General features: G+C 41.1%; 8 protein-coding genes and 1 non-coding gene across 11 annotated transcripts in view; 4 read left to right on the plus strand and 5 right to left on the minus strand.

Annotated features, from left to right (window-relative positions):
- stk17a (serine/threonine kinase 17a) overlaps nucleotides 1-186 on the plus strand; it is a 21907-nt gene extending 21721 nt beyond the window's left edge. The window contains exon 7 of the mRNA XM_044046180.1: nucleotides 1-186. This exon is cut by the window's left edge and continues 506 nt beyond it. The gene's annotated coding sequence lies outside the window, so the exon portion shown is untranslated.
- A 9363-nt stretch (nucleotides 187-9549) lies between these two features.
- Nucleotides 9550-24425, minus strand: LOC122781122 (2-lysophosphatidate phosphatase PLPPR4). The gene is made up of 7 exons (XM_044044637.1): nucleotides 24402-24425; nucleotides 24102-24287; nucleotides 22104-22233; nucleotides 21247-21442; nucleotides 16299-16356; nucleotides 14663-14836; nucleotides 9550-14201 (listed from the first exon to the last, which is right to left on the minus strand). The coding sequence occupies exons 1-7, from the start codon at nucleotides 24423-24425 to the stop codon at nucleotides 12549-12551; spliced, it is 2421 nt and encodes an 806-aa protein (XP_043900572.1). The 3' UTR covers nucleotides 9550-12548.
- Nucleotides 24426-43781: 19356 nt separating this feature from the next.
- LOC122779572 lies at nucleotides 43782-101074 on the minus strand. Of its 2 annotated transcripts, XM_044042057.1 has the most exons (6): nucleotides 100700-101074; nucleotides 97488-97517; nucleotides 70526-74539; nucleotides 69222-69476; nucleotides 68773-68902; nucleotides 43782-44386 (listed from the first exon to the last, which is right to left on the minus strand). In XM_044042057.1, exons 1-6 carry the CDS (start codon nucleotides 100910-100912, stop codon nucleotides 44142-44144), a joined length of 4887 nt encoding a protein of 1628 aa, XP_043897992.1. In that variant the 5' UTR covers nucleotides 100913-101074; the 3' UTR covers nucleotides 43782-44141. The 2 variants fall into 2 exon arrangements, with proteins under 2 accessions (XP_043897992.1, XP_043898000.1); XM_044042065.1 differs by lacking the exons at nucleotides 97488-97517; nucleotides 100700-101074 and adding an exon at nucleotides 75094-75895.
- trnae-cuc lies at nucleotides 45214-45285 on the minus strand. The gene has a single exon. It is a non-coding gene; the product is annotated as a tRNA-Glu (tRNA).
- Nucleotides 101075-106536: 5462 nt separating the features above from the next.
- chchd7 (coiled-coil-helix-coiled-coil-helix domain containing 7) lies at nucleotides 106537-111051 on the minus strand. 2 transcript variants are annotated; one of them, XM_044046354.1, is made up of 4 exons: nucleotides 110743-111051; nucleotides 108501-108560; nucleotides 108318-108416; nucleotides 106537-107127 (listed from the first exon to the last, which is right to left on the minus strand). In XM_044046354.1, the coding sequence occupies exons 2-4, from the start codon at nucleotides 108552-108554 to the stop codon at nucleotides 107023-107025; spliced, it is 258 nt and encodes an 85-aa protein (XP_043902289.1). In that variant the 5' UTR covers nucleotides 108555-108560; nucleotides 110743-111051; the 3' UTR covers nucleotides 106537-107022. The 2 variants fall into 2 exon arrangements, with proteins under 2 accessions (XP_043902289.1, XP_043902283.1); XM_044046348.1 differs by having other exon boundaries at nucleotides 110739-111051.
- Nucleotides 111052-111407: 356 nt separating this feature from the next.
- plag1 (pleiomorphic adenoma gene 1) lies at nucleotides 111408-122331 on the plus strand. Its single transcript, XM_044045581.1, has 3 exons — nucleotides 111408-111534; nucleotides 117569-117925; nucleotides 118099-122331. The coding sequence occupies exons 2-3, from the start codon at nucleotides 117678-117680 to the stop codon at nucleotides 119285-119287; spliced, it is 1437 nt and encodes a 478-aa protein (XP_043901516.1). The 5' UTR covers nucleotides 111408-111534; nucleotides 117569-117677; the 3' UTR covers nucleotides 119288-122331.
- A 7637-nt stretch (nucleotides 122332-129968) lies between these two features.
- Nucleotides 129969-131767, plus strand: mos (v-mos Moloney murine sarcoma viral oncogene homolog). Its single transcript, XM_044035134.1, has one exon. The coding sequence runs from the start codon at nucleotides 130222-130224 to the stop codon at nucleotides 131230-131232; it is 1011 nt and encodes a 336-aa protein (XP_043891069.1). The 5' UTR covers nucleotides 129969-130221; the 3' UTR covers nucleotides 131233-131767.
- Nucleotides 131768-133173: 1406 nt separating this feature from the next.
- Nucleotides 133174-141518, minus strand: steap2 (STEAP family member 2, metalloreductase). Its single transcript, XM_044035120.1, has 6 exons — nucleotides 141377-141518; nucleotides 139818-140279; nucleotides 139551-139717; nucleotides 137285-137812; nucleotides 136792-136956; nucleotides 133174-136051 (listed from the first exon to the last, which is right to left on the minus strand). The coding sequence occupies exons 2-6, from the start codon at nucleotides 140227-140229 to the stop codon at nucleotides 135758-135760; spliced, it is 1566 nt and encodes a 521-aa protein (XP_043891055.1). The 5' UTR covers nucleotides 140230-140279; nucleotides 141377-141518; the 3' UTR covers nucleotides 133174-135757.
- A 607-nt stretch (nucleotides 141519-142125) lies between these two features.
- The window catches only part of alg14 (ALG14 UDP-N-acetylglucosaminyltransferase subunit), an 11385-nt gene continuing 9331 nt past the window's right edge, over nucleotides 142126-144179 (plus strand). Inside the window, exons 1-2 of the mRNA XM_044035143.1 lie at nucleotides 142126-142330; nucleotides 143603-143772. Coding sequence (XP_043891078.1) covers nucleotides 142189-142330; nucleotides 143603-143772 — 312 coding nt within the window. The 5' untranslated portion in view covers nucleotides 142126-142188. The remainder of the gene's footprint in view (nucleotides 142331-143602; nucleotides 143773-144179) is intronic.

Raw genomic sequence — 144179 nt, forward strand, 5'->3', positions numbered from 1 at the left:
TGCATCACTTCCATCTCGTCCTAACATGACTACAGTATAGTCAAGTTCATGTTTTTTATTTGTCAGACATGACACGGAAAACTGATCAAATCTTTGTCGTCATCTTTTTCACCAACAAACAAACAAAGAAGCAGAGAGAGACTGAGGCTGATCCAGGGTCAGGATCAGGATCAGGGTCAGGATCAGGGTCAGGATCAGGGTCAGGATCAGGATCAGGGTCAGGGTCAGGGTCAGGATCAGGGTGCATGGAAATAAAACATGTGCTGCAGTGGATGTGGGCGTGTCTAAAAGCACTGCCCACTTTCTTCAGAGCTCATGTTGATCAGTAGATCTGATCAGAAACATCACTCACGTCCATGGTGACAGTTACTGAACACTCATATTATTCGTGTGTGTGTGTGTGTGTGTGTGTGTTGATAAAAGAATGAAAGCACAGAAGTGTTTTTTCATGCTTCTGTCTTTGGTATCATATAATATTTGTTATTTAAAGCACTTCCTCCTCTTATTTCAACTTTCTCTGTCATCTGTAGAAATAGCTGAGGTTTTTTATGGAACACTAAATTGATTTTGTTTATATACAGTTTTCAAAGCCTCGGCAGGTTCTTCCTCTCACACTGAACTTTAATTTGGAGCATTCACATCATCATCATCATCGTACATGTGGACACTGTGAGCTCTGTGACTATAAGAAAGTGTTTGTACATGAAAATCTCCAACTGTAAATAAACATTTGTAAAGAGAGTCAGTTTTATCATTTGTAACAAACAGAAACTCATTTCACAGTCAGCCCATTATTTACAATGAGGTCATATACATATGTACAATTAACTCCTATAGTGCTGGGACCTGAACACATTTGTAATTCATTGTTTATATAGGACACGCCTGTCAGTCACATGTTCACATGTAAAATGGGTGGCTTGAAACAAAAGGTGCTATCGTCTCCAGATGTAATAAAAACTCATATTCATCTGATCAGTCTATGGCAAAAATAAAGGAATTGGCCTTACTGTTCCAATACTATAGGAGTACACGGTATATACTGGGACTTGATTAAAAAAACTGGATCTAATTAATTAGAGGCTCTGTAATTAATGAATCACGATTAATCACATATCAATATTTGACACGAGAAGCAACAGTTTTCAATTAAAATGGATTTTGGTTTTATTTTTTTATTAGTAAATGCTCCAGCATCATTTAGATTTACATGAATATTCACTTTGGTTCACTCATCAGCAGCAGTACCTCAAATGTGCACTGGATGGCAGCAACAACAATTTAAAAGGACTGCTCTGTGAAGATGAGACTTCTGCTTAAAGATGTTTGACAAACTGAAAAAAAACAAATGCTCATCTTCACTGACTGTCTGACACTCATCACCTGTGACATTTTGCAATTATGTTTTTCCCCGTGGGATCAATAAAGTTTTATGTTATCTAAAACCATGATGGCCAATAAAAACAAATTGGAGAAATAAAATGAAATAAGCGTTGATTTGTCCCCAGGTTGTGCTGCTGTGAAACACACAGTTATTGTGTTTACACCTTTTCTCACAAGAGTCGTTAGACTGAACCAACGCGTTAATAACTTTGTTTTTTTTATTGCTCCAAATCACAGAATACTGTGTATAACTTCAAGGCTTTTTATGGACCTGAGAGAGAAGACAACAGTGCAAACACAATGGAGAGAAAACACGTGATATAAATCTATCATTGGAGCACGGCGTCCTGATCTTCAGAGTTTTATGTTTAAGTTGAAACATTCACCAGTGACGGGATAATTATACAAGAACTCTGTTTTATACAACAAACAGAGTCAGGCGTCCTCTTTTGTCTTTTCTCCCAGGGACGAACGATGTCATCAGTACCAGAAGATAATGATTATTAAAATGTATTAAATATAAATGATAGACAGACTAAAACAGATAAATAGGCTTTAATGACGGTGGTTCATCAGATATCCACAAAACTGAGGTCAGTCAGTCATCATCTACCGCTTTATCCTCCACCAGAGGGTGCTGTGCCAATCTCAGCTACACGGGGGGAGAGTGAAGGCGAGAGTGCTAACCACTACACCACCGTGTGGACCCAAAACTGAGGTCTGAGGTCCTAATGAAGCAGATCCATGTCACAGAGTCATGTGACTGTAGTCAGTACTGGACCCAGGTTCTCGAGCAGGTCCAGGGTCCTTCACATGTTCTGTGTGTGTGTGTGTGTGTGTGCGTATGTGTGTTCTCCAGGTTCTCTGGTTTCCTGGACTCTGGTGTGAGTGTGAGTCTTGGTCTCTGTGTGTTTGATTAGTTACCGAGGATAAAGCATGAGACAATGAATGAATGAATGAATGAATAAATGAATGAATGAATATGAACATTGTCATGACCTGATGTGTCTCACGGTTACTTTAATGATTGAGAACTAATGACTTTCATTACACACACACACACAGTGAAGCTTCCTCAAGGCTCACCACAGCAGATCAGGACCTGTCATTCAATATCTGGGATTATTTCAACTAAATCATGTTAAATAATCTCTGAGAAAATCCCTGGTTGAGAGAGAAGTGAGACAAGTGTCAAACAGCACAGTGAACAGCACTGTCTCTGTCTCTGTGTCTCTCTCTCTCTGTCTCTGTCTCTCTGTCTCTCTCTCTCTCTCTGTCTCTGTCTATGTGTCTCTCTCTCTCTCTGTCTGTCTCTCTCTCTCTCTCTCTGTCTCTGTCTCTCTCTCTGTCTCTGTGTCTCTCCTCTCTGTCTCTCTCTCTGTCTCTGTCTCTCTCTCTGTCTCTGTGTCTCTCTCTCTCTATCTCTGTCTCTCTCCCTTTGAACGTCTCAGTCAGAGAAAGTAGGACAGGACCAGCAGCTGTGATGAAGAACCCACAGGACAGGAAGTAGCAACGTTCTTCATAATCTGAATATAACACGTGCACGTTGTGATTATTCTGATGAAAATAAACTCAGTAAAGAAAACAGATTATTACCACTGTTCTCTTCACCAGTGAAGCTAAAGTTACATCAAATCACTCAATTATAAATCTGTTCTACATAAACACTCACATCTGAGTCACACATATCATATATATATATGATATATATAGTATATATCATATATATATATATATATATATATATACATATATATATATATGATATATATATGTATATGAGATATATATCATAAATGTGCATGATTCCAGCTCAACATAGAGCTCATTCTCTCTCTCTCTCGTTTGGAGACAATATACCCTGAGACAGGGCCATTCAGTTGCCATGGCAACATTGAAGAAGAAGAACGATGGAGATCACTACTGAGGAGGAGAAGTGGGTCTAATTAACACAGAGAATGAATGAATGAATGAATGAGTGTTTGTTTGTTTGATTCACTGACAGCGTTGATGGAGCTGAAGGAAAAACTCAAGATGTAGAGGACGGGACATGAACACGGGACAGTTTCAGGAGACACTCACTCACTCATAGTCTACTGCAGGGGTGTCAAACTCATTTTTGTTCAGGGGCCACATACAACACAATTTGATCTTAAGTGGGCCAGACCAGTAAAAATAGTAAAATAATAGCATAATAACCTATGACCAACAAGAACTCCTTTTTTTATTTCTCCTTTGTTTTACATTTAATGAGGGATATTTTTACGAAACATGACATTTCTTGAGAAATATAAGTGCAATTTCAACAATATCATGCATAATTTAATATTTACACATGATCTATAAAGGCATCAACATTAAGTCCCCGGGCCGTATGTTTGACACCCCTGGTCTACTGCTTTAGGGTCATGGCCACACGGTGGTGCGATGATGAATGCTGTTGCCTTGCAGCAAAAAGACCAACAAGTGTCTCCTCCCTGCAGTGTGTGAGTGGGTTTTCTCCTTTCAAAAACATGCAGCAGTTAACTGGACAGTTGACCGTAGGCGTGAACGTGTGAGTGAGTGAATGGTTGTTTGTCCTGTGATGAACGATAAGTCTCTCAGCTGCATCTGTGGGACATTTTCAGTGTTTACTTTTAAATAAATGAGTGTAACTGCGATGTTTATGTGACAGTGATTTAAACGAGCCTGTGTTAAGTTTAAGCTTTTTGTTGTTGTTGTTGTTGTTGTTGTTGTTGTTGTTGTTATGAACAGACACAGATTCACACTGGTTCACTTTACTCGTCGGTATACGTGAACATTATGCACAGTAGATGCATTGAATCATACTTGATAAAATGAAATGAACAAATAACTAAATGTTTAACAGGATTTCCCCATTGCACACACTTAACTCTTTCTGTCCTGGTTTAGAAACTGTTTCTTGTGTAAAATGACTTTGTAATTTTATTATTCATATGTTGATTTCAAGAGTTCATTATTTTTTATTTACCTTTTTAGATTGTTATTGACATTATTGTTGTAATTATGGATAGGCTTCATATCCCTATACATTATTCTACAGTGACGACGTCTCATCCGTTCGTCCGTTTAAACTGTTCTGCACAAAGGATTGTGGGTATTTATGCAGTGGTTACAGCGCATGTGTCCATATAAACTCTGATGACACGATATGTTTGAAACTTTGACAAACACATGATCATGCTCCACAACCACGTACCTGTATTCATTATTATTGTTTAATATTATACACCACACACACACACACACACACACACACTAGACAACAGTACATGCAGTTATTCACAGCATTCACAGCTGTGTCACAGGCTGTGGTTAAGCTTTCTTTAATCGACTGAACTCTTGTATTTAGTTCATTTTAATGACGGTAATTACACGTGACAATGCCATCAAGTTTTGTTTCGTTGCTACAGAGACGCAGCAGCAGAGGGAGCAGAAAAAAAAAAGCTTCTTTAGAGAATGTGTGAAATGAATGCTGTGGAAGCAGAACCTGTGTTTGCCCACAGTTCCCTTCACAGGGTACCTGGGTACTGAGTGGGTACGAAATGGGGGCTTGAAGCGGGTCCCATAATGATTTCAGGAACATGAACCCCATCTGGGCAGACAGGTGGGGTCACCATGGAAACCACAGACAAACCTATAAATATTATACAACAATGCTTAATTACTTAATTTCATTGTTTTGTTTTGTTTTTTATCAAATCACATTTATATTCATCCAAATATAGATTTGGAGGTTGGTCAGTGATAATCCAGGAATAAAAACAGTATTGAGTACAGGATAGGATTGGGTTTGAGGAAGGTCTTCATAATTCAGATTTATGATGACACTCAGGAACAAAATTAGCCAAAAGAAGTGTAATCTGGTTAAAAAATATTGTTAAATAGGTTCATCTTAAATATGGTTCAAAAGCTTGATCATAAATAAGGTAAAACACGTTATTTAATGAAACAGTAACATGGCATAGGGTCATAATATATACATATATACAGTATATATTTAAAATGAGACAGGTGTCTGAAAAGATAGTGCTTTATTTTGAAGAGTTCTTTGCAGTAGACGGAAGTATCATTTCGGACGAAGAGTAATTCTGGTCATTCATTGGTGGCTTAGAAGAGAGGGGCGGTCCTAGCGAGAAAGAGGAAGTGAGAGTGAGAGTGAGATTTCGGAGCTTGACTCAAAAGAAGTCACAAACGAGCGTGTAGCTGGTGTCTAAGATGATCTACTCGACAATCTTTAACCATAATACAATCAAATCAAATAAAAGTCAACGTTTCCTGTGAGCAGCTGCGGTGGTTCACGTGTTTGTTGAACTTCACCTGTGTATATTAGCTTGTATCTGTTAGCATTCATTAGCCGCTGTAAAGCTAACTCTGCTTACATACGTTTTCCACACGGAGCTAATAAACCAGCACTCGCGGCTCTTGGACTACACGTGAGAGACCATGTGGTTTTTGGATGACTTTTTCCATGATCTTCACCGGACACTGAGTAACTTCAGAGGCTGCAGAGAAGTGCGTCATTCCCCGCAGATCGACCTGCTGAGGCCCGGAGATCAGGCTTGAAGCTGCCGACTGGAGTTCAAGTTGACCAAAGTTGGTACCAAACCTTTATTTGAATACTCTCTGAGTTTGAATCAAACTAACCTGCACTTGAGTTATTTTGATCAAAGGGGAAATACTTGTGTGGTTTACCTCATTTAAAGGGATTAAAAATGGGCTTCAAACTAAGTTGATTCTATTTGTTTTATTTCAAACTTTCCCAAAAGTAAAGGACTCAAATGTTTTATTCGAAAAATCAATACTTGTCTTATGTTTGATCATTTCTTAAGCATAAGAGACAAATATTGGTAATTGCGTACATGGTTAAGCTGATTCATTGTAGTAGTTCAGATTCATTGGTGTTTGAGTTGTAAAGTGTGTTTTCAAATGAAATAGTTGAGTAAGTTTATAGTTTATATATAAGTTTATATATGGGGCATAATAAATAATTAGAGGAATTCAAGGCTGGTTAAGTGTATTTGGTAAGAGTCACTTAATAATAAATGACTGTAAACTAAGTTAACAACTATAAAGAACTCAAGGCCATTCCCGGGCTAACTTGGCTACATTAGGCTTTATTCAAACATGGCTACTCATTACTCAAAACAGAACCATGGCACCATTGCCTAAATTATGAAGTGACAAAATGAAGTGCTGGTGTGACACCATGGTTATCTTGGCTCCAAAGGTGTCGCTCAACAGCTGAGAACCTTCACTTTCCACAACTGAAAAAGGGCCTCAAATCTTTTGCAATAAAATAACCATTCGCTCTGGTCATTTCTTGCACTGTTGCAGAGAGAGGGAGGAAATGCAAAGCCGCCTATCAGGCTGTTTTTCTCCTTTGGCAATTTCCACTCTGGTGGTGGCAAACTGTGCTCATTGTGGTGGTTGTGGTTGATTTGCTGTTACATGTGGGCTGTGTATATTATCGGTCTCTATATCACATGCTGTTTTAGTCTTGTCTGTATGTTTCCCCGCCGTTTTCATTTGTGTATACTGGGAATCCAAAATGTTTGAAACTGCTCGGAGCATCTTCTACATCAAACTGCCATGTTTCCCCTGTTCTCCATGTAATGCCTGGCTCCAATGTCCAAACAGCCATTGTGTCCAGCAGTCAGTCTTCTCCCTCCAGGTCCATTAAAGCAGAACTTTGCAAGTTTTTCTACAGAGCTCCCCCTACAGTTTTGGAGCACATATTTGTATGACACCACCGTAAACATCCATCAGTCCATTGTTTACCTGTTTATCATGCTTCTCTGTTTTTCAATTCCTGCCATTTGACAAAAGCTGCTCTGAGGTTTACTCGTGTGTGGACACTTGTTTGGTCACACAGTCGTTTCCTCTTCCCCTGACAATGGTTTTTTTCTATGCTTCTTTTTTACTAACTCTGCCAGGATGAAAGGTCAAGGTCTCTCACACAAATATGGTGGACGTCTACTTACAAAGAAAAGTAGGGATGTTAATATCAAAATAGAAACTGTCAGTGACATGGATGAGAGGACATACAGCGTCTGATTTCAATAGCAAACATTTATTCCACTCATTTAGACAATGCACAGTTTGTCATCTACCCTGATTAATGTGCTGTGGATACTGGTGTCAATGTCTTCAAGCCATCAATGCTTTGCTACTATTAACTGTATATTATTATTTTCCTGCTGCATACAATTCATACAGCTGATCACAGTATCAGAAAACATTTATTATTCATCCAGGAACAACACAAGAAGGCTACACATGCAGAGAGCGTCCATTCACAGTTTACCCAGCTACGTTTCTACCCATGTGTCGTGTTACACTCGTTAAATTCACAGACGCTAAATCAAACAAGTCATTGAACAAATATTCATGTCGTAATGGTTTTCTTTCTATCCAATAATACTATTACAAAACAAGAACATGGTCTGACAGACTTCAGAAGAATCACACTAAGATGAACAAGTCATGAAATCAAATTCCTCTAATTTGTTAACTTTGGTTCAAGTAACTGAAATCCTTGTTTCCAGTGCACATACACAGTGTTACTCTGCATGAGAGGGGGATTCTGTTGTTGGAGCATATATATGACAGCGTTAAGGCTTTCATTTAGATCAACTCTGGTGAGATACATGACTGTGTGAAATTACACATTTATTATGTTTCTTTGTAAAAGGTTCAAAAGAGAATTGTTATTCTCACATAAAGAGATCATTACTATTCCATATTTACTGCTACATTTCAATAGAAAAGGGTAAAGTTGTGTTATCTGTCATTTGTTTCGTCTGCCTTTTAATCATATTCAATAAACCACTGCCCACATATTCATCCACATGCTTTGTTTTTGTAAGTCAGAGAAAATGATATAAATCTGTTCTTAATGTCATCAAATCTCAAACTAACGGTGTTTGTGTCAATCGTTGGAATGTTGAAGGCCTGAGGACTAAAGAGGGGCCTACATGAAACCAAAAGAACTCTGCCTCACCACTGTCTCCTATTTCTTTTCCTACATTTTTACCTTTTATTTTTATTTATTTAATTGTTGTGGATTTTCCAAAGCCTGTCCAGGGTGTGAACCCGCCTTGGTATTGGCTCCAGTGACCCCACGACCCTCATGTGGTATGATTATAAAGCGGTAGATGATGAAAACGATTCCCCAAAGCAAACATGACTCATCTCACTTGATTGAAACTTACTCAAAGTTATAGAGGATTTACTTGTGTGTAAACAAGTCTTCAGTAGAGAGAGAACTGTAATCAAGAAGGAGAAATGTATTTCGGTTTGTTTAAAGTAAGAAAGAATATGTACTTGAAAGAATGAAAGATTTCGGGTTTGTTTCCTGACAACTGTGTTAATTCTAAAGTCTGTGTGTATTGATGCATGTTCTATATTTCCCATGGTGCTACCGGTCCAACAATTAAAAGATTTGTTTAATTCTCTGTAAATTCATTTATGTCTATATAAAATGCACCTTTGGGAAATGATGACAAATGTTAATCTAATGTACCTATGCTGATTATTGTGATGATCGTAGGAACAAGACTCTATTCTGAGGTGCAGTTCACAACCACATACAGCCACATACATGTAAGTCAAGCAAAAGTAGTATATTTAAAAACAGTCAATAATGTGATCGACTTAAATAATAACGCCTTTTCACATTTCCAATAAAAAGATGTGCACAACGTATAATGATGCAGAGTGAGAGCGAAACAAAGGAAATCAGCCTGTTAGAAATGACAAGAACAAGTCAACAGTGCTTAGAAAGTAAAGATTGCCATGTAAATCTCACTATTCATCGTTTACCATAAGTAAAGCAGGCTACATATTGTTTAAAGTGTGTGGACTCTAAATTCAACATAAAACCACGTAATAAACATCTTGTGATTGACACGATAGAAAAGTGACCATGCATATGTTAATAAATCATGTACAATATTATGCCATCAAATCTTTGTAACTTCATCTGATGTGTGTTCTTTTCATGTGAAATATTCTAGCTTTGGCAAATGTTCTTTTATATATGTATATATGTGTGTGTGTGTGTTATATATATACATATATATATATATATATATATATATATATATATATATATATACACGTATATATACGTATATATACGTATGTTCTTTTTTTCGTGAATGCCAATCCCAGAGTGTTTCTATCACATTTACTGTTTATCCACTGGGTTCTAATTTTACCTCCGAGATGTAAACCAACAGTTTCTTCAACACTTCTCAACCTTTTTTGTTACGACTCACTGCTCTTTAACTATGTATAAAACAATATTTAAGTGGCCTCTCATCTGAAACACTGGCTTAGATTTGGTAGAAAATTTGCTGGTTACTTTATGGCACAAATGGAAATAACTTTACAGCACTGGGACAGAATGGGAGTAAAAAAAAAAAGATAAAGACCTGCCACCTACAGGCCAAAGATGGCAAAACATTTTCATTTCATGATCACTATACTGAGGTATTAATATTTTGACAGCATTATTGTTTATTCTTGTTGAAAAATGCTACATGTAGCACCTGCAAATGTTATGTTACCTCATTGCTCTGCTTCTGCTTTACAGAGCTGTGCTTTTTCTACCTTTAGCTTGAATGTGTGATTTAAAGAAAGGAAGAAAGTTTTGGGAAATGTATTTGTTAGTTGTTTGGCCCACAGTCAGAAGATCTGTGTGAGTGATCTCTTCACAAAATACCACATACAGTGTGTTGTATTCAGCTGAGCAGAAATACTGGGGAGAAGTGGAAAAGTTCACATGGGGTTAGAGCGGCTAAATGTTGTGACAACGGTATGTTTTGATTAGTTTGTATTAGTCAGAGGCACAAACCAAAGCTTAGCTTTAGTTTGTAAATGAGTCATTATTGAAATTTAGGTCATGGTGACCAGATTAAGATTAAGAAGCTTTGTACAAGAATACAGCGGACATTACAACAAAATTCTGTTTGGCTGCAGGTGAGGCCGTGGTGACCAGGTGAGACCGTGGTGACCAGGGTGAGGTCGTGGTGACCATGTGAGGTCGTGGTGACCAGGTGAGGTCGTGGTGACCAGGTGAGGTCATGTTAAATGGAACAAAAATGGACCAAGAATCTGAAAGTTAATTAATTGCAAATCATGTTATTATTATTATTATCATCATCAGTGTCAAATTAAACATCTATTTACTGTTAGTGATGTTAAAGTTGAAGTTATGCTTCTTTCCAAAAAGATCTGGTTCTGATTAGTGCATGTGTAAATCTGTTTTTTTTTTTTTATTCAAATAGGTTTGATTTTTGAATTTCCTTTATTTTGTGTGGCTTCAAGCTGCTGTCTGTTTGAAGTTTAAGTTAGTTTTAATAGTTAAGCTTTCACACGGGTCTCCGTAGCCCACAACACTTTATCCAAACAGAAGCCAGAACTCTGTCAAGGTGAATGAATGCCACGCCTCTCACCAAAGGCATTTATGAGGGTGATGTAGTGAGGAGGGAGGGGAAGCCTGACGCAACAATAACACCTGGTTCACACTGGATGAGCTTTGCCTTTGAAAATTGCCATTAATAATATACGTCTCTGTTCTCAGCTAAATGGCAGGACTCTTCTGTAAGAAGCCAAGCTTCTGCCTGTCCTATAAATATTTTATATATAGTTTAATAAAATGAATGGGTTCAGGAAACAGAAACTTTGAAACTGATGCAGAAAATGTTGTTTGTGACACGTTTGACAGAAATCGACCATGAAAGTGTTTTCAGAGATCATTTTGCTGTAAGCCACAAACCATTAAGTGTAAGTGTAATGCATCGACATGTGTAGCTCCTTTTAATCTGATGACGCTCATGCATTCCAGTGTGGCCCAGGTCTGGCCACAGGTTTGTCAATAGATGACGTTGCTATTATGGCAGCTTTAACTGGATACTGCACAAAAATGTATAGATATTATATTTATCTATTTATTATGGATGCCCATAAAAGAACTACACCAATGTTTGACCCTGTTGATGTTAGGATATGACAGCAGTATTCTTCAAAAAGCTACAAAGATAACGTATATAAGTGTATGATCAACTGATTAACCCCAGAATGAGCCTTTTATTCTGGGTCAGCTCAACAGAGGCTGCCATTTTGGGCCACAATATTTTTACAAAAACTTTTGAGTCTTGTTGTTAATCTGAAGGCTACATTGGTTTTCCACCACACTTGGAAGGGAAGGGTGAGGTGAGAGATGTTCAGCCGCAACATGCAACTGCATCTGTAAATGTTGCAAAATGTCACGTCCTGTAGCAAATTCAGCCAAAACCCTGTTAAAGTCAGTGGGATAGCTTGAGGTCATCATTGCTCTATGAGTTGGGAAAGTTCTTGTCTATTCCAGTGATTTGCTGCATTGTGTGCTACAGATAATAGAGTGGCATGGACACAATTACAGGATATGAAGGTAAGGTTAGAGTTTACAGTACACAAGGTACAGTAAACACATATTTCAGTGCAAGTCACCGCATATTTGACTTCATAGCTACAGAAGGAATGCTAAGCACACTTATGGTTCAAAACAGTATTGAGTATGTGGTATCTGTACAGAAAAGAGACAAAATACAAAACATATCTGTCACATATTAACATCATAGTTGTTCACTCTTTATAAAATTAAATCGTCTTTTTCTTCTCAAATTATTTTATATACTATATAGTAAATATTATCTTCTCTTGTAGCACCAGGGAGGGAAAGACTGGTTTCACAGCTACAACTCAGTCATTTCTGCTGTAATTTGCTACAGTTCAACCATCTTTTTTTCTGTTTTTGAGATGATTTATATCTGAAACATACAGAACTATTTAAAAAAGGTTCTCTTCTCACCAAAGCACTGGCACAGCATTAACATTACAACAGCTTTCCTTAGGAGTGACCACAAAAGTACACAGTGATTATTTCTACAACACTTAAAAGGTTGTGCTTTAGTGTAAACATGTACAAAAATCTCATGCTGGATACAACATTTTCTGTTGAAGTTATGACATATATATGTGTACACAATGGCAGGTAATACTAACTTGTGTCACAGTTGTGGGGTTGTCTGAAAATTGCTGCTGCTGTGTGGCATTATTAGCTACATCTGCTCAGGGGTCACCACTCAGTTTTTACGTTAGTCCTTGAAAACAGGAGTTATGGACGTTCCTTTGTAGAAAATATTGCGGGCATTGTCAGGACTGTTGGCTCTCTCTGGGATCAGGATGATGTTATTGCCTTTTCTCTTCAGTGTTGACTCACGGCTGGAGGCGAGTGAGAGGGTTTCTGACATGTTCTCTCCTCCTCCAGACCCAGACCCACTTGCATCTCCTGGAGTGACCCTGATCGTAGAGAAGCCCTGTGGTTGGACCCTCTGCTCTGACTGGCCAGTGTTCTGGGTGTGGACAGTAACTATTGGTGGGGTGCTAACAGTGGCAGTGGTGGTCATGATGTGATTGGCACGCTTCCTTTCAATGGACCCTTCACGTATCGAGTCTGAGCTCTCGGAGTCTCTGTTTAGATCATTGAGTTCAAAGGATTGCTTCAAACTCCCGACGACTCCTGCGCCACTCGTCCCTGCACCTCCACCAGCTCCGGTGCCGTGGTCCAGGGACCGCCATCTCCATGAGCCACTTCCATCTGTGGCTGGAGCTTGGATCACAGGTCTGTGGTTTTCTGGGTGGGCCTCTACCCTGACGATTGCTCCAGTGCTCCCTGAAATACTGCCTGTTGTGCTGCCCAGAGAGCTAGGCCCTGTGGTGCTGGCAGGTTCTTGGTCATTTAGTACTCTGTAGCGAGCAGAGCCTTGGTGATGCCCAGTGGTGCTGCAGCTGATGCTGCTCTCGTCTAAGCTCTTGGAATGAGTCTGTAGTAGACCCTGCTGCTTGGACATAGCAATCACCTGCAGGATTTTTGGCTGAGTGTCCTGCCCGTTATCGTTAGTCCTGCATGCTGTTGTCTTCTCTGCTGCCCTTTGCCAGTTTGCCAGAACTATGCTATTCCCTTCATTTCCTGCCACTGTTCTCAGGGAGCTGCTGTTGTAATTCTCGTGAGATTCCTCTGGTATGTGAACCAGCTGTGAAGAGCCAGGTCTGGACTGCATGGGTATCCTGGCTCCTCCAGTGATGCCACTACAGTTGCTAGGCAGAGTAGTACTGGAACCTGTGGCCAGTTTGGACATGTATGCGTGACTATCAAAGCCTCCATTCAGACCCACAGCTGATGGTTCAGAGCTGGATCGGAGCTCCATGCTACCGTGGTGGAGTGGATGCTGCGAGGACTGGCCAGATGACGAGTCCACAGAAGAGGAGAAGGAGTCTGGCACCTGCAAGGAGCATTTGTGGTTGTTGTTTTTACTTTTCCACTGGGACAGAAGCTGCTTTGAGCGGCTGGAGTCCATAGAGGCATGGTGGAGGGTGGCAGCGTGACGCCTGGCCGCTTCCTCGTAAGCTGCGATGGCCTGTGGGGTGTGAACACGAGGAAGTGTGTGGCTAAAGGTCATGATGGCGTCTTTGCTTTGAGGGCCATGGGGGGCGATCACTTCGACATCAGCACTGGGACGGTTCAGGCAGTCTTCTGGCCTCTGCTGCTGAAGACTTCGGTGAAGGAGACCCTCAGAGTGGGAGGTGGGTAATCCAGGCTCCCCACCCATGCTGGCTTTCATTTGCAGGTGGTGGAGGACAGCCTCTTGGCTTATATGAGGCAGGGAGCAGGGTGGTCGCTGTAGCGTTGGAGGGGGGCTGTTGGTGGACTCTTCACTTGGTTGGAAGTTTCCAACTGCATACAAGCCCTGGCAAAACAGAAAACGGACAAATATCAAATATTAGCATCATTAGCAACATCGATACCAACAATGCTGTTTCTTCTGTAATGTAACAGCATTATTTAATGGGATAGGACAATTGTTTGCATCTGAAAATGAGATTGATGCTGAGAAAAGTTGACCACCACCGAGACAGTAGCAGGCAACCTTACCAACTCTGTTTGATCAGCAAAGTCATCAAAAGCACAGACGATAAACATTAACATTAAAGACATACATTTTCTGCACTATGACAGTTGACACTTCACACACAAGATGAATTTAGAACCCTCATGTGGAGGATAAAGCAGTAGATAATGAATGGACGAATGAATGATTCCTCCACAGAACAAACATCAGTTAAAAACATCAATGTCTTATCACATTATCTATGTTGATTTCTTATCCCATAACAAACTGTTTGTCAAGGAAATGGCTGATGAACCTACCAGGTAGAGAGCTATAGCTCCTCCCAGCAGGAAGCCCAGGTAGACGTCGATGGCGTGGTTCTTGTACTGGATGATTCTGGTCAGACCACAGATGATGGCACACATGATGAAGGAGAAAACCAGCAGGGGCTTGAGCAGCTTGGATGAGTCTGTCAGAGTGCTGTTAAAGTACATCTGTGGAAACATCAAGACACATTCACTTCATTTGAAACGGATGAATACACTGGTCGCAATACTGACATCATACCACAGGCACCATTACCTTCTTATAGGGGTAGTTCAGGGGTTTTGAAGTGTGTATTCATTTAAATGCAGGTTAAAAGTCAGATTTTAGTAAGACAATAAGACAATAATTCAGTTTTTTTTTTAAATGTCATGTATGTCATGCATTTGGACTATCTGGGTATCTCATAGGACTACTGGAATTAGGCTAAGTATCACTTCTGTAGGTCTTTCTTATTTGGTTGCTATTTCATTAATTGCTATTGTATCGAGCTGGGTGGCTTGACTTTTGACTTGTCTGTTTAGTTAAGGTGAAAGTTTGTTGTTGATATTAAATGCACTTATTGTAAGTCGCTTTGGATAAAAGCGTCTGCTAAATGACATGTAACATGTAAACATGTAAGTCTGAGTAAAATCAAGCTCGTCTTAGTCAGACTAACACACCTGGATAATGTGATTCATAGTCCGATTACTCCTGCATGTTCACACTGGAGTCGATCATGGCATTTTCCTCTTTGACCCGGTAATACGTCTGTACTGTTCTGTACTGTTGTCGGAAATCATCACAGCGGCGACGTCTTTTTTTGGACAATACAACAACCGCAAGAACCATGTTCCATCTAATTTGTATAACGGTTAACATGTACAACAGGTCGGAAACATACAGAACCACAGCAGCATCCATCTCACGTCCATATCACTGTTTGATTCAAAAGATCAACAGTACGCACTAGCTCATGGTTTTCAATTTTCTCCTCCGCAGATTGACCATCTAAGTCGAGACACAGAGAAACTGATTAGAGCCTCTTAACACAGGCTCACGTGATTAAATCTGTGCCGTCTTAAGTCTGTTTTATCTCAATAACAACGTTTCCAACTGGCAACTAGAGTCTGTGTTGTTTTGCAGAGCCCTCACTCTCCCATGGAGAAAAAAACCCAGTGATTTTACATCAGGGCACACAGTTGTTGATCCACTGCTGCCTCCATCAGTAAATTCAAAAGGGTTATTTTGTCGTTTGGATTTATGAAAGTGATACAAACTCTCCTGTGTATCTGGAAGCTGAAAATGCTGATGTTGTTTATGGACTTTGCTAAAGGAGAGTGAGCTGTTCACAAACCTCTCTCCTGGTTTCTGGTGAAACAGGCCGTCTAAGAGTGAATTTTGTGAAGTGACTAAAGCTCTGCTGGCAGCCATGTTTTCAGTGAGGTCACACAGGGGTCATGTACAGAGCAGTCAGCACTGACCAAACTGACCATGTGTCCAAACACCTGAACTCTCAACTTAACAGAGAGGAGTAGGAAATCACTCCCTCATCCATCTGTCACCTCCCTGTTTGCTGAAGTTAGCTCGAGCAGAAGCAACGAGCAGTTAACGTGGGGCTAAGTGTTAGCGTGGGATCAAACCATTACTCACCGAAACATACACAGCAGCAAAGGAGGCGAGCGTGGCGTGCTGTGATGGGAAGGATTTTCTGCAAGACATGAAACAGAAATAGACTGAGCCAGTGTTCACATGTGCATGTGAGTCAACAAGAGGCGGAGACACGCGAGCATAATAACGACATATCACCTAACACACGCGCTTATTATGGGTTGGATGACAGGGCCAAATTATACACCTTTTTTTTTTGTTCACTGCAGTAATGAAGTGTTTCCTCTGCAGTGACAGTTAGCTGATAGCATTAGCCCAGTCACAGTGAAGGACCTGGGAACACACACACACACACACACACACACTGCAGTGTAGCAGCAGGAGCTTGAACAGCAGGAAAGTGAACATGTGGCCCTTTTTCTTTTTTTTTTGTTGTCACTGAGCTCCATCCCAGTGACCTATTTATCATATTTATCACAACTGCTTGTACTCAGTCCTCCAAACTCCCTTCATCCTGACTCTGCATTTGTGTGTTAGGCTGTGATCGCTGTGTGTAAACAACAACATTTACAACATCTGTGGAAACGGGAGGATAGAAACCAGGGAGGCACTGCCACCAATACCAATACCAGTATCTCTATGTACTTGTATTGGTTAAACTACTCCAATACTGCTGCACCTGATACCACTTTACCCGTCTTCAAGTAAGGTGAGCAGTTGTGTGGCTATAAGTGTTGCAATGACGACAAACAATGAGCAGAGTGTAACCTGTGTTCTGTTACACTGTCAAGAGGAGGACACGAGTCATTTGAAAAAAACATATAAAGTGGCACGAGCGACCTTCATCTGGACGATAAAGCAGTTAATGAATGAATGAATGGATGGATGGTATTATTGAGTACTATTGAGTATCAGCAAGTATTCAAGTTTAAGTAATTGTACTCAGTATTCTGTCTTCTTTTTAAATCATTTAAGCACATTAACATCTTTATTCTGAAGCTGATATGAGACTTGAGTCCGCAAACATTGGTCTTCTGTAGTACAAAGTTATATCGTGTGTGTGTGTGTGTGTTAAATAGTTTGTACCATAAAATTGTCACTTTATTAACCCTGATATTAAAACAACAGATAAAAGAAGGAATGATTACGGCGTAAAAACTTTTTCTCAGTGAACATACTGTTAAAAAAAGTCCCATAAATATGTCATTTAATTATAAAATATAATCTTATCTTCAAACTCTACACTAGCTGTGTACACGCTACACTGTGAGTGAACTGTTTATCTCTCCATCCACACATACTGTACGTCATGTGTACAGAGAGGAGAGATAATCCTGCTGTAATCATAGAGAACCTCGTCTTATTCAGCCTGTTTTGACGAACTGTGGAGCCCCAGGCAGTGAACCATTCTTTTAGTTTGAAGAACTGTGAAGACGACGCTAATTATACTGATACGAGATTAGAGCAGGATTATTTAACACACATTCAGAGGAACCAGGAGCAAATACAAGGAGTCTACCTGTCTTTTTAATTTGCTGATCTGCAGCTCGTACCACGATAAACCACTTATAACAGCAAACAGTCCACGATTTTTTAGGTATTTAAGACGGATTTAATGTTAAAATAAATCCTCTATCCTCTCCTCAGTTAAATGTTGTGATAGATGTATGACTTGATTATGAATTCATCTCTAGTGTCAGTTTCAGGATGTTTGGATTATCTTTACTTAAATGATTTCTTCATGTATATGAATATTGCTATTCTATATTAACAAGTCTTCACATATATGTTAAATATATGTAAAGCTGGGAAATAATTAAATAACAATACATTTCACATTACAATTATCTTAAATAATATTATAACAAAGGTTTAATAAAACACATGATTGTTAAACTAGTGTTCAGGTCAATGAAGAACTATTTAAACAACTTTCCCTCTGCAGCAAAATCTTAATTATCTGACATTTGAAAATTTGAATCTGTCAATTATAATATCGACAGATTCAAAAATTTTTAATTGTGATACCTTTTTTTTTTACCATATCACACAGCCCTAACTCATATGCTGAAATGCACTGATGAATTTTTGTAATTAAGCTGCCGTTTTAAAATAAAGCTGAGTTTGCAAAAGTAAAAATGAACCTGAGAGAGGTTCCCTCATGTTTGTTAATATTTAAGATGTGGACTTCATCATACTTATTTATTACCTTACTTACTCACTCACTCACTTACTCACTCACTTACTTCATCGTCATTAGCTACTACCTCTACAAGTCAAATTTCAACTTTAGAATGACCTCCAACTCAAACCATGATGTGTCACAATGTCATACCTTTGCTAAAAGCAGAGAGGGAGTGTAATCTTCCAAGATGGCGCTGCCCGAGCAGCTGCTGCTTACAACGGCTCTCCCTTCTTTCTTACCTTTCTCGTTTTTTCTGGCGTTTCACGCTTTTTCCTTAAAATGGTCGAATCCTGCTGCCACCACGCGCACAATGAGACCACTTTTATTACTTTTGCATTTTGTTTAATGCTCTTCTCTGCACTTTTGGGAACTCCTTTGGCAGACACGCTCAGCGGATCCATTGTTTACACCAGGGATCAGCTGTTGGTGTTGCGCAACACCACTCTCTCTCTCTCAACGTGGAATGGACGATTCAGGCGGTTTTAAAGAGGAAGAGACGGGGCTGCAGAGCGGGTCGGAGGAAACGGGAGAGGAAACGTAGGTTCCGTCCTTTTATCCGCCCCCCTCCCTCCACTCGGCCGCTCTGATCACAACCTGATACGTCTGCGACCTGAATACACACCCGTGGTGAGGAGGCAGCCCGCACAGAAAAGAACTGTAATGATGTGGAATGAAGAAGCCAAGGAGAGGTTGAGAGACTGCTTCGAGACAACAATCTGGGAGACTTTCTCTGATGGAGATAACATCGACGGCTTCAATGACCGTTTCACAGATTACATAAAATTCTGTGAGGAGAACGTCGCACTAACCCACAGGGTGCGGTGCGGTGCTTTGCCAACACCAAGCCATGGGTGACCCCTCAACTTCAAGTCCTGCTGAACAAGAAGAAGAGGGTGTTTGCTTCAGGGAGCAGAGAGGAGCTGAAAAAAGTCCAGTGGGAGCTCAAGCAGGCGATCAGGAAGGCTAAGGATGTCTACAAGAGGAAACTGGAGGAGCAGATGGGGCAGAGCAGGACGAGGGATGTGTGGAGAGGCCTTGAAGTACATCACAGGTCATGGACAGAGTGGAGCCAGAGTCACAGCAGGGGGGGACCAGCGATGGGCCACTGAACTGAATCAATATTTCAACCGATTCGATCAGGGCCCCCCTCCCCTCTCCACCTCTGCCCCCCACTCCTCACACGCCTGCTCTCCAGCGGCTACAGCCACCATCCACCAAAAATCCTCACTCCAACAGTATCTTTCAAAAAGTAAAAAAAAAAGTCAATGTACAAAACTGATGAAATCATGATTTTACTGTAAAAAACATTGTGATATAATATTGTTGTCATATTGCACACCCCTAAAACCACATGAGATTTAAAGTTGGTGCTTGGTGGTAAAAAGGTCCCCATAGGTGAGATGCTGTGTTCCAACATCACCTCTGAGTTCACTCACTTCAAATAAACCATGGACACAAACGTATCCTGTCAACAATACCAGCGACAACATTCTACATGTTTTCTTTCCTCACACAAACACAAACATGTCCATTGAAAACTGATCTCTACCATGTGTATGACCATATATTAGACAGAGTTCCGACTACAAATGAAATTCACCATAAATATCAGCAAGACTAGTTCCACACTAACAGCCAACTCACAGGCATGAGAGGATTTTAGATAAAGGATAAATGGACATGTATAGATAAAGGCTCACCATTAGTTTAAGTCTGTTTTAATTTATCTGTCATTGCCACCTGACGACCACACGGTCTCCGCAACAATCTCAGATGGTCTCTCTGACATCTCTGCATGGATGAAAGTCCATCACCTCCAGCTAAACCTCTCCAAAACTGAGCTGGTCTTCTCCACCAAACCAACGTTACATCCTAACATCTGCATGAATAGCCACTCCTTATCTCTGGCTCCTTACAAGACCAACTTGGGTGTCATGATTGATGACCTGTTGACCTTTACAGATCATGTTGCCCCTGTCCCCCGGTCATGTCACTTTGCACTATTCAATAAGAGAAAAATCAGAGCAGACCTAACTCGACAGACTACCCAGCTCCTAGTGCAACGCCCTGCTAACAGGCCTCCCGACCTTTGCTGTGAAATCACTACAGATGGTCCAGAATGCGGCGGTGCTCCTGGTCTTCAATCAGCCTAAAAGGGCACATGTCACCCCTCTGTTCATTGAGCTCCATTGGCTGCCCTTAGCCGCCTGCATCACATTCAAATCTCTGATGCTAGCCTGCAAAGTGCTTGATGGGTCTGCTCCCACCGACTTAAATGCTCTCCTAAAGGCTCATGTTATTCCTCGACTACTCCATTCATCCAAGGATTGTCGTCTGGCAGTGCCAACACCCCGCACAAGACTATCCAGACTCTTTTCACGTGTCGTTCCACGCTGGTGGAATGAGCTCCCGAGCGCGACCTGAACAGTGGCGTCCCTGTCTGTCTTCAAGAAGCTCTCGAAAACCCAACTCTGCCAAGAGCATCATCTGTCCTAGCAATTTCCTTTTACCCCCACCCCTTCTCCACTTGGATCCACCTCAACACTCTCGCTCTCTGTCAGTTCACTCTTCCTGTCTTGTGGAGTTCTTTCCAAGGCTTCTTCTACGTAGCTTTTTCCTCTTTTGTCTGTTGCTTTGGATAAAAGCGTCTGCTAATTGCTTAAATGTTAACAGGTGAGGCCCAAGAAAGAATTTTAGTATTATATTAACACTGTTTGTGTTTTAATCATCACAAAACAAAACAAGATTTTAGTTTAGACATCTCAGCTGTCAGTATCTTGAGACTCAAATTGCTTTGCTTCTTACCTGCCCTGGTTGATGGCTGCGGGATCCGCCCCTGAGCAAATGTCCTCCAAGACGTACGGATTCTGATCACAGGTGACGTTCAGTGTGGTGTAGTTGGGTTTGCACACAGTGAGGAAGTAAGGTGTTGGGTTTCCTGTCATCAGTTGGAGGATGTCAGTGATGAGCGCCGTGGCACAGAGACCAAACGCATGAACACCTGAGGGAAGAAGGATTATTAACATCTGGACAGAACAGAGCGTACAGAAGGTCTTTGAACACCAGCAGCAACAGAGTCACTTTAATTGTGATAGAGTGACGTACATGATCAGTGCTGACTGTGCTGTGCACGCTTGGGTCATTTCTTCTTGCTCTTAAGCCTTTACTGACTGGAAATTGAAATCTGGAAACGGCTGAATTTCCTGCTCCATAGTTAGATAAATAAAATCTGCGTTTTTAGCTCGTGCGGAAAGAGGAGCTGTCGGTCTACTGCTGTCCACTTCAGTACGTATATTCAGTGAGGTAAATCTGAATCAGAATGGTATGTTTGACCTTACTGATGGAAGCAGCAGACGCTCAACTCCTGTGTGCTGTCAAATTGGTTATTTTCTGAATGGGCTTCGGTACAGAGAGAGGGCGTTTTACAAAGCAACACAAACGTTGGTTTCCAGTCATAAAAAGCTTGTGATAAAGAGACAAACACTTAAGACTTTTTGTTAAGTGGCTAATATTGCTTTGTCCTTATGTCTCTAACTGGTTCACAGTGCAGCAGCTAGCATGTGTCAGTACCTCATACAGACACACTTTAAAATGAGTCAAAAGTTGTCAAATCTAATCTTCATACAGTTGTGTTGCGTCGACAGAAAGAAAAAAGAGTTTACCAACAAATCGGACAGCTCTGCGTATGAAGGAGTTAAAGTTACAGCCTGCAGCGTTGATGTTGGCCTCTGCTCCTGCTCCACACTTACTCCGAGACAGACAGCAGAACAGGATGGCTTCACCAATCATGATCTGTTAACACAGCGCGCGCGCACACACACACACACACACACACACACACACACAGTGTTTTGATGTTGGACGTCAGTTAAGACACAGGTTCACAGTCTTAGTGCAGACAACAAGACAAACGAGTCAGCCAATCCCTGACAGGATTAGTGTTGTCAGCAGGTGGAGGCGGGGTTAAGTTGCTACCTGTAAAGTAACCTGGCTATTAATATTCTGTTTAAATGGCTCTCGCTAATGATTCCTTACAATGTCGGGCTTTTGAGAATATCTTTCTAACTCATTCCCAACCTAAAATAAAACTCAATCACACTGTGATCTCTGTCCAAAAGCATGCAACATGGGGATTACTCTAAAATTGACTGTAGGTGTGAGTGAGAGTGAATGGTTGTTTGTGTCTGTGTCCCTGTGATGGACTGGTGAACTGTTCAGCCCTCATGTGGAGGATAATGCCGTAGAAGATGGATGGATGGATATTATACTTATTTTGTGGCCACGAATCAGAGTTGTTTTTTCTTTTTTTCCTCCCCATGTCGTGTCTGGGACTCCTAGAAAACCACTGCAAGTTCATTTTTACATTCATGAGGCAAACTCCAAACTTGGCTGTTCTTTAATGCAGTGGAGTTTAGTTTAAGGCCTGGGCCTGTCTTGAAAAGACACACCAGAGATAACAGGAGTTACCATACGAGTCAATGCACTTTATGGTTCACTCGCATACAGACATTGAGCTATGTGGAAACTTTGTGTTCCAGCAAAACCAAATCAAGAAGGCTCTAGCAAAGCAGATGTAGTCTAGTTATAGAGCACATGTATCAAACTGGTGGCCACTGTGCGAGGTGATGGAATAGAGACAGAATATAAGACTAAATGTATTTTTATAATAGTAATAAGACATTCTGTTGTAATCATTGCTTTATTAAATGTATTACACTCAACATCATGACATTACATATATTGAAGCTCTTTTAATCACAATTATCCTTGTCATTATGTGCTAAATTTTCAATTTAATTCTCTGTTTTTGTGAATCATTTTATATCAAAATAAGCACGTTTACTTGGCAATGCTGTCTAATATCATAATGAATGTCTTATATAGACCACCGGCTACTACATAGTTGTTTTTTCCACTTTTTCTCCTCTATGTCGGCCCCCGCTTGACCAGACTAGATGCTCATTGGCCCCCAGGTCATTTGAGTTTGACTCCCCTGTTATAGAGTGTTTACTCAAAGCTTTTCATCCGTACTGCAGTACGCGGTAGTGATGGGAACGGCATTCTTTTGACTGTACTGAATGTGTTCATTAAAATGATTCGTTAACCAAATCGTTCAGTGCTTAGCAGGAGCCCAGTGCCTGCCAAGTCTGTCATTCAGTTCATGCAGTACGCAGTGACACAGCGTACGTGAACCACGTCCTCAGCGACAGTTTGTTCATGAAATCACTCTCTGCGCGTCGTTCGCCGAACATTCACGAGTGAGTCACAGAACGCGGCACTTCCATTCCCGGCCGTCACGCTCGCTGCTGAGCTCAACTCAACTGAGAAAGGAACAAATCACTTTGCGGTCTATCGATGACGGATGAAACGGAGCGACACTGGAAATCATGGGTGCAGATGAAGAAGAGTCTATACAGGCATTCATTCTTCTCGTGAAGTTGTCAAAAGTCACAGCGGACAAACTGAAATATTGAAAATGCTGCTCGTCATAATCTCATCGGCAAAACACTAACGAGTGATGTTCCCCATCTTCTGTTTCAGATAAAGCACAATAAAATCACCTCTTCATTGGTGCTCAGCACCGCCCTCTAGAGAAAGTATTACGTAACATCTATAGTTTTATGACGGACAAATGCATGTATGTCATTCTTACGTCTTACCGTGATGGCAGGTCCAGCAAAGGCCAGACTGAGCAGCATCAGCAGAGGGATGACCTCATGGTTGGGGTCGATGTAGGGCAGACTCAGGCTGCGGTCATGGCAGGTGAAGCCAGACTTCACTGGCTTGAACACGTCCGTCCACTCCAGGAAGTAAAGACTGACCACAGACGACACCAGGATCGGCAACTATCGATGGACACAACAGCAGCAGAGGAAGCTGTTAGGGTCGAGAGTCGTAAACAGCTGAGGCAGAAGGAGCGTTAACAGATTGCCAATGAATAAATGAATAGATAAACAGACGGTTAATGCTTGGAATGTGCCCATAGCCCTATGGTTCAATGAACATGCTCATTTGATTTGGCAGTGAGGACGGAGGCATGGAAAATAGTTTTCATGACCTTAAGGAGATGAGGATGGAGCTGAGCGTGATGGATGATGACATGTCGTGCTCGATCTCCTCTCATGTATGAATTGTCAGTTGACAGTCAGCTAACTGTAAAGACTGTGACAGCACATGTTAGTTTAAGTCAGACTACGACGCCCAGGCGGCTAGAGTGAGTCAAACTTCTGCTGCTTGTTTACGTTCAGTCAGAACACGATGCTGCACGCGCACCACAGCTCCTTCCTTAGCTAACACCTGGAAATAATAGCAGAAGCCACTAAGTAGAGCTAACTTTAGTTAAGCTATGAAAAAGGCTCTGTAATAGCATGATTAACTAGCAAACATAGGCGTAAGATATGGTCAAATTAAAGCTGCAGTGCATAACTTGAGGTTATTGTTCTGCCTCTGTATGGTTCGGTTTTGTCAAGCAAAACTATCAGAACTGGCCGAGGGAGACTCTGTGTCTAACTACTGACTTATTCCAGCAGCAGAGCAGCAACAGGTGAGCGCAAGTCACGTTTCATGTGTTTTCAGTCACACTCTAACCTGTCTGTCTCTCGCTCAGTGTTGTCTTCACAAAACAAATCACTTACTGTGAGAATCGTGGGAGTGTCACCGGGTGACACAAGCTCTGAGAAACTAGACTTAATCAGTAGCGTGTGGTTTGACAATGATTTGACTTTGACGGACATTAAACATTTAAAAGTTAAGCACTACGATGGGGGGGCTGAGCCTTTAGTTTTGTGGCTAAATCAGTTGTTTTTTCTTGTTTCCTCTGTAAAGTGAGAGTGAACATCCATGTGTCAACAGTGAGTGACGCACATGTGTCACTACCTCACACACAATTATCACTTTCAAATGAAAAATAAAACACAGGTCAGTTCCGTCGTAGCCATGAAGAAGTTATAGATATTATAACTTAAAAAGTTACCAAACTGTGGCCGTGACACATTTGCAAAGAAATAGTTTTAAAGTCATAGTTAAAATAAATATTGATGAAACTGCAGGTGACAAATCAGTGCTGGAGTGTGTGGCGAGGCGAGCTGGGACCATAGTGCGGTGGACGGGTTACCTGTCCACAGTGTTTCCCACCTTTCACCCTATGTCAGGTGGGACTGGCTCTAGTGCCCGCTGTGACCCTCATGTGGAGGATGAAGTGTTGGACAGTGAATAAATGAATGAACTTGTAGTTGGAAAGGTAGATCCATGGTTACAGACCTGTGATTCAAACCTACTGTAAAGTTTTGTTCACACCATTCTACAAAATAATCCACAAAACGCTTCCATGATCAACTTTCCGAGAGCAGTCTGATTAAAACTTTCATTATTATCAGAAGAACTTTAATCCCCTGTAGGGAAACTTACAACTCAATGGAATCAATAGATGAAGACAATGCATTAGAAACATCATCTACAGAAGTAAAACATCTGAGTGCTGCTGAGACTCTTCTGTAAACATTATATAAAGGAGCAGAACTCTCTTTAGTTCTGTCTGATCACAGCTGAACCCAGAGGAAGCTTCTCTGATCCGCTTCTTTCTTCTGTCTTTGTAATTAACTCAGATTCTGCCATGAAAGAGGAAACTCACAGAAATGCCCTGATAGAACACACGTGTAATGATCACCTCAGATTATAGAATATACTGACAGCAAACATACCTCTGTGTGTGTGTGTGTGTGTGTGTGAATACACATATTTTATAAGCTCACATAAAAAAGTGACAGACTGCTGATCACACAGCTGAACTGTGGGGAAATGTGAGTGTCAAGAGATTTCTCTCAGCGAGACGAAACAAGGTTGAGATAAAACCTCCGACTCCATCTCGCTCTGCGTTCTGTTGTGTCAGAATTTCAATTTCTCAAACCCTGCAGCTCTGCAGAGGACTGAGGTGCCGCTGATTGTGCTTAGATGTGTCAGTGGGAGTTGAATGTGTCCTGAAGCATCATGGGATTTATCATGAAGCTTAAAACCCTGAGTCAGTGGTGCACTGTGGCAGACGTGCTAATGCTAAGTAGAGCAGTGTGGTGGTGGTGGTGGTGGAGATGCTACTGGACCCCAACAATAGAGGGATCACACACACACACACACACACACACACACACACACACACACACATGGGCTGCACTCGTCACACGGTCATTTCCTCTGCTTCTTTTTCTCCAGCTCTAACATGATGATCATGGAAAATAACACTCACTGCCTTCATAGTACAGCTGCTGCCTGGCACCTACCTGGTGTGTGTGTGTGTGTGCGTGTGTGTGTGTGTGTGTGTGTGTGCGTGTGCGTGTGCACGCTGTAAAGAGTCCAGGTCAGCGGTCCTGATCAGACAGTAGAGGGAGTAGAGACCGCGCCCACATGGAACCATCACAATGACTCATTTATAAACCTTGATACCAAACTCCAAAGCTAATGAATTTATATATTTGATTTATTTTGGAGGTTTTTATTGTGATGTGTGAGTGGATGAGGGAAAGTTTATCACAAAGTTGTGATGTCTGGAATAATGTCTGCTCTTTTCATATCAGATCTGCTTTTTAGGGGATTTTAGAAAAGCTTGTATTATGAATGGAATCAAAGAACAAAAACAGCAACAGTAAAATGACGTAGGGACGTATTTATGCAGGTTAAAAGCAGGTTAAACAGATTTAAAGAATTCTGGGCAGATGCTACAGAGCTGCAGCGCCAACATTTACAACAAGTCTTTCATACAAAATGCAGTAACTTTATGAATCTGTAATTATGAAACAAAATAATGCTCATATTGACCTTATTAAATGTATCATATTATTTCCACTGTGGACAGTAAAGATGATTATTGTTATTATTCAGTTTGCAGGAGCTGTGACATTTAAAGTGCACAGTAAACACCTTCTTCTTCTTCTCTGCATGAGAAATAATAATGATATTTATGGACCAAACGATTGTTCGATTAATCCAGAGAATAATCGACAGATTATTGAATATGAAAATAATCGTGAGTTGCAGCTCTAAAAATCTCTAAGAATCAAAAATGTTCTTTACTGAGGGCACCAAGTGAGAGATATAATCAGTAAAATGAACATTCTTTGTTAAAACAACAGCGATTACAGAAATGACAGGAAGACACAGAGCACTTTGAATAATCAATGTCTAAAAATGGAAAGCAGGTTCCAGTGGGTTTTTGCCGGCGTTTAGTTCTGATGAGCGACAGTCACGGAGCTTCGCTGTGGAGTCAAGCTGCCCAAATACTTGTGACTCTCGTGTTTCAGTGGAATATCAAACGTTTGATGAAATCAAATCTGGAAACTGTTGAAGATGATTTACATGAAACAATGAGAAGAAAGCGACATCTGATGTCTGTGAACTGTTCCAGGCTAACAACAACAACAACAACACACAACAACAACACACAACACAACATGTGCTGCAAATATGTTCTTCATGAACATATCAGTGAAATCCTCACAGACACATTTCATCTCTTGGCTAAATGTTTTCTAACTTTCTATCCATGTCTGTTAATATCCCCACTTTATGCACATGTTTGGATAAAGTTGAATTTATTGACTGACTGACTGATTACATTACATGACATTATTACATAACAATGAGAATTATTGAAGAAATCCTTCCGTCTTCTCCCGCTTTGACGTCCACATAAGGGACATGGGAGTGCTGACATACTGTAGGACGACAGGCGGGGACAACCACCCACTCTCACACTCGCACCTGCAGTTCATTTAGAGTGTCCAATTGACCTAATCCATCCATGGTGCATGTTTTTGGACTGTGGGAGGATTAAACCCACACACACATGAGGAGAACATGCAAACTCCGTGCAGACAGGACCTTGTTGGACCGGGTCGTGAACCCAGGTGTGACCCTGTTAGAGAAACCCAGCCAGTCAAACTAGAGAACGTGTTATTATCACATCATATAGCCTTTAACATGTATTATCTAATATCATCAATATGACTGTAGCTGAATAAACTTCTACACTATATTATGTTCATTTCATTACATTAAGACTAAATAAACAAATATAAATATAATACTTAATACAGCATGTGGAATATCATGCATCCATAGTAGATGCACTGCAGATTAGGATTATAAAATCTGGTGAGAATAATGTGCATATTGGCAGAGTAAGATTAGATGGTAAGACCGATGGATTCATGAATGGCTGAAGAAACCACAGCATTTCATTCATGAACCAGTCAAAGGTCCATCACGTTCTCATGTCTTCACTAAATGTTCAGTTAAACAACTCTTACATTGTGTTACTTTAGAGAACTCGTTAGAAAGAAGCCTGTAAACATCAGCGTCACGTCTAAACTGCACTAGCAGACACTAGTGAATGTGCTGCAGGCTCCAGAAAATAAAGACAGAAATCACAGCACAACATGTCTCAGTATTCCACGTACGTCCTTTCTCTCTCTCTCTCTGTGAATAACTGGCTCCTCTGGGAGAGTTGAGCTCAGCAGTGATGCTCCGTTGGCCTACATCTGCTCACACTCGCTGCCAGCATCATTCTTCTCTGGAAACTTCTACACGACTCCATTTATGCTTAAAGGTGACATCGAATGCTTGTATCTCACATATATGTTAGTTATGGAGGTCTACTTACATATATTAACTTGTTTTCATGATTAAAAACCTTCTAATCGCTGCAAACGAGCCGATCAAAATATCTCCTCACTGACGCTCTCGTCAGCCGCGCTGTTTCAGACCAAAACCACACCCCCAGAACGTGGACTGTGTTGTGATTGGCCAGCCAACGAGAGCTTTCCCACTGTCCTGTGATTGGCTAGGTACCTGGAAGTGACGTATTTAGCACGTCAGTTCTCAGATACGCAGCTCCCCCTCTGGCACGATGGATGCTCTGCTCGTCATTATCAAAACATTGTTAAATGGCTGTGTTACGACCCCGCGCCGTAATCCCTTACACATTTTACCCGGAGTCTGACCCAGAGACAGAAGATACTGTCGCAAGTGAAACACCTCCACAACAAAGACTGCTGCAGGACGCCTCAGAATGGTAATATGTTTTCTCTGTGTATATTTCCAATACAGTATGAGAGAGACACTGGTTGAGGCTTGATAACCCGCCCCTCCCCCCACCATTTTTTCTCAGTATAAGCTTCAGCAGTACCTGTACATGTCTTTTTGTTTTCTATTTAGAATTTATCACTTACTGTTTGGTGAAACGCTAATTTTAACATTTTGTGTAGATATATGGTGGGACTGTAATGAAAGTAGTTTTGTTCCCCTGTACGTAATATGAGTAACTGATGAATAGAACTCTTGAATCTATGAAATGTGTTACTGTACTTTTCATACACAATACTGTATCTCTGGAAGGTGCACTTGTGGGAACTGCATGACGATGCCCACAGAAGGGCAGAACGTCTGCTGTAAAGAAACACTTAAGGTATTATTTTGCCCATAAACAATAACTAAATTAGTGTTGTAAAAAAATGGATTAGTAAATGTTAGTTTAGATTTTTTTTAAAGCAATGTAGTACAAATTTGACTATTTTCAATCCTGTAATTAGACCAGTGCACTACAATGTAGCTCCATTTTCTCTAATCCTGTTTGTAACTATGATTGTACTTACCTTTTTACAGTAATAATCCATCACTTTTGAGTGATCCAGCTATTTTCACCTAATTACTCTATGCCATTACTGTAACAGTATTGTTCTGCCCCTTTTTAGGTTATCCGAAGAATGAATGAGCTTCCGGACACACCAACATGCATGACCTACCATCCAGGCCTGGAGCCTAACTGTTTGAACCCATACACACTGCAGAACATGAACAACATCTACCGTGCAGACTATGGGCCTTTGCGGGGAAGAACAATACACGAGTATGTATGTAACATACAAATAAGAGGCATGTTTAAATCATAACACACATAAGTGATAAAAGAATTGTGTCTTTGAAATGTTTAATAAATACTTTTTACACAAAATGTGCTCAGTGCAAGAGCAGCATTTAATTTTTACATTTCTATCTACTTTTCAGTCGCTACCGGCATTTAGCATACCGCAGCTTTGTCAGCTGGTGCTGGGGATATTTGGGACGACGTGTACGAGTTGTCATCCCGTCGTGTGTTGTGTGCCGGATACGCCAGGAGTTTCCTGATCTGGCTGGACAATATGTTGGCTTCCGCCCACCCCTTGACTGAAGTGGGTCACGTGTGAGGCAATGACTTCCTCCTTTAAGGGCCTGTCATACTGGGCTGACAGGGTCTCTGGGATGGCGATCTTCCTCATGTCCTCTGCGAAAGACTCTGGGTCCTCCATCACCTCCTCGAACACCAGCCTCATCAATTCAGCCACATAGTCTTTAAAATGTAACAGAGAACCATGACATTACATTCAGACAGTAATTTCTTTACTGTGTCATTACATTTTCAGCTATTTCAATTTAAATGTGTTATTTGCTGTGTTAGGTGTTAATTTAAGTTAATAAGAAAGGGAAAAAAAGCCAAAAGAAATGTCAGTATTTGTCTGTTTTTGTATAACGCTTTATTCAATGTAAATAAAAATTTTTAGTGACTTACTGTACGTGGGGTCTGTTTTGACCGGCTTCGCGGTGGGTTCTCCCTTCTTGGCCTTCGGATACGACACTCTGTAGACAGCTTGGCCTAAAGCGGTTGTTGCCTGCTCACGGCTGGAATTTTCGTTGTGATGCATGGATGTAAGGTACAACCTATGTAAATATAAAGATTCCGATCAATGAGACAGAGTGCCCTGAAGTAAACAGAACAATATGAATTCATTTTTTGAAAAAAAACTAGTGATTGATTTTTTTATGTTTACAATTGGTATTTATGATTTTGATGGTGGTCTGATTTTTTTCATTACCTGGTGAATCTGCACGCATGTCTCCTGCAACTTGAACTTTCCCCCCCGGTTTCAATGTGGAGAAAAGGACCTGCTGGTCACTCTTCCACTTGTGGACGATTGCAGGTTCCAGGTATTTCCTTGCATGTTTCCGGAAGGTGTCATAATGAGTAATCTGGAGCTGCAAGGCGCGGCATAGCTAACATAACAATAATACAAACAGTGTTTAGTAATTGTCTATTGGTTGAAAGTGTCATATGATTTTGACAAAAACATTAATAGTATTACCTTTTCCAGCTGGATGAAGGATGCACCAGTGAAATATGTAGCAGCAGATAACTGTACATTGCCAACTGGGGTGTTATTCATCATGAGCTGACTTTGCCACTTCCTGGAGTAGTTGCATTTTGGACACATTTGATGAAATGCAACATACGTGCCCTTCTGTTGCTGCCGCATTTTCTCTTGCACACTGGACATGTGTCAAAAAGCTCCCTCAGGCAGGACTCAAATACAATGTATTTTTTATCCATGTATACAGCACTTTCAGTCCTACAAATGTAACAAGACAAAAAGCATTTAGCCTCACTTCTTTGATCTGAAGTGACAAGCCTAGTGAACTTGTACAGTACTTACGACATTGTTGAATCGTGTGTTGTTAGGGATCCGCCAGGAGTAAAGGTTGAGTCATTTGGGTCGACTTGTGACTCTGGTGAGGTGAATCCCTCTTCCTCCTCTGACTCAACACATGCTCTTTTTTGTGGTCCAAACCCTGGCCCCTTTATAGGTGTGGATGAAAACATGTACTCAGGCAGTGTGGTTTGTGTGCCAGCAGTCTCATGTGACAACACTGGTGTCTGGGTCCCTATGGAGTAGATACAATGTGTGAACATTTCATGCTCTTTACTAATTTGGTTCTTATGAAATTTTCAACTTACTTACTACTTACTTCTACTTACTTTGGCAGTGCACGTGTGTTTTCAAGGTCCCAATTGACATTTGAGTGGCACATGTTCTCACACTTGGAGCTTCTGTTTGTGTGCCCGTGTGGATAAAACGATCCTGGTATGGAAAATAGTAAAGGTTAAAACAATAATACAGATCATGCTAAAAAGACTAGATTCTACTTCATTACCTTTCCTGAAACTGCCCCAATTCGACTATAACTTTTTCCCTACTTTAACATAAACACACGTTTCCTACACCGCATGAATAACGTTGTGTTTACAAGTGAGAGAGACACATGCACGCAATTGAAACGAGCGAACACGGTCCCAAACTTCTACAGCGATTAGTCTGCTTAGCTCTTTGCTCCCCGGATAGTCACCCACAATATAGCCTTATTTACCGGCATGGAGAGACACATACACGCAACTGGAACGAGCGAACACGGTCCCAAACTTCTACAGCGATTAGCCTGCTTAGCTCTTTTTTGCTCCCCGGATAGTCACCCACAATACAGCCCTGTTTACCGGCATGGAGAGACACATACACGCAATTGAAACGAGCGAACACGGTCCCAAACTTCTACAGCGATTAGTCTGCTTAGCTCTTAGCTCCCCGGATAGTCACCCACAATATAGCCTTATTTACCGGCATGGAGAGACACATACACGCAACTGGAACGAGCGAACACGGTCCCAAACTTCTACAGCGATTAGCCTGCTTAGCTCTTTGCTCCCCGGATAGTCACCCACAATACAGCCCTGTTTACCGGCATGGAGAGACACATACACGCAATTGAAACGAGCGAACACGGTCCCAAACTTCTACAGCGTTTAGCCTGCTTAGCTCTGTGCTCCCCGGATAGTCACCCAAAATACAGCCGTGTTTATCGGTGTAGGGTTCCCGAAAAACTCATATAGTGATTAGCCTCCATACCTACGTGCTCCCCGGATAGTCACCCACAATACAGCCGTGTTTACCGGCATAGGAGAGACACATACACACAATTGAAACACGAGCGAACGCGTGTAGCTTAGCAAGTAGCCGGCTATCGCTAATGCTAAACGGCAGAACGAGCACACAAAGAAAGTATTACTGTTTGAAATACTTACTTGTGCTGCAGGTAATCCAGCATGTATTGTAGGCACTGCTCCTTCTTTGAGGCGAAGTGTGGTGCTGTGCCCTGCTTTGTATTGCGCGAAGTTTGTGTAACAATCCTCTGTGAAGTGGTTGCCACATACATGGAGAATTTTGGGAAATGTAGCAGGGGCATTCCCATCAAAAATGAACAATATCCACTGAGCTTTTGTTTGCTCGTTGGTGGGGAGCTTGTGGAGCGTCTTTCCTTGTTTACTACAACACAGAACAGAGCAAACTGATCTTTTTTTCGAAGCCATGTTCTCAACCGATATGCTCAGCAGCTACAACGAGAGTAGTTCTTCTTCTGCGGTTGAATTTACGCAACCGGATGGGCCCGGAGTAGTGCCTGCACCAGGAGGAGCTACGGTGGTGAGAGGAGTGGTGAGGATTTCTGATGACATCATCAGCTTCGGGAAGTGCAGATCCGCTTGGCAGAGCCCAGAGCAACAATGCAACACTATTTTCTCAGCAGTGGCTGAACTGTTTGTTCTGAAACTTTAGGGTTTCATAAACGAGGTAATGACGCAGATACACACACAAACGCAGCGTGACGACATACTAAAGTATGACTTTTTTGTCAAACTTTTGACGACATACTAAAGTATGACTTTTTTGTCAAATTTTGGACAACATAATAAAGTATGACTTTTTTGACGAAGTTTGGACAAAATACTAAAGTATAACTTTTTTGTCAAATTTTGGACGACATACTAAAGTATGACTTTTTTGTCAAAATTTGGACGACATACTAAAGTATGACTTTTTTGTCAAATTTTGGACCACATACTAACCTCTCTGACTTTTTTTCAAATGCTGACTCATTACACTAACTAAGCACTTTTTGTCAAATTTTTGGACCCATTATACTAAACTATGACTTTTGTCACATTTTGGACGACATACTAAAGTATGACTTTTTTGTCAAAATTTGGAAGCCATACTGAACTATGACTTTTTTGTCAAAATTTTTAAGACATACTAAAGCATCACTTTTTTGTCAAAATTTTTAAGACATACTGAAGTATGACTTTTTGTCACATTTTGGTCGACATACTAAAGTATGACTTTTTTGTCAAAATTTGGACGACATACTTAAGTATGACTTTTTTGTCACATTTTGGACGACATACTAACCTATGACTTTTTTGTCACATTTTGAACAACATACTAACCTGGGCTTTTAATGCCTTTTATAAATAGTATAGTGCAAAGAGTCAGGAAGTGGGAACAACAGTACCGTCTGATAAGGGATTTGAACCAGGATGAGGATTGCAAGTTCAACAGGGGACGGCAGCTCTACCAAGTGAGCTAAAGCCACCCCGACATAGCCTGACTTCTTTTGTGATATTATGGACGACATACTAACCAATGACTTTTTTGACACATTTTGGACGACATACTAACCTATGACTTTTTTGTCACATTTTGACATACTAACCTATGACTTTTTGTCACATTTTGACGACATACTAACCAATGACTTTTTTGTCACATTTTGGACGACATACTAACCTATGACTTTTTGTCACATTTTGGACGACATACTATAGTATGACTTTTTGACACATTTTGGACGACATACTAACCAATGACTTTTTGTCAAATTTGGACCTAAATGACTTTTTGTCAAATTTTGGACGACATACTAACCTATGACTTTTTTGTCAAATTTTGGACTACATACTAACCTATGACTTTTTGTCACATTTTGGGCGACATACTAACCTATGACTTTTTTGTCACATTTTGGGCGACATACTAACCTATGACTTTTTTGACACATTTTGGACGACATACTAACCAATGACTTTTTTGTCAAATTTTGGACGACATACTAACTGTAGAACTTTCTAGCAGGCAAAGCTATTTGTCTTTCATTCTATTTATTTGTTCATTGTTGTAATTGGTATCAAAGCACCGTTGCCTTTAAAGAGCCTTTAAGGTGCATTGTCAAAGCCATGTTTTGTTATATATTGCCTTCGTATACAGCTTCGTAAATCTATCTATCATCAGAACCTGTACGACTTGTCGGTTTTATAACCTGACTAACTGTCTAACTGTCTAACTAACTTCTACCTAACAAGATGTTGTCTAACTGCAAACTGACGTCTGCTTAACTGTGTATGTGGAATAAACCTTCAGAAAGACAGTCGAGTTGTGCCCGCCGTACTTGTTCTGGTCACCCTTTCCAGAAGGGAGCATTGAGCTGGGAAGACCAGCCAGCAGAAATCTGGACAGTTATAAAACCGTTGTCGGCGCCGTATCTGTGGAATACGGACTGCCGAGCGGAGGACGGCAATCGCGAAGTACCAGGACCGGAGTGCTGGTGAAGCAGCCATGAATCACTAAACGGAGGAGCCGGAGCAAAGAGCTAACGGAGCCGTTGAAGGATTAAAGGAAGTGCCGCAGCCGTGAAGAAGGCTGTGAAGATTGCACAAGGAATACAAAGCTCTTCTGGGCGAATAGCTGGAACAGAAGAGCCAACGCAGCCGTGAATAAGGTTGTGCACTTGGAATTCAGAGCTCTTCTGGGCGAAGAGCCTCACAGAGGAGAAGCTGGAACAGAGGAGCCAACACAGCCGTGTAAAATGGCAGACAACAAGCCAGATCTGGAAAGCCTACAGCGGAGACTATTAAATGCGCAGCGGAACTTGACAACACGTTTTAATCGCCTCAAAGTTAACGCTGGCCACCTCGATGAACTGTCGAAAGAGGTGACAGGATTGAAGAGTGATTATGGTGTTTTCGTCGATGCCAGCAATGAATATATTGAAGAATTGGAACAAATAGATCGGACGGACGATAACTGTGAACTGAGCAATGCCCTAGCAACGAGGGACGGTATTGTGCAAAGGTACCGTGAGACTATGGAAATGCTGTGGTTCAAGGATGCCGAGCCGGATATAAGCACCCTCGTGGCACGGTTCAATTCAGCTTTCGACCAGGCCGAGGTACTCGGAAGAAAAAGTGCACTGCAGTGGTGTCAACAAGAGGCCAGAAGGAAGGGACTGGATCAAGAACTCCACGAACTCAGAGACGCTGTGCATGTCTGGAAAGACTATCGGCCATACGGGAAAGAACAGTGGAGACTCCTTTTAACACTGGAAATTAAAAAGGAGGAACTGATGGATAAGTGGGCATGTCGCGGTGAGATAAAAACAATGACCCCGCTAGCATACGGACGCAATGAGGAAGACAGCAGTGGGAGAAGTGAAGAGGAAGACAGAGGAAGTGAGTACACTTACACCACACCACTGGTTCCTATCCATTCCCACTCGGCAATCAGAGAAGGTGCCATGGAAACTGAATGTAGCACCAACCCCCCTCATCAGTCCCCTCAATGGCCACAACAACCTACTGTCAGTTTCGCTCAGCCTCCAACCTTCACTAGTACGCCACGACCACTAAAGCTGCGTACTGCTCCCGCTAACACCAGCATGGCAGAAGGGAGCACAGTAAATGTTAGCACTGGTATGAACAGTTCCCTTCCCCAAATAAAATTCACACCCATAACCTTACCCAGATTCTCCGGAGAGAGTAGAGATTATTGGCGCTGGAAGGCTGAATGGGCGAAGCTCCAGGCTCATGCGGACCCCTCAGGATCACAAGAGATTAGGAGGCTTCACCTGCTAGAAAGCATAAGTGAGCCCGTAAAGAAGGACCTCCGATTGTATCGTTGCAAAGATGTAAGCGACGTCTTCAAAGAACTGGAGAGCTGCTACGGTGATATAAGTGCCACAGTAGAAGACATTTTATTGGAATTACATTCCAAACCACTCGTGAAAGATCCTCACCCTAGGGAGACACTAGAGATGGTCTCAGATTTGGAGAATGCAGTATCAGATCTAACAGACCTAGGGTGGGAAGAAGCTATGAACAATCCCTTAGTGATGGGGCAATTGGAGGGTAGACTCCCTAAAAGTATGCAAACTCAGTGGCTCAAAGAAGAGTGCATCGCCCAGCGAAATGCTCTCCCTGGGAATCGTGTCAAGAGGCTTCTACTGTTCTTGCAGAACGAAAAGACGATACTTAGAAGACTGGCACGCTTGTCCAGTGAACCCGGCAAGCCACGCCCCACCCGTGCTTCTGAAAGACCCAATTACCGTGAGAAGTCAGCTGATTGCAAGAGAGAGAGGACGGCGTTCACTAGAGCAACTGCAGCTAAAGTCATAACCTGTACCGGAGAGGACAAGCAGAAACTTTGCGCCTTATGCAGTGAGGGAGAGCATGAACCCTTCCGCTGTGCAACGTTTAGGAAAGCCTCCCTGTCAGAAAGAAAGGTCCTCGTAGAAAAAGCAAAATCATGCAAAAAATGCCTAGATAACCACAAAGCAGACGATCTCTGCACTGCAAGGTTCCTCTGTAAAAATGTGAGGTGTAAGGACGGCCCGGCGTACCACCACTACCTTCTCTGCCCAAAGGCCACTGCAAAGTCGGAGAGACCTCGCAGTTCTACAGCGGAACGAGAGGCGGAGCTCGCCCAAATAGGATTATCACCTGACCAGTTAGAAAGGGTGCGCAAAGCCTACACAAATAAGGTGACAATGACAGTGTGTTCCGACAGAACCCTACTGGAGAAGCATAAAGTCAAGCCAAAACGCCCTGTCCTCATGATGCTTATGTTCGTCACGACCAAAAGGGGAGACAGTATTGGAGCTATGCTCGACCTCGCCTCAGACACGAATTACATAACACACCAAACTGCTGTGAAACTCGGACTAACTGGCGAACCTGTCCTAATTGCCTTGCATGGAGTAAAGACATTCAAAGAAATAATACAAACAAAAAGGTATCTAGTAACAATAAAGGTCTGGACCCCGCAAAAGACTTTGAGGCTTCGCCAACTGACCTGCTATGGGCTAGACACCATTGCAAGAGTGGGTCACGTAGTAACTTCAAAGCACTTAGAGAAGTTCTTCTCGGGTATTAAACCAGGGGAGCTGACTCGCCCAGAAAGCATCGATCTACTAATCGGCGCTGGAGAATGCTCCCTAGCCCCGAATAAATTGCAAGAGATCGGTAATTTGGTGTTGTGGGACGGTCCTCTGGGCAAAACTGTGTGCGGTAGGCATCCTCGCCTTTTTGAAAAAGTAAAGGCGACCGAACAGTACTTAAGGACGGCTATGTGCAACAAAGAGATCCTCGAATGGCTAAGATGGGATAGCATTGGCGCTGCCTGCAACCCTGCCTGTGGAGGGTGCCGTTGTGGAAAGTGCCCACCAGGAGGGAAGGAGATGACTCTTGCTGACGAAAGGGAACTTGAAGTGATAAAGGCAGGCTTAACCTTTAAAGAGAGTGACACCCACAGTGACCAGCCGCACTGGGACGCAAAGTATCCCTGGAAGGAAAACCCAGCATCCCTCCCAAACAACAGGAAGGCCGTAGAAGCAACGTTCCTGAGGACTGAGAAGCAATTAACAAGAGATCCTCTTTGGAAAGAAGCCTACACAAAGCAGATTCACGAGATGGTGAAAAGAGGAGCCGCGGTTAAGCTTACCAAAGCTGTGATGGACAGCTGGAAAGGCGCTGTGTGGTGGGTGAGTCACCTAATCGCACCAAACCCTCACTCTGTAACTACACCAGTGCGCCTCGTTTGGAATGGTAGCCAAGAGTTCCGAGGAGTGAGCTTAAATAGTATTTTGCTCAAAGGTCCAGACGTACTCAATCCCATCAGAGCAGTCCTCCTCCGGTTTAGGGAAGGTAGACACGCCGCCATTGGCGACATCACCAAGATGTACAATTCGGTGTGGCTGGAGGAACAAGAAGTCCATGTACACCGATTCCTGTGGAGAGACTCTCCTTCTGATGAAATCGAAGATTACGCCGTTGTAAGAGTGAACATGGGAGACAAACCTGCTGGGTGCATCGCACAAGTGGCCATGCGGGAGACTGCGAAGTTACCCCAATTCACCGACATGGTGGAGGAGAGGCGAGTCATCGAAGAGGACGCTTATGTTGATGATCTTCTCGCGTCCCACAATGACTCACAGCACTTAAGTAAAATCCTAGATGGAGTAGAGAAGATCTCTAGCCAAGCTCTGTAGGGTAGTCGGCTATACCAGAAGGGCGGTGAAGATGTGGTTAGCTTGTATAGGGAAAGCCCCTATCCCAGCAAAGTGGGGGGTGGTACTGTCAGTGAAGGAACTCGAGGCTGCGTTCCACGACCTGTGCCTGGCCACCCAAACGGAGGTCGCATTCCCCACAACGACACTAGACAGACTCGTTGTCAGCAAGGACGAAGCTTCGAGGCTCCTGCGGTGCTACGGCAGAGTCCAAGCCATCACCTGGGGAGACCCCGGAGTACCCCTGATCCCGTATAAGGCCTGGATCAGCACCCTCCTCACACGGGAAGCCCATGAAGCCAACCACGAAGGCGTCGCTGGCACACTCCTCCGGGTGAGGTCCAAAGCGTGGGTGGTACAGGGGCCAAGAATTGCAAGAAACATCATCGACTCCTGCGTGCACTGTCGAAAGACAAAGGCAAGGTTGTGCAAGCAACAGATGAGTGAGCTCCCTCGTGAACGATCTGAACCAGCTGCACCGTTTGAGCTAACAGCACTGGATCTTTTTGGCCCCTACGTTGTTAGAGACACTGTAAAGCGAAGAACAAAGATGAAAGTCTGGGGAGTAGTATTCAGTTGTATGGCTTCCAGGGCGCTGCATGCTGACATCGTGGAAGACCTGTCAACGGATGGCTTCCTAAAGGCGTACCAGCGCTTCACAGCTCTCAGGGGCCACCCGAGAAAATTTTGGTCGGATCAAGGGACCAACTTTGTGGGCGCCAAGCCAGCTTTAAAGGAGCTCTACAAATTCCTGAATAACATCGACAAGGATCAAGTCCAAAAGAAAGCAACCGCCGCTGGAACCGATTGGTCGTGGGTGTTTCACCCAGCAGACTCTCCCCATCGAAACGGAGCAGCTGAAGCAGCAGTTCGTACACTCAAGAGAGCGTTGAGCAACATCGGGGTGGAAAGTCACCTGACAGCACTGGAGTTCCAGACTCTCCTCTACCTGGCAGCTAATCTGTCAAACGAAAGACCAATCGGCGCAAGAGTCCAGGTACAAGACAAGACTGTAGGAGTCATCACTCCCAACTCACTTCTGCTTGGCCGTGCTGGGCCTAGTGGGGACTCTCGAGGGTTTGAATACCTGACTTACCCCGTTGCACGCCTAAGAGCGGTCCAGATCGAGGTCGACAAGTTCTGGAAGCGGTGGTGCCAGCTGGCGGGCCCGGGCCTCTTCGTTCGACAGAAATGGCACGCACCCGCGAGGAATGTCACAGTGGGAGACTTAGTGTGGTTGGCTGACCAGAATGCACTGAGAGGCCAGTTTAGGCTCGGTCGAGTTGTGGAGGCCCATCCTGATGTGAAAGGCGTAGTTCGAGATGTTAAAGTGAGAACGTGCCAAAGTTGTCCGGTTTCCAGTGGACAAAGAGGGAAAGGCAAAGAGAAAGAGAACTGTCCCTCCACCACCATCCTTCACAGAGATGTCAGGAGGCTGGTGGTTCTGTTACCAGTGGAGGAACAGAAATAGATTCCCCACCACATGATGGTGTGTTTCGGAACAAGGATCAAGACCCCCCCTCCACCACCCTCTACAAGAGGCTGGTGGTGTGTTTCGGTAAAGGGCGCCACTGTGTCATCAAGGACAACATGTTCATGGACAGTGAAACCTTTATTTGTCATTTGTATCTGTCATTCATTTGTATTGTGCGTTCGTACTCAGCAATGTAGCTTTATGTACCCACTTTGAAAGGCAAAATTTGTAGTTGTTGTGGTCTACTTGGATTTAGGAATCAGTAGGCCAAGTGGGAGGTGTAGAACTTTCTAGCAGGCAAAGCTATTTGTCTTTCATTCTATTTATTTGTTCATTGTTGTAATTGGTATCAAAGCACCGTTGCCTTTAAAGAGCCTTTAAGGTGCATTGTCAAAGCCATGTTTTGTTATATATTGCCTTCGTATACAGCTTCGTAAATCTATCTATCATCAGAACCTGTACGACTTGTCGGTTTTATAACCTGACTAACTGTCTAACTGTCTAACTAACTTCTACCTAACAAGATGTTGTCTAACTGCAAACTGACGTCTGCTTAACTGTGTATGTGGAATAAACCTTCAGAAAGACAGTCGAGTTGTGCCCGCCGTACTTGTTCTGGTCACCCTTTCCAGAAGGGAGCATTGAGCTGGGAAGACCAGCCAGCAGAAATCTGGACACTAACCTATGACTTTTTTGTCAAATTTTGGACGACATACTAAAGTATGACTTTTTTGTCAAATTTTGGACGACATACTAACCTATGACTTTTTGTCACATTTTGGCGACATACTAATGACTTTTTGTCACATTTTGGAACATACTAACCTATGACTTTTTTGTCAAAATTTGGACGACATACTAAAGTATGACTTTTTTGTCACATTTGGACTAACTATGACTTTTTTGTTTTGTATGACTTTTTGATTTTACATACTATTATGACGACATACTAAAGTATGACTTTTTGTCACATTTTGGAGACATACTATAGTATGACTTTTTTGTCGACAGTATGACTTTTTTGACACATTTTGGACAACATACTTAAGAACGACTTTTTTGTCACAATTTGGACGACATAGTAAAGTATGACTTTTTGTCACATTTTGGATGACATACTATACTATGACTTTTTCGTCAAATTTTGTACGACATAGTAAAGTTTGACTTTTTTGTCACATTTTGGACGACATTGTAAAGTATGACTATTTTGGCACATTTTGGACCACATAGTAAAGTATGACTTTTTTGACACATTTTGGACGACATACTAAAGTACAACTTTTTTGTCACATTTTGGACGACATACTAACCTATGACTTTTTTTTGGATTGTAAATTCAACAGGGGACGGCAGCTCTACCTAGTGAGCTAAAGCCACCCCAACTTCTTTTGTGATATTATGGACGACATACTAACCTTTGACTTTTTTTCATATTTTGGACGACATACTAAAGTATGACTTTTTTGTCACATTTTGGACAACATACTCTGCTATGACTTTTTTGTCACATTTTGGACGACATAATCACCTATGACTTTTTTGTCACATTTTCGACGACATACTAAAGTATTGCCATGAAGTACATATAAGACATGGATGTAGCCAATTTTTCCAGTTGGCCACCAGGGGGCAACTCCACTTGTTTTTAAATCAGTTAATATTTTCCTGAGGAGTTAATGATCTCAATCAATAGCTTCATGTCTGCTTCAATAGAACATGAACTTTTTTTTTCATTGAACCTTGTTCCCACTTTCTAAGGAAAATATATGGAAAATGTAAATTTCCATGTTCATGAACTGAACTCGCATGAAACACATTTTTCTAAGAGAAGCAAAAGTGTGTTGCTGTGTGAAAATAAGTGGGTCACAGATGTTTGTGTAAAAAAAGCATTCTTTTACTCTAAAGAACACACTTTCCAGTGTGAAGTCTCTGGTATGGTAACTGCTTGTAGCCATCATTGTCATGACAACAGTGTCTGTCTTCTCAGGGGTTAGTGCACATTTGAGCTTTTGTGAACACAGCAAAACGAAAATATGATACCTACTACATTAAATATGGGTTTTCTCCTATAGAAGAGAGACAAATACACAGTGTGTGCAATGAGTGCCGACATATGAAATAAGGCAGTGTGTATTACTGCAATATTTTTGTAAACTTGAATGCTTCAAAAAATGTGTTGCATAATGAAAGGATGTTGGTGCCAAGGCTGGATCATTTGAGAGCCAGTGGGATAAAAGTCACGACTGAGCCACAGGGTGGCGGCAAAGACCTGATTCTGTTCATAGTAGTGAGAGAGAAGAAGAAAATGTTGCCTGGATATCGTTTTCAATTGGTGGACAAACTGTCACTATGAACTTAGACTAAATGCTATGAGATATGGCAGAAGACAGTAGCTGCGTAAATTCAGATTAATACCTGATGTGACAGATTAATATGTGCATTAGCATTTTCACCTTTTTGGCGACAGAGAATTCTGACTATGAAACTCCTTTCCAGTCATGTCTGCATGCAACCTCAGCAACAACATGACACATATCTGAGACAGGTATCCATGACAACCAAATATTCTAGCAACCTCAGATGTTACCCTGTCCTTAAAGGCTAAGAGAACTGTGAGCACATGACTGAAATGGCACATGACTCGAAACTACAATCCTAACACTGCAGACTGTGTTATAATGTTATCACTGTATGTCATTTGATCCTAACCATATCATGTCCTCATTCACTCACTCACTCACTCACTCATATTCTACATGAGAGTCATGGGTGGCATTGATGCCAATCCCACCTGACATAGGGTGAAAGGCGGGGAATAAATACAGCTATTTATTTCAGGTTTATATTTATTTATTTTCTCTGTTCCGGTGAAATGCATTCTGGGAGACACGGCTTTCCCAAGGTTTTGTGTTTGCACCATGAGTTACGAGTGTTCATGCAGTTAATGACTCTCTGGGTATTCACTGGAAGTGGTGTCTTGTGCAACGCTGTGACTGTCAAAATAAAAGTTCTACTGAGTGTCCTCTTGTCATTACTGCTTACTGCAACTCAAGCGTGCCCGAATGAATTCCAAGCATTTACTCGCATATTTATGGAAAATCCAGGCATTATTATATCGGGTTTTGATTATTGGCAGATAAACCGATACTGATATGAACCGATATCATAATAATAGGCTAATATCGGGCCGATATATACATCAGTATTGTCTGGAACAATCATAATGCTTCTTACCAAACTCATGGTGAAGTTCCTCACTGAGTGGTAGAAACAACATGTCCATTCTGCCTACCTCATTGATGGCCAGCTGCTCCCCTCCCCCTCCTCCTGGGTGTCCAAAACGATGTCCAGAACTGCGAAAGTCTTCATACAGCAGATCGTCTTCACTTCCCAGCTCGTCTCCGAGCGCTGCCTTCTCTGATGCTCCATCAGGAATGACCACCGCTGGGACAGGAGGACAGGGAGAGACAAGCACAGGAGATAAATATTAGAAACCATTATTTACCCTGAAACGGTGACTGTGGTCTGACGACTGCTGTAAATCTATAAACAAACATTGTGAGTACCAGTGTAAAGGACACAAAAACTTAATATGACTTGTTGTTGCTTGGTATGTAAAGTATATGCCCATCACTGCTACTTACATACAAGATTAGATTAGATTAGATTGTACTTTATTGATCCCACAACGGGGAAATTCACTTGTGCATTTTACAAAGGACAGAACAGAATGGCTTGGTTACATAAAGAAACAAATATTAAAATAAAATAAAATAAAATAAAATAAAATATGCAATTTACATCAATTAACACTATGCATTTAGATATGTAGAGGTAAGTAAATACTGTAAAAGAAATATGGATTATATTTACAAAAGTGACTTATGCTACTGTTTATTGGTAGTTGAACACAGTTGATTATTGTACAGTCTGACTTACACCTTTCTTTGCAGCAGTCTGTGGCTGAAGGAGTTGCTTAAGACTCCCACAGTGTCGTGTCCATCGAGGAGGTGGGTGAGACAACATCCTCCTCCTCTCACCCACCTCCTCGATGGAGTCCAGAGAACAGTGCAGGACTGAGCCAGCTCTTCTGACCACTTTGTTAAGTCTCTTCCTGTCCCTCTCTGAGCTTCCACAGCACCAGCAGACCACCACATTAAAGACACTAGATGCCACAGAGTCATAGAAGGTCCTCAGTAGTGCCCTGCACACACCAAAGGACCTCACTGGCCCCTCTTGTACAGGGCATCAGTGTTATGAGTAAAGCCAAGTTCCCCGACCGGGAATCGAACCCGGGCTGTGGCGGTGAGAGCGCCGAATCCTAACCACTAGACCACCAGGGAGCTGGTGGTTTAACTCTACGACCATAGCTGCCATTTTCCTTAGATTCTGTCAACCTGGATGTGACATCAAGGCAAAATGGTGACAGTGTGATACAACAAATATCATAATGAGTTCTTTTTTTGTTTGTTCATACACTCGGATTGAAAAGTTTTAATTTGACCACAGACACAAAATACACTCATTACTTATTGTAACGTAACTTAAACTTCACATAACTTTACTTAAAAACTTATAAACAGCATTGGCATATTCAAAACTAAAATTGTTTCCTATATACAGAGTTTACTGGGTAACAATTCACTAACAACTCATTTTATATATTGGAACTATTTTGTTTTGATATTTTTTTCTTTTAGGGAAAACACTGATGCTGCAACAAGTCAAGAAAATATTCAAGAAGTACTAGAAGACAGTTACCTGGCCCAAAAACAACAGCCCAGTCTGACCCGATCTATTCACTGTAATTATGAGCCCAAGTCCAATTTACAAGCGTCAGTGAACGCATCACCGCTGCCAGTCACAGAGGAGACGAGAGAGCACAGGTGATGTTCTGACAACACAGCCGTGACGTTTGAGGGCCAACAGTCCACACCACATTTAGAATTCCATTGTTTTAGCTTGTTATTATCTGATTAAGACACATTTACTTTCTTAAAAATCTATCTTTGCAGTGTATATAAAGAACTGCTACCACAGTGTCACCCTACCAGTGATCTTTATGGAGATCGTTCCCATCACTGCGTACATGAACACAACATGTGAACCGACAACAGTGTTTTTGATGTCGTCTTATGTTTTATTTTATGTTGCTTGTGGTGGAAATGAAATAAAAACTGACAGATTCTTGAAAATGATTCAAATATCAAAGATATTCAACCAGCAGCCTGTGTGATGTGTCTTTGTTTTCCTCATATTCCACAAACATCCTCTGAAGTGTCTCATCTCACTGCTTTTAGCTACCTGAGGTAAGAAGCTAAAAATACACTCGTTGTCACACCTCATCATAGGCGTCACCCTGAGCCACTGCACCGACAGCTGTTGCCACTGTCTCCGTGGCGACAAATCACCACGGAGACAGGGAGAGACAGACGCAGTGAGAGAACACAAAGACTCAGCTATTAAAGAACAGACAATAAAATGGAGGTGGAAGGAAGAGGTGTATTTAAAGCGAGGAGGGCAGATAACAGCATCTGCTTAAATGTAGCACAACAACATTACTTCACTGTCACTGCCATCATTAGAGCTGTGGACAATGCAGCTTCTGCCCTCACGGGGGCGCTGTAGGACATGATCATCATGTGTGATGCTGTGGCCATTTTCTAATGATCAGAAGCTTCCCACTTCAATCTCCTAAGACTGAGTGTCCTTAAGCAAGAAACCTAACCAGGAGCTGATTCTTTGCCGAGTTATCAGTGTGTTCATGTGTTCATGTGTTCACACACTGATGTGTTGTAAGAACCATATGGAGGAGAAATCTGGCAGCTACATCCATGAGTGAGGGCTCAGAACAGCAACAGTGACCTCAGCCTATGTCACTGTATATTACATTAATACTAATATTTAAGGTTGCAATGTTTTGTTTTGAAAGAGTGAAAATGACGTTTAAATATACAGCAGGCAGGATTTTGTGTGTGTGTTTTTGAGCAATATTTCATTTATTACTTTTTAGAATAATATATATGTATAATAATCCACCTTTATCCTCCACATGAGGGTTGCTGGTGCCAATCCTGCATAGGGCAAAAGGCCAGGTCAGGTATAATAATATATAATATAAAGTCACATTTTTAGTTTCTCGCTATCCCACAACAGATAAGACATGATCTAACATTGCTTATCACTAAAAATAAAGAAGAAGAAGAAAATAAGAACAATTGTCTCGCTGTAAACAAGATCACAGGAGAAAACAGAACAAGATAAAACACTGGGATGTCCTATAATAAAATATACAAATGTATAATATAGTGATCTCAGAGAGGACAACACTGCTCCTCCTCCTGTCTCCAGCCTCACAACTACATCTATAGTCACAGGAGGCTTGGACCAATCACAGGACAGCTCAGAGAGAGAGAGAGAGCTCCTACTGGGTTCACTTGTTCAGTTTACAGGTCTCACAGGTTCATTGTTGCTCAAGCACTGGCAACAACTACCTTAACATACAGGTTTTCTGCACAGATCTGTAGATGGAGGATCTCCAACACAAACTTCAAAATAAAAGCACGTTATTTATTCACACATTGAGAATCTCTGCACTTGGTCGTCGGCTGAGCTTATCGCATGCGCACAATAACGCACACAGTCATTCTGATTCTACGGACTTTGTCAGGACTGTGACTGAAGTTTGTTTTTTTTGAGCCACAGAATTGTTTTGATGAGTTTGAGAATAACTGACACTGATTTAATGATCTCATTCTTATTAAATATATTCTTAGACCCTCTCATGTGTTTGTCCTTTGTTGTTCTTCTGTCACACACTGAGAATCATATCCATCAGTGTCACCTTTTGAATAAAAACAGCTTCAATGACACCAAGTCACTCCCAGCACAAAGCAACAGCTAAATCACATTGTTTCCTGTTCTTCTTTGTCTTCACTAGTTACTCTGTCCTTGAGCCAGAATGTGTGTTACACTCACTGAAGTGAGTTTGTGTGTTCTTGAATGGGTACCTTTGTAAGGACCCAACAACATATGAAGGCATTGAGTTTTGGTGGTTAAGGTGAGGTAGGGAATGTGTGCATTGTGTCTCTGAGCGTGTGCACTTGTGTGGACCTGCATGAGACTGAGACTCAGACAAAGCATGTTAGTGGGTGAGTTTGGACTGTAGCATTTAATCATCCTGAGTCTGTGGATGTGGGTTACCCACATTAGTGGATCAGACTTGGCTGCGTAGAGAACATTCAATACCCACTGGCACGTGTGTGTGTGTTTTGATGGCTGAGGAATTGAAGCGTAATGGTTCCATTTTCATTGGATGTGTATGTGAGCTGCAGCGCGTCACGTGTACCCAGCACACGAGTGGACGACCTCGTACCACTGAGTCTGTAAGAGCAGCAGTTAAATAGAACAGTGGCTTTACTTTGAAGTGACTTAGAAGAGCTGGGACAATATACGATACTTCATTCTATTTCAGACTATTCTACGCAATAAAAAACATAATTGCATTCATCTAAATTGAATGGGTTGTACATCGCATGGAGAAAAGCATGTCACCACTATTCATAATAAAAATAAATACAGTCAGGTCATGAATAGAGCAAAATAGTCATAATAAAATAATAATCTCTTCATATTAATATGATTGAAATGAAACTGGAAAATCCCCAAAAAACACTCTTTCTCAACATCTTTAAAAACTGTGATAAATCAACAATAAATAAACGGCGCTCACAATAAAATGAGTGCGATGAATTTTCATTATCAGGATAATCGTGAAGGGGAAAATTGTTGACTTTTCACAACTTGGAAAACAATAATTAAAAAAACCTGTTTTGACTAAAGTGATTTTCAGTTAATTTAGGGGTTTACGGCCAATTCAGCAAACACAATGACAGACATCACTGTTTGGCTCTGAAGATAATTGTTAGTTCTTGACCATACCATGTAAAGTGCAGTGAGATAATCAGCGCTATACAAATATAATTGAATTGAATGATAAATAAGTAATATACTATTATATACTTAAGTATAAAACTATTTAATACATATTAAATATGCTCCGCCAGCTTAAAGGATGGGAAGGAGGACCTCAAACATGACTATAATCATGTAATGATTATAATCCAATTATAAAAATCAATGACTTCTCATTTTACTCTTCTATAAGTGTAGGAATGAAATGGCATATCAAATTTTGGAATTGGGGAAATGATGTGGCACGAATGCAGTTTACTCCGACAGAGAGAAGAAACCTGAGCACCTGTGCACAGACACAGAACTGGTTGAATGAAATGTGTTGTGTTTTTACCTCGCGGGGACACAGGAGCAGATGTTCTACTGCTGCATCATCTACAGTAGCTATAAATTGCAGGAAGGGCTGCCTGTCTGTCTGTCTGTCTGTCTGTGTGTGTGTGTGTGTGTTACTAGCATATCTCTTGAACTGATGGTCCAATTGACTTCAAACTTGACAGGTGTCTTGCTGCAGGCACGAGTAAGTGCAGTGCACACACTGGCTTTCGCCACTCTCGCCACTCTACTGCAGCCACTCCCCCTCTCACTCACACAGCACTGTGAGTGAGACACGGCTCTCTGAAGCTGAGGCAGACAACGAACGCAGTGCCCCCAACCACAGACAGGGAGGCGTTACAGGTCTCTCCACACCTGAACCAGCAGATGCAACCATGTAGTTCAATTTTCCATATTTATTATATGCACCTTTTCTTCAACAACACTGGTGATTAGCATTTGTGTGGATCATAAGCTTCACATTTTATCATATTACTGTTGTTGGTTCAGCTGTCGCACAGCATGTAATCCCCCAGAAACCTGCACAAATTGTATTAAAAAAACAAAACAACTACAACTGCTGACTTTGTGGCGTTCACATTCATGTTGAGCCGTCTGGGCCACCGTACTTCTCAATCACTTACACACATTTCTCAGTGAACTGCAGCTCTTCTTAGAATAAAGCTCTCACCAATATTTACCGCAAGCGCTGAGTGTTTCACAACACTGAAAATGATCTTTATCCATTATTTTATTATTTATTTTATTTTGATGAGTATGTCACAAGCACAGCACCTCCTGTATTTCAAAGTAAAAGCACTACAGCATTTTAGTTCCCTTCAGGACCAATGAATGTATGGCTTCATACCAGACGTATGTAAAACAGCAGACTGGACACACTGAACAAGGTGTCCAAGACTATCAAACATCAAATTCAAAAAATAACAAACTTACTGATGTATATCAAAGAACCCTGTAAGCTGGGATGTAAAATCACTGCTTTTCTCTATGGACTTTTGTGTAGGGAGTGTAAGGTTTATAAAAGCATTTTTTTCCTTCAGAAATAAAAGTTGAATGGTTACATAAAGTGGCATACAACATATCATAGATTTAAACTGGCACAGATTTGATTCAGAACTGTGTTAGGCGTCTGTGTCTCTGCTGGCAGACGTGTTTTCAGTGTGTCTTAAGTGTCTGTGTCTCATTGCAGGAGACATGCACAGCTCAGTCATCAGTGATTGTGTACCACACACAATCACACTGGAAAAAGCCTGAACTAGCTCATTAATTCAAACCAGTGGCAGCTGCTGCTCTTTGAAACAGGGAAAGCTCATTTGAGGCCCAGTTATTTATACATAAATGCTGCAAATAACAACTACAACAAGGAAACGCGATCATTATGTGAAACTGAACTGCTATAACAGTGATTTTGTTTACAGTGTATGTACAAACAAAGATGAGCTATATAGCCGAGCAAATAACACACAATGACCAGCTATTTGTCTACAGACGTCCGTCAATCAAAAATCCATTCATCACGCAGAAGCCCAGCACACACACACACACACACACCCATCCACTTTCATGGAAGCCCAGCTTCCCTGGAAGTGACGATTTTGACGCGTTTGTCCAATCACAGTTGAGCTCGCTGCAGTGAAAAAAACCTTTTCAGTGCCATCCCATAGAGAACAGTTGAAGCTGAGCATCAAGTGATTTTAATGCGGAGGCTGCTACGGGAATATGGAAATCACGTAAAACGATCCGTCATCTGTGACAAACTGATTCTGAATGAAGTAGTGACGTGTTCAAATCGCGTTCTAGCACAACACAGTACATAAATAATGACATTTTAGAGGAAGCTGAGCTTCCCTCGCAGTCATAGAGCAATCACCACTGATTCAGAAACCTCTGGGAGTTCCATTTATTTCCCATCAAGCTTCTGTAACTTTAGTCTAAACTGTAGACTCAGACCACAGAAGGGTTTTCTCAAGAAAAAAACAAGACATTACACCTTTTTTCCTCTGTCAGCATTGCTGGTTTTTTTTTAGCTGTCTCTGTAGAAACCAGCTCGCCTCAGCTGATGAGCGAAACAAACGCACCACCTGTGTTCAGCCTGTGGTGAACCCACGCCAACTCACCCAACACACTACAGATGTTTTCAGACAGAGAATGTCCAGGAATTGGGTCAGGACATTTTTCAGAGATTGTTTTTACTGTTCATGTCGAATGCTGAGGGAGATCGTCTGGGTCAGACACGTCAACCCGAGAACACAGAGCTTTTTTACATTACTATGTTAAAATGGACAGTATATACAGAGGCTATTAGAATTAAATGTATTATATATATATAATATATATATTATATAGAATTAGAATGTGCAATATAGAGTTTCTTTAATCCTTTTTTTCAGCACAACCTAAGCAATCGCCAACGATATAAACACACCACACAAAAAGTACTACGATGTTTAAAAATGGATTGAATTTGCGAAAATTGGAAATACATCACAGTTCAAAGTTCACTCGAAAAAAGAAAAGAAAAACAGTCTATTCTGTGACTTCTGCACAAGTATTTTATATCGCCACTAAAAATGTGATATAAACACTTAAGAAGATGAAAAAAGCCTGAATATGTCGTCACCTATAAAAACACACCTCCAGGATGTCAAAATAAGGGGTTGTGTATTATTCCCACGGCAATTTACCATGGGTGCACCTGCGGCACAGATCTGTGCCACGTGAGCAGTGTTAACAAGAACAGGAGAACATCCAGAACATTCCGGTGAGAGGTGAGAGATTGGTGAGGTGAGGTCTGGGTTCATACACAATGCTGATTATCAGTTCCACACGACAGAGCTGTGTGTGTGTGTGTGTGTGTGTGTGTGTGAGAGAGAGCATGTACCTCATGACACTGCAGTATTTTAGTAATTGTAAACAAACATAAACATAAGATTGATCTAAACCATGAATCATACCATGATTTGATAGTTTTCTACCAATCCTACTGTGAACAGCTTTATAAATGTGTAGAATCAGGAAGATTGTGATTCTGGACACATAATTGATAGTTTGTTGAGGTTGACCACAGTAAACTGGCAGCGACACAGAGATTGGATCGATGTGCAGCTCAGACACCAGTTTATTTGTGCTTATCGATCTGAACCAAAACAAAAATGACACACACACACACACACACACACACACACACGTACACTTTTAGTGTAATCTTTGGTGCCTTTGTCGCAGTAATACATACTTAGAGGCAGCTGTTTGGTGCCTGGCTGAATGTTTATAGAGCTGTTCCTAGAAATTAAAGCTAGACTTTATTTAAATTGTGTAGAAGACCTCAACCAGGTCCTGATGTGTCCACCAAGAACTGGTGAGTGTTCATGCATAACAAGGCCCTGCTCAAAGAGGAAGTGAAATTCAAAGATAAAGATAATGATGAAAAAGAATAATCCAAACAGACAGAATAGGGCCCTAATTAATATGAGCCTTTCTTTCTGGCGTCTTATGTCTTTTAGATCATCTAACATGTAATATCAGTCCATAAGCAAATGTCATGAATGTTTTTATCATTATATATAATATTTAGTGTAAATCTAAATAAATATGATGATTATCAATGCAACAGCCTTTAAAACCAGGACATCACAGATACTTATCACAATATGACACTATCCAAAATGCAAAAACCACCTTATAGATATAATATCAATATTTACAGTCTGAACTGTTGTTATTATTATTACAGGAGTCAAAATAGAAAGTTTGAGCAATAATATGTGCCATAAAGGTAAGCTGTAACAATATGGTGAAGTGTATAATGGTTTATTTATTCTCATTCTCTCATATTCTCTTGCTTTGTTCTCCTGATGGGACAGAGACAGACACCAGTGCTCAGTCCAGCAGGAAACAGTCCTCAGTGTCTGAGCTACAGCAGGTAACGTTTATTAACTCAACGCTTCATACGCATCTGTCAATCACTAAGAACTCTGGATTTCTATCACATCATCCTCACTTGTTCCTCTGATTCCTCATTTCCGTCGCAGAGCAGTTCTTGACCGTACCTCGCTGCAGTCAGAGGGACAGTTCCTGTTCCTACTGTAGCATATTCACCACATACTGATGGGATTGCTCACTCCAGCTCGAGACCTGATGGCTTCTTCACCCCTGAAAATACCCCACCACCCTCCCTCTGCAGCGACCCTCCTTACTGTGCCTCTGTAAGAGAACACATTATCCCTCTGTGACTCACTCCTCCCTTCTGGGCCTCGCTTTCACTCACTCTGGGGCCTGTGTTCCATTTTAGAAACACCCCCATTACCTTTTGTAGTTCCACTTACTCAGATGACTCAACTGACATTTCAACAACAAAACAAATAACATGCACATATTATATGCACTATGAAAAGAGCTGTTTACTTCCTGTGTGGGCTGAACTTTGACCACGAATGCCACCACAACACCCAAAGGAGAGAAAGAAACTCTGGCAAAGGATCAGTGTGAACAATGATGGAGTCCTGGATGGAACATCTCAGCTGACCGACAGTCAGTGTTAGTGTGTTAGTCTTTGGCCAAATAACGAAACTAACGTAAAGAGAAGCAAACCAATACTTGTCCTTGATCCACTGCTGACTCATACAACCACACTTCAGATTCCTAAACTATAACATGTTTTTTACTGTGAAGCATCTATAGAGTTCATAAAGAAAAACTTTAAATTAAAAAATAATAATCCCATTTATTCAAACTTAACACAGGGTCTCTATTATTTATGATACTTTTTAAATTCAATGTTATCTGTTTACGTCAATGTTGTGCTACATTATTGCTAAATTACAAAAAGTTGTCCTTCACTTTTTAGGCACTTCTGAAGTTTGAACACTCATACTATATCTAAAATATACTAAGTAGAATAACGGTCGATTTCTAACCAGTTTAACTGTTTTTTTAACTGTTTCTAGAAAACATACAGTTGTAGTTGTATGAGCTGACAGAATTTAATCATTCTGTATATAATATTTATGGATGAGTGATGATGATGATGTGTGAGGTTATATCAGCATTAAGTCTGAAGCTTGTTTTTGTAGAAGTTAAAATAGTGACTCCTATCTAAAGTTAGACACTTTAAAAACACACACATAAATCTACATGTTACACAACACAGACGGTTGTTTATCTTAAAACCAAAGCTGCTTTTCTTCGTGGAACAGCGAGCTACACCAGCATGCTGTGTGTACCATGATGTGCCAACACTCTGATGTAATATCACCCAGCTCCCCCAGCTGTTCTGTGGGTGGAGCTCTAATTAACTCTCAACATCTGCTTATCAACAACGAACAAACTGATCATTGCTCGTGTGTTTTGTGCCAGCCTGCTCCTGAGAACAGTCCAGTTTAATGATAAGCCTGACAAATGATGAGTCCCAGGTTTCTGTGACTAGTAAATGATATAATTCACCAGCAGAGCACACACATAAACACAGAAGGGACGTGAGAGTCTCTCTAAGAAAATGAGATAATACTCATTCACCAATCTCTTATGTTTATGTTACTCTAAAGAATCTTCTTTTACTTCCTGAAACCTGAAAGGGAAACATCAGGTTTTTATAGTCAGTGCCAACTGCCCTAGAGTGTGTACGGACTTTAAGCCTCCAAATAAAGACTACACCTCATGATTCTGCAATATCTTAATATCTGAAGATTGTAAACATTCACTACACGCAGATTTATCGTAAATAGGTTTGTTTTTACCGTAAGCCGAGCACATCTCACAGGACAAAAAGGGAAAAGTATACAGTGGGAGTATTTAGAGGATACTCCCACTGTCCTGAAGATACATAAGTATATTTGTATGATTTTTCAAAGGCAAAAAATCTACAGCAGTTACACTGAACCCAAGAGAATATTGACCGAACCTGACTTTGCCCAAACAGAACTCTAAATGCAGGGTGTATTTTTTGAGGCTTTACGTCACAGGTGGTTACAGTCTTTATTTATTGCACTATAACCACTGATCACTATCCACATAATTCAACGATCATAGTGTGTTTTGAGTTAAATAACATCCACCATGGATGGCTTCAATAGCCTGTGTGTTGCGTTCACTGTCCCACCGTAAATAGTAACGCCTGCTCAGAGACACTTGGTTAAATACTTTGTACACCATACTTTCTATAAAGTAATTAAAAAAGTTTCATTAACAGAACTTGAAGTAACTCTGCCAATTGACCCGACCCGACCCGACCCACGTAAAACAATCATTTCTGGTTCCTGATGGTATCCATGCTCTTCTTCACATACATCCAGTGTGGACCAGACATTAAGTTGTGACCTCTTCAGAATTCATTTGAAATAGTTAAAGCGTTGTTTTTCTGTGGCTCCCAAAATGAACAGTAAGTAAAGAAAATCAATTGAATCCCCCATAACAATGTAAACAAACTCTAAGATGCAACAGAATATGACTGGGATACGATGCTCATTTCAACCTAACTATATTCACACACACACACACACACACACACACACACAGCACCGTGCACGGCCATCACAGCCATGAATGCAGCACCATGGACATAAATGTGGGAGAGGAGGAATCATTCCATGTTCTGTTGTTATTATTGCTTCTATAAATAGTAATAGCAGGACAAATTGTCCCCCAGCAGAGGGGGGAGACCCTCCCCCCAGCAGAAGACTGGTGGGAAACAGTGGCCTTTAATTGTCTATTACCCCCAGGGCCCCAAATCATCCAACCCAGTGTGAGAAGAGAGCAGTGAAATCCTTTGAGAACTACAGCAGAATGTATCAGAGAAAGTTCTGAAAATCATTGGCACATTTGAAAGTTTAAACTTGAGAAAAGCTGCTAAAAAAATGTGTTCAATACTATTCTCATCATTCATTATTTTTCCATTTTTCACCTGACAACAACAAGACCACTATTTTTGCATCTTTTACTTTACTATTCTTTCTTTAAATTGTTTGTTTGATGATCTGACTCATGAAATGAATTATATTGAGCCCTGTCTCAAGTTTTGAAAAATAAGGATGGCAACAAACATCAATGCTAATGCATATGCTAACACCTACATGAGTGTGCCTTGTGACTTCCCACCGGAAGCATCTTTGGCAAAAATAGAGCAGACGAAGAAGAAAACTACGACGGATGCTAATCAAAGCTGAAGCTGATGTATGACTTTGGTTATTGTTGTACACGGTGCTTCATAATGTGGGAACATATCTATCGTGCTCATCCTCCATCATGGCCACGAGGAGTCACAGTGGTAACAATAATAATGATAAATCTTTTCCTCAGAATTCTCACTCTTTGTAGAATTCTTAAATGGTAACATAAGTTAAAGTCAGAATAATTGCATATGGAATTATCTTTCTTAAATAATATATACAGACAGCAGATATTGTTCCACACGAGTGTTTGTACATCAGCATTAATGATGCCTTTGCAGACTCATGGCACATCACAGAGGCCGGCTTTTTAAATATGGTCCATTTTGTCCTGGAGGACATAATAATTATGGTGTCCAAAAACAACTTGGAATGTCCACAGCTCACTTTTCCATTGAGTCAGTCCATCTCAGATGAATGTCGGTCCAGAGAAGGAAGAAGGTACAACAGGCAAGAGTAATATTTTGACATTAAAAGTTAAAAGTTAAAGTTAGTTAAAGTTATGCATCAGTGCTTCCATAATAACCTTTCAGCATATTATCAATCAAGTCAGGACAGTTGAGTGTGAGCAGCAATAACATGTCAGTATCAGCAGAGACTGTCTCATATGAAATGAATGAGTTTGCCAATTATTACTATTTTTATAGCCAACGCATGAAATTCTAATTCATGTATCATTTTTCCACTGATCCTAGAAACTGAGTCAGCTTTCATCTCAGTTTGTTAATGAAGTAGATTAAGATTAAGAAGTGGATTAAGAATGACATATATTTACACGCACACACACAATCAGTGAATTTAACCCGTTCTTTTCACACAGGTGTGCATGCTCTGTTGAACCACTCACAGCCTTATCTCGTGCTCGCTTTAATGAACCTTTAATGAACTGTTTGTTTAATGTGTTGTCGCTGGTTTCTTGGTAGTTGGGAAAGGGGAGTTTCCTCATTCATACGTTAAAAGGTTTTCCCTGAGGCCTGGTCATAACTTATCGTCTGGGATTACTGCCGTGTATATATTTATGAAGGAGAGTTCCTTTTGAGAACATCCATGAGGAAAACTACATGGACTGTAACAGTCGTCTTTGTCAGCCACTTGTTGTTTGTCAGTTGTCAGTTTGTTGTGTTTCAGTAACTTGTGTCCATTTCATGCAGTACTTTGTACTTGCAGCGTGACCCTGTTGGTATGTGGCTGTTGTATGTTGCACCCTTGGTCACTTACATTACTGTTTAATCAAATGAGCTATGATCACAATATGCCTGGTCGTAACACGCTTATAGCCCAAGAAAACATACAAAAGAAAAAGAACTCTGAGAGAATATTACTGCATAATAAGTATTTTGAGTACATCATCATCTACAGTATGTTTTCATGTAGCCAACACATCAAAGGTCTACAGACACAGTGTTATGTATCCATCTTACATATAAATGTTTTGACTTGACAGGTTTATAGCTCACATTTCTCTGTGAGCATGTGTCTCACTGACAGAACGATGTCCAGCGATCAGCAGCTGAGTAAACTCTACTTGTGAAGAGATAAAAGTAGTTTTTCAGAACAGGGACTTAAGGAAAAGGTAAAGCTGGGTCATGTGACTGTGTCATGTGAGGATTATACTGTATGTGCAATGACAGTGGATGAGATAAGCGTGAGGCAGGTGACACTGTAAGACCGAGCGACATCACACTCACTATTATCTGAATGGAGTGAATTTCATCCCCACTGAGCTTAACCTCTCTGCTGGCCTGACTGTGTGTGTGTGTGTGTGTGTGTGTGTGTGTGTGTGTGTGTGTGTGACAGGGATTAACATGAATGAGATGATTCATTATAACCAGTGAATGACATTACTCTAGTGCAAGATGAGACAGTTCAGCTTTCTGTAACAAAGACAATAATCATTTAAATAGTTCATAACGTCAGTTCCAGCCTAACCAGAACCTTATCCTAACCTACCCCCGTCCTTAACCTAACCTCATTTTCACTTATGACCTCTAACCTTAACCAGTACCTCAAAAATAAGGTTCTGGCTTACTAGGACCAGGCTTTGATTTCTATCTGGTCCTGACAAGGTCACTGTTTATGCTAGGGATGAGCCACCTGGTCTTGTTATCAGTCTAATACTGGTTAAAAAAATAAATGATAATAATAATAATAATAATAATAATAATAATAATAATAATAATGATAATAACTGGATCAGACAAACATCCCTACAGTATAAACCACATGCTTCACTATGCACAGGCTGTAGAAATGTTAATGAAATCAGCAACAGTTTTTTAGCTGAGTCATGCTGAGTCATGCTGTGGGCTGCGTCTGTCTTCTTAATGAGAGCAGAATATTTGTTACACAGTGGGAGAATTGTGTATTTGAAACTGCTTGAAATGAGCAGGTGGTAAATGTGTTTGAAAACAGTTGTTAGCAGCTTCATCATCTCAAAGGAGCAAAATGACATCTGTAGATACTTGAGGGTCTAATATCAGTATGGGACACAAACAATGATACTGAACCATCCCATAGTTCATTAGAAATAAAAGAGAAATAAAAGAGGGATGACAGAGTGAAGCAAAGGTTAAGAATGGATGGATGGATGGAGGGAGGAGGGGGAGGTATGGAGCGAGTAAAGGCTGAGCTGCACTTTTCCTCTGCTTCAGTGTTCACAGCCAAACACGGCAGTACATGTGAGCGTGTACGAACGGCACAATAAAAGACACGTCTTCCTCTCTTCTTCACGGGTCTGTAAAAAGCTCAACATCCTCCTCCTCCTCCTCCTGCTGCTGCTGCTGCTGCTGCTGCTGCTGCTGCTGCTGCTGCTGCTGCACACCTTGCATTGTTATTGGAGAGGAGGGGAGTATAAGGGGGGGATGGGCAAGTGAAGGACAAGACAAGGAAAAACAAACTAAAGCTTTCCAGGATTCTGTAGCACACGTGTGTGATCGTGAATATTTGGGTTTTGGTCCATGATCAGCATCATCACTGTCTATCATGAGCCCAAAGGACGGCTTCATTTTTCTTTATTTAGATTCCTGTGATGTTACTCTGAAGGGACAGTTGAGGGTTTTTGTATGAGATACAGTCACACAGCTCATGTGGATTTAACGTTCACGCCTCTCAGATGAGTTCACGTCACAGCACACAGGAGTTACTGATCCACAAAAAACAAAAAAAGGACGACACGCCCTGAACAACATATAAGCATCAAAGGTGACAAACGACGTCACACTGAAATGACTTTTTAGTTATTCATGAGTGAACAATGTGTATCATGTGTGGCTCATGTCAAAAGTCAACATCCTTTTTTGGATTTTCTTCTTCTTCATTTTACATATGACAAACATATGTATTACAAGCAGAGACTGAGACGACCAGCCTGTGTCTATTCTTGTGATATTGTAGAATATAGAAGATTTTTCTCTCTCTCTCTCTCTCACCAGAAGCATGCAGGTATTTTAATAAATATGCTGTGGTGTCTGAGTGAAGCACAGGAAACAATGTAAAGGGCCAAACAGCCAGCACATGTCATCATGTACACAACAGTTACAGTATGATGACATTTAACCACGGAACAACTGGAATATCTGAACGTGCTCTTGAGTTCAGCTATGTGTGTCCTGTGTGTCTTCCAGTCGTAAGAACATCCATCACAGTTAAAACACAAAGTAAATAGTAATCAGTAGATTGTAAACGCTAAACGTCTTGAGGAACACTCAACACTGTTCCCACTCACCCATTCACATGCAGTCACTCACACATTCATGCAGGGGGAGCCAGTACTGGATCATTACACTATGATGACATTACCTGGACCTTTGCTTATGTACATGATACTTGTATTACTCTAATAATACCACAGTCTGCACTTCAACTATTATCCAATACAAAGTGTCTAAAACACAAATAACGTCATTGTCACATCGGAACAGTATTTACCACTTTTTATACGAGATGAAGAGTAGACGATGATAGATGACCAGTCCCTGTCTATGATGATCAAAAAGTGTAGAGCGAGGGTTGAACCACTGACCAACCACTTAGACAAACATCACTCACCGACTTCAGACTCACAAAGTCGGACTCAGAGTGTGAGTCAGGATCTTATCTTACATACCACACATTCTCAAAGTGTGTCTGCCTTGTGTTTTTCACAGGACACGTCAGGTCAAACGTTTGGATGAGGAGCCTGGAGTTTTTCATAAATATCATCAGTGAAGTGTAAAATGGCTGCTGCACACACAATGATGCGTTTTATTCTGAAAGTCAAAGTGGAAGAAACGTCCTGTCATCCTGGTTTGGTAGATTAGCAGACCACACTCACAGATTCATGCAGTCTTTAAAGATGCTGCAACACCTCCACTGATTCTGACAGCAGGTAACGTCACTGGTCAACAGGCTTGGCTATTTCCTTTTTATCATTGTCTGTGTGACCATGGCAACCACGGGAGAAAACATCAATGAGTCAGGGTCACGTTTTGATGTGATGTGAAGTTTTTGAATTAAAAGTCGTTTGTCATCATGTCATATTATTCTTTGTTTCCACTGTCCCGTTCTAACTGAGTGACTTCAGCAGAGGTAGAACATGGAGACGCCTGTGGCTCAATCTCTGTTCCACTGTGACCTATTTCCCAGAGAGCCCTGTGCCTCCCAGTTTTTGTGATGGATGCTTTCAGACATGATTCTCTCCTCCCTTTTGTTTTAATGGCTTCAGAGATGCAGAGAGTGCGTGTGTGTGTGTGTGTGTGTGTGTGTGACAACACAAGCACATGTCAGTCACAGGCACGTTCACATGTATGAATGGTGTTGCATCATTTACATTGTTATTTGGACCAGTAGGAGGAAGAAGTGACGTGAGTGATAATGGTTTGAGTTCCTTGCAGGGTCGGGATGAACATCACGCTGTAAGATGGATGGTAAATAGCCTGATTATGAATCCTGACGGGCCACGCGGTTGTGCAGTGGTTAGCACTCTTGCCTTTGCAGCAAGAAGACTCTGGTTGGAACAAGGGTCTTTCTGCATGGAGTTTGCATGTTCTCGCCGTGTGTGGGGGGGTTTTCTCCGGGTTCTCCGGCTTCCTTGGTCATAATGGATAATAATGGATTTGCTTTAATTCTTTTGTTTTGTAATCGTTTGGAAACATATACATATATCCTGATTACAACACAAGTTTCCTGAGACAGAGAAACATCCCTGTTACTTTTCCAGCACTGAATGGAGAGACTTTTTCTTCACACAAAGAAATCCCTCCAACATAAATCAGATTAAAATTCTCATCTACTCTCCATCATCTACAGTATATCACGGCCAGAATCTGCTTCAAGGGCAAAAACAACAGTGATACACAATAACAGTAATACTTCATACTAATATTCACTTTTATCACTCTATTTTATGGTCTGTAAGATTTCCTGAGGAACTTATACGATGTGTTTATGTATGAACCACAAGAATGAAGCACCACTGATAATCCTGTGTCACACAGGACAACTGTATACTTAGATTTTAATGCTTAATTTTAATGACTTGATTCCATATTGGATGAAACAAAGCTTTTATAAGTTTAGTACTTTAGCAACCTCCTAATTACCTCTGCCAATAAAGTTTTTATTGCCATCTGCCTGCCTGTCTGCCAACAGTACTGTTAAAGTAGTAATACTATTACTGTTACTACTACTTCATCAATTTATGTGGAGTTTTGTGGAAGGAAGAAGCCTCACAGAAAAACCTGAGGATCCAGGTATTTGCTTTCACAAGCATCCGTTTGATCAGTTTTTTAATTCAGCCTCAGGGTTTAGACAAAACAAGTGCAGCATCACACGAGCTGTTAAAACATTAATAATTCATTCAATTCTATTTTTCTGATACTGTGTTTACTTTATACATACGACAATAACAGTTCAGTTTGTCTTTATTAGCAACATTGTTTAAGACATTTAATTTTTGAGGGATTTGTGTTTTCATGTACCAGCACTCATTTCCCATAATGCACTGTTGTTTTGTGCATTCTTTATTGAAAACTCATATTAATGCTGTTAAGTGTTGAATTGTATGTTAACAAATTCTTAACAGTGCACTCATTTCTAACATGGTGGACTCTGTTGTCATGACAATGGAAGCAGCGATAATGAATACTTCCTCTAGACTTTTCCATTCCTCAACATTTTTTTTGCAACCCACTTAATTTTGGGTTGTTTCACCATTTGAGAAAACTGGTTTAGACCAAACCTAAACTGAGGGACGGATAAGTATGACCAGAGCTGTCATGGCATAGCATTGTCGTGTTAATCAGGGGTAAAGGTTGAATTGATGTGGCACTAAATGAGGTCAGTATTGTGACCTTGTGTCATTATTAGCAGTTTTCATTTTTATTAAAAAAAAAGTAATTTCATAAGCACAAATCACAAGTTTAAGTTTAAGTGTAAAAACACTAATTTACCAGCATCTAAAAATCTCTGCAGCATGTTTTCATGCTCATTATGGTTTGGTTTAAGAGTATTTGAGACAAGATATCTTGTTAAATTTTGGATATTGTCATCTTGTGATTTGATTTATATCATATCAAATAGATTCCATATTACTAGCCCTAGTATTATATTATCAGCCCTAGTTTGAACTAATAGATTAAAGTAAGATGAACCTTTAAACTACAAGCACAGGAATCAGGAAACATCATGAAAGCAATGACCGGATGTGAACAGTGATCTACTCTGACCTCTTCCCCGGAGGATTTATGCTGCTGTAATGTCATGTTTCCATCTTTGGACCACAGTCATCGGTCACCGCTATAAACGACATCAGTCTTTAAGAAAACAGCTTAAAAACTGACCATCGACGTGATCATCCTGAATCTTGTCTCAACACAACTGTGTACACAATAGTCATGTTTTCTTTTAAAATGCTTAATGTGACAACATGAAATGACTTGCTGCATGTGGTGAAAGACACATACACTTCATGACATGCTTGCCTGTCATGTTTCTGACCAAACAAACAATGTTCCACTGGGAATCTGCAGAGCTACTGTATATTCAATCATCCTCCAACTCTAAAATCAAGTCTTTAAAATGGTGAGAACCAGACAAAATGTCCTCACTTACCAATGGTTTCTAGGTGTTTTGGCCCTCACATTGATATGTATACAATAATACACACATTTACTAACATTATTGAATAGCATTCTCAGTGAGGACACTCATAGACATAATGCACTCGCTCGCCCATTACACTAACCTTAACCATCACAACAAAATACCTAAGCCACAAGCTCTTAACCTAAGCCACAATCTTAACCCACAATCTTAACCTAAGCCACAATCTTAACCTAACCCACATCTTAACCTAACCCACAATCTTAACCTAAACCACAATCTTAACCTGCCACAATCTTAACCTAAGCCACAATCTTAACCTAACCCACATCTAACCTAAGCCACAATTAACTTGCCACAATCTTAAACTAAGCCAATCTTAACTCTAACCTACAATCTAACTTGCCACAATCTTAACTCTCTTAACCTAAGCCTAACCTAAGCCACAATCTTAACCTAAGCCACAATAACCTAACCCACGACTAACCTAACCCCATCTAACCTAAGCCACCATCTTAACCTAAGCCACAATCTTAACCTAACCTACAATCTTAACCTAAGCCACAATCTTAACTCTAAGGCCATCTTAACCTAAGCCTCTTAACTCTAAGCCACAATCTAACTCTAACCTAATTTATCTAACTCTAACCCACTTAACCTAAGCTACCATCTTAAAAGCCACAATCTTAACCTAAGCCACAATCTTAACCTAACCCACAAACTTAACCCAAGCATCTTAACCTAAGCCACAATCTTAACCTAAGCCACAATCTTAACCTAACCTAAACCTAATTCTAAGCCCTGAAAAAGCCCTTTTCATCTTTCAGCAGGACTCAGTATGAGGCTAATGCTACGTTGATGTCTCTCCCTCTCACACTGCTGCAGTGAGAAGAGTCACGTGATGACAACAGAAACAGAGGATGACAGGTACGGACAGTGACTGTGAGCCAGCGAGATGCAATCAGAGGAGCATGATCACAACACGAGGGATTAGAGAAAAAGAGTATTGTGTGTGTGTGTGTGTGTGTGTTAATCTCCAAAATGTACATGCATAAGATGACATGGTTGTAAGAGGCTCGTGAGCTTTGTGCTGCCTTTCATTTGCATTGTGTTTAAATTCACATAACCAGAGGATTAACATGTGTAGTGGAACGCTAACTTTAGTGTCAGGTTTGATCCGTGTTTTTATCACTGACACCACTACTGTACATACTGTATATGACTTAAATCCCCTTTAATCAAATGCAGTCAAAAACCCAGTTAAACACTCTTTCTGTTCAATGATCTTTTCATATTGTTACCTGGAAACAGTTGTAAAGAGCAGGGAGTGGACTTTTCTGTTTCAGCTCAGGAAACATGGCTGCACAAAAAAGCAGCATTGCACGAACTGACCAATGACAGCGGAGTGATTTTTTTATTTGGAAGCTGGATTTCATTCTTTAAAGTAAAAATAGCTTTTCTTCAAAACCGATCTCGCAGACGGCCTCTCTGGAATTTATTAGAGGAACGTAATCCCTGTAATACGGCATACCTTTACTGAGGACTGCTCCAAAAACTGCTTAAACTAAACCCACATGCAGGTCTGATTTGAAAATATTAACCCTGGGAAATTAAAATGTCATCAAGTGCTCAATTATTTTAAGGCAAAATTAAATAAGTGTTTTAAATTCATAATTTTTATCTATAGGTTTTGTATTATTGGTCAAGTAAGAACAAATGAATCAATACATATGTGTCATCCATTGTAATCAGAATTCATAGCACATTTTTGAATATTTTATCAAAATGATTAATCATTACACTCACAGTGAACATAGATGTGAGTTCTGACCGTCTCAACACAACACGCAGTATTTACTTGAACTGACACTCAACCATTGTTGCCCTCCTGTCGTCTCTGTACACTCGTGTTCAAACAACCAGACACAATTCAAATTAAAAACACACACACACACACACACACAATGTACTCTGCACTCACTTCATTTAAAACAACACGTAGCTCATGGGCTGAGTCAGACTCCTGAAAGCTGAGAACCACCACGAGCACGAGCTCGGAAAACAAGCCAATACAGAACACGCCGGAAGAAAGCGGGCGGTGAAAGACTGAAGCTGATTTATGCACGACTGGTAACCATCACACCCAAACACATCACCCGCTGACAGCGTCAGCTGACGCACGCACACACACACGCACTGCAAATCCAATCTAACCCTGGATAACACACTAACCTCAGGCAGGGTGTCTGTCTGCACATCTGCTCACACACACACACACACACACACACTGAGCTCACAGCATCCATATGTATGACAACAGGGAAATGCAGAGCTGTCTCACACCCGCATCATGTGTGTGTGTGTGTGGCACTTACCTGTGGTAGAATGCAGACTCTCTAAGCTCCAGTAGTGAGACAGGACCCCCCTCAGAGTGCCGCTTAAACTACCTCCTCCTCCACCTCCACCTATACATCCACCCACCCCAAGACTTCCATCCACCATGCTGTCAACTCCTCCGCCTGTGGGGCTTCCTCCGTCAGAGTCCGAGCCTGGCGACAAACCTGAGCTGCCGCTACTGCCACAGCTGCCCGTGGGCAGGGGCACGCCCCCCTCCAAGCCCTGCTGGGTCCGCATCCCAATCTGGATGCACCACAAGAACGGGGGGAACGGAAGTGGACAGTGAAGAAGTGAGTGGAAATGAAGAGGACGCAAAGACCCTGAGCAGGTGGTTTATTCCTAAGGCAGGGAAAGAATGCAGAGAAGGAGTAAAAGGAGGAGTAATACGAGGAGGAGGAGGACGAGGAGGAGGTCTCCTGGCTGATATCTGCTGCACTATTTGCTGAGGTAAGCTTCAGCTGTCAACATGCTGCTTCCTCCTCCCATACACAGAAGAAGAGAGCTGGCACAGTGCTTCTCTCTCTCCCTCTCTCTCTCCCTCCTCCCGTTACCTCTCTGTTCTGGATGGCCTCTCATTCAGATCCTGCCTCCTCCCTCCCGGCTTCTGTTTCTCTGGCTCTCTACCCATTTGCACGCTGCTTCATTTCCTCACACATTGTCAGCCTCTCTCTCTCCGTGCGTCTCCCTCTCTCTCTCTCGCTGACATCAGTGGGGGTCCTGTAGGGGGATTTCTGCCACTCGACAATGTCATTTGCCTCACGACAGTACGGAACAATGTGCAGCATCTATTTAACACGAAGAACGCCACACACACACACACACACACTAACACACACACACACACACTCCGTGTTTGTTTTCATGTCGTCCACAGTGTTCACAGCAGATTTACTCACAAACATGTGACAAATGAGCTTTAACTAGTAGTTTTTATCCAGTTGAACGTTTGCTCAAAAGGAGATTAAGGAGATTATTATGTCATTACCAAAAGGATTGGAGATGTATGGAGAACTTGGCTCTGATCAAGGTAAGGAATCAAGGATGCATCAAAAGATCTATATGAATGTTTACAGGAGGAACACAGATGAAGCACTCACACTATATAATCACCATGGATGAAAAGCATGAATATTTTACATGTGATGAAGTGGTGAACCTGTCCAGGTCGTACCCCGCCTTTCACCTTATGACAGCTGGGATTGGCACTAGCGCCCTCAAGTAGAGGAGAAAGCAGTGGAAGGCGATTGAGTGAGTGACTTAAAAACACAAATACCACAAGGGGGAGCCTGGAATTCCAGGACCTCATGACTTAAAATTATCTTATTTACAATTGTAAGACTTTAAATATCCTATCTGTGATGTAAAAACTATATTTCTTATTTACCAAAATGTAAGATTAAGTGCTATCAGCGCCATGTTAAGAACTTCATTTTAACATTGTCACAATAATTAATAAGTTAATAGAAAATCCGGATAATCATGACATTAAATCTTCATCTCTCGCCAATCACTCGTACAATTTCTGGGGTTTGACCTCCAGCCAAACTGAGTGAAAACAGGGCGTGTCTCTGAAATCATGACAGTTATCTGACTGCGTGTGCGTTAACACTGAAAACCCTCTGAAGCTGAACAACTGAAACACGTCTGGAGATAAACTGAAATAAGAAGCGACTTAATGCATGAGACTCAAAGCTGTAGCTGCTGCCAATGGACAACAAAGAACTAAAATAAGGGTTTTTAATATTTCACTGTGTCTTTAGAGGTTACTCTTAAGTAACCTCTAAAGACAGAAAAAACAAGTCTTTGTCTAAATAGAATCTGATGTTATTTGTGTTTTAACTGTGTTGTGGGAGGGACTGAGCTCTGAGTTTCAGTGGGAACTTACTGCAGCCTGCAGGTTCACTGAGGAACTGCAGTGGTTCAGTGTGATTATGTCAAAGTAAATCATGGACGTGTTAAAGATGTAAACCAACAGTAAACCAAGCCACAAAAAAACCTGCGTATCCTTGATGTGAACTGTGCACTTTACTGTAAACGTAAAACTGTGACAAAGTACACAAAGTACGGGTGAATCTGTGTTTCAGATAACAGAGAATATGTCTATCAGTACACAATGGAATATAGCAAACTTCATTATTATGAAGACACAAATATTAAAGGGGCAATCAGGGTTAATTGAAGTGTGTTTTAGATACACAAGCCACCAACACCTTCTCTTTGGACTTTATAAGTGAGCACTTCATTTGTGAGAAAAGGCTGCCTAATAGTAACTGAGGTAAATAAATACAAATAAAAAACATAAGAACTGCTTCACAGGAAGTGATCCATGAGAAGAAGAAGTGATTGAGTTGCATAAGAAACAACATTAAGGTTAATTAGCTTGTCCATCAGCTGTTGTGTTTGTGTTCCTAACTTAATTTGAATTTTCATTCATTACTGAAACTGAGGGTTTAGGTTTTAAATATGTGTTCATTTCAGCCCAAATAATAATAAAACGCTACAAGACACTAACTATAGCGACATCAGCTGGAACTGGGACTAAGGACTCAGGACTTGGGCTGCATGATACTAGGAAATCATGTGATGTGTGATAACGTCGCTTTATATTGTGATGATGAAATTATTTGCAATAAATAAAGAGATTCAAAGAAAGAGAGTTTATACCAGAAGTTGTTGTGCAGGAGCACACCACTGTTGACAATTCAAGCGTTATCGAAATATCTTAATGACGATTTATTTACGACACAATTCAAAGCAAGATAAACCTCTGAACGGGAGATTTCCACACTAAAGTATAAAACCATTCAGAAAACCCTCTGTGAAGGTGGAGACGAAAGAGGGAGAAATGCAGTGTGAAAACATGTGAAAGAAGTGTCCACTTACAGGTGTAAGAGACGTGTCTCCTCCAGCCCAGACAGTCCAGTCCAATGGGAGTGCTGTGTGAGAAGCAGTGGGCCTTGAGCGGCATTCCTCTGAAAGCCTTGATGAGTCCTGAGGTGACGCCGTTATCAGTCTGTGGCAAAGGAAGCGGATTGGTTTCCATCACTGTTATATCACTGATGATGATGATGATGATGATGAACAACACGTATGAGAATATCAATCATTAGACTTCAACCAGAGGATACGAAGAGAAAAGACTACAAACATGAAGTGACGTGCATTAGAGGGCAGAAGACAAGTGGACATGGATCAGACCGCGCATGAGAGAGAACGTAAGAACAGATGTTTCCAGGAAGAAGTGTCAGAAAGGGGGAGGGGCATGCAGAAGCAACGCAGAGGAGGAAGATGATGAAGATTAGAAAGATTTCCTGTGTTTGTGGACATCTTACTTTGTCCATGTCTGCTGATATCAGAGTGTTGAGCTGTCCCACGCTTCCTCTGATGGCTCGTGCCAGTTTGCGTTTATATTTCTTTTGCTCTTCAATCCAAAGGTCGTCTGTAGAGTTTCTCTGACGACGACCCACATCCACCCAGTGGCCCGTCCTTAGCCCACCAAGAACCACCGAGGACTTCCCTTCGCCCTCTACGTCCAAATGCTTTCTTGTTCTGGTGTGGCTGGCAGGTCGACCATCACTGTGTGTGCCCTTTTGAGTGATAGTTAACTGGTTAGTCATAGTTAACTGGTTAGTCTTAGTTACCTTTTCTTCTCCTGTTAAATCCACAGGTATGCAGAATACATAACAGGGTAGACAGTCAACAACTGGACTGAAACAACTGTAGCTTCATGGACACTTCACACACACTGAGCACTGACTCTGCTCTGGTCACTACCTATAAAGTCAACGGTGGACTTTGGTGTAGAATAATGAGCAGTTCACAACCTTCCGTTTTCACTCTGAAATGAGCTAGTTTTTTTTTTCACGTGCATGAGCTGTGACGTCTCAAATGTGCCAAAAACAAAACGAGACAAGGGAGGAAAAAGAAGAACATCCTCAACCTCAGTGATATTATCACGGTGGAGACTGTTGATGCTGAGGGCTGTCCCAATTTAAAATAAATAAATACATTATTATTATTGTTATTGTTATTATAATAATAATAATAATAATAATAACAATAACAATAATACCAGTGAGAATGGGATATTAGCTGAGCCTTTTGTTACGTGGGTAAAATATGATTTTGTCCCTACTAGTAACAAAGTGGTTAGACTTCAATGTCTCAGGCCAGTTCCTGGTTACAATACTGTATATGTCATTACCTCATACGACCACACTGTAATTTAAAGGTAACATGGGGGATGTTTTAAATGAGCCTATATTGTATCATGGTATACAAGCACCAACAGCAGTCGTCCTCAAGTTAAGCTGTTCTTCATGTATATTACATATATAGAAATGGCAGCGAAACCAAAAGACATCACACTGCTGGAGGCAGAGAGGAAGAACGAGTTGACACTGTTATTTAACTTCATCCCCTACACACAGTCACAAAGAAAGAGAGACTTGTTCTCTGTCCCAACAATGAGGGACACAGATACACTCGTCGTTGCCCTGAGACACACACACACACAATCACCACTCGCAGCAGAGTAAGAAATGAATCTATTCCCAGGGATGTGTAACCTTGAGCCACACATTTACTTTGTGGTTGTTTTTCAGATTAATAATTGTTTCATTTGAACACATCTTACCTCCGGATCACTGATGAAGCCAATGGCAAACAGGTTGATGTGTGACTGGCTCTCTGTTCTGTGCTCAGCTGCATCCAGAAGGCTGAGGCTGACACCCAGTGGGCTTGTGGAAGGTTTCAGGGTCTTAGGTCTCTCAGGGGGGTCGGTCAGGCCCTCCACACTGACCGACTGAGCGAGAACAGTAGGACACACAGAAGTGGCCCTCGATGAGTGAGGGAAGCGAAACAGTTTACGCTGAGCTGCTGGTCTGGGGCTGTTGGGTTTAGGGCTCATTGGCCGTAAGGGGCTTTCAGACACGCCCTCACAGGCCACTGAGTGCTGATGAGCAAAGGAAGCAGATGAAGTGGGACTCAGCGGTGAACCCGGGCCGCTGTGGTTGGTTTGTAAGACCGGAGAGTCGTCAAAAAGTGAAGCATTTGGGGAACACTTTCTTCTCTGACCTTCAGATTTGCAGCCAAGTGGGTTTTCATTTCCACTTCCTGGTGAGAATCCACGTTTGGAGATGGGATCAGTGTGGCGTAGGTTTCTAATGGAGGACAGTGACCCTGGATTGCTGGACCTGTCCAGGAGCGGGGAGGACGCAAAGTGTCCACAGTCTTGTCCTGAAGTGATGCTGCTACATTCCCCGTCTGACGCGGTCTGAGGTTTTTTAAGCAGCTCTGCCTCCTTGGCCTTTTTCAGCTTCCTCCAGGATTGTTTGATTTTACCAGAATCCACATCAGTGTCCACAGAATCCTCGTTCTTCTTGTCAATGGAGCGCGACTCGAAAAGACTTGAAAGCGTCTTGTGTGCTTGTGCAAAGCGCATGCGGATGTTTAAACTGTCATTACTCTTGCTCCTCTTGTACGACTGTCTGTTAGGTGAGTCAACTTGCTCAGAAAGGGCATTATCTGGGCTTGTTCCACCGTTACCAACGTGGACACTGCTTTGACTGTCCAGATGAGGGACGTGGTCAGAGTTTGGAGTTGAGTGTAAAAACCCACAGTCCTCTTTTTCTATGTTGTTTCCCACTGGGGACATTTCCTGTTGGAATGTCTGGTCTTTCTCAAAAACCTCGTCATCTAAGTTGTCTGTCCCCGGCCCCTGTTCAGACATCGGGCCCTCTCCTCCATCCAATGACTCCTGGGGTACCTCCTCACTTCTGCAACCCTTTGCACCCTTAGCCTTCCTAAAAGAAGGCATTTTAGCAAAGACAGAAAACGCAGAGCCTCTATTTCCTGTTTGGCTTTGTTTCGTTTTTCTCCTCTTGATCGTTCCATCAGCATCTGCATGTGTGTCTGCAGCAGAAAAGTGGGCGTCCTCATACTCACTGCAGCTGCCACTGACTGAGGTGTAACACACAGCATCGTAGGCAACCGTCATGGGTCTACAATGCTTTTCGCTGTTGCTGCGTTGGACAGGTGTGGCTGTGTGCACGTCGGCCTCTAACTCAGCAGGGTTTGCAGCTTGGTGCCGCGGACCTGCTGGACTGGAGGTGTCCCCTGAAAGGGAAACCACACCCCTGTCCTCGGCAGGCCTCATTATTTGCGGGTCTTTTTTTTCCACTGGATGCTCAGACTCCCAGATTGGCTCTAACCCTCTCACAGTGAGAAGGTTCAGGCTGTTGCTGGGGTGTGAATATACCTGTGGGTGCTCGCTGCACTTTGATTCAGATAAGCTGTCTATCGTTGCAGCAGGAACGTTGTGATCCCGTAGCTGCTTCTCTTCTTTACATTCACTGTAAACATCTACATTTATGGGCCTGAGGGCTTCATCCACATTAGCACACTGGAGCCAAAATGTACTTAAAAGCTTTTTATCCTCTGTTCTTTCTTGTGTTGTTAGTTGTTCTAACTCCTCTGTATGAACATGTCTTGAATATAAATGGTTGCAAAGGTCTTTGCCTTGACTGCACTTTACATCCTCATTGCTCCTGGATCTGTGGACCAGTGAAGAAAGCGACGCCACAGAATTATCCTGAGGATCGTCTACGTTTGCCACATGGTCCGGGGTCAGATCTTTTGTTTGTCCATTATCTTTGCAGCTGATCTGGACTCCAGCTGAGACACAGCCAACACCCTCCCCTCTCTGAACCCTTCTAATACTGGCCTTGGTGTTATTGTTGGAGTCTGAGAGAAGAGAAGTTCTCAAGCTACACAAAGGTTCAGGGAGATCCAGCTGAACTCGCCTTGAATCTGCACTGACAGCGGTTTGTTGGGAAATCGTATCTGGACCTGGACTTGGTCGTTCTCCATTACCAACCTGTCTGGACTGGCCAGCGTCTGCATGTGTTGACGTTTCTCTAATGTCAGGGTTCGTGTTCGGCAGTTGCTGAGACAAAAAGAAAGGATGACTGACACTTGCTCCTGGAATGACTCTCTGCTCCCTGAGCTCAGAAACCCCTGCTGTGCCAGACTGTGGAAGACTGACTTTCCTCACTATTTCCACAGTGTTTTTCTGGTCAAAAACGACACAAGCGTCCTCAGTTTGACGGAGACGAGGGCAGGACGATCCTAACGTCCCGCCTCCTCCTGTAAACTTCCCTGATAACAGACGGGACGTCTCCTCTGCTTCTTGGTTGCCAGATAAAAAAAGCTGATTATCTGAGAACATGTGAGGATGCAAGGATTCCTCAGACGAGTCAGGTCCTGGTTCTGTAGAGTCTAAATGTGCCTCTTGATCTAACTTATTATGAATTCTATCCTGAGTTTGACCCAGACCGCGCCGTGGCTTTAGCGTTAGAGGTCGTGTGTTATCTCGATCCCTCCCAGTGGATTCTTTTGAAACAATCTGCTCAGTAGCGCCGGCGTCCAATGAGAGCGCGGCTGAGGACTCTTGGGAAAAAGTGACAGAGGAACAGATTTCCTTCACTGTCCCCTCTGTGACAGTGGCAGCACACACACACTGCTGTGCCTGGAAGCAGACACCTGACACCTGATTATAACAAACCTGCGGGTGGCTCTCTGACGCGCCTCTGCTGGGGCTTTCCTCAGCAGCTGCACTGGTTTGTGTTCTGAGAGTCTCTGAGTTTGTGTTATTTGATTCCCATGTCTCTGCTCTGTCTGTGTCGTTAGAATGTGCTGGTGTACACACACACTTTGATTTGTGTGCATTTGTTACTCCCGTGAAATGTCCGTCTGTTACGTATGAATCGTTTTTACAGCGAATCTCTATTTTCGGATGAGTTTGGTAACGACACGCTCGCACACTCTCACTGCCCGTGTCGTCAGTGACTATACGATGTTGTTGTAAACTTCCTCTCTGTCTGTGATCGTTAGAGTCACTGATGGATCTCGTTAAACCTGTGTTTTTCTCAGTGTCGCACAGTTTGATGTTATGTTTTTCTACATCCTGTACGTCACAACATCCTAACAGTTCTAGTTGTTGTGCCTCTGTTGCATCTATGTGTGTTTTAGCCTCTGCACACTCATTCCATCTGTGGGGATTGTCCTCCTCAGGTTCTGCCAGCAGCTTGACTTCCTGTGTGTCTGGTGGAGTATTTACCTTTATTCTGTTGTGTTGGCTCAGTAACTGTGAACTGTGTGGCTCTGTGTAACTGTCGAGTTGACTTTCTGTGCAGGCAGTCTGCAAACCGGGTTGTTGTTGCAGGTCACCTTTAATTTCCTCTTGATGTGGATGGGACGAGCAAAGATCTCTGGCGCTGAGCGCTGAGTCTAAATAGTTCTCTGGGCTTTTCCTTCTGCTACAACCAGTTTGTCCCAGACACGCTTTATTCCCATGACTGTTTTTTGCTGTCACTGACTCTCTCCTGCGTCCTTTACTCTGTCCACTGTGGAAGCTGCTGCCCGTTGCTCTGCGACCATCGTACGCTTCCTCCAGCTCGAGCAGGGCAACCAGACACTCCTCCCCGTCTGGAGTTAAATCTGACAGGGCGTCGCTGTGCCATGAGTGAGAGTCAAAATACTCATCAGATGTGTCTCCGCCTCCTAGGCTTCTGTCGAACCTCTCCAAGGAATCTGCAGCAAAATCTCCCTCCTCTGAGGGGTGGGAGTATTCTTCAAGAGCTTCCTGGGGCTGTTGAGACAGAAGAGAAGACACGGGTGAGATAATACACGAGTGGAAATCCTTGTGGGATCCTAGTGGGAATGTATTGATTTTAACCCTGACAAAGATCCTGACAAATATCCAGGATTAAAACTGGATTAAGGATGACACAGTGATGACTGAATATGATGTCACTCTAAAGCCACTGAATCTGAATTTTAATGACTTGATTGACATTTTCATGTTTTTGCTGCCATTAAAATATACAATAAAAATGACATGGCAGTAAGTCTTAAAGAAGTTCATTCATTTGTTCTCTTCACTGGAGCAAATCCCAGCTGACAAAGGTATGGAAAGGTCAGCGGTCTTTTGCAGGGCAAACACAACCATTCACTCTTAAATTCACACCGACGGTGATTAAACTCTGCATGTTTTTGGACTGTGGGAGAATCACAGAGAATCGCGTGAGAAAACCCACGTGTGCACAGGGAGAACGTGCAAACCTTTGAGGATACGTTCATGACCCCTCCCCTCCATAAACATGTACACACACACACCAATCAAGCAGCCAGAGTTGTACTTACTCTCCAGCGTGTCAGTTTATCACACAGGTGAGCACTGAACCAGCTCAGCACTGCTCCCATGGCGTCTCTCACACATGTGCTCATACACACAACAACAACAACACATTTCACAGCGTATCCTCTTTCCAGGCTTTATACGGCTGCAGCGTCCCTGAGCACTCGTAATCCTTTGTCTCTGTGTTTATCTTCCATTATCACCAGTCGACACGACTTAAATTACAGATCCACACCTTCCTTCACCTCAGTGCAGACAAACAAATAACACAAGAACATGTTAGAGATGTGTTCCTGCAACAGCAGGTAGAGTTTAATCTACAGCCTCAAAGCCGCTCGTACACAGTGAGCTCTGCGTCTCAATAACAAGAAAAGGCACTAAGCTGCTATAAATACAACAAGTCAGCTCAATGTAATGCAACTTAAATCACATTAGGAGAACAAATACAGCAGCTCCGTGATTGTACACAAAAAGCAGCATTGTTTACCAAGCTGCCATAAGTGAGCAGAAAATAATCTCCAATAATCAAAGTGAGTGCCACACGTGGTGGAGGCTTGATGGGTGAGAGAGTTGTCTTTCAACTGGAAGGTTGTGAGTTTGATTCTGGGCTCCACTAGTCTACAGCTGGACATTAGTCTAGATGTGCTGCACATGGATGAATGGGTGAATGTGGTGTGAAGCAGCTTTGAGTGGTCGTCAAGAAAAGCGACGTATAAAAAAATTTACCGTTTGTAGACAAGAGGAAAACATTTGTGATTAAAGATTTCGATGAGCAAAAGAATTGGAATCATGCTTTCTTGAGTTTGGGAATGGAATAAATAAATGACTAAAGAAATGGATTCATGTATTTATATTTGATTTGACACAATAACAGTTGGAATAATTGTGTTTAGTAAATTTAGCAGTTTTAATCACCTTCCTCAGTCCAGAGCCACTGTCATGGCGCGTAAATGCTCCTCTCTTCACTGCTGATATACTGCACAGAAGTCACTTTAAATACAAGGACATATAAATATTAAGATATCTTAAAGGTGGACTACATCATCCTCTCATTAGTGTCACTTCAAAAGCTCAACAAACACAAGATTCAGGACAAAATGGAATCGTAAAGATCTGGTTTGTCTCAGACAAACACTGACAAGCTCAGTTCACACTGTGTCTGTGTTATTTTCTGCTAATTAATTACAGCAGAGATTTTCAAAGAAGCTTAAAGGCTTAGCCGTGCTTTTTCAACATATAGTGGAGTGAGTGAATGAGTCACACAGTAATCCATTCACTCGTAGGCTCCGTGTTGTTATTATTCCTCGCTGCATCTGGAGAATATGTTTCATTGATTTTAAGTTCAAACTAAACACATTTGTATCAAAGCAATATTTTGATATTTAATATCATATTTGATCAATTTGCTTTACACTGACTTTAAATATACAATACAAAATAGACACGTGTTTACAAGAGTGAATATTTCAGTGAATTCACTCTTTTCTCTTCTTTTGAAAAGCGGTTATTTAAAGTTACAAACTTAGTAATCATATTTTTAACATCATTATAATTACTTATTATATTATATTAATATATTCAAATCTAAGAGGCTGAGAAATCAGAACGCTTGTTTTAGTTGAAAAAGACTTATTCATCAATTATTAAAGTAGTTGAATTCATTAATCTGGTAATTAATCATTGTATCTTAGATTTAAACAAAAGCACAGAGTTTTATGGAGTCCTGTTTGATCCAAGGTCTACTGTCCCAAAGACAATATATAAATATATATACGTATATATATATATACATATATATATGTATATATATATATATATATATATATATATATATATATATACATATATATGTATATATATATATATATACATATATATACATATATATGTATAATAATACCAACATTCTCATGCAGTGTGTAATATTCATTCAAATGATGGTTATTATTAGACACTGTATGATTTTAAATAATAAATAAATAAAAAGACTTGTGCAGGACTGTAGAACTTTCAATTTCAGTGAATCTAACTCCAGAGAAACACAGCCTCACAACGGTGGGTTACCACTCTCTCCATATTTGTATTCGGTCACCTAAAGCAAGACAAACACTGACCACTGGCTTCACCTGCTTCAGATGTGGATCATCTTGGCGTCTGCTCCCGCTCTTCTTTGTCTTTGTGCCTCCAGCACCAACTGTTGCCTCAGCATTCTAACACTGCACAGAAACAGTGTTGCTTCTTGACGTCCACCCACACCCAGCATGGAGGGAATGTGGACGTGGGTGCAACAGCCACACTGATGTGTCAGGGCCTCAGGGACAGCTCGCTATTGTGCCTGCTGGGCTCCACTGAGTTCACTCACTCACTCACACACACACACACACACACACGCATGGAGAAGCTGCACCAGCTCTGACCCACTGCTGATCCTGACCTCGTGCAACTCCACACAAAAGCATATGACTGATATCTGAGCGACAACAAACAGTTCGATTGCTTTAAAGCCATTTTTAAAGCTTAAATCTCACATTCACAGACAGACCTTACCTCCAGCTGTGTCTTATGGAAAACCAAGAACTATTCATCCCTTCTCACGTTCCTCTCCTTCTGTCTCCATCACTTCATCACTGCCCCTCCTCCCTCCGCCTGCTCTCTGAGGTCATACCCACATCGTTGCCGACAGTCTTGCATCTCAGCAAAGAGCAAGAGGAGGAACCTGATCTCTACATGGAGTAAAGGAGGGGAGGTGATAGTAATCCCTGGGGTTGTATAAACTACATCAGAACATACTCACGCTCTCTTTCATGCTGCTAAAGCGGCATAAAACTAAACATTCAAGGGACATTAAAGGGATAGTTAGGTTTTTATAACGTGTGGTTATATGAGGATCTGACACATGAGACAAGGTGACACACTCTCTGTGAAAACACGCGGCCAGTGACGTTAAAACTGATGTTTAATCTACATGAGCAACGTTCTAACTAATGTTGGAACTCGCTCTGAAGCAAATGCAGAGAAAATAATGGCAGTGAAAGTTTAGGTTTGTTTGAATCTCCAGCAAGAAGGTTCAGTGTGGGTTTATCTTTAAGAAGATAATGTATATATATAAAGCGACGCCTCTTCCACACTTTGTTCTCTATGTTAAACAGAGAAATCCTGCACTTTTAACTTCACACAGACTCTTTGTTTCCTTTAATCAGACAGATATTGTGACATATCACTATATGATTGTCTTGCAATATATTGATTATCACAGAATCATTGTATTGTGATATTATTGATATCATATTACCTTCTTTGAAAAGCAGGAAAAGACTCAGAGGATGCCGACAAATGAAAGCTGCATTTTCAGTTCTACTTAAATTACAGGTTCATCACAACTGCATATTTCACAGCTGTCCTTAATATCAGCATCATGTGCACGGAAGCAGGAGGCACTGACGTGCACATAAATGGGCTGCCATGATGATGTACCAGTTACTACATTACAATCCAGTGGGGAGGAAACTCCGACGTGCAGTGAGGAGGAGGAGGAGGGGGAGGAGGAGGAGGAGGAGGAAGGGAATAGATTTAATATTGGTTCCAATTATTATTATTGGGTTTTTTTAGAAAATAGGTCAAAGACGCTATAAAAATGGTAAATATGTCTTTGATAGTTGACCAGAATTAAAGGTGAAATGTTTTAAATTGTATTATTTATTATAAAATATATTATTATTATCATTATCATACTGTAATAATAGAGAGGATTGAATAGAATTGTCTTTCTCTCCTAGAGCACTTGATTTAAATCACGCTCAAAGGTAATTATGGAATTATTGATCAGTTACAACTAACATCCTGCCTACTGTATCTTTAATGGCTGCCTACATTCCTCATACATAATGCACTAACTTTGTTATCGATGAAAGTTTCCAAAGATAAGTCTTAATGGTGAATGAACGACAGTGGTTACACACAGGAAACAGGACCAGCAGCAGCAGCAGCAGCAGCAGCAGCAGCATCAGCAGCAGCAGCAGCAGCAGCAGCAGCAGCAGCAGCAGCAGCATCAGCAGCAGCAGTCGGCCTTCTCCACTTACATCAGTCACTTAATTATTCATGACTTGAAGAATATGCAGTCTGCTGTGATCAGACACACTAACCCTAACTCTTACACACACACACACACACACATTGTGTAGGTAACAACAAGAACAATTAAAACTCTTTTGGTTTTATTGAAAATGCAAACCTTTAATAACTGCATATGTAACATGTACAAATCAGGTGAATGAAGTAGAAACTGTGATTGAGTGATCGACTTCGTGTCCACAATGCACAGTTCAAGTGTTATTACCAGTTTGCATCGAGTGCAGCTGTTACTTTTAGCTGGTGCTCATCAGTGCACCCATGGGTGTGTGGTCCAACAAATGAGGTGTGGTCAGGCGCTCAGAGGCAGCACACAGCCACTGTGCCATCGACCAACAAGAACTCAGTCTAAAGCATCTAAATCTTCAACAAGCAACGCATTAGAAAATACTCAATCTCAGCTTCAAATCTCAGCTCCTCCTCTTCTTCATCTGCTGATTCGAGAATTGAAATACAAACAAGCAAAGTGTCGACGCCGTGTCTCCTCTTAACTGTAAAACAACAATTATCTCAGCTGCACATCATGTGAGACACTCCTGTCTCATCACCATCAATGTCGTCACTTCAAACCTGAAAGCTTCATTTTTAAACAATGAATTTGAAAGTCAGATTGTTTTATTTTGCTTTTCCTCAGCTCGTGTGAACAGATCCATCTCCTCAGCAGAGAACCATTCACTTCACCAGCACAGCTGCACGTTTGGCTTTTAAACTGATGCAGTGACGAATAATTCTGACACTAAACACAACCCCTGTTGACCATGTGTCGCACTGAGAGGACGCACCATGGAAATAATGTGCTTGAGATCGTCTCAGTCCCCAGTTTTTCTGTTAAGTGATTATGTAATGAGAATCATTTTGTTAGGACAAGAATTGAATCAATGAGAAAGTCCTTTGACTTGAGTTGCTGCCATCTGAGGACTGCTTGTACCACACACAGTGATCAGCCCGTCCCCCCTGTCCCTCAGTGTCTCTGTCCACTTTGTGGTGAGTTAAAATAATGGGTGGTCACAGCAGAAGTAGCCTACAGTGAACATATCAAGATGTGAACACGATGGTCATGAGGTTTTTATCATCTTTGCTGTGAATGGAGGCCTCGGCAGAAGTTTGGACACTTGAGCCTTTACAGCATCTGCTGCTCCCCATCTGCTTTACTCCATCAAACACTGGACTGAAGATTCTACTCTGTTTTTATTTAGTATATTAAGTACATTTAAGTGAAAGTTTCTCTTTGTAAGCTGATGACTCTCCTGCACTATTATTTTACACTGCCAAAACAATGCAATTTTATCTCACACAGATGTTCATGCACTGCTCCCTCCCGCCCTCAGCAGAATGATTTCACTTCAGAGTTAAAAAGTCTCACTCATGAAACCCCTGAACTATCACTTAAGTCAGCCAGAAGCACGCAGACACCCTGGAACCTTGTGAAAGTCAGCAATCACTGAGCGTTAACAACAGGGAAGGTGTAAACTGCAGACTGCTGATGGTTTCATTACACTCTCCACGACACAAACAAAGGAAATCACTCACAGTGACAAGTGAGGTGTGGATCAGCCTGAGAGATTCCTGCCCTCCTGACCCAATCTAACAGCCTCAACCACACACACACACACACACACACACACATAAAACAGAGATGCTACCCAAATGTCCAAACTGTGGGAACTCACAACAGGAATCTGATTAGTTCTCTTTATTCTCCTCTTTTTACATTTTACATTTAAAAAATCAAATTTTATTATGACATATTCCAAGAGTGTGTTAGTGCTCAGTAAAGGCTGGATTCTTCAGTCCATGATAATGGACTGCAATGTGACTGGACCAGAGGTCTGAGTGTATATACAGCACTGGACCAGTATCAGTATCAGTACCGGGTCTGGTGCTGCGTTTGTGTACTCGTGTTTGTAATCATAAAACTTGGAGGTGTGCAGCAGTAAGTTTGGAAATACGTCAAGATAAGCAGCGACGACAAAAGTAGCGGTGACTGTAACCTGTCAAGAGGATGAGGAGTAAAGTAGCCCCTTCAACACAAACACAAATAAAAACAAAGCTGTGCATCGGGGGGTCTAAACATGTGGCGTTCCATTCCAATCAAAGCTATTTACATATCTCCATGTAAATAGTTAGAAATAGAAGCTGAAATACTCATCTCTTGTCTTATATTCATCTTTTGATGCCAAAATGAAGGAATTCTCCTCACTCTTCCTTTTATCTTTGGAGGGGATTATAAATGTAGTGTAAAAAGTGTAATATCTAATTAAACAGTGGCTCAGTGGTAGAACACGTCTTCTTTCAAATGGAAGGGCCGATCCGACACAGGTGTAAAGTGTCAGACAATGCAGAATTTATATCAAGCTAATTTTCCTTTGTTTGTTTGTGAACACATACACACTGTACTTATGATCATTAAAATACATGGTACAATAATCTATATGCAGTACTTCTCTGCTGCTGCTCCAATAAACTCTGTGGGTTTGACAGCATAACTACATTTTTAAACAGTTTTCTGTTTCATTTCCCTTTAATTGTTTCTCTGTACATTCACACATTCTATATATTATTCCGTTATATTTATCATCACGTTTAAAGGTCATATCTCTCAGTGATGATGGGGGAAGTCTGAAAGGCAGTGTTGCCTCTTCTCCCTCAGTCCTGTGTGGATGGGAAGTCTGTAAACTAGCTGGTCATGGTGTGTTATTTGCTCGGCGATATGTATATGTATATATACATATACATATATATCTATATATATAGAGAGATATATATATATATATATATAGAGATATAGATATATATATACACATATATATGGTGTTGTGATCATCCGCTCTGGTGAACAGTTTAGCTGCTTGTGGCAATTCAATGTGGATCTAAGGTCAAGCTGTGCTCTCAGCAGCCCTCTGCTGGACCACAGCGGTACTACATCAGGTATAATGGGCTTCTATTTTTTATTTTTTTTATCTCAAACTGGCCTTACATTCAAATGGATATTTGAATAAAAAGGGGCAGTCCTGGTATAGAGCGTTTATAGTAAATGATAGATTAACTGTGTTTATGTAGATGAAGCTGTTTCTGTTTCATTTCAATTTTAAACCCAGAAAACAACATACATTTCTATTATTTATTACTATTATGAGTAAATGGTAAAAGTTCTAGACTTCGTTTGAACACTCAAAGCTGCTTTAGACAGTTTCGCCATTCACCCATTCACAGCCATTCACTCACTCAGTCATACAGCACATATGTACGGCGCTTTCTCAATCACACATTCATATACATTCACAAAGTCGTCTTCACCTTCTTTCTCTACGACTCAGCCGCCATCGTCCCAACTAACTATTGATTACTAAGCTGTTAATAATTTTTTAAGAAAAATGCACAAAATTGTCTTCTGACATGAACCCATTAACACGCTTCACTCATTCATGACACAACACTTGTATATCATCATGTCCCCTCCCCTGATCATGTGTGAGTGTGTGAGCATCAGTTGTAATTATTGGCTGCTTTTTTCCCACACTGTGTTATTGGTATTCTGTTCCAGACAACTGTGCTCTGTTTTCATGCTCCCTCCCTTTGTGCCATGTTTCCATGGTAGTGTCCTCTGGAGGGGAGACTAGCCGGGTTAAATAAAAGTACTCAGTGTGTGTGTGTGTGTGTGTGTGTGCTGGTGCACACTGTATAAATCACTAGCATATTCACTTGTTGCACTTGCTGTATTTTTAATGCAAAAAACACACTGTTGTTAAAGTGTGGTGTATTTTTCATTCGTGCCACTTGGAGGCAGCTGATGCACAGACTGACTTTTGTGCTTTGTGATGCTGCCGCTCGTTTAAACTGCAAGTCTGTAGTTACCACTGGACCAACGTGGACACACACTCACACTGATCATCTGCTTGAGCCTGTTCAGACCAAATATTCTGTGGTGAATGAACATGGGATTATATGAAGATAATCTTCACCAAAATAATGTTAAAAGTTTCAGACGACGTTCTAATATTTTATAGATAATCTGACTAAATTACCAACAAATTCAAAAAAAAACATGTTACTATTGGGGATGATAGCATTTTTTTGTGTCCAATACAAATACTGCCAATACCAATATATATATATATATATATATATATATATATATATATATATATATATATATATAATATACCGATTTTTATAATAATTTGATTATTATGTGAGTAATGTTGTTGATTGCTTATTCTATCAGAATAAATGGAGTTGAAGGTGAATATCATCTGTCGCTCCGGTGTGTTCGATTAGTATTTTGCTTGAAATGCCCACGTGTGAGGCCCACGAGAGGTTGCACACGTCACACAGCTCATGCACAACACAGCAGTGAAGAGTAAACAATGACTACATTGTCCTGTGAGTGGAAACAAAGGGTCAGTGGAGCCAATTAAACTTCATCACAGTGAAATCCGCTCATTACTGAAGACTCATCATTGTCCATTCTTCTGTTTTTAGCTCTTTTTTCCGTGGTTATAACCTTCATGCTACTGTCCATGGTGTAACCCGCCCAGACACCCTCATGTGGAGGATAAAGCGGTAGATGATGAATGAATGAATGAATGAATGAATGAATAACCTCTGCTGCCAATGAACAAACACTGACATGACCTTTTAGAATTGAACGATTATGTGAAGGATTATTTTTTTGCTGTTGTGCATAAACATCCTGATCAAACGAACAAGACTCTGAACATGTAACACTTAGTCAACTGCATCACGAGAGTCTCCTTTAATCACATCATGTTGATGAGAGATTAGACAGACGGAGGTGTGATAAGGTGAAGGCAGTTGTTTAATCATGGATGCAGGAAACTATCTATCTGGAAAATCATATATTACCCCCCTGCTGTTTCAAGTGCAGAGCTGCAGCGCTCAGAGAAACCGCTGAACACCATCTCACATGTGGTCTATGGAGCATGAAGATAAAATCAATAATGGTCAAAGTCTCAAACACCAGCACAGCAGCAGTGTTACAACTCTAACATACCAGACGTGGGTGCAGGTGACACATTACAATTATTTATTCACACATTTGTTTCATAAAAGCCAAAAGATGTGGTTGAATGAGGCACCGACACATTAGTGAGCAACAGACTGTGCTGGGCCTGTCCTGGGCCTCATGGGTTGGCCGCATAATTTCTTTCTTAGACATAATCCTCACTCTCCTGCACCAAAGTCCATAGAGACAAAAAAGGCACGTTTTCTTTGCAAGGACACAGGAGTTGCTGCTTCACTGCTGCCTTGTACGGTATGTTTGTGTAACGTAGGTAACCTGGAATGAAGGATTTGGGCCACAGGAGTCACACAAACAAACACGTTTGAATATACAGGCAGACATCAGTGGATCAACAACTGTGTGCCGTGATGTAAACTTCAGAGCACATATCACGTCAGGGTCCTGTAGACCGTACGTGTCTGGACGCAGGGCATACGACACATTCCTACCAAAGAAGAAGAAGAGGATAAAGCACGGGTCCACATGAGTGGAGAGCTTCATTGTGCAACCATGGCAACGAGAAAGACACTAGTCGAGGAGGAAGAACTTCAGTGTGCGACCGTGTCAACAAGAACAATGCTACATGATGAAGATGGCGAGGACGATGACAAAGAAGAGCTGCTTTGTCTGCTGCTGTTGCTGTTGCTGTTGCTGTCATTATATGCTGGACAGCTTCTGCCGTGCACGTGAGAATGTACCACAATCAAATGCCAAGGGGGGAAACTATCTCTGAGTGCTCATCACTGTGTTGTAATAATAATGTTAATAATAATAATAATAATAATAATAATAATAATAAAAATAATAATAATAATAAAAAGGATAAGAATAAGAATAATAAAAATAACAATAATAATAATAACAACAACAATAATAATAATAATAATAATAATAATAATAATGATAATGATAATGATAATAATAATAATAATAATAACAACAATAATAATAATAACATAATAATAATAATAGTAATAATAATAATAATAATAATAATAATAACATAATAATAATAATAATATAATAACAATAATAATAATATAATGTGGCTACAAATAATATAGCTTTAAAGCAATTATAGCAAATATATTGCTACAATTAATAAAATTAGCCAAACACATACCATATTTTTCACTTTAAATCCATGATGCTATAGTACCTTTCAGGATGTGTAGGTTTGTACATGGATAGAATATCTGGAGAAAGCGAGACTCTCCCTTACTGATATTAGAGACAGGGAGTGACAGTGAGCCAGTGGATTTTACAAGCATCAGTGAATGCATCACAGCCGAGCAGAAATATCGCTTTAAGTCACCGAGCAAACATGAGAGACACCGTCTCATCATCACCTGATGTAACACGTTAAACAGGTAAATATAACAAAGCTGATTAGAACGTGTGCAGCAGCAGCAGCAGCAGCATCACTGACATCAGACATCATTCCCATGGAGCTGCAGCCATGACTCATGCTCTCGTCTGGCAGCCTGACCCTGCTCTTCCCAGAAGTCCGAAAATAAATGGCTGCCATGCTGCCTGTGAGGAGTTCAGTGGAAGAGAAAGACCGCTGTGATCCAAGAGCCCAGGACAAATCTTTACACACAGTTGGTTCTTTAGAAAAGACAGTGAAATGTTTCAGTTTGTCTTCAGTTGCTAGAATAAATTCCAAATGTTAAAAGGTCAGTATTTATATAGTGTTTTTTGAGTCTCAAAGCTGCTTTACACTACAAATCTTTTTCTATGACACGTCTTTCATACCCATTCACACCCTGCAACATGGGGACAACAAGTGTCTTGTCAAGGGACAAATTGGCATGTAGACTAGCGGAGCCAGGAATTGAACCCTTGACCTTCCTTTTGAATGTATGTTCACACTGTCGGAAATGAGGCCGCTTGCTTGTGAGTGCTGGACACTGATGGAGGAAGTTTCAAGCCCTTTCCATGTAAGTTACTTTACTGCTGACTGGGAACCTACTACACATCTGGATGCTAACGTCAGTGTCGTGATTCAGTGTCTGAATCCGTTGCCTAGTGGATCCCATCATTGCCTGCAGTGCACGTTACAGCAGCGATCCACCTCAGGATGTTGTCCTCAGGATTGTGGGTGAAGCGTTAGCCAGTTAGTTTCAACACCTGCCACACAACGCTGATCCAACATCTTCATTTTTTCTAAAAACATCCACTAAAGAGACAAGTTTCCAGACACGATGTTTCGTGCTGCCGGTCGTACGTGGACGTGGAGAGGACCACTTCCTGCCGGAATGGTGTTGTGTTGCGTGACATCCCTAAAGCAGTCAGAATCCAACCAACAATTACAGTTTGGGTCAAAGGTCACCATCGTTCATGACCTGAGTGATGTACAGTGATGAGTCTGATCTGTTGGGACAGGCCATTGTTTGGGTAATATGATCTACACTTCTATCTACATTGGCAGTGATGGAGGAACCTGTTGAAACAAGCACTGCTTTACAATCAGTGGAGACACTTGGTTGTTGTCCTGGTCCTGGTCCTGGTCCTGGTATCCAACACAGACAACATCAGACTTACAAGCAGTGTAAGAATATTTTAATATTAAAAATATTAAACACAGGAAACTGACTTAGCAGCATTGATCGAGTCTCTGAGAACAAAAATGTGTAGATTTACATAAATATAAATAATGGTCACCAGGTTCAATCTCATGCTCGAGTTTAGTTTGGTGTTTTATTTCGTTCACTGTCTCTCACTTCATGCATGTCACTTGTTACGCTGCTTGTGTGAGGTATTATAATATAGCCAATAATTAAAGAAATGAAATAAAATAAAAATCAACCCTATCCAAATGAATTGGTCCACGTCTAATTTATTGTTGTGACATTAATCAGCGAGTTTATCTTGAATGTGACTGTTATTTTTTTTAAATCCCTTTCACATCAGTGTAGTGCATGTTGCTTGTACAACATAGTATTTTCACGTAACAGCAGGGTTTTGTGGCAGAATAAATCATGTGATTTAGAGTTGAAGGCTTGTGTTTGCTTCATTAAGAGCGATTCACAGGAAAACAATCAGGACAAAACAGGCTTAAAGCTTTGCTTGCTCTGTGCCAGCCACAGAGTCTTAGCCTTCACTGGAACTTGTCAATCAGACACACACCAACAAGCTCACACACATTGATGCCTTGTTTTCAGATTTTTCTTTCTCAGTAAAATGTGTGTTGAGAGTCTTATTCTCCAAGAATCCTCTGTTCAGCCTAAATAAGATAAAGCAGTTGTCGTTGTATTTGTCGAGCAATTCAAATCCACTGACCTGATTTCATCAACTTTAATCTAATGAATGAATCTATTTTTATGTGAATAATCAGAAAGTCACCTCTGTTTAATGCAAAATCTACTGAATATATATAAAATAATAATATAGTATAAATAATTACTATAATAATGTAATAATAATAATAATACTATAGAACATGTATATATATATATATATATATATATATATATATATATATATATATATATATATATATATGTGTAATATACCAGCAAATGCTTATGGTCCCAGTGAGAGTGAAATAGACATAGGGCTTTTACACACCAGAAAAAGCCTTACGTGTCACAACCATCACCATCACACGACACTCGCCACAGCTCTGAATTTATCGCACGGCAAAAGGCAACACTCTCTCTCACAGCTTTGAAGAATGATCATTTTGTTTGATCCCACCTGTCACAGCTGTTTTTTTACTTCTTTTCTTTTGATTCATATACAACTTTGCAGCTGCAGATCAAAGTCATAATAATTACATCACATAATTTCTTCTTCATCAAATTGATGTTCACACGTTTGTTTTGTTTCATCATTTTTTTCATCAGTCACCACTGTTTTGTTTTAAACTACTACACGTTAAATGTAGCTCACCATAAAAGTAAATAGATACAAGTGTATTTAAATATTTTGTCTCTTATAATTGAACAATCATCATAAATAATCATGATGTCAATATTGGAAAAAGATGATGTTGAAATGTATTTCAACATCTTTAATTGAAGGGAAACAAAGTAAACAGCGTATGTTTCAGGTTAGTTTAGTAAACAGCTCATGTAATATTGTAATATTATGTGAACACTGTTTCCTGTGATGCAGCACAGAGAGAGCAGACTGCTAAAGTCTATCACACGACAGATCACAGAGCATCGGTTTAGAGGCCGAAAAAGGTGAAACATCATCAGTCCCAGGTCATAGGTCAAAGCTGTGGACACGTGAGATCACGGGTTGACTTTCACTGCTGTGATGCTGCAGCACATGTCGTTCTTCATGACACAGAGGAGGGGCCCAGGGTGTTTTTTTCATGGTGGCCTCCACACATTCATCACTTAAACGTACAGATCCTGCTTGATCCAAGCTTCCATTGTGTTCAAATGGAGGCAGAGAACAGAGAGCTGGACGATGCACTGTGCTACACGCTGCCGTCTGCTACCAAAACACATGAAGAGCCTGGGAAACACACTTGAGCCTTCATCTATGTCTTTGTCATAAAGAGAGAAGCAAAGTGCCACAGGCTCTTCAGATGAGGAGGAGTTAAGAGACTCAACAAGGGATGAAACACAGAGTCCTTCTTTAAAATGATGCTTCAAGGATTTTAAAATGTGGCTGTGATGGATGTGACTGCGCTGTGCAGGACCCTGAACCAATAAACTGAATAACGGGCATGTCTTTCACCATCAACCAAAGAATTATTCCAATCTCTGTCGTGGAAACGGCCGCAGAGAAGAAACTGCCGTTAGGTGTGAGTTTCTCTTCGGGAGTTCAGCGTGGATGAGAACCTCTCCCAGTTGTGTCTGGCTCTGTAGTTTTGTGAAACCACACAAGACGGTGGTTTCATCGCTGCAGACGATTCCACAAGAGATGTGCAACCGAGTGCCCGCACACACACACACATGCTATACCGTTTCCCCCTCCATTATGAGCAGAGTCACCTGGTTGACCATCGCGTCATCGCGAATTTCAGCTCCAGCTAAAGACGCGATGCGTGCTATAGACACGAGGGGCCACTCGGCCTGACCGATGCAACAATCACATCTGAGTCTTTTTATGTAAACTTCTAAACAAATGTGGGTCTGGTGTGAACACAGCACAAGTGTCTGCATGTAGACTAGGAGAGCTGGGAATCAAACCCTTGACCCACACTCAGACTAAGTCTGCTCTGATGTCCTGCAGTCTGAATGGACAGACTCTGACAGGTGCAGCACTTGTGTTATCAATGAAATGCTGCCAAGGCTTTTCATTCTTATCGGCCTTCATTTTGACCGTAACACATTTAGAGATCATTTTATCCCCCGGTGCATTTGTCTGTACTCATCTGATGAGAGGAGTTCAAGACAGAAAGCTGTGATCACAACATATAAGATGGTATTTCATCTGTAGATGAAACTATCCTGCATACTGCAGCTCTGTATGTTTTGCCTGGACCTTTCAGTGGAGAGCACTCTTGCTATGAGTGGTAGAAGTTAGCGTGGAGCCCTGGAACAGCACCAGTCTCTTGCTTTGTTCACACAGATGAGTGAAAGACAGTGGGCCTTCCAATTTTCCTGGGTAACCAACAGTTACAAGAGGAAATCATCCTGCATCCACTCCTTCATTAGCATAACAAGCAGTGCAGAGGCGCAGGCCAACTCTGTGAAGCTTAAAGAGCATCAGCGATTGTGCAAAGCTCCCCTCCACTTTCCTCCACCCCTTCCGTTCTCCACAAGAAGCCACTCAACACAGAGCTTTGTTCTGTCCAATTGAATTACTGACGAGAGGGACACTCACCAGACTGACCAGAGAGGCTTCAGCAAGACATCGTCTGTGTTTATCACACAATCCCCAGTTCAAGCCAAACGTTTCCAGAAGATTCAAAGATTCAAAACTAAAACACAGCTTTCAGGACTCCAAACGTATGAGCGAGAATGAATGGCAGATGTAACCGTAACTAGGGATGGGATAGGATTGACACCACTTTAATAATGATATCATCTTGAATTCCAATTACTCTAGCCTTCAATGATATAGCCTTCATTGGGGCTTTAAAGGGATCATGCAGTATTGACTGGGAATCAAACACAGCGTACTGTGCTGAATCAGTGTCAGTGAGCCAATAACCATCAAAAGATTTGAACAATATAAGAGTAAAAAAAAGACAACCAGACCAACAAAAACACATGATTTCAACTGTAAAGTGACAACAGTTTGTTTCTTTTTTGTTAAAAAGATTTAATACAATAATTATATTGTATTGTTCATTGTTTTATGTCATGATAAATCAATTGCCTACATGATGTCATGACTGATATCATTCAATGTACCAGACTAAAGTCTTATTGTCAGATTTAAATCATGTGTAAACAATATGAATGTAACAATAACCAGTGATAACTGGAAAAAGAAGAACGTCATGTAGCTCTGTGCTGCTCTGAAGGTCACTACATCTGCACTGAAGGTCACTACATCTGCTCTGAAGGTCACTACATCTGCTCTGAAGGTCACTACATCTGCTCTGAAGGTCACTACATCTGCATCTGCTCTGAAGGTCACTCTGCATCTACATCACTGCACATCTGCACTCTACATCTGCTCTGAAGGTCACTACATCTGCTCTGAAGGTCACTGAAGGTCACTACATCTGCACTGAAGGTCACTACATCTGCTCTGAAGGTCACTGCATCTGCTCTGAAGGTCACTACATCTGTTCTGAAGGTCACTACATCTGCTCTGAAGGTCACTACATCTGCACTGACCTCCAATATCATGATCATACATGGAAGGAAACACCTTTAAGACCTGCGCTGCATTTCCAGGACGCGATTTCAACGTTTCCAGGGAGCTGATTCAAACACTTGTGAGCTGATGGCCAGTGAGAGCTGAAGGTTATTACCAGCTCAACATTAGCAGGAGCAACTGGACTGACCGAGAGGAAAGATCACAATCACAGTGTGTAAAGCACGAGGAACCATTCTTAGTTTGATCTTTCAGTAGACTCACTGGACAGTATCCTCCTCACAAAGTGTGTTATTTGTAAATACAAAGGAATCATGTCAGTTATTTCCTGTTCCCTTCTCATTACATTACATTACATGTCATTTAGCAGACACTTTTATCCAAAGCGACTTACAATGGAATCAAGTACAATTAGCGACCATGATGTCTTTGGAACACAAGGTAGGGTCTTAACCACTGAGCCACTCCACCCCCTTCTCTGCTCTACTTTCCTTTCTCTCTCTCTCTCCCTCTCTCTCTCTCTCTCTCTCTCACACACACACACACACACACACACACACACACACACACACACACACTCTTCTGCAGGGCCAAAGAATCCTAATGACCAGGCAGCAAAATCAAAACCACAGGTCCAGAAAAAGAAAATCGTCAGTGAGTGAGTGAGTGAGTGAGTGAGTGAGTGAGTCAGCCTTCCCTGCTCAAGTCTGCTCACCTACCAGCCCCTTCCTATCCCTCTCTCTTCCTCTCTATTTTCAACAGCAGGAAGAATGTGGCTTCGAGGTGGATCAAAGGGCCCGCTGACTCTGAGCCTCTGGCTCACACACACACACACACACACACACACACACACACACACACACGCAGTGATGTCATAGGAGTGTACAATCAGGAGACTCCACACTGTGACCAAAACAAACAACACTGTACTGTCATTCAAAGTCACAGTCCTGTGGTACATTTTCACTGTCTGACAGATGAGTGTGCAGCTTAACATGTGTTACCATATATATATATATATATATATATCTATATCTATAGATATAGATATATATATATACAAATACATATGTGTATATATATAGATACACACATATGTATTTGTGCAGCATTTGTATAAAAAAGCAAACCACTGCAGTGTGTGTGTGACATACTTCCATACAGGAACTTCTTTACCTCAACAAACACAGGTGGTTTTAAAAGAGGCACATACCTACACATTACGGTGAGACGTGGCTGTTTTGGGTGGAGTACCGGACATCAGGCTCATTTAAGCTGCATATTTTACATAACCTCAGTGGCTAACTGTAGCTAACGGCCTGTATATCATTTCAAGGTTTTCTTTGTATTTCTAAACTGGAGTTTTTAGCTGCTGAGAGTTTGAACCACTTTCTCTACATTATTCACTCATTTTAGCGTAAAGCTGCCTGTCTCAAAGTGTGGTCCCCGGACCACTGTTGGTCCGTGAGCGACCCCTAGTGGTCAGCGAGGTGACAAGCAAGTAACATATCATCTATGGATAAATTCCAGGAACGTCTGTCTATCACTCGAACCGATGATCCAACTGATTTCAAACTTGACAGATGTCTTGCTACAGCCAGTTTGACATGGTTGACGGTAAAAGAAGCACACACTGGCTCTCGCCACTCTACTGCAGCCACTCCCCCTCTCACTCACACAGCACTGTGAGTGAGACAAGGCGCAGCAAAGCTGAGGCAGACAACCAACAAACACAGTGCCGCCAACCACAGACAGTTCGCCCCGCTCCCCTCCAGGAGGCGTTACAGGTCTCACCTGAACCAGCAGGTTCAGAGGAAGCTTCTTTCCTGTAGTTCAATTTCCCATATTCATTGTATGCCATTATGTCAAATGAACTGACTAACAAAAAAATTAATTCATTACCAAAATTGGAGTCACCTTATGGCAAGAATTTGGCTATACTATATATACTATAAGTATATAATGTAATTGTCTGTGACTCTCTGTTAAAACTTGCTTTATGTGTTACGCTCTCACAACACACCTGTCAAACAAGTCATTGGAACTTGAAGTAGCGCCATCTCCTGACCGTAACACACCTCTTCTGTCTCAAATTCATTAGGTCTGCAAATAACATGGAATATTATTTTCCTTATCAATGAATTTGTCCATTATTGACATAATCTATGAGATGTTTGATCCATAAAATGTACGGAAATTGTAAAAATTAAATGTCTGTCCCCAAACAAATTATATTCAGTTTATTGTCATAAAACAGTAAAAATCACAACATATTCACATTTAAGAGGATGAAACCAGAGAAACATATTAATAGGTTATTGAAACAGAAAGAACACAGTCTGTGTCATAGGCATGGATAGAATGAGGGACTATGGGAAATAGGGCAGCTGAGAGATTCTTTCAGCTCAGCTGCTTGTGAAATGAGACAAATTCCTGAGTATCTCTCCTGTGTCAACTTTGCAATTGTGTGATAATCACCGGATGGCCGCACACAACTCTGCCACCAACCCTCCTCCTCCTCCTCCTCCTCCTCCTCCTCCTACCCCTTCAAGAATGTGATGGCCTTAACGCAGACACCAGTTTACTGATGAATGTGTCCTGTGAGGAGGAGGAGGAGGAGGAGGAGGGGCTCGCTCCTCACGTCGGACACGGGCTTTGCCAAAAACGAAGCAACGGTAAAGACATTTGAGCCGCCACGGGTTAGAATGTGTGACTATGTGTGAAAATTCCCATTATTTTGCATGTGTTTACGTGCATGTGTGTGCGCGTGCTTATGTGTGTGTGTGTGTGTGTGTGTAGTGAGCGATCTTGTTGTTACTAGAAAGCCTCTACTCAGCACAATGGTTCTTTGATTATGTCAACAAACCTGACACAGGCGGCTTCATGCACCACAGCCTGACAATAATCAGTCTGACAACATAAGCACAGTACACGCTGAGCGGAGACTAATTATAGTGGCATCATTGTATCGTTGTCTAATACATTCATTATTCCATATTTAGGTGATGTTTCATATATATATGTATATATGTATGTATATATACATATATATATATATATATATATATATATATATATATATGTATATATATATATATGCATTCTAGCATCCACTGGGCCGGGTTTGTCCTCTCAGGATGTTTGAACACTTTTGAGCACTTGTTTTATTTTGATGAGCACTTTGAGTAGCACTTCCTTAACACTCTGAGGCACTTGTCGGACGCATATTTTGAACTGGAGCAGGTTTTTAAGGTTTTAGTTTGAACCTCCCCACCCAAGTCTGATGTATTCCAATAAAACAGCACTATTACATAACAAACTCTTACTGCTGTCACATAAAAAAAGAGTCAGTGGACCTGAACTGTTCACAGCTTTTCTCACATTCACACAGAGAAAGGGGCCTCACCTGCTGCACCAAAGAAAAGCTGAAGAAATGCAGTGTGGTGACATGGGCTGACCAGTGCACACAGCAGAAACCCAACTTTCTCTCTCCTCAAGAAGAATGTGTCTCTCCACAGCAGCCTCACCTCACATGGGAGAGAGAGGGGGAGAGAGAGAGAGGGGGAGAGAGAGGGGAGCCTGTCCTGCAACCCCAAGCTGTTTGTGAAGCTCTGTTTGTAATTCTGGCGAGCAGTTTACTCTCCATGCATGGTGATGCATTACAAACAGACTGTAATAGCACCAATCAGGAACCCTCAGACAAGCATCTGTTATTTCAACCAAATCCTGATGTTGTTGCAGTGTAACAGGCCCTCACTGTAAAAAATCAGGGCTCGTCACCTGACCTACAGTCTGAAATGTCCATAAGGTTGCAGAGTTTTGGAACGACTGTAGAAATTATATTTTAACTAGATTACGGCGGCATTATATCTTATATATATACACATTTATATATTATATAAAATGAGCTATAATCAATCCTTAAAGTAATAGTTGAGGTCTTGTTTAGTGTGGTTGTATGAGATGCACTGAGTGCACCTGTGTGCATCCTCCTGCAACAAGAGCCTGCTTCAAACTGCACTGCTCTGTCATTAACTGAAGCCTAACCTAAGAAATCTGTGCCTTCTTAAGTCTTCAGTATCTTCAGGACTATGTGCACGTTGTTATCTCACCATGAGACAGCAGACTGAAGAGATACTTAAGTTTGTGCAGAGTTAACTCTCTCACACTTCATTTAACTGAAGAATTTAAAACATAAAAGCCACAAATTAACACATTTGAACTTAGTGACGCAGACGGCAGAACACGTACAACACCTTTGTAGACGTCAGACGATCAGACGTCATCGGTAAGACTGAAGTTCTGAGCACACGGCGCGGCCAACACTCACTGTGCATCACACAACTATCACTTTAACTCTAAACAGAAAGGCCGTGTTCAACTGGGATTCAAATCAAGAACCTTATTGTTCTGCACTACTGCGTGGTGGTGCAGTGGGAGTTGTCAAAAATGACATAATATTACCATATATGAATAATTATCATAATAATAATAATAATGAGCTTTGATTCTCTAAAGAGAAGCTGAAGTTCTACACTGGACACTGAAATGTGCTCTCATGAGTTGTGGTCAGACACAGACTGAAAGACACTGCTCTCCCTCACGCTGGTTTAGTCAAAGGACCCACAGAGAGGGTGGAGGTTTGGCACCAGCGTTGTCCTGGCAGATTTACATGCTCAAAGCCTTTTGAGATGCTTTTAAACACAAACGCACTGACTGCAGCAGAGCTCAGTGAGAAACTGCCACTGGAAAAGAAAAGAGACTCCAGAGACTGGATCAGCTGTAGTTTCTAGGTCTGAGGTTTGTCCTGACCACACTATTTTTGACTACAAACATTGGTGCTCAGAGAAAAAAAGAAAAGAAACATAACTGTGGTGTACTGACACACCCAGGCCATTTTTAGCTGTTCAAGCATTTCATTGTATTTGATAAAGAATGGTTTAACATCACCAGCTTTACTGTGAAAAGCTTTCTTCAACCTGCTTTATTTTGTTAATAATAATAAGGTAACGAGCATCAACTAGAGCGTGTCTGCTGTTCTTGCTGCATATGTCGTCGGGTGCAGGACTTGTGCTGGGTAAGGAGTAACATTTGGGTGCGTATTTGGACAAAAGGGTATTTTGGTGGAATCACCCTTTACTCATAAGCCCCTCCCACTCCCTGTCCCCCCCTCCCCCTTCCAAAAATCACAAAATAAACACCTGCATTATAAAATCTGAAAACGTGGATTGAACCTTTAAACCTTGAAGTATTTAGATAGAGTTACTTCATAGTTTTTACTTTATGGTTTTCAACATGGTCTCTGGTTTTATATTTAGAATTCAGTTTTGTTGCCAACATGAGAGGATTTATAATATTAATAAAAACAAATCAATGTACACTTACACATAATATAGGCCCAAGTCAAACTGGAGCATAGTATTTGGAACCTAGTATTTCATTTGTATAGTGAACTGTGATTACCGGCATTGTGTGACTTTATTCATGAAATATGCTACAGACATAAGTTTATCATTATTCTTTTAATATTTAATATAATACATATTACATTTAATAACAATAACTGAAGAAATCTCAGTTTCATCATTAAAGTTTCATTGTTTGCTAAATGTAATCCCCTGGACGTATAAACACACATTGTAGAAAAGTGAGTGAAATTCAGGACGTTACGCTTGTGAGGTGGGATTCGAACTTGCGACATTGGAGCTTTGCTCCAAATAATGCAAAAATCCTCTACAGCTATCGACGGCTGGGTAAATGCTGCCCGAGCCGCAGTGTAATCCAAACCCACAGAGGTTCCAGTCAGACTGAGACACACAATAAAACTACATATATATGGTATTATGCACGGTACTGATTATTGAGTTTAAGCGCTGTGGAAATACAATGTTGAGATGGAGAAATTAATCCCTGCACTAATGACCTTAAACTTCTGGGGGCGGGATCTAAATAAAAAAAAATGCAGGAAACAAAAGTTTGTTTGTATGCATCACTGTTCAGATAGAAGGAGACCCAACCCACAAAAACCCACTGAGGTTTTTAAGATCCACATCGAACCAGACTTTACTGCTCACAGTTCTGCTAATGAGAGGAGCTTCCTGACAGAATGGAGTTCTGAATGGAGCGTGGATTGTGAGGGCTTTAAAGGCTGAGGCAGTCAGACGCTTGACCGTTCACTTTAAGTCCTGTCACTGAAACAACTATTAGATTTATTTAGAGTATTTAGAGTCACAACACAAAAGAATAATGTCCTCGTCTGACAGAGGAAACCAAAACTATAACACTAAACATCTCCTTTGTACAATAACTTTGAACTTGTTATAACTACACTCCCCAGAAGGATATAAAAGAATATAGAATATACAGAATGATATAATGTCACCAGCACCTCATCTCTCTCCAACAGCATATGAACAATGTGTGAGGAGGAGGAGGAGGAGGAGGAGGAAGAAGCACCAGCGCTTTGACTTGACAGTGAAAACAAAGAAAGAAAAGAGGAAAGTGTTTCCTTCTTACCTGTGCAGGTGCAGACTGGCATCTCAGTTTCTGAAGACAGAAAAAGGAAAACATGTCATCGAGGAATATTCAGCTGATGTTTTCAATATAATATAAAAATCTCTAACATGTCCACAGCGCCGTGGTCCAGTCTCGTGTCGTGACCACTCCCCCCTAAATGGACTTAGTCAGATAATTAACAGGTAGGAAGGTAGCGTTAATATTGGGCCGTGCCTGGGTTAACCAATAGAGAAGGGTGCTAGCAAGCTAATGATAGCTACTATTTAAAAGGGGGAGGAGTCTGGGACAACAAGCCTCTCGATTATTAGATAAGAGAGTAAATGTGGTGAAGATACAGCGACTTTTATCCCACTGACCGTGGGGTCACTGAGACCTCGAGGGAGTAATGTTAGCATCAGGTTAGCATCAGGCTCCTTTGTGTTTGAGCCATTACAGGACACACTGTAAGTGTAATGACTCTTTTCATTTTTCAAACATTTTTACTTTCATGTAGAAAATCAAGGTCCATATACGGCAGCTAATGCTAACAACAGAACTGTAAGGATCAGATAAATTCAGTTTCTGATATATTTTGCGATATATCGGTCGATCTCAGTGGATTTAAAGTGTGAAGTGATCACACGATGAATCCAGCACTGGTTTGCATTCATTGGAAGTGTGTGATGATTTATCTCAAGTCAAGTCCCTTTACTTACACCTGTGGATGGATGAGATCTTCAAAAGTGTCTGATAACAAACTGTGCAACTACATTCTACTTAGAAATAGAATCATTGATCTGTCTGTGTAAACATGCACACAGCCACACCATAGCTTCCTGTGTTCACCTGTGTTGCTATGGTAACCAATAAGACCCACCACGTGGCGACAGGCACATGATACATTCTTAGACACGCTGGGATATTTAGTTCCTGAGTCTGCCCTCGGTCTCTGGTCAGAGGTTTGTGTGTCCTTGTGAACCTGATCGGTTCAGGCCGGACCTCAGTTTAAGGGACAGTCCGGGTTTTTTGTTGTTAGTTAGCCTGAGACATAGACACTCACTCTGAGTTCAGCCACTCGACGAGAGGCTCATTTCTTTCACTGGTCAACCCTTTGACTGACAGCAACTTACAATACTGATCAATATTGTGTTTGAAAAACTCTGTGGTACTGTTGATGTTACAGGTCGACCAACAGTGGAAAGAAAGAAAGAAAAGAACAACATACATAGAATAACATAGAATAACATTATTTAATAATAATTATTATTATTATTATTATTATTAAAAGAAAGAATAACGATCATTTCGAGCGTAAAAATGCCACTCGCAGATTTCCCCGAAAATTTGCTGGAGCAATATTTCTGACAATATTCAAAAGAAGTAAAATAGTGTGATATTGACCCAACATTACTGAGACAAAAACTCCCGATCACAACAAAGGTGGGAAGAAGATTGTAGACACTGCTCATGTGGAGCATGCTGACACCTGTTGTTCTACATTATAAAAAAAGAGAGAAGAAAATAGACAAAGAACACAATCCTTTTTGCTTCTCACTCAACAATCGCTTAAGTACACACGTGCGTGTCTGTTGCCTGTGCGCAGACAGACAGCCATGACCTGAGAGAGGTCTGTCTGCATGTGAGTACAGATGAGCCTGCAGGCAGATTAAAGGCATGACTTTGCCTGTCCCTGCAGTCGTGGTGCAAACACAACAACATGAACCAGGTCCAAGCACATTTTTCACCCGGAGGATCGAGCTTTTTTTCTTGACACGCCCTCGTCTCATTTAGCTTAATAATGGTTTTAGTTCAAGTCAGTGTGAGTCATGACAGGTGAGTTTGATGCACTTCACCATTCATGTCAAGACGACAACATTTAAAGCCTCATACATTTATCTTCTCCACTGCAACACAAACCAAATGTATGATTGTATATTTCACTGTGATTGCACCTGAAGTGCGTTTATTTACTTTTAACATTAGCATTTAGTAAATAAACCGTAGTTTCAAATGTGCTAATGATGAAATGAACACATAGTCAGTGCTAACTGCAAACTGGGCCCCTTCACTTCAACCAACCTGAGACATACTTTTACACACAACATGGCTGCCAGTGGATACGCAGGAAAAAAGGTATTTTAGCCACTGAACAGACAAGCGAAGGATTAGGGAGAGTTGCCACGGGGCAAAAAGAAGTTTGCTTGAATGGAAGTCTATGGGAAAACTTGATTGATAACGTCTCATTCACTAGGTTAGGCTCTTTTTCAACAGAACATGATGTTGATCAGGTACATCCCAACGTGCACGAGGAATACTCTGACGAATGAGCCATGTCGTCATGACAACAGACACAGTGTCAGTGTCTGGAGTTCACCACAGTGTTGCAGACTCAGGTTATGATGTCACATTGTTATGGTTTTACCTCAGAACAGGTTTGTCATGTACAGCGAGCATGCTCACAACAAATGATTTTAATCTGTAATCCAATGAGGGAATCTGCTCTTTGTTCAGTGCACATGTCACTCAGCTATAATTGATATAAAACAACAAATTCTATTTCTTTATTTGCATTGTGGTAACCAGCGAGCAGGCTCTCTCAAAGTGATATGTGTATCTCTATTGTGCAGACGTACACAATGCAGAACCAATGGAAACACAAAAAGGACACAATGATAACAGTATTATTGCAAGTTTGACAGTGTGCAAGCCTTAATAAACAATGCACTTAGCGTCTTAAGAAGTGGAAGTGTGTTTTTCTTCTGTTAATAAAAGTCTGTGACTCCTCTGAGCTGAAAATAAAACAGTCTAAAATGAGCACATGAATGGAATAAACCTGTTTTGCTCACTGAGTTCTCATTTGTGTGCTTTGGCCAAACTTTGTGTACTTGTGTGTAATATGAAATGTGGCCCTGGAGGCACCACAGTAATCTTCTCTACACAGGAGACTGCAACGACAAAGAAAGCAGCAATATGCAGACCGTACTCCAGGTCATCAAAGTGTAGACATGGAAAAGAAAAGAAAAGAAAAGCAACTTCAATGTAGGGTCCCTGAGGTCCCTTTAGCCCGGGGCCTCCCAAAGCCTCTGAAACGCTCCTGCCATTGAGTCTATTTTAATACGTGTAACTATAGGCTGCACCGTTCCAGCATCATGTCCCTGCGTCAGTCTGTCACTGTGTGTTTTTCATGAAGTTGAACTTCTATTGTAACATGTCAGAGAAAGATCAGGTCTCACCTGGTACCACCTGAGCAGAGCCCAGCAGAGCAGGTACGCCGCCAGGCTGAACTTGGCGCTCCGGTACCTCTCCGGCAGACAGGTGAGATACATGAGCAGCTCGGAGCGGACTCCGCCGCCCGGCTCCTCTCCATCTCTGCGGCCGGAGCCGCGCTGCTCCTCCTCCTCCTCCTCCTCCTCCGCAGAGCCTCTGCTCCTGGCCGGGCTCTCCATCAGTGTCCGTGGCTCGGATTAAAGTTTTAAAAGCCGTAGTCGAGCGCTGAGCTGCAGAAGTGTGCCCCGAAACTCTCTCATAGTGTCCGCTCCATAACTCTGTGACACGCCACTGCAGCACCGCTGACACTTCACTGACACGCGGGAACACTTCCACGGAGAATGCTCTTCCTATTCCTAATGAAGAGTTCACCCAGAGAGAAAGTCCTCTGACACAGAAGCACTTCACTAACAGTGCTGTCTTACAGCGCCCCCATGTGGCATAGTCTGTCTTAATAATTATAGTAGTAAAGGGTTATTCCATCCAATAACCACTTTGGCCAACTTATAATTAGGCTTAATAGGCTATAAAACGGTTATATGGTAAATGGTCTGTATTTATATTGCACTTTTCTATTCCTGATGAGTTTAGGCAGATTTTCACCCATTCACAACCATTCACTCACACCTTCATAGTTTTCTATCACACATATTTAACCCTTAGTGCTCACACAGCACAGATGCTGTGGGAATAATACACAACTCCTTATATGGACATCCTGGTGGTTTTTGTGTTTATAGGTCACATCTTACAAAATCTTCTTATGTGATTCATTCTATATTTCATATATAGAGAAGTGACCCTTGTCACAAAATAGAACATTTTCATTTTAGTTTTAGCCAAGCTAATTTTGAAAAGTGTAACCATTTAACCATAAGAAACTCTTCTAACCTTTGTGTGTACGTTTAAACATAGTAATGTGTTGTAAAACTTTCTAAAACACCATCCACACGCTGTCAGCACATCCTTCAGGAGCAACATGAGATTTCCTGTCCAAGGACACATCAGGTATGGACAAGCAGAGACAGGAATCAAACCCACAACCTTTGAAATCTCATAGTATTTTAATCTCTCCTTTCAGACTGAATGAAAACAGTAAAGGTTATTTCAAATATTTAACACTGGAGATGAATTTAACTTTACAAAACAACACAATACAAGACACTTTGTGATTGTTCTATGAACATTAGATTTATTCAGCCACCGCAGCAGACAGACAGCAGACTGTTGTCCTGACCTACAGTACATGGCTTCATCCACAGGGGGGAGCTGTGGAGACTTTGGTCCAGAGAAACGATGAGCGGCAGCTCAGGTATGTGCAGCAGCGTGTGCTGATTTAACTCGAGTTTTAAAATCAACGACACATTTAGGTAACAGTGTAATTGTGTTCATGAATATGACACACGGACTCACGCTTTCTTTCTTTCTTTCTTTCTTTCTTTCTTTCTTTCATCTTAGCTAAAGTGAGCTAATGTAGCTGCTAAATACTGGAGTTGCTGTTGAAGTAACTTTGTTTGTTCTGTCTTTTTTCTTCTTTTTTTTTGATAAACTTTATTTCAAACAGTCCACAGTCACATTTTCATTCTAACCATTAGGACTAAATGAAAAGAAATACTAAAAGAAAGAGAACAAATATAAACGAAGTAACAAGTAATAACGAGCGTTTAAGGACTTTTGTCTTTGATGTTTTTTATGTCAGTACACAAACTCATGTACAGGATGCATTTATGTAGCGTGATCAGATAGATGGTAAAACATGCATCAGTGTGCTTCTTCCTGTGATAACATTTCTATAGTCAAGAGTAAAGTCAGGGTTGTTGCACTGTTACGTTCTATTGTAGATCACAGTGAAGTGAATTTTATGGAAATAAAAGCAGAGGAAGAAAATTCAGTGACTGATCGTTGATTGGGAAATTCCAGATCCATGAATTTGTTCTCTCTTGTCTCTGTCCTCTGAATAAAATAATATCATTTAATTTATGATTCTATTCAAGGTACACACAGTCTGACGTGACACCAGACGACAGGAACTGATTCATCTCCGGAAGGTTTTCACTGATTTATGATCAAAGTCTAACTTCAATCTGTCTCCCCTGAAAAAGTGAAAAGAAACACACACACACACACACACGTAAGAAAGTCTGTATAAATTATATTTGAAATTATTATAAATTATATATTAAAAGTGTGTTTCTTTGCAGATTCTTCTGCCTGATCATGGATGAGTACGTTCAGCTCTGCTCTTCATTTGGGTAAGATTAAAAATGTTAAAACATTGCAGCAGAATTTCAGCTAATTAAAAACACTAAGTTTGAATGTAAACGTTGAAAAAATAGTTGTGGAAAATTCTTTATGGACACTTGTTCAATTTCTATTATTAATTATTATTGTATAACAGGTGTGGCCAAATCCTTTTGTCCATATAGTGCATAATATACATATATATATATATATATATATATATATATATATATATAACTAAAGGTATATTAATACTTATAAAGACTGCACTAAATAACAAGAGGCTCGTCCAATTCTCTCGTGCAACTTAAAAGTAATAAATGTTGTTAAACGTCAAAGATCTTTGTGCTCGGGAAGTTTAGACGACATTTTAAATCTACATTTTTATTGCAGATGATGCAGTATTTACCTTACTGATGTAGATAATATATGAAAGAGTTTGGATGCAAATCGATTGGTGCAAACAAGTAAGAAGAGATAAATATGTTGATGTAAAAAATATAAAATTGATACAACTTTAAGACTTCAAGTGCACACAGATGAGACATTGCACGTTCCCTTGTAACAGCATTAATTCAGTGTTGTCATTCAGGTAAAAGCTGTCAGGATTTTTTTATTAATACTCATCTATTGTCACATCTTGAATTAAAACGTTACACCCTGAGAAAAAGAACCACTTCACTAAGCCTGATGTTCCATCCCTCAGACTCCCCATGTGGATAGCACCACTGATCCACAGGGCCCGGCGTCTCAGGAGTGACCCTGCCCGCAGGAAGAGGGTCTACAGACTCATACGGAGAACACTGGTCAGTGCTCACGGAAACACATCACATTCACTATATGGACAAAAGTATTGAATTCAGGTGTTTCGATCAGGCTTTGGACGAGGCTCCTTATCTCCAATAAAGGACGATCTTAACGCTTCAGCATACCAAGACATTCTGGACAATGCAATCAGTCGTCAACTACTTTGATAATGAAGCTTTTTTCATGATTAGAGTGAGATTTCTGATCGTTTAAGCTTCTTAAATGTGAATATTTTCTTTGCGCCATGTAAAAAGAATTCATTAAAATTGAATCATTTTGATTTGCAGACAAAACAATTTGAGAACATCATCATTTCCAGGTCTGACAAACGCTGATCAACACTTTTTAACATTTTCTGACATTTTATGGACCAAACGATTACTCGATTAATCGAGAAAGTAATGGACAGATTCATCGATTATGAAAATAATCGTTAGTTAGTTAGTCTACTCAGATATAAGAGTTTTTCAAGAAAATAGGGCGTATATATATATATATATGTACGTGTGTGTATATATATATATATATATATATGTGCGCATGTACATATATATATATATATATAAATAAACACAATAAAAAAAAAAGTCAAAGGTCATTATCAGAGAGATGTGATTGTGTTGTGAAGAAGAAGAGGCCACAGTTAAGGAGCCACAACAGCAAAAGCATGGTCCCCTTTAAGGTTGTGTTTAGTTTATGGCACAGTCAGGATCAGCTGATCAGCTGACCTGAGTGAGCAGAAGGTGTGTGTGTGTGAGGGTTTAGCAGCTCAGAGAGGCAGGAATCATCATAACCTCTCAGGAATTATTGTTTGAGCTTTTCAAATCTTTTCTGTGTCTCCTCACTTTTACTCCAGATGTTCCACAAGCTCGGGGTGAAGGAGGGAAGTGTGCGTCAGCCCACTTATGTTTACCCGGGGGAGGTGAAACTGTTGATCCGCTCAGTCTTTCCACGGCATGTGTGCGACTTCCCTGACCCCTCCCATGATCGGGTGAGACTCCACCCTGTTTGCAGCTCATTAGCTTTGTCTCCGCTTCAGCAAAACAAGGGGAATCTATAATTATAATTAACACTCTGACACTCAGAGAATGCAAAGCTCTACCGAGGCTGACCCGTGGTGTCAGTACATCTTCTACCGCTGTATCCTCCACACGAGGGTTGTCAGCTGACATGGGGCAAAAGGCAGGGTACACACCCTGGAGAGGTCGCCAGTCCATCACAGCTGCATATGACAGACAGACAGACAGACAGACAGACAGACGACTTCATTATAAGATATAGAGACAAACAACCATTTTAGTGTGTCCAAAGAACCCCGAGAAAACCCCCACACAGAACATGCAAAAAGGCAAGATGCAAACCACTGCACCAACTGTGCGGCCACAAGGTTTTCATTTGTGATCAGATTTCTGAATCTGATCACAAATGAAAAGTAATGATTTCTTCCATCGCCCAACATTTCATCCAAATTGAATTTTTGCTGTTAAAAGACAACAAAAAAAAAAGTAAACGACACAGTAGACACAGCTGTAACAGCTGTTTACAATGTAATGTCGGGCTGCAACAAATTATATTGATTAATAAATGAAACATCAGCTAGTCTGATAATCAGTTTGAGCATTTAGAATGTTTTAGAAACTTTTTTTTACTAATAATTAAAACAATCTTTGTGAATATGTTCAGGTTTCAAACTGAAACTGGTTCATTTTGAGATCATCATTTAGGTTTAGAAAACACAGATCAACATTTAGTGGATTAAAGAAAATGAGCGTTAGTTGCAGCCCTAAAGTAATGGTGTGTGTGTGTGTGTGTGTTGCAGGTGGTGTATGTTACTACAGAGGATCTGCACAAAGTCATGATCTAAAGAATACTTCTCTTTATTCCTTTGACCAGTTATTGCACTGATAACGTACAGTTGTGTATGTCGCTCTGTTATTGCAGTGTGAAGTTTGTTATCAGCTGTGTTACGGTCACCTGATGCAGTGTTTGTTATTGACAGTTGTGTATAAAACAGCATGTTCCGTCTTCTGTATGTTTATCAGGGTGGAATTTCTAATATATGACATCATCAGTGAGCTTAAAATAATGTGACGGAAAATGTTTTAATTAAAACCACCTTGGTCACATGTGTCTATGTGTCAGTGTTTCCCTTTTTTAAGCATCTATTGATGATGAAGCAACATGAAAACACAATGAAACTAAGTTTACAGTCATGTCAGAATGGTTACGATGCACCACGGTCATTTCATGAGTCATGAAAACAATATTTCTTAGTTTGAGAACGTCACAGCTGTGCAACAAAGTCAGATGCTGGTCTTCAGTAGAGCGTAAGTATAATAAAACAAAAAATGGCATTTTTATTTAGTAAAAAAATAAATGCATATACTAGGGAACATCTGATTGGTATCTAATCTAATTTTAATTAATTGTTGTAACTTTTAATGAACGAGAGCCAATGTTAATAATGTGTATTATATTTGGTAGAACAGTGTCCTCTTCCCAAATGATCCATTTATATTAACACTCCACTACACATTCAAGAAACTGGGAGAAAAACACCATATTTTAGATAAATGTATTTCTCAGTCAACTCGGAGCTTCATGATCAATACTAATGTATTGATTCATGCGCTGGGTTATAATAATTATATTATAATCTCCTATCTGTGCCAGACACAAGCCTTTTTAACAATAAAATCAGTAGAGACAATAAAATGTGACATAAGCAGAAAACCTCACGTCAACTTTTTGATCATAAATTGTTGTTTACTACTTTATTGCAGTTATGGAGTTGTTTTCTTACAGGATGTGAAAATCAAGTGTAAAAAAAACAGTATTTTTTATGTTTGTACCATTGAGTGTTCATTTTTATTTTCATCATATGAACATTCTGATTCTGGTAGAAGTAACACATTCTGTATCTTTTCACTCAAACTCAGTCTTTAACTTGTGTTTCAGATGAACGTGCCGACACAATATTTCAACATTTGCTACGTTGAACCAAAGGTGAGCGTAACAATGACTTCAACACGAGAGTTCAGGAGCAGAAAGATGGATTTTCAAACCTACCTCGAAACATACAAAGGCTTGAAAAGCTTCGTCGTTCTATACATGTCACGTGCATGTTCCCGTCGCACCTTTATAAACTCAATAAATAATCCGTCTCATGTCTTCCATTTGTCTGAGGTTTTATTTGTCAGAGTATCACGTTGTTTTGGTGGTCGCGTGCCTCTGCAGACTCTCAGTAGGGTTTGCCTCCGAAGGCATCGAGCATGTCCTGTCTCTCTGCAGCAGTGGGCATATCAGGTTTCACTCCCTGTCGCCTCCTCTCCAGCATCACATTGTGCTGCACACAAACAAATCAAACAAAACCAAAAAGCTCAGCTTCACTTGGATATACAGCACATCATGTGCAATGGGAATTCATTTTCTGTTCATACTACAGACAAACTATTCCATTTTAATGCAGAATCCAGAAAAAAAGCATAAATATGAGGTGCGTTTAACCAATGACTGGATCGATTTAGATTGTGTTAGTGAACTGATCCCACAGCAAATACCATGCTGGTCTGATGATCACTCAAATCTGCCCAACTACAGTTTCACTGTTCGCTCAGTCACTCAAACAGTGCATCTATGTGCACCATCATCACATATCCATCACGTGTTTTGCCCAAGGACACAACGAGGACTGAACTCACAACTGTCTTGTTGAATGACAACCCTCTACAACAGTAACATCACATAAGGTGCAGTGCAGAGTAAAGCCAGTGGGTGGCAGCAGAGGTCTTTTAACATGATTCCAGGCTCATGTCAAACACTTACATGCTTTCTCTGTTGAAGGTTCATTCATGGTTGAATTCAGGGACTTTTCAAGGACATTCAAGGACCAATTCCCTCAAATCCAAGAAGCAAAGTTTAAGATGGTAAAACAGAGATGTTGGAACTAAAAACTTTGGATTTGTTCAGAATATCATACTATCATTGAACAGCATTGTTAAATGTTATTGTCTTTTATTATTATATTTTATTCTATTTTTATGTAAGGTGACCTTGACCATGTCAGAAAGGCACCAATAAATAAAATGTTTTATTATTATTATTATTATTATTTCATTGTGGTGGGAGACATACATCTAAATATCAGCTGAACTTCTTTTTTGCACAAAATTCAAGCACTTTCAATGACCAATCAATGACGTTTCTTTAAAGTGTGATTGTTTGAGATATTGACCCATGGTCAGCATGGACTGTGACGTGTGTGTTCCTCACTGTGACATAGAAGCTTGCCCTCAATGAAAACAAAGACGCCAAGAGGCGTAATAAAAAATCAACATCGGTTTATGAGATTTTAAGAATACGTCCGCTGCTCTATCTCATATATGATACGAGTGTTTTTGACTGGAAACCAGCGTTCACTTCATAACACCAAAGTGCCTCATGTGGTAAAACTGTGTCAGGGCAAATATCAATCAAAACAATATCAAACACTTTATTTAAAGATCACATTTGAACAGGGGATAGACGGAAACTTACCCAGTATTTCCTACAGTTTTTATATGTCAGGAAATAGGCTGAACACATGTCCCTATTATAGTTACTCGCATCCAAACACTTAAAGGAGGCATCACTTTCCTGCAAAGCAGAGAAGCAGGATTAGAAAAGTAGAGACACAGAACGTCAGACACAAATCAGAATTTCAAGTGTCCATTAGCTTACTTGGATGCATGGGTTACCGTCCTGATACCGAAGCTTTTTTTGATTTCTATCCATCTGGATCTGTGTGCACATGGACAATATACTATAAAAATGCTAACATTTCTCATATGTAGAGTCCAGCTCTAAGTGTCTGTGTTTGTGTGTTATCATTGCATTTGAAATTAAATCTGTAAACACTAACATTGCATGGCAATGTTGGATTCTGAGTTTGAACTCAATGTATTTTTATAAGCTAAATAAAGAATTATTGATCATCAGACAAAATTCCGCACAAGACTTCATTTACATTTGTGATGTTGCATTAATAGTGGTATGTCTAATATCAACTGTCAAACATTGATACTGTTCTCTAAGAACTACAAATGGGTTATTTTGTGATTCCTGTCTTTGAAATCCTTTGTTCAGATTAATCTCAGTGACAGTAATTTAACCAAACGTGCACCACAGTAAACAATCAGCTTTTGTCCCTGGGAATGGGAATGCATTTACTCCATGAACTTTGATGTGGGAGAGTGAGGGGTCTAACAACGAGAACATTCATATTTTTATTTTAAATGACTGTAGACATAAGCAGGCATGATCTTTGTGTGTTTCCCTCTGACAGCTATGTATGTCCTTGATGATTCTAAAAGTTTCTGTGTCAGTTTATCCAAGAGGAAATTATCCATTTATCTATATCTACATATACATACATACATACATACGTACATATGTGTGTGCGTGTGTATGTATATATAAACATAGATATATATATATACATATAAATAAATAAATAAATAAATAGATACATACATACACACACAGTACAATCCATATTCAATCCAATCCAGATTCAAACAAAGCATAGCCTTCTGTCAGTACACCACTGTCATAAAACCAATGTGACACCACAACGTTTCAAAATTTGGTGATAATACAAAAACTTCTGTCAATAATTCTGATGAATTTTAAATACACATTTTAAGTGAACAGAACAAGTATCTTAAAGCTGCAGTGTGTAACATTTGTTTAAATATCTGATGTTGCTCATGTTGATCTTATGCATCTGTTCGGTATTTAAAAAAGGGGCTCTGTCAAAGCAATACTATCAGACCTGACTGAGGGAGCATTTGTGTGTATACAGCAGCAGCACAGGAGGCAGGCAGGGCAAGAAGCAAATCAAAACAGTCAATAATGCTGAAAGGACCAGGTTTTTCAAGCAGTAGAATTCATTTCATTTAGAATTCACACTCCAACCTGTTTGTGGTCATCCTGATTTTCTAGCTTGACCTGACATTAAATCAATCACTTCCTGTGTGCAGCTTGAGAATGTCACTGGGGGACACAAGATCTTCACTTAACTGAAAAACATAGAGAGGGCGCAGCTGATAGACACAATTAATATGACAGATATTTGTTTAGATTTAAATATTGCACACTTAATTATTCAATTAATGGATGCACTATATAAGATCCCTATAAATCATGAGGTCTTGGAATTACTGGACAGAGGCAGGCTCCCCCTGGTGGCACTTTGAACTACCTTACTAGCACTGTAAATGGGCAAGCACTTTAAAGTTGTTGTTCATGTTATAAATAATACTTTTCCCCCATTAACCATCACCCCGTTAATACAATAACTGCTTATCATTGCATAGAATTGAATTGAAACGATGAATTGATTATTAATCTATTACTAAATTAATCGACAACCATTTTGATAATCGATTAATCAGTTTGAAGCTTTTTTTCATGATTAAAACAAGATTTCTGATTGTTTAAGCTTCTTAAATGTGAATATTTCCTTCATTTCTTTGCTCTGGATCACAAAGAAATCATTAAAAGTCAATCATTTTGGTTTGTAGACATTTGAGAACATGTTTGACGAAAACCGATCAACATTTTTTAAGGTTTTAGAAAATAATCGACAGATTAATCGATTATGAAAATAATCGACAGTCAGTTGCAGCTCTAATTGAATTGAGTAACATGATCCATCCCTGAAACACAACGTTTAAACGATAATATAGCAGATCATTTTCATTATTCAGAGTCCATGTAGGAGGCAAACATGAGTCTAGTGCACTAACATGTGCCCTTGTTTTGATGCACAAGGACACATTTGACACTAAAGCACTTCTCAGTGCTTTACTATTTACTCTTACATGGTTGACCTTGACTGTTATTACAAACCCTCTGAACTCCTCGCAGAGATGGGAATGAATGAAAGACGAAGGGGACGAAGCCACACAGACTTACCTACTTTTAGCAGCAGCAGCAGCAGTCACTTTTATTCCGGGCTAATGAAGAGTGAATGAGTCTGACTGCTTTTCTCGCCACTGAAGGTTATCCCGTTTATTTACAAGCTAACAGAATATAATGACTAAAGCTAAGTGACGTTCACAAACGACGGTGACATGTGTAGCTTTCCTGTGGAATGCTAGCAGGACTGTGCCTCGGAAAGCTAGCGAAACAGCTTTAGGCGACTAGCTGCTAACTACTGAAGCTACACGAGCCATTAGCATGTAGCCACCTCGTCATATGCTCGAGACGAGTCCCACTCTGTTTCAACAGCGCACCAGGAAAATCAGCCACTCCGTCACCGACGACTGACGGCTCCGCCAGCCAATAGGAACCTCTGAAAGTTGACACGGCAGACTGACAGGCCGCGGAGCCAATAGGATTTCTCGGCTGACATGATGCTCTTCCTATCGCCAAAAACCGGACTAGCCCAAGTTTAAACGATTGACAGTGCGTCCAGCAAGTCCAAAAATTGAGTTTTATTGAAAAGGACTGTAAGTGACGCTGAAGTGAAAGTGGCAGCGGCTTGCGCAAATCGAAAAACACGCCTGGGCGGGACTTGTGTGTGGGCGTGGCCAAAAGCTAGTGCGGTTGCATCGCAGCGCATACACAATGGCTGCTCGAAAGAGGGGAAAGCAAACAATTTTCAGGCCCGTCGCGTCTTGCAAAAAATATGAGAAAAAAATTATTAAAAATTCGGAAAATAGTTGAAAGTGAAGAAAAACTCAACAGAAAGGATGTTAAAGCGTCCGGGGTAAGTTTCATGTAAATTAAGTACACGGTTACACAGTTCTTGAATTAAAATATCGGGGTTATTTAAATTATGAGAGAGGGGTGAGCTGGGGAAAAAAGTTTGTGTTAATCAGTACCCAGTTTGGGACTACAGAGAAAACCAAGGGAGGTGCATGTATTGAAGGAAAAAAATAAAAATAAATTATGTCACTGGTAATATTAGTGTCACGGCGAATGTCCACGAACACTAAAGAGCCCGGGGATCGGCGGAGTGCAGCAAAGTTGAGTGAAGTTGAACGCAGCCTCCACACTTAGTTTATTTGTTTGAATATAATAACAGCAGCAGTGCGGTGGTCAGCGACAGCACCGCGGCGGCTCACATTCACACAACATGTCATTTAAGTGCGTTTAATTTTGTCATGATATTTTATTTTTTCATTTGTTGAGCGCGTCACGGGCTGCACACCTCTCACACACACACACACACACACACACGGTGTCAGCACGTCCTTATCGATCCCAGCATCTCTCAAAAAAAAAAGTAGTAACGCAGTCACGGACACAGTGACATGCTGTCATGCTGTCTCACTGCTCCTCCACAGGCTGCTGCTGCTGCTGCTGCTGCTGCTGTTGTGTTGTGTTGTGTTATCGATCAGTTATTGATCACAGTGTCGTCTCAGGCGTGGGCTCCCAAACAAACAAGACACTGCTGCGTAAATAAAGTAGCAACATGGACGTAGAAGTTGACGCAAAGTAATGAGACTGCGGTGTTTGCCTTTGCAGCAAACGCACACACTTAGTCACAGCTTATGTTATTGAGTGTGAGGCAGGTTGCACTGTGCACGTTAAAGGAATTCCTCTTTACATGGTGTGTGCAGCTGACTGTGTCTCTGTGTGTGTCTGTGTGTGTCTGTGTGTGTGTGTGTGTGTGTCCTGTACCTGTCCTGGCTGTTGTGGTGTGACTCTGGACTAGAGGTTGACTGATGTGGGCTTTTCTATGGTTGTTGATCCAAGCAAAGTGTTATTTCCAGTATATGTGGCAAACAGTGGAATTGCAAGTGCTGCCCATTTGTGTGACCGTTCACGCTCTCACATTTATAACAGCATAAAAACATAGTGGACTCGACACATAAAACATAAATAATGAGACGGGATACTGGAGATACTGCACGGTACAACAAGTACTAAGTAATAATGTTAACAGAATGGAGTAATTGTTATTATGTAGTGTGGGCTTTCAGTTGACCTGTCGTGCCAACCTGAGGGCATGAGGTCAGGGACATGACATGCTGGGTGCATGGAATAACCTTAGAAGATGGATTTGGAACTTTCTGGGCAGTGGGAGCTGGCAGAATCAGTGCAGCCCATGCACGGCCCGTATCTGATGCTGACTGAGGGCCAAAATGTTTTAACCTCTCCATCTGATAAAATGGAAGTTTAATAATAACAAATGATACTATTGTCTCTATTCAAACTGAGCTTGTGTGTGACACTGCAGTGCTCTTATACATTTTAAATGAAAGTGACGTATAAACCTGAATAATATGATAAAATTACATGCATGAAACAGGTCAGCCAAAAAAAACCTTTGAGAAATAGTATGAATTTGTAGCATTTGTCAAGTTTCTGAGAACACAAATGTTTAAACTTGTAATAATACTTAGATGATTTAAAAAATAATAGTTTGATAGCAGTTATTAAAAGATGGCAAACTTTGGCGCTGAGCACGTCGTGGACTGTTTCACACTGAGCTGTTAATGGTCTCAGTCACATGAGACAGTTAATTTTCTACAGGCAGTATGATTGTTTTATTGAAGTTCCTCTGAAGCTCTGTTGTCCTCCTGCTTATCATGGTTTGAATCTCTGGTCTGAAGCTGTTTCAGCCGCGATTACACTGTATTTACAGTACGATGCTGTTGTTGTCAACATGGGTTCTGAACTGGAACTAATACCCATTTCAGCAACAGCGACAACACTGGTATCACATTTTAACTTGATCAAATTGTCAACAAAAACAATTACAATTTTTAAAACTATTTAATCAATGAAAGAATGTATGTATTTAATTAATTCCACTGTGCAGATAAAACAGAAATGTGACCAATTTGAATCTCTGTACCAGATTATTGCTCATAGGTGATTCACATCTGCAGCCTCTGGTCACATCAGACCTAAACTGTGACAGAGGTGACAAACATATAAAGTTCAATTTCAACATAATACACAACACAGATGTGTGCTTGTCAGAATTCAAATCAAAACTTAAGTGTCAAAATCTGTGAGTACAGATTTGGTTTAAAAGTTGTTGTTTAAAAAGTGATACATCTAGAATAAATGTGTTTTGGTAATGTCAAAATGAAATATGTATTATTAGTGATGATAATAAGATAAATTATTCATTACAATTTTTGTAAATCAGTCATTTTATCAGTGCAGGGATTTATAGTCATTTAGTCGTAAAGTGGTAGAAAGTGGATGAAATCAGTGCAGACACCAACGCTTGTGATTCCATGTAATTATTAAAAACAGGAGACGACCCCAGTTTTTCAAATGAATTGTGATGAATACATTTTTCACACAGCTGATTTTTCTTCTGAATCTCATCTGAGCAGCTCAAACATCTTTCTCTAGCACTGTTCTATTTTTGTCGCTTTTATTTCAGTCAATATTTCTTTCAAAACGTGTTTAATTTTGGACAAGAACTCAAATTTGAATGATTTCTTTGTCTGTGGAGTTCAACGCATCATGAACAATACTATTATACTTTGACTTCACAAGACTGATTATTCAGCCTGTGGAAGCTGCTTATGTCTCAGACTGACTTTGTTTCATGTTAACAGAATTTGTTTTGCTGCTGTAAATACACACACACATTAGACATGTTCATAAAATAACAATAATAACCAAGAATATGTACGTAAGAAAAAACATGGAGTGTCTGTTGTAGTTTTAAAGGCCTTGGTGAAGTTGTTTTTGAGTCAGCACAGAACATGATGAATATCATATTCATTTAGTAAGGAAGTAAGTAAAGCTTTATTTGAATCGCACCTTTAAAAACAGCAATTTACAAAGTGCTTTTACATACATAATAAAAATACACAGAAAGGAAAAAAGTAGTGAGATGAATGGATAAACACCGGTTCACACTTTAGATAAAAAGAGATAAAAAGATAAAAAAGACGGCATCACATAAAAGCAAGTCTCTAAAAAGAAGAGATTTAAAAGATGACACTGAGTTCACAAGCCTTATCTCAAAAACAGTTTTTTAAAAGCAAAAGAAAGTCAAAGGCATCAGAAAGATGATGCAGATAAATGTATAAAACATCAAACTTGCTCAGATTAGGTTATTTTTAAAAGAAAAAAATCAATATTATCAGTTATAAATGAACTAACAGATTAAATTAACCTCCAACTATTTAGATAATCTTTTCAGTGGGTTTTTAATGAAATAAAATGCTCTTAAACAAGGAAATCCATTATTCAAGAAAACAAGATTAAACTTTAGTTTTAGCTAGAGAGAAATGACGTCACGTTTGAGTCACATTGAGATGAGTTTCTCTTTTTATAAATAATCATGCGACAGTGGTGACATGATTCTGTCATAGACGTTCATGATTAATTATGGTGCAGCTGGTCGATCTGATCAGAATGTTTTTGATTCCATTTCTTTAACCAAACTGAACTTTTTGTGTCGGTTGCTCTATCTACGCCAGAATCTGTGGTCTTTAAAGGGACAGCTCCGGTTTTTTGTGTGTGTTGTTGAGACACAGAAGCCTGCTGGCATTTAAAACATCATTACCAGCGAGACACACAAAGACAAAACAGATTTCAGCCACAAAGCTCACCCAATAAAATCTAAAAGCTGGCACAAGTTTTATTAGCAGCCATGTTTTCAATGAGAGTGAGTGTCTGTGTCTCAGCGGATGAGAACCACACCATTTCAATGTCTTGATACATTTACATGAGACAGTGCTTGAATGATGATGATGGTGATGATGGTGGTGATCGTGTCCGACCTCTTTCCCGTTGTTCTCCCTGTCACTCAGCAGGTACAGCGTATTGAGGTTGGCAGTTTGAACCCCAGCTTCTTTTCGTGGCTTGTGACTGTGTCAATATGAGCTGTTCTGTTATTGGTCAGTGTCTCCCATCATGCTGCAGATTTACCTGTGAGGCTGTAAACAGAGCAGCTGCAGAAGTGTCATTCTCTCTCTCTCTCTCAGATCACTTGATTTACATGATGCTGAAAGGTTATAAAAGAAGTATTCATCACCAGCTACTGTATCTTTAAAGGCAAACATTCTAAATGTTCACTGACACTTTGTTTTCCTACAATTTCCACTTGTGGAAAGACGGTCCTCACTTCATATTTAGAATGTTTATCCTTTTCATAAATGCACAATCTTTTGTAGCCTTGAACTTAAAATACAAGTCTTATCAAGTAGTGATTGTTTTTACTCAGATGCATATTTAGGAAAGCATATAGACATTGTTGCTATGAGACAAAGCTGGTGTTTCCACTGTCAGCTCACAGTGAAGGAAACCTGCACCTCATGGTGTGTCTCTGTCCTCTGCTGGTGTGTCTCTGTCCTCTGCTCAGTCAAATCACTGTGAACGGTTTGAAATCGTGTGCAGGTCTAAAGGTAAACAGAGAGAAAAGCTTTGGGCCTCATTCACCATTCGTAGAGGGGAACTTTCCTCATCCCATTTGCCGGGTTCTATGAAGATTCTGGTGCTCAGTCCACACCAAGGTTAGCCTGGGTGAACCCAGAATCTGCCTTTGATTTGGTTCCGTTCTACAGATCCGTCTGGCAAGGACGCCATTTGTCCAACTACAGAGTAATAAAAGGGAACCAATCCCCAACGTTCTCAAACTGTTACATATGTACAGGCTTGTAACATACCTTTCCAAGAACTTTAACTGGACTAAATGTCCATGACCCAGTGTACAAGGTGGCTCCAGTAGGTGGCGATATGTCTCCTCTCAGGTTGTCAGTATACAATGTTTTCTGGTTAACTGGTTATGTCACAGACCAAAACAAGCATGTTGAATGCTATTTCATGCCTTTTATACCTTTCACTTACTTCAAAATAACTTCTAATATTTCATTCTTTAAGCTGACAGAGTTGCATTTGGTCCAAAAATGCATTCTTTTATTTCAGGATCAGGATGTTTTTTTTTCTTCTGTGTTTGTGACATCAGTGTGTGACATCATCACGTATGTACATTGTACAGAAAATACAAGGAATACTGGTTATCCATGTTAAAGACACAGGTAGTACAAACACTGAGAGAAATAAAAAAAAGAAAACATAAAGAACAAAAAAGAGGTTCAATTCCTAATAGGAAGTAGGCAAGGAATAGATATACATATACATGATTATTATTTATTTATTTTATTTAATTTAATTTATTTACATATATGATCTGGGATTGCTTTAAATATAAAGCCAAACAATATAAACTACACTTTGAACTGAATTCATTTATGTTTGTTGTTTGCCCACTGGAACAGGTAGTGAGGTATTTTCTGTCTCTCCTCTGATTGGTCGACCAGGCTTTACATGTATCGTTATACTGCCACCTGTTGTCTTGGCATGCTTTTGTATGTTCATGTTTTTGAGAACTGAGCTTGTTTGGGTTTGTTTATCTTTAATACTGGAGGAGGAAAATACTCACCTCCATATTACAATGTTTTATTATCTGGGATTTATGACTAAACACACATGTTTATACTGACGTGCCTGTGTAAAGTAATCAGTTATTGTTCATTTGTTTTTAACAATGTGGAATTTACATGACCACACTTCTTTTATTTATAATATTGTTTCATAAATATTTTAAAATAAAACAACTTGAACAGAATTATTTTACATTCATGTTCATTTAGCTTAAGGGTTATTTGTGCATGATACCTGTGTCTGTGGTTGTGATTTAGAGGTTATGGTTCGGTAATTAATAAATACTTTAAATATTATCATGTGTGATGTCACGGACCAGGTGGACACCTTGAAATGAAATGTCTTCTCTTCTCTGTGTCTCTGTCTCTGTCTCACAGGCTCCTGAGTCCGGGTGGTGTTGAGCTCATAAAACTGGATAGAATAATTGCATCAGTACTAGTTGGTCACAGTGCCCCTGTCCATGTAGCTGGTCTGCCTTAAGGTGCCATGGCCACAGGAACCCAGGGCCACCGTGACCACATCTTGGACAAAGCCAAGTTCACGGCACCCACCGGGAGGCGCAGGAGAGCGGAGGGAAAGCCGAAGAAGAACTTCCCCTGCCAGGAGTGTCAGAAGGCTTTCAACAGTCTGGAGAAGTTGAAGGTGCACTCGTATTCTCACACAGGAGAGAGACCGTACCGCTGCTCCCACCCCGACTGCACCAAGGCCTTCGTCTCCAAATACAAGCTGCTACGGTACTGACACACGGCAGCATCACACAGCCGGCTGCTGCAGCATGTTGCTTTTCTCTGTCTCTTTGGCTAACATACAGTAGCGTGTTTGTGATGACCACATTTCAGCTCTTGTGTTTGTGTGTGTGTGTGATAAAAGTTACATGATTGCTCATAGATTGTGTCTGTGTTCCAAGGCATATGGCAACTCACTCGCCAGAAAAAAACCACAAGTGTTCATACTGTGAGAAAATGTTCCACCGCAAGGATCACTTAAAGAATCACCTACACACTCATGACCCGTACAAGGAGGCGTTCACCTGTCAGGAGTGTGGCAAGAGCTACAACACCAAGCTGGGCTTCAAACGCCACCTCGCCCTCCATGCTGCCAACAATGGAGACCTCACCTGCCAAGTTTGCCTGCAGCCATTTCCCAGCACCGGGATTCTTCTAGAACACCTCAAGACACACGCAGGCAAGTCCTCGGGCGGGACCAAAGAGAAGAAGCACCGCTGCGAGCACTGCGAGCGGCGGTTTTACACCCGCAAAGACGTGCGGCGACACATGGTGGTGCACACCGGACGCAAGGACTTCCTCTGTCAGTACTGTGCCCAGCGCTTCGGTCGGAAGGACCACCTGACGCGTCACATGAAGAAGAGCCACCCCCAGGAGCTGCTGAGGGTAAAAACTGAGCCAGCTGATTCGCTGGAGCCCATTGTCTATGACCTGGCGTCTGGGGACATCAAGGGTGAGCTCGCAGGAATGTTGACGCCGCGTCCGCACCAGCTCAACATGTACGCCGGCCCCGTCCTGGACGCGGAGCCCTTCCCCGCCCCGACGCACCCCTTCTCTTTAAAGTACCCGCTGGGCCCCAACTTGACCTCATACGCCGTCTCCTCGCAGGAGCGGGAGCAGAATCTAAAGGGAGAACTGGAGACCTACCTGATGGAGCTGCAGAACAGCATGCCCTCCTCGTCCTCTGCAGCCCAAGAACCCCAAATCCCCTCCTCCAAACTTGAGTTGGAGCCTCCTGGAGGCGGGCTGGAGGGGGCCAGTGAGGACGTGTCCATGTCCAAAATGTCCACATCAGTGGCAACACCCACAGCAGGAGACTCTCTGGCCTCGTCCTCCTCTCTGATGGACTTCTCACAGCTTTTCAACTTCCTTCCGCTCAACGGGCCTCCATACAACCAGGCAGGAGGCAGCGGGGGGCAGAGTATCGCCTATCAACCCAGCGAAGAGTCCGCTCCTCTCGTCCAGCTGCCTCCACAGTCGTCTGAGGGCCCAGAGGGTGCAGAGAGTCCACTTCAGGGGCTCCCCTCCTCCTTCATATCCAACCTGAGCACACCAACCACACTGCCCCGCTTCCACCAAGCTTTTCAGTGACCCAGTATGTAACACATGCATTCTGAAGTCTGATTTATACTCCGTCGCACAACGCTCGCCACTTTCATCTCATCATCGTTTTTTTTTTTTTGTCTAATTGTAGACATTTTGTACTCGGCTCTCGAACGACACCTTGTTTTCCACGTCGCTCTCCTGATTTCTGTCACCGCCTCTCGTTGTCCTCTCAGTAAAAGTACATTCAGAATCTCTCAAAACCTACGGTATGGAAACAAAGACACACACTGACAGCGTCAGGATGATGTCATGTAAACTGGTGACTGAGGGAGACAGCTGGAGGTGTGTGTGGTTGCTATGGAGACAAGTGAAACATGTTGTTCAGGTTTTTTTTGAACAAATGATTATCACAAATGTCAAGCGACGGAGTATAAATCAGGTGTAACGCACACACACACACACACACTGACGTGCATGTCCAGCTTCATGAGTACACACACACACACACACACAGATTGACAGAGAGAAGATGCAAACGACACATGATTTTAGCACTTCTGTCTTAAATGCAACAATGTAACACACACGGTTTCAGTCATTTTTATTTATCGGCATATTACATAACAGTGACAAAATAATCCTTATATGTGAAAAAAAAATCACAATTCTTGGTTCATTTTCAGTTTCATAATCAGATTAACGTGCAGGTCGTCATCAGATGGTCAGCTGTGCTCTGAGCACCGCGTTAAACGTCAGAGCAGAAGCGCTGCCACATGCCGCAGGTCACGTGACCTGTAGTAATGTGGATCACAGTGAGAGCAGAAGACAGAAGAACTTTAAGACCTGATGTTTTTGGGCACTTTTTGCAGCGTATCTTGTTTTTCATATCGCACTTTGAACAGTGTGGTGTTGTCGAGCATCACGTGCCCTTTGTTTTATGTCTGTTTATTGTGGCGTGATTTTCAAAGGACCAGTTTTTAGTTTGGCCAGATTTTTGTCCTTAAAGGGATAGTGCAAGTTATTTTGAAGTGGGCTTGAGGCGCTGACTGTGAGTCTAAGTGCTCCCTCTGCACTGAGATCCAGCTTCATCACGGTGTCAACATGACTGCCAATTGGGAAACTGAACTGAAGTTAGTGTCACTCGCGGCTCAATCCCCACAGCTGACAGGAGTTTCTGACCCACTGCTGCCTCCATCAGTGACTTCAAGTAGGTTATTTATGTGACTTTGTGTCTGAATTTCTTTGTTGAGATTTACCTCAGTGACACAAACTTACAACATGAGACCAGCAGTAGACCAGCAACTCCTTCGTGTGTCTTCATCAGCCAAGAAAGGCAGATCTTCTCCATGGACTTTGGTGCAGTAGAGTGAAGGGTATAAGAAACTTGTAAAAGGGCTATTTAACAGTGAAATAGAGCAGTGGATATATTCTTAAGATAGCATAGACTTTTGTTATTGACTAAGATCTTGTGTTGTGTGTGTGTGTGTGTGTGTTTTCAGTGTCAGAGAATCAGAATGTCTTTATTGTCATTGTCACGGATGTTATAACGAAATTGGTTGAGCAATTTATCCTCCGTGTATTTAAGAATAAAAGTAGGCACTCACACTTTCCCAGTAATATTACATGGAAATATGTAGCTAACTTGCAGACAGCCATTACAGGCAGTGCATGTCTTAATGGCTCATACCACACAGTCACCTCATCAACAGTAGTGAGCAACACCTGGTGTTGACTGAGCTGGAGTGAAATCATTCAAATGAATTTGCAATATGAAGTGAAATGGCCTCAGTGTGGCTGTCGGCACTGACTGCACGATGAGCGTCCACTGAGCTAAGAACCAGCGTAACACGGGCAGGCTCACTCTTACTGAAACCAACAAGGAAGGAATAATTAAAGTTTAAATAAAATAACAAGAATTCAATATAGGACACATAACAAGGAGATGCCAACACTAAAGGAAGTCATTTTAAAATAAGCTATCTTTCTCAACCAGAGCTGAAAGACATTTAGAGAGACGTCTTTTAAAGATTTTATTTGATGAGTGTTTATTTACATGCATGAAATCTTATTTTACCGCGTGTCCCCATGTTTTCACTGAGTGAGTCTGCATTGCTCGTTCTCTGAATGTGTCGGCATCATCCAACCACACGTCTGAAACTTCAATCAGAAATGACAAAAAAAACACGTCAAGCATTTATATACATGTACATATACATACTGTATATACAGTATGGTACCAAGTGCCATTGTATTTGAGAAGGTCTTTATAAAGAATGAAAATGTAAACATAGAATGCAAAAAATGTTTGTGAAGGCAACGCGCTGAACGTAATCGCTTCACTTAAGATAGAAAAAAACCACAGAAACTAACATTTTCCGTGTCCACCTAACTTTCCTGTTGTTGAAGACAAAATAAACTAAGGACTTAAAAAGAAGACGCAGTATAAGCTATTTAAAGTGATACACCCCCATTTAAACATGTATCATTTAAAAGTGAAATAAGCTATTCTCAAATTGGCAAATATGTGAGGTGTGCGCCGTTCTCCCAACACTTACGCTACAGTATTTGTTCTTCAGAGCAAACAGAGGATATAGAATGAACAGACAGGAAACATGCCAATCAAGTTGTCTCTTATGTGTGTGAGTCAATCAAGTGTTGCTGCTATCATGAGCACAGGGATGTGAAACAATAACACCTAACTTTACATGTTATTAAACACACACTTTACCTTCACTGAGTCTCAAAATATTCCAATGAGATTACTTTTCATGCAGTTAGAGGTTCGACGATCGCAGCCACAGTACGCTAGCTCCAGTAGCTTTGCTACTTAAATCCTTAAAGAGATAGTTCAGGTATTTTTAAAGAGTGTTTGTATACTGTATACATGTGGTCAGTGCTGTGTGAACATGGAGGCTCACAAGGAAAAACTGATTTTAGCCACTTAACAAAAGACTCCCCTTTATAAAAGCTACACGAGAAGTGATCCTCTCACTCTGCCACACCAAAGTCCGTAGAGAAAATGAGTGATTTTTTCATGAAGTTGTGTTCACACGTGTTATTTTGTGACTTTTTGTTTGAAATCTAAGTGAGAACAACTCACTAAATGACACAGTGGTAGAACAGCAGCTCCTGTGTCCCTGCAAGCCACATGTAAACATTTCATCAGTGTACTTTGGTGTATAAGAGTGAGTACTTTACAAACCATACAAAGGGTTATTTAATGGTAAGATAAAGTGGCATAAATATAAACATAAAATCTGTAGACTGAGCCTTTTGTTATGGTGTAAAATCATTTCTTCCTTGGCAGCCATGTTTTCATGGTGCACTCTCATCTCACATCAACACACTTACAAACACCTGAACTATCACTTGATGACCAGTTAATGCCTTAATCAATCAACACAGACTCTAATCCGTACAAACAATAATACATTTCACCCTTGAAAGTTGAAGTGAGCAGACACCGATTCATTCAGTGGAAAAGTTTCAACAAAATCAAATAGTAAACTACAGTTAGCACTGATGCATTGCTTTGACGTGTCATTAGCAACTGCTGTTACCTCTAGTGACTGTGTTTAGATTTCGATTTTCTCTCAGCTGTAAAGATGCATTGTGTGCAGCTGCTGGTGGTATCCCTCGTCTGTGGACAGCACATGAGTTTCCTCCTTAAATCAGCAGTGACGATCTAAACGAGCAGAGTTACATTCAGAATGCTGAGGACACAAATGTTTGAGTTTGTTTTTAGTCCTGTTGCAGTTTGTGTGTTTGCCAGCTGTTGCTGTGATCTGATGACCACAGTCTACCTTATATTCTACAGTGAACAGGATATTGACTGAAATGTGTATGTCGCAGATGCTCATGATGATGCGAATAATACGTGAGAATGCACACGCCATCTTCTGATTTTGAACGCTCACAACTCACTTTTGGCAAACGGAACTTTAAGATGTTGCTATTTCACTTTTCTACAAACCATGGGAAACGTTGGACTCGTACGTTCCGTGTGCAAAGAAACATTTTGTGATATTTGTCAAGTGTGAAGTTTAAAAGTACTTGAGGCAAAATTGTCACTTGAAGGTTGAAGGCACTGAGCAGCATGTAGTGTGTGTGTGGGTTCTTCAGCGCACTGTTAATAACAAATGTGTGTCACACGGCAGACGATGGAAGATCACCAGTGCTCTGACGCTGCTGGTTATACTTTTGTGTCTTACTCTTCAGTCTCAAAGAGTTGCGATTGCTGCTTGAACAGTGTTCGTCGTCACGTTACAGAATGGTTGTGTCCATTTCAGACAAAAGGCAGACGTTAGCAGGTGTTTGTGCTGTAGTGAGCGACGATCTGAAGACCAAACACTGGGCTTCGGTGTGTGTTGTAATGCCGTGATGTGACTAAGGATAGATGTGGAGAACTGTTATTAAAAGGATTCCAGTTCTAACCCTCATTGGTCAAATACAGAATAAGTATCTGGCCCAAAGATGCTGCTATTGGAATGTATGTTACGTTAATTCTAGCGTTAGACTCGTCAATCAGAAAAATCCAGCACAGTGTGAACTCATGTTGCCATAGAGATGATGAAGCTGCTGACGTCAGGCAATTCATTTCATAAATGTATTGAAAACGACGCGACAGTCACATGACAGTAAACTCTCACAAATATAACACAAATGTGTTTTTGGTGCAGCTTGTGAATGTGTAGCTGTTTTTTCCAGATGCTGTTGTCATCACTTTTAGCGAATGAATGTCAAGCTACAGAGAGAGTCAGTCAATCAGGAGCCACAGCAGTCCGTCTAAACGAGGGAACTGAAAAACACGAAAACATCCCAAAACAAGCGACTTCCCTCTCTGAGAAAACCTCAGCACAATGACCACAAGAGGGACTTGAACCAGGTTTGAAAACAGATGACGAACATTTGCAGATCAGTTTTAGACTAATGTGCCAAGTACATTATACAGAGTAAGCCTCTGACAATTCAACTTTGCACATACACATATAAACATACAAATATCCTCTTTTTGCTTTTTATGTGACATAATAAAGTCTATATAATAAAGAAAGACTGTATAAAGTAACTTAAGCCGGGACATTCAGGCAAGTGTCGGACACACAGAAGATCCCGCGTTCAAATAACAGAAACAGCAGAAATTACAGATACACGTCTGCAGCAGTAACGTGCTCTGACAAACAAATGACTGAGTTTTCCCAACTTCCCACCCAGGAAAAATATTGAGTACATGGGGAAAGGGAGGGGTGGAACAAACTATCGTGCATTTAAATAACAAAAAGATCTGATTGACAACTCATGGAGCTGGGAACAAGCACAACACACAACTACACTTTAGTAACAAGCTTCAAAAACTGCAGCACAAACAAACATTTGTAAGTGACTTCAGGTTTGTTTTTCTGGAAAGTCGCTTACAAATGTTTGTAGTCGCGTGCTGCAGTTTATTATATGACATTTACAACCTTTGACCTCAGAGATGTCTTAGTTTAAACAGAAGAGCCCGCCCTCTGGTGGTGAGGTAAAAAGCATTGTTCTTCCTCTCAGCCGTCCACCACACCTCCGTGTTCAGAAATCCTCAGCATCACATTTTCAATAAGGTATCAGTAAGAGTATCGATAGGTATCGGTATCAATAAGCAGTGATTATATCAGTTTCTCATTTAGATAAAAACTTAGACGCGGTGTGTTTTAACGTTGCCATTAGGACATGTTGGTGTTTATAACTTGGACTAACCGTGAAGAGTGAGCTCACACATGTCTGTGGTTCGCAGAATCGTTCGCAGAATCGTTCGCAGAATCGTTCGCAGAATCGTTCGCAGAATCGTTCGCAGAATCGTTCGCAGAATCGTACAAGTGCAACATAACGATCCAGGGGAGTTGGTCGGGTTTGGACATGTGTCACATGACAGCAAAGCTCATCAGATGTGTGCAAAATAAACCGGCGGTGTGACGCTCCAAAATATCAAAACATCTGCTGTCACACTGACACACGTCGGTGAATTGTGACATCAGTGAAGAGTGAACAGTAGCACAGGTGTTCTGCAGAACTACACTCACCATTGTTACACGTCCACGAGACACTGGACTGTGAACATCACAGCTGGTAACACACAGTGCATCCTAGTTAGAAGAAATGTTTGATACATTTATATACATATATATATATATATATATACATATGTGTGTATATATATATGTATGCAGTGTATATATATAACCCAATAGTGTTATCATTTACCTCACTTACTCATCTTGTTTTTGTGCTCCGGGATTTAAAATTAATGATGAACTGCAAGTGTTAAATTGCCCTCCTCCTCCTCCTCCTCCTCCTCCTCCTCCCTGAGACATGATCAGACATGACAGAGACATAGAGAGCATTTATGGAAATCTGTGGATTTGTATTTTTTTTATAAGATACAAGCCTCCCTCTCTCTCCCTCTCTCTCTCTCTCTCTCTCTCCCTCTCTCTCTCTCTCTCATATACATATACATTGATACATGTATGTATGTATTGTATATACATATGTGTGTGTGTGTGTGTGTGTGTGTAGTAATACTAGCACTTTTTGTAAATTGAATTTCCTACTATACATTTTTTTGTTTAAAACCTTTATTATGCTATAGATATATATTTAGCTCTGTCAGAGAACAATAACATGTACATACAATATAAATGTTTTATTTTTACAGGTACAAAGTTGACAGTGTTTTTTCCTATCAAAGTGTCATTTTTGCTTTACTTGCACAAGTGTTCTGTGTATCTCACTGAGGGGCCTCTGATCTCCTCTGTACGGGCTCCTCCAGGAGGAAACTGCTGGATTACACGTGAGAGCTCCGGCAATTATGAAGCATAAATGGACAGTTATTTAGCACTTCATTTTGTTAATAGCCAGACAAGATTTATGTCAGATAACGTTGGTGATTGTGTGACTTACTGCAGGTGTAACTCGATGTATATGGAACAACACACGTTAGTGTGTTTCCAGTAAACTCTAATGTAAACATTTTAACAATCTACTATATCGTACGTTAAAACTTACAAACTCAAAAGTTTCTCCTTAGCGACGACTGACCAGAAGTTAAGGAGCTGGCTTATATTTAGTGGAAGCTATAAATCAATTATCACAATATATATTGTAACTGCAGTTATTATGGTCAGGAGAATTATGACACATCAGATACATCCCACCACTCAGCTCTGTGGTCAGTCAGAGCTCCTCCCCAAAACTCCAAACACCAAAAAAAAAAGAATTGGTGTTATTATGTAAAGTTAGAAACATGTTTTTGTTATATTACAATATTTTATACACAAGTTTGTTCCCTGTGTGTCTGTAAGCTTTCCACTGCAGACGTCTTACAGGAAGGTAAAATACAGGCAGAGGGCTCCACTTGTTTTATTGTCTTAAGGAAAATCAGTCAGTTTAAGAGCAGATATTTGTAATGAATTATGCATGAATTGCAATTATTTACATCAGACTAATAAGTGATGTGTATTTTTCTGATCATGCGTGATGCATGATGCAGGACAGTAGATGGACCAGACTGAGGACTGAAGTTAAAAGAAAAATATCATATTGGAGTCTGGTATCTGATCTGGTTCATAATCTTAAAGTGAATCCAAATGAACAGAAATGAACATCCCAGTTTAGGGAGACGCTCTTCAGTGAGAGGCACAGACATTTAGCAAATCAATTTTATATGTGTGTATATATATATACATATATATATATATATATATATATATATATATATATATATATATACATATATATATATTTATATATATATATACATATATATATCCAAGCTTCATTGGTACCAGTGAACTTTGTTGAATGTGTATGTAAGAAACACTGCAATACTGCAATATGTTTTGGTATTGGATCAAGCTGCTAACATACTTCTCAAGCTCCTTTACGGTGCTTACAGACCTCTTTTCTAGTTTTGAAATGTATCTTTTGTAAAAAACAACAAAATATCCAGTTTAGCTGAACAGTTGGCGTGTGTGTGTGTGTGTGTGTGTGTGTGTGTGTGCCTGGTTGTACTATATAGCTACATATATTTTATTGTACTGTGACTTTTGTAGTGTTTTGACAGACTTGCCTGTAACCCCTCCCCCCACCACCACCTGTGCGTGTATATGTGTGTGTGTGTGTGTTATGATGATGATGATGTGTGTGTGTGTGTGTGTATGATGATGATGATGATGTGTGTGTGTGTGTGCGTGTTATGATGTGTGTAATCGGAGACATGGTGGGAGGTTGCTCTGAGTGACGGTGGACGGACACACCCGCGCCGCCGCTGACAAACGTGACTCCATGTGATGCCATTCAGACGTTCAGAGACAAACTGCATTCCAGCCATGTTGGTTCTGTTATCCATTGCATTTCAATAATGCCATCCTGTGTCAATGATGGACTCATTGCTAATTCTCAATCTTTTTTTTTTTTCTTCAGATCTATTTTACAAACTACTGTTGTATTTTTATATAAATATAGGCAAAAGTATTTCACATAAACATATATATAAGTGAATATATATATATATATGTATATGTTTATAGGTTGTAACTTAATGCTGCAGCTGTTATCTGTTGTTTTACACATTGACATCATCCAAAGAGGCAGATTATTTATTGTCTGACAGAGTAACCTGATTTGATTTACATACCTTGCTGCTATGAGAGAGAAGAGCTGCAGTTGTCAACGTCAGTGTTTCAACACAATGTAATGAAAGTTTAATAAACATAAGAGAAGGAACCACCGTGCTGTCTGTCTGATTATTGCTCATCATAGACTGTCACTCACACAACATATGGGAGAGATCTTGTCAGTTAATGTGACATTTAAACCTCCAGCGTGTAAACTAAAGAAGAAACTGGAGACGATATAATTATGCTTATTTTCTATGAGTTATATATTTAAATAAAATATTGTTTCCATGACTCCAGAATGAGATTTTCACATTTATATATTTCCTATTTAAAACATCTTGAGTAAAAGGCTGAAAGTCTTTCAAAAACCAAGAAAATGTCCCCTGACCCAACCGTGGGTCCTGACTTAAGCCACTTGTTCATTAACAGCTCGACATCACTCGACTCGCTTGCTTTTCCATCAGTGACAGTACCTGGTACCTGGTGCTTTTTTGGTTCCTGCTCTGGTGAGGTTCCAAACGAGCTGAGCCGATAAAACGTAAAACGTGACATTAACAGAACTGACACGTCGTGACTGTGCACAACTCCAGAGCTGAGAAACATAGACGCTCACTGAAAACAAGAAAGAAAACTATTGTAGCCACTTATTATGAGGCAGCTTTCTCCAACAGGAAATTGCAGACTCTCTCTCTCACTCTCACTCTCTCTCACTCTCACCCCCTCTCTGTCAGCGTTCTGCAGCTCAGAGTCTGGATATTCATTCAAACTGTCGCCGACTCAGTAGCTAATTATGATTTTAAAGTAACTAAGCGGGTGCCAATGTAATGTCAGTATAGTGAGTAGTAATTATTGACCTCCACCACTGATTAACTCAGCGACTTGTTGTTTACATTGTGGTCATTAGTTTGCACTAGTTACAGCACCTTACATCATGCACGCCCAGGGAATCCATTTAGACCGTACGGCCGCAGACAGGGCCGCTCTTCATGAGGTCAAGCTTTGGGTCGTTCACATTCAGTTGAAGTTTCCCACGACTGTTGGAGCAGCTGGACATGCACACTTCTTATGACAGCTCCCATTTAATCGTGCTTATACTGGAGGGAGACGCCACCACAGCAATGGCGGCTTGTTTACGTCCAGTTCTTTGCCGGATTCGTCTATAAACAGACAAACATTTTAATATGGAGAAAAAGATCCTGAACTTTTCCATATTAGGTCATCAGGAAATGCTGTTTACATGACTGTTGTCTTAAGACTTTAGTAAGTCGTTTGGTGAGTTCACACAATGCTGATTAAGTGTGTTATCTCCACACAACTCTCTCTGTGTTGCTCCGTGCAGCTGCGCTTGGATCCCATGTTGCTCGGCATCATTCCCGTGTTGCACACAGGAAGTGGTTCCTTTTATATCAAGACAGATGGAGGCAATTGTAACAATTGCTCTAGTAAAGTGGTTGAAGTGTAACTGTATCATGGACACAAAGAAGTGTCCATGATAAACACAATAATAAGCCCTTGCACTGCTGCTGTATACACACAAACACTCCCTCACAGTCAGGTCTAATGTATTGATTGATGAAGGAGGATGGAGTGGCTCAGTGGTTAAGACCGGTACCTTGTATACACAAGCCTTTGTGGTCGCAAGTTCAACTCCACCCCTGGCAGGTTGTACTCAATTCCCTTGTACGTCACTTTGGATAAAAGTGTCTGCTAAACAACATGATGTAGTTTCAGATGAAGCTTAAAAGTCATGTAAACTTTAATGTTTCTTTAGAAGACCAGAGGACAGTAACACACGGTTACATACTGCAGCTTTAATGTGGCTAACATGACAATGTTGCAGTCCATGTAAACACTGTGTGTGTGTGTGTGCGCGCTCATGTGTTGTGCTCAGGGAGAAACAGTGAGTGGAGTGACTTACATGTTGCCTCCCTAAACCCTCCCACAGCCTCGTGCTCAACTCTGTCAAACTTATGTCCACTTTGAAACTGTAGTGCAGCACACAGTGCATTGTGGCTGACGCTCTCTTTCTCACACACACACACACGCACTCACTCACTCACTCACACGCACGCGCGGTAGTAACTTTTTTTGACACACAAACACATGATTGTTCTTCACCTCACACAGAACGCAAAGGGTGGCTCATGTTACCGTCCTCCCCTGCTGCACACACACTAAACTGAGTTGAACCGGCGGGATGAACCCGTTGAACTCAGACTGAGAGCATTACATACTCCTCAACACTGAGTGGCAGTGTGGCTCAGTGTGTGTGTGTGTGTGTGTGTGTTAAAAGCTGTGAGTCTCCAGCTGATCTGCAGAACATGCGCCATGCCTTCCCCCATCCCCGTCACCCGCCTGCTGCCCAGAGACATCTACCCGTCTCTGGACACTAGAGCCTGCAGCAGCCCGCTGACCAAACACGGTTCCACGTTACAAGTCCCCACGGAGCGGCTCCACGGCGAGAGGGTCGCCAGTCGGCTCTGGTCCTCTGTGATCTACTGGAAGGAGCTGCGCTCCCTGCAGCCCGTGGGCTCCGGCGGGTTCGGCTCCGTGTACCGGGCCGAGTACCTCGGACAAACCGCTGCGCTGAAGAGGGTCAAGAAATGCACCAAGAACCGGCTGGCGTCCCGGCAGAGCTTCTGGGCCGAGCTGAACGCAGCGCACCTGCGCCACGGGAACATCGTGCGCGTCATCGCGGCTACCACGTGCGTGCCCGCGGATTTTGGGGATGACGATTGCATCGGGATGATCCTGATGGAGTACGTCGGGGACCGGAACCTGCAACAGGTCATATACGACTCCGCGGAGCTACAGGAGGAGCAGTGGCTGCGCTATTCCACGGACATTGCGCACGGCCTGCGCTTCCTCCACGCGCACAGTGTGGTGCACCTGGACATCAAACCGGCCAACGTGCTCGTGACTAGCGACGACGTCTGCAAGATAGTGGATTTCGGGTGTTCTTTTAAACTGGAGCGCGGATGCGAAGTGAGCGTCATCGGCCCGGAGCTGAGCCACGTGGGCGGCACGTACACGCACCGCGCGCCGGAGCTGCTGAAGGGAGAGGCGGTGTCTCCAAAGGCGGACATCTTCTCCTTCGGGATCACGCTGTGGCAGCTGATGACCAGAGAGCAGCCCTACACCGGCGACAGGCAGCACGTCGTGTATGCGGTCGTGGCGCAGAATCTGCGACCGCCTGTCCACGAGTCCCCGGTGTTCCGGTCTGAGCAGGGCCGCCTGTGCAGAAGTCTGCTGAGCCGGTGCTGGAGCGGCGATGCCCGGTGTAGACCCAGCGCTCAGGAGCTGCTGCAGCAGCTGGAGCAGCTGCGCTCCCACGCGTGAGTGGAGTCAGGACTGCTGCACGCCCGTGGCTTCGTGGATTTAGATTTTTAGGGTCGTTTTAGTGTCACAGGACCAAAGACTCGTGCTCAGTTTGACAGCGTTTCCCGTTGTCATGGTGCTGTTCCATGTGACACAGTAAAGTCAGCCTGGAGACACAGATCACGTGGTCTCAGTTCACGCATACGGTTACAGTGTCCAGTGAATGGTATTGTTTGTATCAGTGGGTGTGAGTTCAAACAGCTCGTCTTTAAAATGTCCAGCAACGATGGATGAAGTTTGTCATTCTGGATTAAACAGAGACGAGACTGGATTAGTTTTTGTTGCATCACAAAACTCATGTTTTTATTCTTTCTGTTTACTTCCGTGTCATTAACCAATTTACTTAACTTAGTCACATTGAACGTTTCTAACTGACTTTGTTTTAGCCCCTTTTTCTTAAGTTAATGAATCCAAATGCTGTGAATGTTTTATGATGCCATGGATGTACTGTGAGATTTCAGTGTGTGTTTTCATTAAAATTATTTTTATAATACAATATGTGCAAATTACCTTCTTCTTTTTTTAACTCGAGGTCACAAGGAAAAACAGATTTTGGCCAAAAGGATGACCTCATAAAATGTGTTTGTGCTCACGTCTAAATATGTAAGCTATATTATGCTGCCATGACATTTGTGTTGCTTTAATTGTTCACTCACTGCACTGTCAGTTGAGAAAATCACTGATTTTTAAATCACAGCGCACAGGAAGTGCTGATTCACAAGTTTAAAACGTGTTATTTTGTGACTTTGCTGCTTAAAATCCTTTGGTCAGATTGACATAGGTGACACACTTACAACAGCAAACAATGCAGCAATAAAACAACAGCCACTGTGTTCCTGTTCTCTAGAGATTTGAAAGAGTGAGAAGTTTAGAAACTTGACTTTCAGGGTTGAAAATGCTGTGAACTGAGATATAACTGCAAACATAATTTTTTAAATTGGAGATTTAGGCATGAGCCTATTGTTATGTTGTTAAATGTGAATTTCCTGGTGTCTCGTGGCAGTTCTCAGTGGTTGTATGTGTCAGTGACTCCTACAGCAGTTCCACACAGGAACAGAGGTTCATGTGTTCATATCCACAGCTTTCTGACAGCTCTGTGAAACTCTACATCTGCATAAACTATACAGAGAGAACCACAGAGCCCAACCTAATGCACTGATTTCAAAGTAAAAGGTTCTTTTACATTTGACTTGGAAAAGTGACCCAGGCAACTTTTATATAGTAAAAGGGCCGTCTTAAATATGAAATGTATAAATAATCAACTGGTATTAAACATAGTATTTACATAGTATTATATTTTCATCGATTTATTGTCAGCTCCATGTTTGTACAGTACATATGGACGAATGACTCTACACTGACTCTAGCAAAGGGATTCCTGGTTTTTATACTGATATTGTGTGGAGGGCGAGAGGATACTGAAATGAATAGAATATGCAATTCTGCTCCTATAGATGGCACTAAATCCTAATTTAACAACCATTCTAATGCAGCACAAGTATGAGATTTATGTTGAGATAGCTGTGGTCCTGTTAAACTTGATTTATTTTATTTTATTTTATTGTATTCATGCTGAGTCCCTTGTGTTCAGATTTAATTAACTTCATCCTTTTCAGTCAGACAGACCTTATATCTGCTTTTATAAACTTGTCATTGGATATTGGTTTTTAAAAAAAGTAAAAATAAAAACAGAGCCCCCTGCTGGACACTTCTGAGTGAGCCGACAGGCTCTGACTTCACATGCTATGCTTCTGTTCACGGGCCTGTTATTGGCTCACATGTTATAATTCTGCACATCATCACTGCTGGTAATATGTCAGCTAATGTATATCACGGCTGCCATTTTACACTTTTGTGTAGAGTGAGAGAATACACGTGCAGAGACATGAACCACGCTCCAGCTCCAACATTTACTTTTATTTGTTGATGCAAGAGGGGGAAAAAAAACTGTTCAAAAATGAAGAGTTTGGGTTTTTCAAAGTGTTGTTTGAGGTTCAAATACATGACAAAATAAGACGTTTGCTCTCTCTGAAATCCTGGGTGCCACGGAAACTATTTTAGCCTCTCAATGAAAGACCTGAGAAGACATCTACGCTGCTTAAGTCCAAATATGTTAAGACCTCCAACTGAGACAGTTTTTTTAATCTGGAAACTGCTCACTCTCCCACACCAAAACCCATGGAGAAAATCAGCATGTTTGTCGACTGCTGTGAATTCACTCGTGGTAAATGTAATTGATGGATTTAATCACTTAGGTCACAAAATAACACATTTGAAATGACTAATGGAAGCAGCAGTGTGTCAACAACTCTGTGGACTTTGGTGCAGGGAGTGAGTACTTTACAGTACTGTGACTTTACAAACTTCAGTTTTCTTCTGCAAAGGATGTCTCATATAAAACACAGCAGCAGACATATTCTTAAGATAGCTAAGACTAAAATCTGTTTTTCCTTTTGTCCCTGCTGGCAGCCATGTTTTCGGTGAGAGTAAGCGTGCCAGGTTCTGGAATGGGAACCACAGCCCTGACTATGTATAACTACAACCACACTTCAGAAAAACCTGAACCATCCCTTCCAGGAAGGAAAGTCAGCAAAGTACTTTTACTGGTGACATTAATAAAGAGTGAATCATCTTCCGACTGTAGCGTCAGCGTACTCTAGTTGTTTACTATTATTCCAACAGTGACATCAGTGTTATACCCCACAGCTTACACACACACACACACATCAGATCATCTTAACTGTGTGTATCATGAGGCTGACACTCTCACTCATTCACTCTGCTGTTGCAGCTTCACTGACTGTATGAAACAACACAAACATGTGCCATGACCGACACTGAATTGTGAGTCCATGAATCTCACTGACACAGTATTACCTGCTGCAGTATCACATCTCTGACCTCATATTTCTCAATCAACACATACATCAGGACAAGAACATGTCACACAAATGACAACAAGGATGAGCAGAACGTGAGGACAGTAGACAGTTTGACTTTACTATGAGCTGTTAGATTAAAAAGAGATCTGACAAGCCTCCAGTTAAAACTGTACGTCACTACAACACTCCACCTGTGACCGCTGTCTCTGCCATGTACAGGCTGAAGTCACCGTGTGGACACAGAAATCAGATATTCTAATCAGACTTGTGATCAGATATGTAGCCATATCAGAATCCGAGCACTGACACTGAGATCACTTCATTTCTGAATTTCCCGATAGAGGTCAATACAATGACAACTCATCTTATCTCATCTCCTGAGTTAGCATCTGAGCAGAGACAATACAATATACTTCATATGGATTTCAGCTGATGTCTACACTAATCATATAACTAACTAATGTCCACTGGTGCATTCCATTTGTTGTCAGAACTCGGAATTTCCGAGGTCAAGGAGTTTCCAAGACGGCTGCTAGCATATAACCTCTGCTACCTTTAGCGTAATAGCACTTGTATCATATTTGTATCTCAGTAAATCAGTCGTACACATAGTACTGTTTCATTTTTAACCATAGACGTGTCGTTAAGCTGTTTGTGTGCAACAAAATACCATCAAGAGGCTAACACTGGCTAGCCTGAGATATGTTTGCGGCCATGTTTTTTTTCCGTACTTCTCAATGCGGTGAATTCACTCCCAGCACAACACTGTCTCAGTGACATCAGCCACAACATACCGTAAGTACTGGTGTAACACGGCAGTTCAGACAGTTCAGTAATGATCAAATGTAGCATGAAAGAGTCTGTAGTTACTAAAACAAACACCGTTAACAATGGAGATGATTTTATCGCACATCACGATAAAACACACAACAAGTTAACTGTGGTGAATTTTCATTATTGCGATAATCCCGATGTTTAGCAGCTCAATAACATTCAGACCTAAAGATTTATAATTCCATAGTTCTGCATCTGATGATCTTAAAATTCAAAACGAGATTTTAAAGCAGATTTTTACAATAATCACAATACGATGTGATATGATGAATCTAAATGATTTTGCTCAGGATAATCACATGACATGGTTATTAGCTATAGCAGCTAAAAAAACATGACTTGTTTTTACGAAATGGTAATTTGGAATCAAAGGTTATGGTCAGTATCAGTAAAAATGAGCTCATCTGTTTCCTCTGCATCTGTAAACTCTGAGATGTGGAGAAATTCTGAAAGCTTTTCCTGATACGAACCAAATGAAGGAGCGTATGGACAGAATGATCCATGTGATTTCATTTATGAATCAAAAAAATAAACTATTTCTTCTTAGCTAAATGTAAGATTACTGTTTTCAGTGTGTTTAAATGGGATATTATGAGTTTAAAGCATATCCTGATATGAACATTTCATACCTTTTATTCCTATTCACAATAACAAAATAAGAATCATTTTCACAAAGTGAGAATCTCTAATACAGCATAGTTTATCTGCTTCAGTAAAACAGCATGGCACATGGCAGTATGTGTGATAATCCCAGTGACGGAGCGGATCCATCACATGATGGTGACTCTCTCGGGTGAAACGTGGGCAGCCGAGCCAACCGGCTCCAGGCGCCGGCACTGGTACTGACGGCTGTCCATGCCTCGGCGGATCCGGTGGAGCTTTTGGGCAATGCATGGAAGCAGCATCACCACCTTCCCCAGGATGACACACACGGGCAGGGCCAGCGCCACCACGAAGCTGGGCGGCAGGTAGAAGCGGTACGACTCCTCCTCAAAGGCCCGCTTCCATCCAAACAGCAGGCCGTGGAGGGTGGCAATGAGCAGAGCGATGTAGCCCAGAGTGGACTGACACACAGACACACACAGACACACAACTGCTGTCATCATATCTAACAACCTCTGCTGTTAATTACCTCTGTGTCAATCTGAATTTATTTTGATGTGTCGTAAGTAACAGTCTAACCACTGATGACATCACAAACAATGATCACATTTTCAAGAAATCACGATCTCTTACAGTCGATATAGCATCCGTCAAAACTCATCAGATCTAATTCAGATTATGAATTTGACATGGAAAGTCACATCTTAACAGATCAGAATGCATTGCTTATGTTAGATGGTAATAGCTATAAAGTAGTTTTGTACAGATCCAGTGGATATCAATGTTAACCTTTTAGGTGCTGGTATGTAAAATACAGTGTTTACCCATGGTGGAGGTCTGTGCTCTTCTATCAGATGTTTTTATTGTGGGACTCAAACACACTTAATGGGATAGTTTGGAATTTTGGAGGTGGAGTTATATGAGGTATTTAAACATACTTCAAATCACAAAAGCTGCAATAGAACTGTTCTATTTTGGATTATGTTCTTTGCCAATTGTCGCAAAAGTCGCGGTAAAACTGTGATGCTGTACAGACTGTGCCTGTCCTCACAGTCAGGAGTTTTCTGCACCTGAACTACACACTGAGTTCTGTGTGTGTGTATTCCAGTTTGATGATCAGTGACTGGTTTGTTGTATGCTTACTTACTCCTTGACACACAATCAAGTGGATGTGTTGTGTGGTTTTACTGTAGCTCAGTACCTGTATAAAGCTGAACTCCCTCCAGTTGAGTTGGCTGTGGACAGAAGGAATGGAGGTGATGGCTAGCAGCGACAGAAGCCCCAGACTCATGATCCCAAAGGAAATGTACATCTCCACCCTCCACACCTCCTCCTCATTCCAGGAGTTCTCCACGTTAGCGTGGACCTGTCAACACAGAGGACGCTCAACATGGAATTCATCACGAGCTTCATCGTGCAACAAAGCAAGGAAATAACAGAACAGAATTCTGAGATTAAACTTAACATTAGAATTATAGAAAAGAGTCAGGACTGCAATATTATAATCGTACTTTGGTTCCTTTAGTTTTTGATCTTAATCTGCTTTGAATTCATCAACCAGAGAGAACAGTCTGGAGCAATGTTGAGCTGCTTTGTTAACAATTGTACAAACTCCAGATTAGAAATGGGACATTATAATAGTTGCAAACTGCAATCAAATATTTCCTCAGGTCAAAGACGTGCATCGTACTGACCTGCTGGTAGGCACTGTTGAGCAGCAGGTACCTCTCAGACCTCCTCATGGGCAGACAGAGGCTGTAGAGGACGTGCACAGCAGCCAGGAAGAAGCTGAGGAGGCCCATCTGTTTCCGGCTCTGCAGCCAGCCCTCCAGCCAACGTGGGAACTGCCTGTACTTTGTTCCATAATAGAGCTGGTGGGCCGCTGCCAGCTGGCCCGCCAGGTACACCAGGGCCAAAAGAGTGATAGCAACAGTGGGCAGAGTCCGGTTCACCATCTCTATGGGGATCTTGTAGAAGTCACTCTTCTTGTATTTCAAATATGGGTGAATGACATCGCGCACAAAAGAATACGCGAAAAAGAAGATGGAGAGGGCCACGGCAGCGAGGACAGGGCCCCTCCAGCTGGAAAATAACTGTATGGGCAAGTTCTCAATGTCCCGTGAAGAGGACAGGGTGCCCATGTCCACCGGCAGGAAGTTCAGCTGGCGTGCTAACTCCATAATCTGCTGCCGTGCCTCCAGCGAGTCACTGCAGACGAACACCTACACGACAGAGTGCAGTGTTCATGACATCATATATCACATCTACCAACTGTCACACATCACAGCAACGTCATTCAGAACTGCTGTTAAAGGGACACTTCATGTTTTTCGACGTGTGCTGCATTTTTCCCTGTTCTTATGAGCTTTAGAAGCTACAGTCGACTGTGTGCTGGCAGAATTTACAGAGCAACATATCAATCACCGCACTCCGCTCTGAATTTAAGAGTTACTTTTGAGTGTCATAACCTTTTAGACGGCATGTTTGTCTTGTTGTGAAGGGAAGCGGCGCTGGTCCATCAAGGTCCCCCCTGGAATATTGGCTCAGATTATGACAAATCCACAAAATTCCACGTCTAACAGTGGATTCAATGTTTATTGCTCAATTCCGCGATCCTGTCCACCTCACAGAAATCATAGGGCCCTAAATTAGAGACGCAATCTTACCTAATGAGGCAGCAGCAGACAAGAAGTCGTCTACTGTGTCCCTGAGTGCTAACAATGCTGAGCCTCTGTGTCTCAGTCTGGTTCTGGTCTTAGGGTGGTTCACCAGTGACATGCAAAATACAGTTAGCACTAACTATGTGTCAGTCACGACACTTCAAATAACGAACTATCCCTTTAAGAAGTGTCGAGACTGAGGTTTTATAATCCAAACCACACAGGCTGAGGGATTATTTCAGGTTTGATCTACAGCCAGCAGTTCTGTTATTGTCAATGTCCTGCATTAATATGATAGGAGCTTTTTTATAATCTGTGCCTAAATTATGAGAGGATGAATGGGTCAGAGATGGCTGCCACCTCCTCCTCTGAGAAGAAACACAAATCCTAACACATCATCATGTGAAATGGCACAGATACATCACTGTTAAAGACACACTTCTTCTAACTGAGTTAGAGACTTAAAAGATAGAATGTGCTGTTGTGCAATATTATGTTGTCTATTTATTATCTGTTGTTATATATTTAATATGCTTAGACATTTGCTCTACTATGGTTTTAAATGTGCTTTAGAAATCAACTTTGACTTGACTAAATAATGTGTTGAAATGTTCAGTGTGAACCTCTGTGGTAGGTTTGTTGTTGTGAGAGTGCTGCTGTGGATGTTGGTGGATGCTGGTGGATGCTGGTGGATGTTGGTGGATGTTGGTGGATGCTGGTGGATGTTGGTGGATGTTGGTGGATGCTGGCTGGTGGATGTTGGTGGATGTTGGTGGATGTTGGTGGATGCTGCCTGGATGTTGGTGGATGCTGGTGGATGCTGGTGGATGCTGGTGGATGTTGGTGGATGTTGGTGGATGCTGGTGGATGCTGGTGGATGTTGGTGGTTGTTGGATGTTGGTGGATGCTGGTGGATGTTGGTGGATGTTGATGGATGCTGGTGGATGTTGGTGGATGTTGGTGGATGCTGGTGGATGCTGGTGGATGTTGGTGGATGTTGGTGGGTGTTGGTGGTTGTTGGTGGATGCTGGTGGATGCTGGTGGATGTTGGTGGGTGTTGGTGGGTGTTGGTGGTTGTTGGTGGTTGTTGGTGTTGGTGGATGCTGGTGGATGTTGGTGGATGTTGGTGGATGCTGGTGGATGTTGGTGGATGTTGGTGGATGTTGGTGGGTGTTGGTGGGTGTTGGTGGATGTTGGTGGGTGTTGGTGGCTGTTGGTGGATGTTGGTGGATGTTGGTGGGTGTTGGTGGATGTTGGTGGTTGTTGGTGGATGTTGGTGGATGTTGGTGGATGTTGGTACCTGTGCGCTGGCATCTTTGGGGCAGCTCTGCTGCATGGCCCAGGCTGAGATGACATTGAAGCCTTTGACCACGACGGAGTCTGGCAGCAGTGAAGCAAGATATTCAGCGTTGGACTCTGGATACTGGTTCAGCCTCCTGTTGTTACTCACATCCACCAAGATCTTTCCTGAAGCACAAGTTAAACACACAGGACTCTGTCATTTACGTACATAGATATGTATATATATATATATACATATATATTATATATCAATTGTGTTATTTACCTTCCAGGAGATGTTTGAGGTCCCACAGGACAGAGTAGTGCTCCCGGCGGATTGCCAGGAACACAATAGCTGCCTTCCCCACAGCGTCTTCATGATGTGTCACATCCACCACATGGGGAAACGACTGGGCTGCCTGTTTGGGGTGACGACTGCCCACCACCACATGGAAACCATGACGCAGCAGGCGGATGGTCAGGCACTTGGAGAAGTCACCTGAGCCCAGGATGGCCACTGTGGGCTGGGCAGCCAGACATGCAGCACCTGTGTCTGCAACTCCATTCCTCATGCAGCTGGGCAGAAAACAGGCCTGGGTGTGGTGGAAGTGGTGGTGGGAGGAGGAGGAGAAGCAGGAAGAGGAGGCTGTCAGGGACACGTGGCTTCTGCTACCACTCATCATAGAGATGGAGTCCATCCTTTCACTTCTTCTCCTCTGCTTTTCTGCTCAGGAAGAGTTCAGAGGGTCTACAAAGGAAATTACAGCAGCAATATTTAGGTTTTCATGGGAATTTAATATTTACATCCTCCACACGATCACTGGTAAACTGACCATGTATCTGCTGATGGACGTGCAAGAAATGAACTGCTCCTGTGTGCTGTGAAAGTGCTTTGAACTTTGATATGAGTGGTTACGAAGAGAACAACTTTCCAGTCTAGAAAATAAACAAACAGCATAACATAACCTTTTGGTAAGTGGCTAAAATCTGCTTCTTTATGTCCCTGCTGGCAGGCATTTTTTAATTCAGTTGGTTGTTGACATAGCACAGTCAATAATACTGATTATGTGTCAATTCATAGACAAATACAGCACACATGAGTTTATATGTATATATACATATATATATATATATATATATATATATATATATATATATATATATATATACTGTATATACATATGTATGTAAACATTAACTAGTAACGGTTAATGTTAGGGATAAGACATTTGGTGGGCTGTCCAAATGAATGGAACTCTATACAGTGTCCTGAGAAGAAGAGCTGTGCAGAACCTCATGTCTGAGGAAATGGTTAAGTTAAGGTGTAGTTAAGCTTAAGGTTAGGCATTAACTGGTTATCGCTTTGTTTCCACTGTCCAAGTGAATGGAAGCCAATGCAGAGTTCCAGGAAGAATAGGTGTGCAAACCTGTGTGTGTTTTGTTTGGACCAAAAAAATGAATAAACCATAGGAAGTGAGGACATTTTGGAGAATTTCTGGGGTTTCAAATCTGGTTATAGGGTTAGGATTAGAATTGGGTTTAGGTTAGGATTAGGTCAAGGGTTAGGCATTTAGTTTCGATGGTACATTATGTCTCCGAGTGTCCTCAGTAAGTATGCTGCGCGAAAATGTGTGTGTGTGTCACCAAACGCTCACCAGTGGACATCTTATGGTAACGACCTTCCCTCAGCTGTGTTCCCAAGGACAAGACCAGTGTCTGCGCGCGCGTGCGTGCGTGCGTGTGCACCTGTAGCGCTGCAGCACGGCAGATGAGAAAAACGAACACGCGCACATATTCAACGACTCACAGATCACGTCTGACTGAGTGTGACAGTGTGTTACCCACCTGTCACTCACGCGGATGCTGCTGATGCTGCGGCAGAGGCGGAGACGCTGACCAGTTGTCGGCTGTAATCGAACCTCATCCTCATCCTCATCCTCACCCTGATGCTGGTGGCGATGCTCAGCTCAGCCCCCGCGCTGTCTGACCATGTGCTGCGTTCATGCACTGTCGGAGACAGCAGCTCTCATTTGCACAGAAGTGCTTCCTATTATTTTCAGAATAAAACACACAAACCAAGCCTCCTGACCGATGAGGCCATGTTGACACGTGCACGTCATTATAAAAATCATGATGTCACATCACCTCTCACAATCCTGCATGGTTATAACTGTTTGCTGTGTTTGCAGTGTGTACAGTTATCTGTGACGTCACTGCACAGCTCAGGCACCTGAGACCATTGCATTATTATTATCATAATATATAATGTATAATATGATCTTACATTATTTCATACTTTATCCTTTTATAAAAGTGAATACTAAAACTAATATTGTATTCCTTTTCGAGAAAGAGAATAATTTACGTTTTTGATTCTTCTCTTTACATGTTCATTTCATATATCATATACATACATATATATGTATATATATTTACATATATATGATATATATGATGTTCAATGTGTGATGGCAAATATATTAAAATGACTAATCATCAGAAGTGAACAGAATCATTGTTTGTGGTTCACAGTGTGAAATGCATGAGAAAAGACACTGAAAGTATCCTGTTCTATCTTTCTCGAACAGCAGGGGGCAGTGTGTACGTTCTGTTCACATGGTGGGATTTGTAAATACAACCCGAGCAGAACCGCAGAGATGTTTCTGGAAGCTGTCGTGTTTTCTGTCTTACTTCTCTGCGTGATATTTATTACTCGGTTATACGTAGTTGTGAAGACTGGATCGAAACATAAACCTGGAGCCAAAGGTCCTGTGGCTGTCCTGGTTGTTGCGGGTTCAGGTAACGTCAGTGAGACTGTCTCACGTTCATGGCTGTCGTTCTCTGTTGCCATTAAGTTTAAGTGGTGCATCAGTAATATTGATATTATATCACATGTGTGTTGTACGTCACGACTCCACAGGCTTCGTGTTAAGTTAAATATGATCTAATATCAGCTGACTTCCGTAGCGTCCATGCTAACAGCCACGTCACGTCACGTTCTGTACTGTACCAAAACACTGGATAGGGGTGTTTTTATTTTTGGTTGGAGACTTTTCCCGGTGCCATTATTATTTTTGACGTTTTTCACATAAACGTTTCTCTTTCTTACGTCAACAATCCTGTAATTAATGAAGCAAAGGTAGCATTCTGGAGCCACGAGTGATAAATCTCGTGGGTTAAAGGCCTCTCTTCCTCTGGTAGGACTGTACCACGTAGGAGAGGCTGTGGGTGGAGGGATCAACCTCAGGCAAAACAACACTCACTCACAATTAACAATAATAATAACTATAAATAAATAATATAATCATATCGAGCAAATAGTAATACACGTATTTTATTATTATCATAATTATTATGAATAAGGATGGCAATTATAATAATGATAACACTACAGCACTTTTCAAAATAAGGTTTCAAAGTGCTTTACAAAGTAAAAAAAACAAACAAATATATACAATTGTGCAATAAAACAATATTCCTGAAATAATGGTATCACACAAATACAAACAAGCTTACTCTTAAACCATGCTCAGGTAATTTTTAAAGGCGTTTATTAAACAATGTGTTTTGAGATCCAAGTGTTTTGAGAAAAGCCCCAAAAGCAGTAGAATGAGTTGTTGGTCATACCAATACTCTTAAAACATTTACTGTTTGTGCTTTAAAGTGTGTTTTAATAATAGACCCAGACTTTTCATCCTCATTATCTTTGTGCTGTGCAGACAAAAGTCTAATTGAAAAAATCAGCAGTATCCTGACCAAAATGATTGTGATTCACAATATTATTTGGATAATATCTGCTATAAAATCTTATTTTTCACTTAATAATTTAGTTTAAGTGAAAAACACACACAGTCTTCCACTTGTGGCACTTCAAAATAAATCCCTAGGACTGTATGTTGGTGAGACAGCATTTCTAAACACTCATTTGAAGTGTTATTAATTCCCCCATTCATGTTTATTTCAATGATGAGATGATGAAGTTGATGAAATTTCTTACATCTACCCATATAGTTGTTTTCTATCCCATCTGAGGTGTTGTGTTATTGACAGTATGTCTCGTGGATGTTGCAGGTGGCCACACTACAGAGATTCTGCGGCTGTTGGAGAGCCTGTCTGCAGCTTACACACCTCGACACTATGTTATTGCTGACACTGACCGCATGAGTGAGGAGAAAATCTACGCATTTGAAAGCTCCAAAGGACAGTCCCAGTCCCAGTCACAGTCCCAGTCCCAGTCACAGGTAAGTCATTCCAGGTCACACCAGAGAAGGTTGTCAGAGCGCTGTCTTAGTTTGTTTAGGTTAAGGCCTGTCAATTACTTTTGTTCCAATTAAACATTTTCACATTACTTAATAAATATGTCTCACCTTTAAGGCCACGTTTGGCTATTAATATATTTTACTGTGTTTTAATATTATCTGTATACTGAAATCCTTTAAAGCCAGCCTGTGTATCATTTCATTTGTCATTAAGTTCTAAATCTGATTTCTACATGAAAATGATCAGTCATACCTTCTCTGTGTCATAGAAAATAAATGACAGCATATTTGTTCATGTGGCCTGGTATAATAATATATTTGTTTGTATAAGATTAGTGTTTATTATATAATAGATGTTCAATTTTAAAATAAAGGAAGTATGTGAAAAG

The sequence above is a fragment of the Solea senegalensis genome, linkage group LG1 (genome assembly GCF_019176455.1).
Source record: "Solea senegalensis isolate Sse05_10M linkage group LG1, IFAPA_SoseM_1, whole genome shotgun sequence".
In the NCBI taxonomy this organism is placed as follows: domain Eukaryota; kingdom Metazoa; phylum Chordata; class Actinopteri; order Pleuronectiformes; family Soleidae; genus Solea; species Solea senegalensis.

Excerpts from the sequence above, each read along its gene's own strand:
- LOC122781122 (XM_044044637.1), bottom strand. The coding sequence starts at position 24,425 with ATGGGCACATTCCAAGCATTAACC. Across the intron at positions 24,288-24,401 it reads GCACATTCCAAGCATTAACC|TTGCCGATCCTGGTGTCGTC; the intron begins GTCTGTTTATCT and ends GTCCATCGATAG. Across the intron at positions 14,837-16,298 it reads TTGCTGCTGTGTATGTTTCG|ATGTACTTTAACAGCACTCT; the intron begins GTGAGTAATGGT and ends ATGTTTCCACAG.
- LOC122779572 (XM_044042057.1), bottom strand. The coding sequence starts at position 100,912 with ATGGAGAGCCCGGCCAGGAGCAGAGGCTCTGCGGAGGAGGAGGAGGAG. Across the intron at positions 69,477-70,525 it reads GCTTCATCAGTGATCCGGAG|GGCACACACAGTGATGGTCG; the intron begins GTAAGATGTGTT and ends ATCACTCAAAAG. Across the intron at positions 44,387-68,772 it reads GAGACACGTCTCTTACACCT|CGGTGGTCATTCCTGATGGA; the intron begins GTAAGTGGACAC and ends CTCCTGTCCCAG.
- chchd7 (XM_044046354.1), bottom strand. The coding sequence starts at position 108,554 with ATGGATAGAAATCAAAAAAAGCTTCGGTATCAGGACGGTAACCCATGC. Across the intron at positions 108,417-108,500 it reads ACGGTAACCCATGCATCCAA|GAAAGTGATGCCTCCTTTAA; the intron begins GTAAGCTAATGG and ends TCTGCTTTGCAG. Across the intron at positions 107,128-108,317 it reads AAAACTGTAGGAAATACTGG|CACAATGTGATGCTGGAGAG; the intron begins GTAAGTTTCCGT and ends GTTTGTGTGCAG.
- plag1 (XM_044045581.1), top strand. The coding sequence starts at position 117,678 with ATGGCCACAGGAACCCAGGGCCACCGTGACCACATCTTGGACAAAGCC. Across the intron at positions 117,926-118,098 it reads TCCAAATACAAGCTGCTACG|GCATATGGCAACTCACTCGC; the intron begins GTACTGACACAC and ends CTGTGTTCCAAG.
- mos (XM_044035134.1), top strand. The coding sequence starts at position 130,222 with ATGCCTTCCCCCATCCCCGTCACCCGCCTGCTGCCCAGAGACATCTAC.
- steap2 (XM_044035120.1), bottom strand. The coding sequence starts at position 140,229 with ATGGACTCCATCTCTATGATGAGTGGTAGCAGAAGCCACGTGTCCCTG. Across the intron at positions 139,718-139,817 it reads CCTCAAACATCTCCTGGAAG|GAAAGATCTTGGTGGATGTG; the intron begins GTAAATAACACA and ends CTTGTGCTTCAG. Across the intron at positions 136,052-136,791 it reads GGGAGTTCAGCTTTATACAG|TCCACTCTGGGCTACATCGC; the intron begins GTACTGAGCTAC and ends TCTGTGTGTCAG.